This window comes from Castor canadensis, chromosome 12 (genome assembly GCF_047511655.1).
Source record: "Castor canadensis chromosome 12, mCasCan1.hap1v2, whole genome shotgun sequence".
NCBI classification, from domain to species: domain Eukaryota; kingdom Metazoa; phylum Chordata; class Mammalia; order Rodentia; family Castoridae; genus Castor; species Castor canadensis.
This window is the reverse complement of record NC_133397.1, coordinates 55,477,063-55,621,241: the sequence shown is the minus strand read 5'-3', so window position 1 is coordinate 55,621,241 and position 144,179 is coordinate 55,477,063. Positions and strand designations below refer to the sequence as shown.

The 144,179-nt window shown below is 38.0% G+C and overlaps 1 protein-coding gene, 1 non-coding gene and 1 pseudogene across 3 annotated transcripts; 1 reads left to right on the top strand and 2 right to left on the bottom strand.

Annotated features, from left to right (window-relative positions):
* Positions 1-47,968: 47,968 nt before the first annotated feature.
* LOC109685015 (small nuclear ribonucleoprotein G pseudogene) lies at positions 47,969-48,242 on the bottom strand (annotated as a pseudogene).
* Positions 48,243-65,987: 17,745 nt separating this feature from the next.
* On the bottom strand, positions 65,988-66,060 carry Trnap-agg (transfer RNA proline (anticodon AGG)). The gene has a single exon. It is a non-coding gene; the product is annotated as a tRNA-Pro (tRNA).
* A 12,406-nt stretch (positions 66,061-78,466) lies between these two features.
* Positions 78,467-142,055, top strand: Peli1 (pellino E3 ubiquitin protein ligase 1). 2 transcript variants are annotated; one of them, XM_020161707.2, is made up of 7 exons: positions 78,467-78,605; positions 126,157-126,297; positions 129,208-129,337; positions 133,419-133,520; positions 137,998-138,195; positions 138,304-138,492; positions 139,647-142,055. In XM_020161707.2, exons 2-7 carry the CDS (start codon positions 126,227-126,229, stop codon positions 140,211-140,213), a joined length of 1,257 nt encoding a protein of 418 aa, XP_020017296.1. In that variant the 5' UTR covers positions 78,467-78,605; positions 126,157-126,226; the 3' UTR covers positions 140,214-142,055. The 2 variants fall into 2 exon arrangements, with proteins under 2 accessions (XP_020017296.1, XP_073905952.1); XM_074049851.1 differs by lacking the exon at positions 78,467-78,605 and adding an exon at positions 102,067-107,470.
* Positions 142,056-144,179: the final 2,124 nt, after the last annotated feature.

The window sequence follows — 144,179 nt, the reverse complement described above, 5'->3', positions numbered from 1 at the left end:
CAGATTAACCATACACATTACTAGTTGGTTTTGGCTCTCTGGAGTTTCCATTAATGGAGAAATTTTCCAGCACAGATAGCCCGAAAGAGTAAATCACCTCAAATGCAGTTCATCAATTTATAATACCAGGTGGGCATCTGAGGAAAGGGATCACTGTCTTTTGCTGTTGCTGTTACTATAAAAAGAGTACACTTTCACAGGCTCCAATGGCTCACGCCTGTAATCCTAGCTACTTGGGAGGCTGAGATCGGGGAGGATCCTGTTTCGAAGTCAACCTCACAATAATTTGAGAGACACCCACCACCACCACCACCAATCTCCAAAATAACCAGGGCACCATGGGCTGGAGAAGTGTAGTTTGCAAGCGGGAGGCCCTGAGTTCAAACCCCAGTCCCACCCAAAATAAATAAATAAATAAGTTCACCTTCAAGTTCCCTTAGCAGAAATTGCCAGAAACTTTGTTGAGTCCATCTGTTCCATCATCCCCAGGCGCTGGGGGCTGACACCTGTAATCCTAGCTACTCAAGAGGCAGAGATCAAGAGGATCAGTCTGAAGCCAGCCCAGGCAAGTAGTTCTCGAGATCCTATCTTGAAAAAAAACTTCACAAAAAAGGGTTGGTGGAGTGGCTCAAGGTGTAGGCCCTGAGTTCAAGTCCCAGTACCTAGCGAGAGAGAGAGAGAGAGAGAGAGAGAGAGACTCTGCTTCTTATCTACAAACTGGAAATGTAAGAAATAACATTAAAGAGGAAATCAAAGAATGGCGGGGACACATAGTGTGAAAGCATTGAACAGCCCTCTCCCACCCACTTGCATCCCAAAGAACTGAACAAATACGCAGACATAAGGATAGAACCTCTGTGAGCAACCAATGAGGTCTTGTAGGAAACAGGGCAGGGATCAAAGGGCATAAACAAATGTCCCAATAAAGGTGCATTTTAGAAATTAAACAAACTTGCCAATCTCCAGCAGAGTTCTAGATTGGATAGTTAACAAGCAGTTAGCAAACACTTTAAAAATATGACCACTAGTAACCAGTAAGTGTTCATTAGGAACTGGTCAAGTGAACTTTATTACCTTTTTTTTTTTAATGAAATGTTGACTTCATCACAATTCAAAAAACAAAGAACACCTTGACAAAAGGACATCCCATCTCCCTTGTTCCACCTATTTTCTCCCTGCGATGAATTCAGTATTCAAAATCATCAAACTAAGCTTTTGGCAGCCAAAAGAGAATAGAGCAAGAAGGAACTGGGTATGATTCTTGGTTCTGAAACTCACTTAGCTGTGTGAGTACACTGATGCCTGTGAGTCTCAGTTTTTATAATTGCAGAATTGGAATAGAAGAATATCTACTTCATAGATATTAAAGAAAATACAAACAGACAATGTGGCATAGTACTCAAGAAAGACCAATCATTAATAGCATAACATTTAAAAGGTAAAAATTCACATATAAACTCAGTAAAAAGAAACTGAATTGAGTAGTTCAAATGAGATTTTTTTTTTAATTTATTGAAAGCTTAATGTGAAATAACTAAGTAACATGTTTCAGGTGCAAAGTGAAGTATGTACAAAGTCAAAAAAGAAAACATCAGATTGGATAGTTGACCAGATCTTATCTAAAATTCTCTGCCCCTTTTTGGATCATACAATTGAGAGGAAACAAGGAAAATTTATATAACACTGTAGTGGTGTAAGAATCAGAGACAACAATATTTAAGAAATAGTTGAAAGAAATTGCACTTTTTATTATATGTTATAGAATGGCTGTCTTCTGATGGTTGAAGAGTTACAATGTGGCATGTAGTGTAAACATGGTCTGCTCAGCTCCAAACAGTAGAATTAGGAGAAACTTGAGCAGGTGCTATGAGATCGATTTGGGGCTCAGCTTGTAGAAGAGGTGCTCAACAATGCAATGAGCATTCTGGAAAAATAGCAAGCTTATACTTACTCAAAGTAACCTTGCAGGGGGAAGATTCCAGCCATCTAAAATAGTGTAGAAGAGATCCTTGCACTGGAAAAGACTAGTCTTCGAATTAGCCATACATCATGTACACACCACCATCACCCCAGCCATAGCAGACGTGACTAATTAATGACAGCTCTCTTTCTTGCTGAGCTAACTGCAGCCTGGCAAGCTTTTTCAATGCAGTGCTTCAAGCCCTTACTACCAATTCACTGGTATTCACAGCTCATCCATCGCAGGTGGTCTCTTAGGATCTCTAAGGTCTTATAATTTAAAAACTGACCTCAATAGCACACAGTTAAGTGCAAAAACGTTTCCAGGTGTCTACATATGTGTGTTTGTTCATGTCTGTTTGTGTATCTTTGTAGGTACATATATGTGGGCCAATACATGGTCCTGCCCCAAAACAGTGATCACATGAAGGAAATAGTGCAATGGCCATAGTAGCTCTTAAATAGAGAATCCTAGCTGGGGAATGTTGATAGTCACCATTGTTCCTTTATGAATTCCCACTCATTTTACTTCTAAAATAATTCAACTTTTTTCTCACTCTATTCCAGCCTTTTTACAAGATGTGCGCATGGTGGTGCACATCTGTAATCCCAGTACTTGGGGAGGTTTAGGCAGGAGGACCATGAGTTTGAGGCCAGGCTGGGCTACCTAATGAGACCTGGTCTCAAAAACAATAAATAAACAAATAAATAAATTTCTAACTTACGATGTAAGTTTTGGGTAATTAGGACACATTAATATATAAAGAGAGAACACGTGATGAGTTAGGAGAAATAGAACCAGGATACTTATAAACACTCAAAAAAAAGGAGCAAAAGTGACTAAGGTGATGTCGGTCAGAGACTAGATTACAACATCCAAAGATATTAGCAAACTGGGCTGGAGGTGTGGCTCAGTGGGAAAGCACCTGTCTTGCAAGAACAAAGGCCTGAGTTCAAACTCCAGTACCTCCAAAAAAAAAAAAAAATACAGCGAAAGACATTAGCAAACTTAATATCCAAACTAACGGATAGGCAGCAGTAGCTCCTGGGTAGTAGTGTTATTCTAGAAGGAACAGTAGTTGAAGACAGGTGGTTTGGGGCTCATACTTAGCTCCCCAGCTAACGATGAAGGGAAACGAGTAACCTAATCTAATTCCCAAGGAGAGGGACAAACATGAAGACAACTCAGTGGGACAAGGACAGTCTTCAATAAGTACTGTTGAAGTTGAATATCAGTATGCAAAATAAAACGCCTCACTCCCTACTTCAATTCATATAAAACATTAACTCAAAATGAATCATAGACTTAAATATGAAACTTGAAACTATAAAACTTCTTGAAGTTTTCTTTCTTAAAAAAAAATTGAAATGTTTAAAGTTAAAAAGTGAGTCAGTGCAGAGAAAAAAATATAAAGGTAAGATTATGTATTGGTGGGATGTGGATAAGCAAAGATCATTAAGTTGGCACATTGCCCTTTGCCACACAATTCCAAGGATGAGAGAAGGTGTTATAGTCCCATACAGGCAGAATGTTGTTTGAAACAGAACTCTGGTCACAGGAGGAGCCCCCATGGTGTGGGCGTGGGAAACACGTGAGAAGACTGTGAGAGGATCTACCCTGTGCAACCCAGTGAATCCCCATATTCCCAGGACCTCATGCTTGGGATACAGGAACATGAATCCTAGTTGTCAGTAGCCAACACTTGTGCAGCTAACTTTCAGCAGACTGGCCTGGGCAGAGTGGGCTTTGCCATGCAGATCAGAGCCTGAAAAGCAAGATGTAGTCTCTGCCGCTGAGACTGCTGAGTAAGGGAGGAGGAAGGTGTGAGCTGGCCGTTGCATGTCTTCAATTCTTGAACATTAAGTTGTGACACCAGTTACAGTCATCAGATTGCCTAGGCTCAAATTCTAGCTCTGCCTCCAATCAGCTGTGTAAACTTGGCCTGGATTCTTAAGCTCTCTGAATCTTAGTTTTCTCTTCCGTTAAGATGAGAATGACCAAAAAAAGTGAAGTGTGCATTCAGCAAATAGTAAACACACAGTGAAGTAGAGTTACAGAGCATGGAGTGGCCTACCTAACATCTCAGAGCTAAATTAGAGACAGAGCTGTTTTTCAAAACTGAAGTGCTATCATTTTTCATTTCAGTTTCCTTTCCTCTCTTGATGGTTGGGTTCATTTTTCTGGTACCTCCTCTTATTATGCCAGGTTGACAACAACTTGCACCATATTTTACGCTATGATTTTCCGTGGCTTCTCTGTGACCTCACATTCTTTTAGCACTCCTACATTTGTAAAAACTGAACACCATCTGTCATTTGATCAGTGTACAATAGTCCCTCAAAAGCTGGGTAAATGCCTTTTCCATGAAGCATCCTTCCCTTTTAAGCATTATACGATGTCATAATTTAACTTTTAAGATTCACTCAGGATAGAGGAGATGATCAGACAAGTCCATACATAAACATTCTCCCTCTGGGTAGCTTGACTATATATCAAGATGTGCTCTTCTAGGGCTAACAACAAAGCACAAATCTTCTTGTACTCTTCCGTAGCCAGGCTTTTAAGAATCTTTCTCAAAAAGAAAATAGAAAGAGATGGTTTCTACATTATTCCTTCAAATAATAGGCTGAAGTTATTATTCCAAAAAGATCACCTAGTCACACAAGCTAACCTAGCTGCAAACCTACTTTGCCCTTCCTAAGTCTTTTCCCACAGTCTATAGGAGTATATATGGGAAAGTCATAAAATACAGCAGGTTTTACGAATAACAGCTCACCAGAAGGACAAGCTATTTGGAAATTAGGTCACATCTTAAGGCTTTCTGCCAGATTCATACACAGGAATAGTAACATCATTGCCAAAAGTATCTTTGAACACAAAGAACAATGACAGATAATGCTGTTCTGCTGGGAAATTGCTGGAATGGCTGGATTCCTTGTATGCAGGTCTCTTGGTGTAAAACTTTCCTGACAAAAATAAAAGAGGCTGAGAGAAATGCTTTCAATGTCTGCTTTTCCAAAATAGATTATTTCTATATTGGTTTTCTTATTATAATTAATATTTCCTGTGCCTGAAATATCTAGCGTGGAGTAGGGAATTAAAGGTTCAGAAGAGAGGAATGAACCATTTGTTTTCTTTCCCTTCCTCTGTTATCCCACGCCTGCGCTGCCTCACAGACACACATATGGAGAACAATCTCAGACTCTCCCTTTTGATTCTGTTCCTGAAGTATCATTCCCTTTGAAGCAGAATGCAATCTTACAGTTTAACTTTCAAAGTCCACTAGAGATAGAAGGAATGAGCAGACAGAGCCATACATCTGGTCAGGGCTTTGTGTCCTCAAGTGGCTTCTTCATGCTCATCTCACTGTTTTTGTCACACCACCTCAGAGAAGGATCTTACCAGGGAAAAGGATAAGTTTAATGTCCTGCACAGGTTAGCACCTGAGAGCCTGTTGAAAATATAGAAACTCAGGGCCCCAACTCAGAATCAGAATTTGCATCTTAGTGTGGTCTCCAGGAGAGTCCAGCAAACATCCAAGTTTGAAAAGCACTAGTTGAAGCCTGCTGGAAAGAATGATACTCCAAACACCACTGCCAGTTGTTCCCTGAAGATGTGCATTCTGAGAGTGTATTGCCAGTTGACCATGGCTTTCAGAAAGACAAGGAGTCCACCAGACTTCCAAAGCTTGCAAATTGACAGCAGAACTCAGCTTCTGCTTCAGGAAGGAAGGAACACAGCTTCTGCTTCAGGGCATAGAGGTGCGTGGTTGGCACAGGCAGGCAACAGAAATTTGCTTCTGTACATCTCAGCAAGACTTTGAAATGTCCCAAGGCCTGCTGTTATTTTTCATAAAAACTGTTGCCAAAGCATTTCAAAACTTGAAATTACAACTGATTGCCTAGTTGTCTTTTTAAAAGAATAACACTTCTTGGGGGGCACAAATTCCCATTCCAGAAGAAATCAATGGAAAATGTTAATCTGTCAGTGATAAATTATTGTAAGTATTGATTTCCATGGCTTTTAGGGCTCTTAGCAGCAGCAGGGGAAAGGCTAATCATTCTGGAATGTGTGTGCACTTAGAGCATAGCCCAAGGGAGCACAGAGCTTGCCCATTAGTCAAGAATATCTTATAAACGAATTATAGGCAAAAATTCCTTTAATGTGATAGAATCCTCCACTTCAACTCCTCTTTAGCATTTATAAGGCAGACAATACCAGGGATGGAACATTTAACAGCCATCTGCTCTGCATGCAGAATTGGACAGAATGATTCACACGCAGCATGCTACTTTAATCTTTCTTTTAAAACACTGCCAGCAGTATTGTTCGATGAAACCCTCTCTTTAGTGCAGATGCTAAAACACATGCCATGCCTTTATTCTACTGGTTACGGTCCTCAGAAGCAGTGTCCATTATGAAGCTATGTTTTAAGAGACTACATAATGTTTTAACAGACTGACACATGAAAAAGGCTGAAAGAGGATACTGGAAGCATTTGCAATATATATTCCTTGATTGAAAAATTCATTCATAGGGTTCCTACTGCCTCCACGCTTCTCTCACCCATGTCCATTGGTTAAAATCCCATTTATTCTTCATAGAGCTCCTCTGTGGAACCTTCTCAGAGCTCACTCTCTAGAGTTCTCTTTGCCTCTTCTGTGTGCTCATAGAAATTCATGTGGTCTTCTAGTTACACATAGAACTCGTTCTACCTTACAATATGGTGGCTTGATATGCTCTACCTCTGTTGCTACACTGCATGTTTCTTTTAATCCCTGTGGCTTTCCATCCAGCACAATGTTTGGCACATTGTATGCAGTCTATAAGTAGTTATTGATTTGAACAAATGAGGGTTTATAGAATTCTCATTATCCATTATCTCATATCCCAGTTCGACCAAAGAGCAACCAATATGGAAAAGCAAATATTAGGAGGAAAGTAGTGGCACTCCACTAAGGTTTTAATTCTCTTTGTCAACCAGCCAATCAATATGTGACTAGCACCTTTAGCATACTTGGAAAGAGGAAATTATAAAACAAGGAGGAAGTTACCATCAGGTTGCAAAGATGAAATACAGAGGACAAATAAAAGACAAAAATAGACAGCAGATAGGCTTCAAGCATCACTTTTTTCTATCTTATCTGTCTCTCTCCCCCTGACTTCCTGCTGTCTTCAGCTTCTTGGATGCTTTGCTGTGTCCTTGCATGTGCATCTAGTTTAGTTTTTAGTGCTTTATGCTCTAAGTCAGTTGGGAATTAAGTTTGAGTATAGGTCATGATTGGGGGTCACGGATATCTGTTTCTCAGGAATGACTGGAGGACCAGGCCTAAGTTCTTAGAGAAAGGAGCTGAAGGAGAATTTGGAAAAGACGTTTGGAAGAAAAGGAGCCCAGGATATCCCTGCATTTGGACTAGGAAAACAAAGCACAGCACATTCTCCCACTATGACAACTGGGTCATAGTGAAACGCGGATGGGAGGACTGCCCCTGTTTTGACATTTGTTCATTAGGGTTCATTCAGGTATCTTGTACTGTTCTAGGCCTGATAAGTAAAACATTGAAGAAAACAGACAAAGCTTCTGTCCTCGTGGAGCTTCCTGCTACTGTGTGGTGAGCACAGCCTGCAGCCAAGTGTTTAACTATAAGAAGGAGGAGGAGAAAGAAGGAGGCAATTGAGCTTCTGAAGGACGTGGGGTCTCAGTCTCTCTGGACCACCTTTCCCTCCTATCTTCCAGCTCTGTCTGTGCTCAGTGGGTTAAGTCAGCTTCTTCCTTTTTAGAGCAGGTCAGTTTGGAAAACAATACAAATTCTCCACTCAGTTCTGGAAACACTGGCTGCCGGTTAGGCTGCCTACTACAGAGACTTGTCCCTTCTTAAAATGTTTTCTAGAAGGTTTTGGAAACAATGTGAAAAGCTTTAAACTAGCATAATAAGCAGTATTGTTTTCTTCCACCATTCAATAAAACTTTTAAAAGTTAAAAAAAAAAAAAAAGTCCCAAACTCCTGGCATTGTTGAGGCTTGAAAGCGCAGCCCTGGACAGGAGAGAGCTAAAATGGAAAAGGAGTCCTTGTGCGAGTCCAGGGGGAAAGAGTCGGCCGGAGGCTGGAGATGCAGCTCAGAGACAGAGCTGCTTGCCTAGTATACACATAAGCATGAGGGGAAAAAAGAGAGAAAGAAAAAGAAAAAGAAAAGGCCTGACAGAAGATTTAGCCCCTACATATGTAAGTGGAGTAACGCCTGCAGAATCTCAGTTAATTCTCTCTTTGTACTCATGGACTGGTAACGTCTAAGCATATCTGACTTATTTTCTTCCTTATTAAGTTATGAACACATTGATGATGGAGACATTAATTTTACCAACAGTTGGGAGAGTGGCTGGTATAACTAGATGTCCAATAATTATGTGATAAAGGAAGGAAGGGGAAAGAAAAATACTCAATAATTGCAAATATTAAGATGAATCTGGGTTTTTTGACAAATGGCAGAAATTAATTCTGAGCCAAACCTGGTGACAACATGATATATCTCCATCAATATCAGATGTTAAAATAAAGTGAGGATATTGGAGGAATTCCAAAGATACTTTAAGAAATGGCAGGATTATTGGAATATAACTTCTGGTTGTGAGTGCATTTAACTAAACACATTGGATGACTGAGCTGTGGCATGTGTGCTAAAATCTTTCTGATAATGTTACAGTCACACCTCATGTGTCAAGTGCTGGATTGTGTGTTATTGATCATAAGGCCTACAGGAATTAAAAAAAAAAGAGCTCATTATGAGGGAATGTTTTCAACTATTCAGTTCTTAAAAGATCAGTATTACAACCCTGAAACCATTGACTTAAAGAAATAAGGAACCAAAAAGAAATGATATTTTAAAAACTGATCAGCATCTTACCCAAAAAAATTAATAAAATCATTAAAGGAGTGCCCCAAAATAAATCTGAAAAGAATGGTAAGGATGCTTTCATTTACAAATAAAAGAAATAAATTTGGCTAGTTGAAGTAACAAAGAGAAGTTGTTGAAGAGATAACAACTCACCCCCATATGGTTATCCTACATGTTTATGGTTGGTTGGGGTTTATGCTGTACCCCTTGTTAAATATCTTGTTAAAAGCTGTTATACTATCAGCTTTGGACACTGGAAGTCCTAAGAGACTCCAAGGGCAAGATGTAGCTACAGCCTTAAAACGGATGAGAATTTATGTACCATATATGGTAGTTTTGGCAACAAGTAACAGAACTGATTCAAACTGGCTTATAAAGGGTTGACAAATGACAGCCTGTAGATTGGCCACCTGTTTTACTCAAACACATCCACATGTTCATATATAACAGAAGAAGGAGTAATATCTCCCCAAAGCATGATATATAAGTTTTCAATCAAGTTGGGCCAATGGACCGATACATTTGCCATAGGATTCCCTGTGCATATTGACTTATTGTAATCTGTAACACTCTCCAGGGATGGATGGATCCAAAACACCAGCATTGAGAAATGGTGTGCAAGAGTTTCCAGATAACTGAATGGAAATGGGAAACCTAAGAATCTTTTCTCTTCTCCCGTCTCTAAATCTTTGCTTCTCTTTTTGACTCTGATTCAATGTTTTTTCTCATCACAACCTGGTTTCTTCCATTTCTCCCAACACACAGTAGAAAATACAGCTCAGATATTTACTCAGATATTTGAGCCTTCCAGTTCAAAGACACTGCTGTCTGCTTTTCACCATTTCATTTTCAAGCTCCTGGGGAAAGATTTTCATTGGTCCAGCTAGGGTCAGGATCATGTACTAGAGTTTGAAAATTCTCACTATAACCATATGAACAGTACTAGAGAGTAGATTAATTCTGAAAAAAGGGTGTTGAGCAGATAAGTGAACAGGTGTCTGCTACACAGTAGGTTTATTTCTTTGTGTCAGATTAAGTAGCTCAATATTTTCCATTACAAGTGATTGTGCACCTTAGGGTTACTCTTCATTTTAAGAAACACAGACAAAAAACAAGAGTCATGTAAACAAGATACTGTGTGTGTCTCTTTCTCTGTGACTGGGAATTGAACTCAGGGTCTTGCTCTTGCTAAGCAAGCACTCTACCACTTGAGCTATGCCTCAGTTCTTTGGCTTTTAGTTTGTTTTTCAGATAGGGTCTCACACTAAATTTGCTTGGCTGGCCTCAAACTGTGATCCTCTTACCTCTGCCTCCTTATAGGTATGAGCCACCATGCCCAGTCAAGATGGTGTGTCTTTCACATGAAGCTGTAAAGGTAACCAACTGTTATGGCATTTCTGACCTCATCTGAAGTGTTGCCTTTTTTTCATGGCCTAAACAGCACCAAGAGATTCTACAAGCATGTCCTCAATTGTAGACAGCAGATGGAGGAAGAAGTAAAGAAGGGACAACAGTTATATACCAAATGTCATTTAAGGAAAATCCTAGAAGTTGCCTTATTCAGGTTGAGCGCTCTAATCCAAAAATCCAAATTCTGAAATGCTCTAAAATGGGGAACTTTTGAACACTGACATGACACCACAAGCAGAAAATTCCACACCATGAAACTTTGTTTCATGTCAAAAATTATTAAAGATAACAATAATGAAATTACCTTCAGGCTGTGTGTATATGAAACATAAATGAGTTGTATTTTGACTTGGATCCTATTCCCAAAATATGGTATTATGTATTTGCAATTATTTTGTACACACACACACACACACACACAAACACACAAATACACACACAAATCTGAAATTCTAAACACTCCTGACTCTAAGCATGTTGGATAAGGTAAACTCAACTTGTAATTTGTCCTCTTAGTCTGTAGCAAGGGAAACTGGAAAATAGTCTCTTTTTTTCTGTTTCCTGGGTATCTACCTGCCAAAACTTAAAAAATCAGGGTTTTCTATTGTCATGGAAGAAGAGGGGAACATATATTAAGGGACCAATAGCAGCCTCTGTTTACCAGTCAATGTTTTTAAGTTACATAAGGCTAAAAATTTTTTTTCTTTTTTATTAGTTTACTTTCATTGACAAATAATAATTATACCTGTTTATAGGGTATCATGTGGTGTTTTGATCTATGTATGCATTGTAGAAAGATTCAATCAAGTTAATTAACTTAGAGTTTGGGTGTGGAATGCTGCTGTGTCATGAAGACATGATCCTCAATGTAGCTATGTTCAGAGGTGGGGCTTTCAGGAAGTGATGTCATTATAAGGGCTCTGACCTCATCAATGGATTTGTCCATCCATGGGTCCATAATGTGATGGGCTATTAGCAAGTGATGGAAACTTCAGGATGTGACCTTTTTGAAGGAAGTGGGTCCTTTGGGACATGCCTTTAGGGGACTGTATCTTGTCCTGGCACCTTCCTTTCTCTCTCTGCTTCCTGGCCACCATGAAGTGAGCTGTTTTTCTCCACCATGTGTTTCCTGCCTGCTGTTCTACCTCACTAGAGACCCAGAAACAGAGGACTAAAGTGACCATGATCTGAAACCATGAGCCAAAATGAACTTCCAGGGATCAGAAGCATGGCTCAAGTGGTAGCGCATTTGCCTCACAAGTATGAAGCCCTGAGTTCAAACCTCAGAGCTGCCAAAAAGAGGGTAAAATGAAAATAAATCTTTCCTTCTTAAAGTTGATTTTCTCAGGTATTTGATCACAATGATGAAAAGCTGACTTACCCATCACCTTACCAACTTAGGATTTTTTTTTTTGTGGTGAGGACCTTAAAAATCTATTAGCAATTTTGAAAAATATAATACAATTCATTGCATGATAGCCACAGTTAGGAGTTTCTTTTTAACTCAGAAAGAAAAAAGGAAACTAAAGGGCAGGTTAGTAAAATAACTCACATTTTATACTCCTGCAACTGAAATTTAAATATGTTAAAGTAATGGAAAAATGCACAAAACACAACTATTTAATCATGCTGTGTAGAGCCTTTGAATAAGGGCAATGTGTGTCTTAGTCTGATCTCCCAGACTGTGACAACAAGTTCATATTGTTTTAGACAAAATTTTGTATAAATTCTGTAGGTGTTATGCTATAAAAGGAGACAGATTAGCATTCCTTAAATTCAGACTCAGTCTTGGAAACATGAAATGCTGAGAAGCTATTATTTGAGCCCAGGAACCTTCTTCTTCTGACTAAGCTATCAAAATGGAAATGTCCAGAATGACCAGGTATATTTGCTCAACAAAAAAGTATCCCAGTGCTGCTTGCTGTAACGAGAGCTTGTAAAGGCTCTATGGAAGGCCTTTCAAATTATGACTGATGAGTCTACCCTTCTCATAGCACATTTCCTATGGAAAGAAGACTGGTGTAATCTTCATACTTCTAACATCCATCTTTAATGGTGACTGCCACAAGTCTGACTCAGTAAATTTAGATTTAGAAAAAAAAATATTAAGCTTGCATCTGTGAATGAATAAGAAGTAAAGAAGGGGGTTTTTGTTGTTGTTTTTTTTTTTTTAGTACTTGAAAAGTTCCAGCAAAACTAAGATTCCCTACTGACGGTGTGCCAGCAGTACAAGCCAACACCCTTCCTGAAGTCAGGGAGAAAAAGAGCAAGAACATCAAGTATTATTTGGAGACAAAAATAGAACATTATTCTGAGCAATAAAGTGTTATTCAAATTCTACCAAAGTATACCAATGCTGTAACATGGTGATTATTCTAAGAAAGGGTGTTTAATTTAGAAATTACCTAACCTTTTTGGTTTCTATTTTTGATAGCATTTGTAATCTAAATGAGCAACAAAACCTGTGTCTCTCAAGCTTTTACATCAAACTCCAAACCTGTTTGCAATTTTATTTAGGATCAGCATTCCATTTATTAGAGTTGAGTCTAAGTCTCAAATATTGAAGGCCATTCTAGGCTTAGGTAATCTGCAGAGAAAGAATGGAGAAGTAAAAGGAATTAGGGCTGTTGTTTTCAAGCAAGGCAGAGGAGTAACCATGTCACTCTTTGACTGTTCCCTTCCCTCCTCCTGCTTCCATCGGAGGTCAGGGCAGAAGAGGGAGTCATGGAATGATTCATGTTTGCTGAGTGTTGGGACTTTGGCCTCTCCTCATGAACCAACAAAATAATCAACCCAACATTGATTGTACTTAATTAAGCCTTAAATGCTCATACCTTTGGCAATAAGATTTCAAGTACCTGTCTGTACTGAGCTCTGTGTTAAACTATAGGTATACAAAGAAAGACCAGGAAGGGTCCTGATTCTCAAAGGATTTACCATTCAGTGACAATGGTATTACTTTCAATTATAGAAATAATTAGCATGTATATAGGAAATAATGTACAATGATCATACAATTAGATGGAATTATGGATAACTTTTTAAAAAATTCCCCAGACTTCCTGTAATGTTACCATATTTCTATAGTTATATTCCTCTGGGCTTTTTTTTTGGTTTGGTTTGGTTTTTGTTTGTTCTTTGTTTCTTGGTGGGATGGGGGTTTAAACGCAGGACTTCTTGCTTGCAAAGCAGGGGCTCTACCACTTGAGCCACACCTCCAGTCCATCTTGCTGTGGTTATTTTGGAGATAGGGGTCTCTTTCACTACTTTCCTGGGCTGGCCTCAAACTGCAATCCTCCCAATCTCAGCCTCCCAAGTAGCTGGGATTACAAGCATGTGTTTCTGTGCCCAGCTCCTCCAATGCTTAGAAATGTAACAGTAATTTAAAACCTTAGTGTTAAAAATTGAGTGAAAAGTTCTTATTTCTTTAAGGAGAGTTACTTTAAGTAATAGAGCCTTCATTATAAATAGCAAAGAGTTGTTTTGTAAAAACATAAGTCAATTATTTTAATAATACAGATCCTATCTCTCAAATGCATAGCACAATTATTACAGCAAATCCACTTAAGACCTCCTAGGAGGAGGGAAAAGGGCACTGGTGAGAATACTAGAGAATAAAATAGTTTATTCTATTTCAGGCCTTCCAATAAGGACAGTGAGATTAATGATCCTTTTTAGCCTCTGTACCAACCACGTTATCATTTATTATACACCCATGACATAGCAGTTAGGCTTACTAGAAAATATCCTTGAGCAGTCTCAGAAAACTTAAATCATCAGTACATGTAGTCTACCTCCTAACATGGAGAAAAATGCTTCTTGAAAAGTCTCAAAAACAGAAGTGTTATTATAAATGTGAACACCAACATTTGTCATCAGACCTGGACTGACAGTTGTCAATGGTTTTCCCACAAACCAACTTGCTGTCAGAATTCCAGTGTTTTCAGCTGAGAAAACCGGTCATGAATTTAAGGCCTCAGACAGTGCTATGAATACCATGAGCACTAGTTAAATTGTACTTATGAGTATTAATCATCACAGACGGTATAGAATGAATATTGAAGAGTTGTTTTGACCATAAAACTTGACCAAGTCTGTCCTTTAGATTAATACCTTTCTGATGCTTCCTGAGCAGAAACACCCAGGTAAGTTAAGTATTTAAAAGAAGGTTGCCAAAAGAGAAAGGTTGGAAAGAAGAGGTGCTTATCAAGTTCTTCAAAAGCAACTGATGAAGTGATAAACTGTTGTGGGTTCTTTTCATCTGGGAGTCATATGCTCATTTCTGTCATCCGGAAGTAAGAGATAAAATCCCTTTTAAAATTACCAAATCGACACAGACATGTCACCGATATGATTTTTTTTTCTTTTTGCAGTACTGGGAATTGAACTTAGAGCTTCATGTTTTCTAGGCAAGTGCTCTACCATTTGAGCTATGCCCCAGTCCAACAGAGATAAGAATTTTACAGACTTTTCTCATTTCTGTCATTGCTGTCTTTGAAGTTTTGAGCTTTCAGTCATTCAAATATACTTATTGATTTCCAGCTATGTGATAGACATTGATCTGGTGCTTAGAATATATCAGTGAACAAAACAAATATCTGTCCTTATGAAGTTACATTCTAGGTGGAAGACAGAAAATAAACCATACATGCCCAAAGTAAGTACTTTCAATAGGACATTAGACAGGATAAAATTATGGGAAAGGGAAATATTAGACCAGAGAGAGGCATCAGGCATACTGATGTTGCAGGAGTTTGCTAGCTGAGATGTGGGACTCTTGAGGCAATTAGCAGGAAGTAACCTTTTTTTGTGCCAGCACAGACCCAGCAGACTTGTGTCCAAAGGCCAAGCCCCAAGAACAAAGGGGTCTCACTTTATATACCCTTGCAAACAGGTTACTGAAGCAAAAAGCAAGTTCTAATCCATATATGGTTATATTTAATTTTATTTACCCTAGTGCTACGTGACTTCCCCTCCCTGGGGCTACGTGACCTTCCTCATGTTCAGATTTCTCAGGTTTTATCTCTCTGCTATGCCATCCCTACCTCCCCGCTACTTTCTCAGGACTCAGGCCTAGACTGTTTTCTTCTTATCCTCCTCCCTGCTACACTGAGTGTGAAGAAAAAAAGCAGAGGTCTCACTGAGAAGGTGAGAACTGAGTGAAGGAGAGAACCAACTGCTCTCCAAAGATAGGGGGACTTTCCAGACTGAGGGAATCAAACAATCTGGAGAGTTTGAGGAACAGAAAGGACACCACTCTGGCTGCAGTGGAACAAGTGAAGATGAGGTTAGCAAAGATGATGCCTAGGAAATGATGGACAGCAGGTCATCTGGATTGTGTAGACCTTTGTTTTTTTTTTTTTTTTTCATTTTTCTTTTATTATTCATATGTGCATACAAGGCTTGGTTCATTTCTCCCCCCTGCCCCCACCCCCTCCCTTACCACCCACTCCGCCCCCTCCCTCTCCCCCCACCCCCTCAATACCCAGCAGAAACTATTTTGCCCTTATCTCTAATTTTGTTGTAGAGAGAGTATAAGCAATAATAGGAAGGAACAAGGGGTTTTGCTGGTTGAGATAAGGATAGCTATACAGGGCATTGACTCACATTGATTTCCTGTGAGTGTGTGTTACCTTCTAGGTTAATTCTTTTTGATCTAACCTTTTCTCTAGTTCCTGGTCCCCTTTTCCTATTGGCCTCAGTTGCTTTAAGGTATCTGCTTTAGTTTCTCTGCGTTAAGGGCAACAAATGCTACCTAGTTTTTTAGGTGTCTTACCTATCCTCGCCCCTCCCTTGTGTGCTCTCACTTTTATCATGTGCTCATAGTCCAATCCCCTTGTTGTGTTTGCCCTTGATCTAATGTCCACATATGAGGGAGAACATACGATTTTTGGTATTTTGGGCCAGGCTAACCTTTGTGTAGACCTTTGTAAGGACTCATATTTACCTTGTGTGAAATGAGGCACCATTTTGAATTTTTGAGCAGAGGAAAGAGATGACTGACTTACATTTTAAACATCATGCCAACTGAAATGGTCAGGGTCAGAGCAGGGAGACTTGTTGGGAAGCCATTGTAATAATCCAAGATGACAGATGTGGAGGTGGTGGCAGGTAGCTGGATTTGGGTTGCATTGTGAAGGAATAGCCAACAAGATTTGAGTGTGAGAAAAAAGAAAAAAGAGACGGGAGTGAAGGAGGATGGGGGCAGTGTAGGCTGTGGGCAGAACAGGCTTCAAAAAGAAGAACCTGGAGTCCAGAGTTGAACTTAAGTTGGATACATCCAGAGGCATTGGGAAAGGTGCTCAGGAGAGAAGTCTGAGGTGGAGATAAGCATTTGGTACCTTCTACCTGATATTTAAGGCCATGCCTGGGTGAGAGCATCAAGACAGTAAGGAAGAGAAGAGGCCTAAAGACTGAGCCCTGCAACCCAACCCTTCATGATTGATGATAAAGTTGGAGAGAAGAGGAAGAAATACTCAGTGAAAAGGAGGAAGATGAAGAAATGGTGTTTCAGAAGCCAAGTGAAGAAGCTGTTTCAGAGGAAAGACGGTCATCAGTTGGATCAAATGCTGCTGACATACACCTAGGACGTGAAAACTGACCAATGGACCTGGAAAAATGTAGGTCTTCAATCAGTCTCGATAGAGCATTCATGGGAGGAACAGCTGTTTGGAGAAAAGTTAAGAGGTGATAAGAACAGAGAAATTAGAGGTAGTGAATGTAGACAATCCTTTAGAAAAATATTGATAAAAAATGATGCAAAAAATTGGAACCGTAGCTAGCCCCACTTTTCTTAAATGTTTTGTGTGTACGCTAATGTGAAAAATTAATAATTACCAAATAAGTGCCTTATTTTTTCATGCAGGCAAACATGTCTAATAAGTGTCTAGTAAATACTATGTAATTATTAGAAAATTAATTTGCTAAGGCTTTACTTAACAAACTGAATTCTTTTTCTGAACAAGGTAATTTCAGAGATTATAAAGTTATCCCCATTATGAAAGATCATTTATGCAAAACAGGCCTTCTCAAGTTGATAAATGTTTTGAGTTTCTCACTCTCAGCCTTCTCAAAATGCTGCCATTTATCTCAGGAGGAACACCACAGTGAGGCATAAGCCCTGTGCCTTTCACCCCTTACCCAGTACTATGAAGCTGATGCACCTGACACCTTGCTTCCAATAACACGGGGGTGGGGGGAGTAAGTCATATGTGGGCACTGGGCAGGGGCGGGGGGTGGAGAGGATAGAGAGAGAAGTAGTGTCCTCAACATCAGATCTAACTCCAGTGATTAAATTTGACTATAATTCTGTGGTACATGTACATTGGTTATTTCTTTTGGAGGGGACAGCAAACATTGTTTGGTATTTTGTTCTTTATCACATTCAGACAATGTCTAAGCCCTGCTATCTAAGCCACTGCTAATGTTTGAAACTCAGTTTTTTTAAAATCCAATTTAATTTAAATAGTTTTCAAAACATCCTCAAAAAGAGGAAATAGCAAGTATTGCATCCACACAGGTAAAAATCATTCCTAAGTGAAAGGAATATCACTTTTCACTGACATAGATCATTTCTCACCTAACTATGTAAGTAATTTCATCTTATAAGAATAAATATTGAGGCCAAGTACTGGTGGCTCATGCTTGTAATTCTAGCTACTCAGGAGGCAGAGATAAAGAGGATTGTGATTTGAGGCCAACCCAGGCAAAAAGCAAGTCCCTATCTCAAAAATACCCAACACCCAAAAAAGGACAGGTGGAGTGTCTCAGGTGGCAGAGTACCTGTTTAGCAAGTGTGAGGCCCTGAGTTCAAACCCCAGTACCATCAAAAAAAAAGAAAGAAAGAAATTTTGGAATCATATTTAATATACTAAAGAGAAGAATGCATTGCTAATGCATTTTTAAAACTCCTAACAACTACTAATTTTCAGAATTATAATTATCTATAAGATTAAAATACTGTGAGGAAAACTCATTGCCAAGCTAGTGACCATCTGGTCATGTTACAGTAGAATGATCAGGAGCACTAGCTCTGGGAACAGCAATGCCTGCAATGACCTAGGAAGTGGCAGTGAAGGGGTGGCCTCTTTCCTGGATCCATCTGGGCACTGGACAGGTAGGCGCAGAATGGAATTGTGTCTAGGAGGTACCAGCTCTCAGACAAGGGTCTGGAAAGGAGGATGCAGGCCCTCATGCTTCCATGCAGCACCAGCTACTACTATGGGGACAGCCAGGCCTCTGTGTAGCAGAAGAAGCAGGGCATGGAGGGCAACGTGTACAGGCCCTGGTGACACCCTAAAGCTCCAGGCCTTGGTGACCCTCAGTTGCAGCCATCCCAGTGAAACTGCAATCACCAAGCCAATCATTGGAGGGATATAGGGAAGAAAGGAAATAAGAATCCTTGCTCTTGGCTGCCAAGGACGGGAGCAGGTATCTATTTAAAGTAACGTGATGGTCTGCCTCTTAAGCAAAATTAAGGAATGAAAAAAATCAAGAATTACATCAAGTTCAAATAATAAATATGTTAACTTACTTCTGAACACTTGGGTCTGTTTCACATTTTAAGTCATAGAAATAGAATTGGAAGAAAGTTGTGATACACTTGGGTCAAGGGTAGCACTAGATTTCTCTATAGCCCAGATTTCAATGCCTGAGAGCTTGTTTCTGAGGTATGGATCTCTCTTGGCCTACCAAGCCAGAGCCTTCAGAGGGCTCTGTTTGGGATATACAGATAGCAGCAGGCCAGCAGCTTCACCTGATCTGCTGATGGTAGGGTGAAGTTTGAAGGGGTATAATTGTTTGTTACAAACCTCCCATATACCAGCAGTGCCACCACATATCAGGGAGTGCCACCTTACACCAATAATGCCAGCATATCATTGCCATGAAGAAACAGCCATGAGGTCATTTCTTATTTGAAGAGAACATAAGAATAAGAATTTGGGGATATGGTATTTTGTTTTGTTTTGGTTTTAATATTTTTTTTTGGTTTTAATATTCAAGAGCTTAAAATTAAGTTGTTGAACTGGAAGAGGATGGTTGGGATTAGAATTATGAGAGGCTGATGGATGTGCCAATCTTGTCATCAAGGCACAGCTGTGCTTTTCTTGGGGTTCTTCACATCACATCTTTCAGCATAGACTCCATGTGATGCAGGAGAGGCCAATGTCAGTAGAGCTGGGTATGGGAAGAAGATTCCCCTGCACTGCCTGACAGGATGGTTCCTGATTCCACCATCCCTGTTCATCTATAGGAGAATGGTGGGAAGGACAGTGACAGTCCACTCTTGAAAGCAAAGGGAATTCTGCTGATAACGGGTGCCCATCTGGGAGTAAACACTGCAGATGAACTCTTGACTGCTTGGTCAGGCAGAGTTGTAAAGTGTGGGATTCAGGAAGACCTGTCGTTTCCTCAAACAGATTGGGATGAAAGCCTGACCTTGGGACTGATTACTAGTCCCTTGAAGCTACAGAGCCTCACTGAGAAGATGCACTGGTAACAGTGAAGATAAGGAAGTCATATCCCCCTCAGCACAATGGAGGGGCAGCCCCCTTTACCAAACGCTGTGATGAATCAAGCCAGGGGCCTCTGGGCTGTGCCTTGTTTTTCCCCAGCACAGGCAGAGTGCTCTTCAGGCTCTTGTTCTGTCTGCCACCTGATCACTTGAAATGATACCATGCCCTGTGTCTCCTGCTTCAAGGCTGTGCAAAATCTTCCTGTGATTTCAAAATAAAGGTTTGGGGGAGTTGGGGTCTTGGGAGGGGGGCGTGGGTAGCTCTGTGGTAGAGTGTTTGCCTGGCATGTATGATGCCCTGAGTTCTACCTCTAGCATGGTGAAATAAAATAAATGGTTTACTCCCTGCCCCAAGTTCTCACCACTAGTAAAAACACGGCTAGGAATCAGACTGACCAATATTTGAATCCCGGCCCCTGGATTTAAGAACTAGGTGGCTTTGGGCCCATTCTTAACCCTCCAGGGCCTTGGTTTCCTCACTGGTAATGAAAGGGAGGGGAACATCATTTTGCCTAGCTTCATGAGTAAGGATCAAGTAAGTTAATGCATGTTTATCATTTGGCAACTAGTCAGCTCTCAGCAGTTGATAATTATAAGAGTCCACTGTGACATTCCTCGACAGTCCCTGGAGAGAAAGAACTGCAGCGAAGCACACAATGGGAAGGCCTCCATCCCCACCTGACCCCCACAGTAGCCACTGCAGCAACCTGCAACCTGTCCTCAGGAACTCCCAGCATGACTGCCTTGCTCCTAAGAGGCCTGCAGCACCTCACACACACTGATTACGTCCCTGGTGTAATCGAAAACACTTGCTGAACTTTGCAAAGGTCAACTGTGACCAATAATCTATCCCCTTGAGAACCTCTTACCACAAACACACACACACACACATACACACACACATCTGGTTGGTTTAGGGTTAATCAAAAGTCAAGGAGGTAGGTCAATTTTAGTACTTAATTTTCCCAGGATCTAAGCCTCCATAGCACAGAGCCAGAGAGATGCTGGGACCTGTCCCAGGGGAATAATTTCTAAGAACCTTGATAAAAATGAACAAAGCTAGGGTAGGAAGTAGCAAGGTAACAGCAGTGGTGAGATGGAAGAGTTCTCTGAAGAACTAATGAATTGTTTGAATGAAAAATGTTGTATGTATTTATTCTTAGCACCTCCCAGGTCAGCAGCAATTTCCAGGGGATGCAGTACAAGGGCATGGTAGGTGCACAGAGCTGAGCTAAGGACCCTCAGTACTGCTTCCAAAAATATTTTAATCTCTGGTTTTGGGGAGTTACTTCTTCTCAAGGTCCTTCCCACTATTTTGCTGATAATAGCACCTCAAAGATCCATGAAATAAATCTCAAATGTAATACAAATTTATAACTAAATAAATAAATTCTACCTTTTGGGATCCCACAGATTTGGAACCCTGCTTAATAGCAGCTTGGAACATTTGGCTGTTAGTTAACCTTCCAGAGCCTTGGTTTGCTCATCTGTTAGGTGATCTACTTCTCCATGCTTTACCAGAATCAAATGAGAAGTGTATACAAAGCCTCTGGCACCATTATCTACACAGAAAGCATGCAATCAATGTAAAAGGAGTAATGATTTTTTTAACAGCTTCTTTTAACACAGGAGTTTCTACCCATTCCAAATCAGGAAAGTTTAACAACACAATTCTTTATGTGTTTTGTATAATCCAAATGTTTAGTGTAATCAACCCAAACCTCTCAGCAAGATCTCTTTGCCTGATTTTCAAATTCACTATCACTGTAGCCAAGAGAAAAGGGCACTACTAAATTAAATATACCCTCCTTCCCTTTTCCTAAAGGCTGTTTGTCCCCTTCTCTTGGTAACTCTTCAGTTCCCAGAGAGCAAGGACTCCTGGGAAACAGGAAGTAGCAACATACCAGTGAGAAAATCCCCAGATGAAGATCAGCAATAAATCTCTCCAGGCAACAGTTTGGTCAAAATGGGGAAATTCCCCCACCAGCCCTCAAAAACAGTCCCTCAAGAAAGCTTCGAGAAGGTTAATTTGGGAAATCCCCTCCGAGGAGATGGAAAGCTGCTTCTACAGAGAAATCTGAATGAATAAGCCAGTTAATGGCTGCCTGGGGAGCACTTCACCTGAAGCCATACTCTTGCTTCTGCCTGCTTCTTTCCATCCCCATCTTCAGGGTTACTCAGAGGGGACCCAGTTGCCAGAGTCACTCTGCCCAGCCTGTCAACCCAGGGAATTAATATTTCATCTCCTGGCTTGTTGACCTGAGCTGCCACTAAGCCAGATTCACTTCCCCATAGGATCTCCTCTGACCCTCCACTCCCCACCCTATGGTAGAACAGCAAGCCACACTTGTGAGTTTCCCTCACAGTCGTGCTGTAGCAAGCCCGTCAGGTTTTACTGGGTTCTAATCTAAATGTGACCTTGAGGTCACATTTCTTAGCTGCTGCAGAGAGGAATCCTTCCCACAGGGAAGAAAAAAAATCATATAAATCTAGTCCTATGAAGGGCTCAGAATGGAACATCAGCTGGTGAGTTGAAGCAGACAGGGGGCATGAATACTGTTGGAGAGGGGTCGTGGCAGAACTGGCTCTCTGGATCCCTGGCCTGCAGGCGGTCACTGCTACAGCCAGTGCTCCGGGAATCATTTCCACTCCCACAGGACTCTTATGTGGTGTTTTGTTTTTGTCTTTTACATGTGACTTAAAATGACCATTCCAGGAAGATGACAAATAGGAGATTTTAGTATCAGAGAAAGAAAAATAGACTCCGTGACAGCTTAAATTTATTTTACTGTATGCTTACCGAATATAGTTACCAAATCTTGGAAAACAGGAACTTTTTAAAGGAGAAAGTGCTCTAGTTCTAAAATCCTTTAAGAAATTGTGCTGTACAAGAGTGTGTGACTATGATGTAGTCAGACCTACCATTGTATGATTTTCAACAACAGTTTACAGTTTCAAATATTTTTAGACTCCTAGAAAACACCCTGGCAAAAACCACTTTTCTGGTCTCTTCAAACAAACATGGTTCTTATTCACTTCCATTCCTGTGGTTTTGTTAAGCTTCTTTTTCCAAAAATTGCAAAGATTTTCAAGCACCTACTTTCCCTTATGCTTGGAAAAAGCCAGAAGACTCTTGCTTGGGTTTGCATGTTTCCTAGCATGCAATTAGAATAGTCCTTAAATTCATTTATATATATATATATATATATATATATATGAATAATAATTATGACACTTGCATTTAAACTACTGTCAAAGTCTCCTACTCCTGAATATTCTAGATGGTTTATCAATATTACCCTCAAAAGGTGCTATTTCCATTTCTCATCTGGGAACCCAAAAGACTTCCAATTCTCAATTCCTAACAAGACCAAGGAAAAGTTTTCATTTGTTCTCAGCGTACTGCAGTTATGAATGTGAACTCAAGTAAATGATGGTGCATATTAGCAAAATATAGCCTTTAATACAGGCACAGATGAAACGGATTCCAACATGGATCTGAAAGTAATAAATAAACTAACTTAAAAAGAAAAGAAAAGAAAGGAAAGCATGGAGCAACTTTGATAGAAGTAGGCTGCTTGCTTTTGCCCAGGAAAGTTTATAGTGTTTTAAACAGTTGTAAACATGTCAGTATACGTGGATACCGTTTCCATAGCAGCATAGCAACAGTTAGGAGTTTCTCCAAACATACCCAAAAGGAAACTAAAAATAGCTGTCTTCAATATCAAAATAAGTACATATACATATTCAGGCAAGAGTACACAAAATGATGTGTAATTAGAAGTACTGCAGACACCAACCTTTCACAAAAGCTTGTCACAGTTAGCTTGAAAAACAATGAGTACCTTTAGAAATAGGTAGAGACCAAGGAATCCAAAAAGGAAAGATGGAGGCCACCTTGAATTCTAAGATCAGAGGCTTTTGACATCAATGCCTTAAGCCATTGCTTTGGCTGCTATTGCCCCACTGACTGCTGTGTCGTATTTATCTTTTGGTCCTACCAAGGGGACAAGTGTGTGATATGTACTATGATCTCCACTTACTGCAGCATTCTCTCTTCTGAAATCTTCTAGCCCATCTTAGCCTCCTTATAGAGACTGACAGTAGTTGCATTTTTAAAAATAATACAAAAACAACTGACACCCTTTCCCAATGAACTTACTTAAACTGACACTGAGTGACAGAAATAGTGACTCCAAAATGAACACAGAATGTCAGCACATGTTTTTGGACCTTCACTGTTTGTACTTTTTATTTATATCCAAGAATTACAAGTATTTCAAAAACATCATCTACTGTAGATACCTCATATCATCCAGACTGAGACACTTTTGAGAGTGAAAGGGAGTGCTACTTATAATTATGTTGGGAAAATAAGTGTAAATCAAACTGGCCCAGGTAGGCCTGGAGAAATGGTCACACATTACATACAAGAGTGTACATGTCTTGAGGGCAAGGATGAGGGGTTTTTTTTGTATGTCTTTAGTATCTACTACAGTGCTTCACATCTGAAAAGAGCAATAAATGCTTGGTAAATGAACGGATTGTGTCATTGGATTGTATTTTTATAAAACTTTTGAAAGCGTTTTTACATGGAAACTAAGTTGACCATAGTGCTTTTTTATATTCACAGTCTACATATTAGGTTTAAATAAAACCTCACACAGCACTACAGGGTGAATCTTCCTTCTTCGTTGTCTAATCTCTGACCTAAAAGTAAAGAGAACACAAATGGATATATAAAATACATCTATGAATCGTGAAAAAGATAATTCTATCATCTGGGATGGTTTATGAAAACACTAAAGGTTAGGGTATGAGATCAGGTCAGAAGCAATTTCATAATATCTATGATGGTTATTATCCTGGTTTCATTTTTTCTTGTCAGGAATGCTGGCCCCTAGGGAGAAATGCAAGACAAGTATTGAATGAGGACACTCTTAACATGGAGGAATGCGATTTGTTTTCCATAATGTGGGGTTGAGAAGAGCCCTAGCTGTTGGTGAATTCCTAGGAACAAAGAACAAAGATAAGAGCATCTTTCTGCCTGGATCCGCCATTAGCAGGATCCAGGGAATGCCTTGTAGAAGTCATTTTCCCATATGGTAAACCTCCTGTTCTTAGTTTATAAACCAGCTTATAAACTGCATCAAAGGATTGCAGTGGGAAGTTACCATCGTGTTCAAGTGAAGCATTTATCAACCCTCCTATGAAAAATGGTATAAATCCCCATGTCCTTCCCCTCTCCCTCCCTCCCCATGGAGAAGCAGCAGAGTTTGGGAGGCTATGTTGCCTGACTTTATGATCTCAGACCCTGCAGTCATACTCTCTATTTGGGTTTGGAGCCAGATTATTCTATAGGGTGTTACCTAACATCTCTGGGCTCCAGATTCTTCATCTTTCAAAAAGGGAAAACAACAATTGTACCCCTTCTTAGGGTCGTTTGTGAGGGTTAAAAGATATTCATCTAAAATAACTAGAATTCTATATTTCTTTGGGCATTTGGCTAAAGTAGTGCTGGGACAGTTGTAATTAAAGGCAAAAATTATGCTTTCATGTTTCAAGCCCAAATCAACCCAAACATGAATCTTTAATGTCAGAAGGAACTGCCTAGGCCTTAGGCCATTTATGGACTAGATTGTACTCCCATCTCCCTCCCCAGAATTCAGCTATTTTTCTAATGCCAAAGGGACCTTGCATCATTGTTATTCATTAAATTCTCTCAAATGCAAGCCAGTTGGGCCACAGGTAGTAGCTACTCTATTTTAGGGAAAAGGGAAGGCCTAGTCTAAAAGAATGATATATCTTCTTTAATGTCTAATTAGGAGACTAGGAAAGTTCCAAAGAAGTGAATTTCTTTACAGAATTACAGAATTATCTCTATATTTAATGAATTTCTGGTGTCTAAGGGTGGGGGTGGGGAGATAGGTTCTTTATAAATATCAAATCATGTTGTTATCTACAGAGAGTGTGCCAGTTGGTTAAATACAGCCAAATTCTGTTCAGTTTGATAATTACTGAATTTGACATTCATAGAGGTTCTTTTTATAATTCTGGGAATAAGAAATCCACAAACTCATTAAATTATGAAGTATTTCAACCCTATTATCCTAATACAATTACCCCATGGACTGCATCACCTCAGGAAGTCTCTGAGGCAGCTTCTAATGTTTAGGTAGACTAAAAACAGGGATTTAATCCACATAAAAGTCTCTGCAGAGCTGGAGGCATGGCTCAGTGGTAGCATGCTTACCTAGCAAGCACAAGGCCTTGAGTTCAAACTCATACCACAAAAAAAAAAAAAGCCACTTCAGTGTGGTTTTACAAAATGATATTGCAGCCAGACGCCAGTGACTCACGCCCATAATCCAAGTACTCAGGAGGCAAAGATTAGGAGGTTGGAAGCCAGCCTAGGCTAATAGTTCTTGAGAATCTATCTCAAAAAAACCCACCACAAAAAAGGGTTGGTGGAGTGGCTCAAGCGGTAAGAGTGCCTGCCTAGTAAGTATGAGACCCAGAGTTCAAACCCTAGCACCATAAAAAAATGATATTGCACATCATTCTACCTGATCTAGAGTTGTGGTTGATGATTCTATGGAAGGATATTTTACTCATGCCCAACACAGAGTTTTCTGTTGAATAAATCTACCCTGGCATTCAAAGAGATAAAGGGCTAAGGAGAAACAACTCAAACTTGTTTAAGAACATTTGGGGACTAGGGCAAGAGACTTGACCACAACATCTATCTGTTTCTTTCAAGTAACAATTGCAATAATTTATCTATCAGTATTATAATTTATTTCTTGGCTACATCAAGGAAATGTAATTACTTCCCACAACACAAGAGTTACTAATATAACTAGATGCCGGAGGCTCACTCCTGTAATCCTAGCTACTAAGGAGGCAGAGATCAGGAGGATCAAGGTTTGAAGCCAGCCTGGGCAAATAGTTTGAGAGACTCTATCTCGAAAAAACCCATCACAAAAAAGGGCTGGTGGAGTGGCTCAAGATGTAGGCCCTGAGTTCAAACCCCAGTACCACAAAAAAAAAAAAAAGAAAAGAGTCACTAATAAAACTTCTATAATTCGATGCATTTAATAAGCAATAAAGGTCCAAATAGCAGCCAGATTTTCTTAGCACCCTGACTTCTTCAAACTCCTCTAAAGTTCCATGAGCTAACACATGGTACAAGAATGTGAACGGAAGTTCAATAGGTCTGAGACTTGGAAATAGAGCAGCAAGTCCTGTGGTAGCAAAGTGTTATCAGAGAACAAAAAATTTGTGTGCTCTCTAAATACCACCCTGCTGCCTATACAATAGAGGAATCTGGCAGATGCCTCCTTAACCTAATGATCCAACTTCACGTTGCTAACAGTGGACCAACTGACATTATTTGACTCCATCCCATGCCCATAGCAGACATCATTAATGGTTCCTATGAAGCCAAGGCCCCACTTCAGAGTCTTTCTCAAAACTGATGACATCATTCATCTTGGAGAGGAGTTTGAGAAGCTAAACATGGTGCTGAGCTATCCCACTTTGGCTTGCAAGTAATGGGCATGGCACCAAGCAGTGCCCACTTCTTCAGTAGGAGGGACCTCCTGGATTCTCCCAGATGGCTCTGAGGTCCTTGGTAGAGGAAAAATTGTAGTCCTGGGACCTTACAGATAGGACAATCAAGATGACTAATGAGAAAATAAACTCTCTGTATGTGTGTTGTGTGTATGTATGTGTGTGCATTTGTGCTTAGGTGTCACCTTGCTCACCTAACAAATTAGTTTCTTCTTGTTATTTCTGTGGCCCAGTTCTTCTTCCATTTCCTCCATACCACTTGTCCCAGCTCATAAGTATTTTATTAATTTGTCAGCATGTTGTCGTGATATTGTCGTAGGGTGTCATGGGATTGTCATGGGGTGTCATGGAGTGGTCATCCTTTCTTATCCCACTATCAGATCTGACAGAGTAGGAACTGTTCATGCCTCTGAATTCTCAACTTCCAATAGATTCTGCTACACAGGGTCACTCAGTGAATATTTATTGCATAAATGAACCAATAGATGAATGAGTAAATGAGATTTGCTTTTTTAAAATATTATTTGGAATTAAGTCTAGAGGGAAGAAAAACAAGAAATTGACCTTTTACATAGTACCTAAAAATTTTGGTAAAACCCTGAGTATTTAGTCCTAAGTGGTTTATACACCTTAACCTTTGTTCTGAAGGCAACTTTAAGATACAGCTCCACAATGCTTTGATCAATGGTGTTTTTGTTAGGATAAATATATATCTAGAAACATAATTCCTGGAAGTCTAATAGTAATTTGAATGTATAAGTTGTGTTTTGTGGGGGGAGAGGACTGGGATTTGAGCTCAGGACTTTGCACTTACAAAGCATGCACTCACATAGCAAGCACTCTACTGCTTGAGCCACACCCCCAGTCCATTTTTAATCTTGTTATTTTGGAAATAGAATCTCATGAACTATTTGCCCAGGCTGGCCTTGAACCATGATCCTCCCAATCTCATCCTCCCAAGTAGCTAGGATTATAGGCGTGAGCCACTGGCACCTAGCTAAGTTGTGTAATTTTTTTAAAGTCAGTTTTCTTCATTGCCTCAGAGTACTGCATACCTCAAATATCTCACATAGCACATGAATAGGAATGATCTCACTATAAGCCTCCTTTAGAAAACTGAACCCCACAAAGTGTTCTTTCAGTGCTGAGAGGGACCACAGCTGAATGGCATATCGGATGAACTCTTGCCACTATGGTTGTAACAATGTGCTTAGAAACAAGAGCGTCTCAACGAAAGAACAAAGATCAATATTTAGTTTCTTGTATCCCTACTGGGTATTTCATCATTTTTATGACCTCCTGTTCTGCCATTTCCCTTACCTCTAACTCCAGTTTGCTCTTCTAGGAAAATAGAAGGGAGGGGTCTAGGAGTAATAGCAATACAAATGCAAACCAATTACAACAAAACATAAAGTTTGAGTCACAATACTTATGCTTTGTTGACACCAAGATTTGGCAAGTTAAAAAAAAATAAACCTTTTGCTACTGTATTTTAAAACATTTTTAATGTGTTTTTTGTACTAACCATATGGACTTTACTCTTTATTAATTATCTGTTAGGTGAAAGGCAGCTAGTAAAAAATTGCCTAATTATCTTATCTGTTTTATTTACTGAAGTTGGTAATACTAAGCATTGCAGGAGCTGATTCTTGGCCTCCTTCATTGTGTATACTTTACATACAGTTGCCAAGCTTATGGCTCACTCCATATATCAACCTTCTAATCATCATACATTTCATTTAATTTCTCAATAAAACAAACATGAAATTAAGACTAATTTTGGAATAAGCTAAGCTTAAATTTCTCACCGAATATTTAGAGTTGGAGCTGATGGTGTAGTTCAGAAGTGTTGCTAGAAACCAGCCTAATAATACAGTGAAGACTTGAGTCAGGTCCTTGCCACACCCACCTTCCTTGTTTAGAAAACATCCATTAACATCACCAAGAGACTCCCAAGTGAAGTGAGTAAAGCAGTTCTCCCTTATCATAGAGGCATATGTTACGAGCCCTCTAATGGATGTCTAAAACTATAAACCCCATTCAGAAGTACCGTGATACCTCAAAAGTTGATGTGATTACTAACCAAGACAGCTAAGTGACTTACAAGAGGGTAGATTATATAGCATGGATGTACTGGACAATGGGATGATTCACATGCTAGGCGGGACAACACAGGATGCCTCAAGATTTAATCACAGCACTCAGAACAGCACACAATTTAAAACTTAGGATTAGTTCACAGCTAGAATTTTCCATTTAATATTTTCAGACCATGGTTGTTCATATGTAACTGAAACCTCAGAGAGCAAAATTGAGCAAGGACTGGTGGCTCACACCTCTAGTTCCAGCTACTTGGGAGGTAGAGATAGGGGGCCAGCTTGGGCAAAGTTAGCAAGGCTCTATCTCAAAAACGACAACAAAATGGGCCAGGTGCAGAGACTTAAGTCCATAGTCCCAGCTACTCAGGAGAGAGGAGCTAGAGGATTTCCATTCAAGGCCAGCCTGGGCAAAAAGTTAGCAAGAACCCCATCTCAACCAATAAGCCAGGCACAGTGGCATACACCTGAGGTCCCAGCTATGCAGAAGACTATAGGTAGGAGGACCGCACTCTCTACTTCTTAAAATTACCTTGTGGTATCTTGCTCACTGATCTATATTTTCCAGTTTGCCACACACTTAGTTCTCCCAGTTTCAGAGTGTGTTAGTTAGGGTAACAACTAACAATTGCTTTTTTAAATAACTATCAAAATGTCAAAGCCAGTTGTGTGGCTGTAATCTCAGCACTCTGGAGGCCAAGGTAGGAGGATCACAAGTTTGAGACCAGTGTGGACTACATAACCTGAAAAAAAAAAAAAAGTCAATGGTTTAACACACTGTGTTGGTCAGCCTTTGCTAGATTATTCTCCTATGATAAGCAATTGCATGTCAACAGTAAAGGTTTAGTTTTTGCTTGTGATATGTGTTGGCTAGAGGTCAGCTACCAAATGTCTTCTTTATCTGAGATCCAGGCTGATGCCCTGGGGCTGTAGAAGCAGTACACCTGAAACAAGAAAAAGAATAATAGCAGAGTCATGCAATAACTCTTGAAGTTTCTCAAGTATGTCTACACAACTTCTCACATTCCACTAGCCAAGCAGTCATATGCCAAATCCAGTATCAATGGACAGGAAGTATATTGTTCCTCCAGGGAAGTTCACAACAAAAGATCCCTGTAGCTATATAAGGAGCAGAGAGTTGAGATACAAGCTACCAAACAATAGAATTTTGTTCTCACTTACATGATAGTTCAATGTCAGTGTTTCTGGTTTATAAGCAACTTTTCTTCTTATGCTTATTCAAAGACCCAGGTATGGTTCTACCATCTGCATCCAGCCAGCAGAAGGGAAGAGATAATGAAGAAGCCCCACATACTTCTTAAAACTCTGGGCCTTGGGTTGGCAGAGTGGCTCAAGTGGTAGAGGGCCTGCCAAGCAAATGTGAGGCCCTAAGTTCAAACCCCAGTTCCACCACCAAAAAAAAAAAAAAAATTACCATCTTAAGATTCTCAACCTAGAAGGGACATGTGCCCCTTCTTACCACATTTTACTAATGACCACCAGGATGTGAGGAGTTGAGGAGGTTTGACATGCTGAAAACTGTAGTTTCTGCCTTGGATGCCACCTCTCTACTATGGAAAGAGACCTTTTTGGTGACCCATTAGTTGTATCTACCAAATGAAATCACTATCCTGGATGTGCTTAGGCTTTTTTTCTAGACCCACTTATCCTGAAATAGAATATCCAAAAAAAAAAAAAAAAAAAAATCAGGATGTTGGAACTTAAGGTGTTTTGTTATTTTTCCATGTGCTGTTTTGAACAAGGATCCTATAACTCAAGTAACAAGGCACTGGCTTCATAGAAAATTGCAGTCTATCATGCTCCAAAGACTGAGTATATAATTTTATTTTTTGGTAGTCCATAAGGAAAACATTAGTAATGATTTTCACAGGTTGTATATTCATTTTCCATTTTCAATTTGAGGTTACACAACCACTAACAGAGTTGTGTTTTTTTCCAAATCACTGAATTAGCACATACAACCCTTGAGTTACTTAACTACCCAAGTGAAAAGAACAATTGATCATCTAGAAGCACAGATTTGTGAGTAGGAAGAGGACCTTAATCAAAATTAGAGATGCAAATACACAAGCTAAGTTTGAAAATTGACCTCAGTGACCACAAATTGCTAGTTAAAAGTAGCTACTTCCACAATCAGTTGATAACCTCTTTATCCCAAATCTCCCAGCTAATCCAGCCCCACTCCCTCCACCACTCCCTCCACCCCCCACTCACTAGCAAGGGCTCTTCACTTCTGTCTTCTCTAAACATTCTGATGGTAGCTCAATGCACGGGACATCAACCAAGAGCCCATTTGCAGCCATAGCTCCCAGAAAACTCTTTTTACCTCTTTAGTAGCACAGCTACATTCTGTTTTAGTAGGTTGAATACTACTAAGGTTCGTTCCTTCTAAATTATAAACTTCTTGAAAGTAAGAGCCACATTGCATTTATCTATTTACCACATTTGTCTCACACATAGTCAATGCTTAACCTTCATTTCTTTAATTTTATTTCAATAAGATCATGTTACAGATGAATCTGGGCCCAGCTCTACAACTGAGGCCACATTCAGATAGTGTTTCCACAAAGAAAGCTTCAGGACACCCATGTTGCTTTGCTGGGTCAGGCACATCCAGGCTCCTCATTCTCTTCTTGAATACCCTCCATTTCTGTCTTTCTTTTCACCAAAGATGCTGATGTCAATCTTGCTTCTATTGCTTCATGTACTAGAAGAGGAACTCGAGAAGGAAAGGGAAACCTGGCCTACCCTCACCCTTAGCTTCCTTGTTTCCTTTCTTGGTTTCCATGTTGGTCATGTGGCAGCTATAGGGAGATGCTGTGGGGCTCCTAGAGATGCAAGGATGTTTTCCTAAGTGTCCAGGCCTCCTCACTGCTCTCTCCTACCCCTGAAAAGATGTCTCTTCAGGTGTTTACTCTGGGCAGGAGGATAAAGGCCTCAGTTTCTTCTTCTACTTTGGAGCCCAGTAAAGGAAATAATAGCCCCAAGTAAAGAAAGCTGTAATTTCTGAGGTCTAGTTGTGGTAAAGGGTTCTGTTGTTTGCCAAGGTGTTCTAATGGGCTTCTCACAGTAGGAGTCACATTCAGAAGTCAAAAAAGGTCATCTGGCTCCTTTCAGTGCTTTAGAAATATGGAGCCTAAACCCAGATGAATTTTTACCTCTCCACCGTGAGATTTGACACATCTCAGTGATACCTATGAAGAAAGTAGAATCCAACTTCTTTTCTACAAAGAAAGAAGAAAGAATCAAGGAAGTACACATCATGAGGGAAAGAACTATCTAAGCAGGAATCAGAGGAACTCACGTTCAAGCTCTGGCTCTTTTCTTTTATCTGGCTGATCCTGGACAAGCTAGGTCACCCCTCTGGATCTTACTCCTTAGTACATAATGAGAAGCCTCAATTAGGGTACTTCTAATTGTTACCAGTTTTTGCCCCCTAAACTGGGTCCTTTTGCCCTCTCAAAACTGTGACCGAGCTGGGCTTGATGGTACACATCCATAATCCCAGTGCTCTGGAAACAGAGGCAGGAAGATCAAGAGTTCCAGACCAGCCTAGGCTACATAGTGAGACCTGTCTCAGAAAGAGAGAGAGAAACTGAGAGAGAGAGAGAGAGAGAGAGAGAACATTGTAGAACCAACAAGACCAAACACCAATTGGTTAAGAATAAAATAAGTTGCAGATAAACTTGCAAATCAAATTCTCAACCCTTGGGGGTCAAGAGATTAAAGATATATAGTAAAAGAAAAGGGGGGTGGGGAAAGATAGGCTAAAAAGGGGAGAAATATTCATATCTTTTCTGGGAATTCAGATGACACTTCTTTTGCTTCTTTTATGTTTCTTTCCAGTCCTTGCCATGGCAATTGTCGGCTGTCATGACAGTAGAGGTGTGTCATTTAGCATGCAGATAGGATTATAATGAAATGCATGGTAGTCTGGTGGTCACCTTGGCAGCCATTTTAGACTCAACCCATTTCAGCAAGCCCACCTGAAGAGGGACTTCTGGCCTGCAGGCATCCTGTCCTCAAAGATAAACAAGATTAGGGCAAAGTAGAAATTCAGCTAAGTTACCTAGGCAGGACTCAGGGTAACATAATGTCTTTCCCAAGCCTGGAAGTAGGAATCACTAATATGGCAAATGACAATCATTCTTATGGAGCCACCATCTTTGAGCTGCCAGAGATGTGGTTTTCAACCTGAGGATCTGCCATCTGTCTTCTTGGGTCTTAGCTGCCAATCCATCACCTGGGCTAGATGTAAAATTTTATCCAGTGAAATAAGTGATATTTCTTCCATTTTCCATTTAGCAAAGGTATAAAAATACACATCCCATCCTAATGAAATAGTGTTCCACTTTTTAAAAATGTGACTAGTTGAACACTACTTTCCTAGTACCTCTACCTGCCATGGTCTCTTCAGGTGCTTACTCTGGGCAGGAGGATAAAGGCCTCAGTTTCTTCTTCTACTTCAGAGCTCAGTAAAGGAAATAATGGCCCCACATAGAGAAAGCTGTAATTTCTTTACTTGTGGTAGAGAGTTCTGTTGTTTGCCAAGATGTTCTAATAGGCTTCTCACAGTAGGAGTTAAAGCATTATCTGGTAATAGCAGAAAAGAACTAAAAGTGTTCTGCATAAAAAATGGAAAAGTCAGTCTCACTTATGAGCACAGGAATTTGGGCAGATATGTTGTATTTAGAAGAAAAAAGCTTTCTTGTCCTTAATATAGACTATTCAGTCTCTGAGAAATGTTGCTTGCTCTTTGGGCATGCTTGCACGGGTGTGTGTGGTGGGGTATGTGTTTATGTTGGGGGACAAGTGGGAGGTGAAGGAAAGATGTTCTCATATTCACCCACCCAAAGCCTGCAGGGACAACTAGGAACTTCTGCACAACTTATCATGGAAGAAGTCTTGGAAGGAACCTTTCTCAGAGGACTAGAGCTTGCTGCTGTCCTACTAAAGTCCCTTGATACCAATCTTGATTGGATAATTCAAATCTTGGGAAACACTGTCATGGTGTCATTAAACTCAGGTGAGACAAAATGAAGTGCCTAGTATTGATTTTAATAGAATTCCCCCCTTCAGCAGAGAGTTTCAACTCTGAGTCCAGTTGATAAAGAACTAAGAAAGAACAGAGTCAAAGATCTGCTAGGTGTCTTGTTCTCGTTCCTTCTCTATTCCAGACATCAGGGGAAAGAATGAGAAGGGGTTTTCCTAAAGAGAGGAGTGACAACCAGGAGAGGTGCTTGTAATCTTCCCCCCCCCACACACACACAAAAGAGTAGCAGAGAAAAGAAGTATATAATCAACTCAGAGAATGGGCCCCTCTCAGTGAGAACAGAGAAATCTTGGGAACACTAGAGTAAGGTTGGAATAGAAGGGTGCATATAGAGAGAACCATGAACCGTTTAAATTGTCTTCATGATTTTGCCTTGTGCTACTAGAAAATGTATTTTTCTGTGGGGGTGATATCAACCCTATAGGGACAGTAATTGGTTCTTTGTGGATGGAAAAAGTATTATAATGGTTTGCAAACCTCCGAAAGGCCACAGTAAATAAACAAAAACACTGTATATTTATGGCATTTAAATTTCCTAGGCAGGTCTGGGTATTGGGGTGGGGCATTATTATGGGGTAAAATGTCAAAAGAGAGCCAGGTTCCAGTGGCTCAAGCCTATAATCCTACCAACATGGGAGGCTGAGATCTGGAAGATCATGGTTCAAGGCCAGCTTCGGCAAATAGTTCATAAGGAACCCCCCCACCTCCAAAATAACCAGAGCAAAATGGACTGGAGGCATGGCTTAAGGCGTAAAGCACCTGCTTTGCCAGTATGAGCCCCTGAGTTCAAACCCCAGTCTCACCAAAAAAAAAAAAAGTCTAAAGCGTTGCATAGGGAAGGTGATGAAAATTTTTAAAAAAATAAAAAAGGGTTGAAGGACAATCACATTTAACTTCAGTTTCACATTATTTGCTTCTGTGTGTAATTCCCTTATTACCTCCATTCTTTCATTACAAACACACAAATTTTGCATTATAAGGGGTTTGGGGAAGTTAGGCCTTCACATTAACTCCTAGCTGCGACCACACAGAGAGCAGCAAGAGGCCTTCTCTAGGTGAAGAACAGCAATGACAAGGCAAGAGTCCCAGGCAGAGGAGCCACTTAGGGAAGCAGCTCAGAGACTGACAGGACAGCTCCCTTTGTGGATCTCAGCATCCACAGCAGCATCAACATCACCTTGGCACATGTTAGACAGGGGTTCTCAGGCCCCACTGCAGACCTGCTAAATCAGAAACTGTGCTGGTGGTGCCCAGCTGTCTGGTTTCTGATAGTCTATCAAGTTTGAGAGTCATTAGACAAAAGACAGGAGAGGGAATGGGGAGCCAATCTATAGGGAATAGAAAGAGGAGTTTCAGTAAATAAAAATTTTCTACTCTTGAGCCGGGTGCTGGTGGCTCACTCTTGTAATCCTAGCTATGCAGTAGGTAGAGATCAGGAGGATCGTGGTTTGAAGCCAGCTCTGGCAAATAGTTCACAAGACCCTGTCTCAAAAACACTTAACACAAAAAGGGCTGGTGTGGTGGCTCAAGGTGTAGACCCTGAGTTCAAACTCCAGTACTGCAAAAAGAAAAAAATTTCCACTCTCTTTTTAAATCATCTTTAAATTTTTTCTTTTAGATCTTAGTAATACGAACACTGCTCGTTTTCACCAGGAGGGAAAAGAATTCTGCAGTCAAATGTGCTAAGCATAAAGTAAAGGAAGCTTGCAATAAATTGGCTAATTAAGACCATGTCAGTAATAAGGCAGGCAAGTCAAAGCAATCAATCTCAGACTTGTCAAGGCTGGCTCTGCCATCTCCAGTGATCATAGACGCCAAACAATCAGCAATCATGTTATCTTGTGCCGTGTAGTCATGGTAGAAAAGCTCATACAGTATTTCTAAACAATACCTGAGGATTTTACTCAAGTTCAGGAAAACTAAGCTGCATATTCAAGATCCCACTATCGCTGAAGGGTAAGATCCAAACTCCAAGGTTCTGACTTTCAAATGATCAAGTTCAACTTTTTTTCAATTCTTTCCTTCCTTATGAATGATGGCATTTTGATTTAGAGCTTTACTTTTTTCTGCTTATAAAGAATTCACAATTATTTGTCCAGAAAACATGTCATCTTTTGAATAAAAAGAAAATTGAGGTTGGATGCAAACAATCTGGGCACAGCCCCCTTTGGTGTGCGTCTTCCTTAGGCCACTGCCAGGTGTGTGAACTTGACAGTCCATCAAGACCCAGGTTTCTTCTCAGAGCTGATTTGTCAGAGAAGTATCATCATAGGCTAATTACAGAAGAAACACTAAATGACAATAACTTTCCAGTAACTTTTTTTTTTTGGTTACTAGTCCCTCTCTTAAATTATACCACAAAATTAGACTCCAGTGAAAATACACCAAGTATTCTTGTCCTGACCAAACTGTAAGCAAGGCTCTAGAAAAACTCGTTTGCTGTGATTTATGTTCTGCATATGATAATTACACTTTCATGTATTCCTAGATAACTTCTAAAATGAGCTCGCATTAAGTGTTTTGACAATCCTGATAAGGAGGTAGCTAAGATTAATCTAGAAGGATGTTGAGTTCTTCTTACCTCTTGATTTTAATAATTAAATGTGTGTATATATTTTTTTAATATTATTGCCTTCCTTCTCTTACTGAGCCAGTTAACAAGTCATATTTACAATAACGTCCACTCTTTTTCTCAACAGCATGTGTCAGTCTTGATGACTTGTTGAGTTTCAGGTCTTATGAGTTCTTAACCATGTGGCTACTTGGAAGTTCACAGCATCTTGGTTTTTATTGGTCCTGGGGTTCAAACTCAGGGACTCACGCTTGCTAGGCAGTTGTTCTATCACTTTTTTGAGATAGGGTCTCCAGAACTATTTGCCCTGAGACTGCCTGATCTCTGCCTCCTGAGTAACTAGGATTTCAGGAGTGAGCCACCTGGCACCCAGCTCATAGCATCTTCCTGTTCTGGGGCTTTTATATCAAACCCTTTTGTGAATTTGTACAGAAACCTACTGTAAGCCAGCTTACTCTCCCAACCCCTGGATAGTGGCTGACTTGAGATTTAAAGATGAGGTGTTTCTGCAAAAGAAAGAACTGTCTTGAGCTATGGGCACTCTAGTCTTTTTTTATTATTACTTTTAAACCCAATGTTTTGTGAAGTTCTTTAATTGCATTTTTTTTTCTTGAGCAGGTGAGGATGTGAGACACTCAGTATTTTATATTATCAAGTGAGTACAGATGTAAGAAAAGTTGTGTTTAAATTTCTCTTTGTTACTTGTAATACTGAATTAGCCAAACAATTCACACTTAATAGCAGATACGAACCTTCCTAAGGACATTTCTGAAGGACTGTCAAGCTCTCCCCGCACAGGTGAAAATTTTATTCAGACTATGAAGTAATAACCCAGTAGAGCTTCTGTGCTCCAAAACAGTCCTTTTGGTACAAGCTGTAGCTAATCAAACCACATCGTGCATACACATCGTGCAGATAATAAGAGACCATGTTTATTGAGCACTTAATATTTGCCAGACGCAGATCTAAATATTCTACACGGATTCATTTGGACTTCATGACAACCTGAAGACACAGGTCATTAGCTTCATTTTACAAACAAGGAAAGCAAGGCCCGGAAAAGTTAATAATTTTGCCCAGGGTGACCCTGCAAGTGAGTGATCAGGCCAGTCTACCACAGCTCTAATGATCTTGGAAAGTTCTCTCCCTCCCTCACTCTTTTGTTCCACTGTGTCCCAATCTTCCTCCTTATGCATTTCACACTGTGGGGTCAGTTAGCTCCAGTTGCCTTCAAGTTCCTTTGTTTTCCTGAGCCCTGGGTAGCCACATCACCGCCTCTGACTGGAGTCACACAAAAAGCCTGAACATCTGACACTCATTGGTCATGCCTCCTCCCAATGGGGACTAATTTCACACTGTGCTTAGTGATGCATGCAAGAGCTTCATCTCCTGCTGCAGGCAGTAGCCCAAGGTATAAGTGTGCTCTCCATGTGAGGCTAACTTTGGGGAAACTGAGGCACTCTAACAGAGCAGAAGTGATTTAATTTTTCAGCTGTAACATTCACGATGAAACAAAGGATGAACATATTTGGGCTCCTGTTTCAACCTGATGGCTCAGCTATCACACTGTCCCTCTTCTGGGGATTTTTCTCTCCCAGAGGACCTCCACTCCACACCCAAGTCAAGCCAGGCTGGCAGAACACTGCCAGAATACCAAGCAATATTCCTGTTACAGGCAGGCGGCTACTGCTCTTTTCCTCTTTCTCCTTATCTGAGATGATCGCAAGTCCAGGTGCAGGGCACCTGACTCCCACGTCCAGCCTGAGGAACCTACATAATGTAATTATCATTAGCTTACAAGGTTTGCAGGATGAAAAAGAAAACAGCCTATCAGTGAATAGCAAATACACTGTCCTTCCTCCCAGCCCACCAAATATTTGTGTCAAGAGCAACTGGAGGCAGCAATTGTTCTATTCAACACTTGTCCATTCGAAACCATTCTAGGGTCTGCTTTATCAGTGCTGGAGTCCAAGTCCACAGAGGATTTTAGTATGCGACAATACCAGAGTAGGCCACATCCAACTCAGATAATGATAATTGAAGTTATTATCCAAAACTTATTTAAAAAATAGTTTATATAACATCCAGGAGTTTGGGAGCTTGTGTAGGGATGGATTTAAGTGTAAGAATAAGCTCAAAGCCAGGCTCCTGGGATGGCTGAACTGTAGCATAAATAATTTCCCCTCATTCCAAAGTCAGCATGGATTTATGGTGTCTGCCCCGAGCCTGCAGAGGTGAGCGCCACAAAGACTTCTGTCCTCATGAGACTTCATAATGTCTTAGTCTGGGAGATTCTTGAACACCAACTATTTACTTTCAGAAGATTCAGAGGGAATTATTTTAATTTAAGAAATACCCGTGACAGCTGGTTCGGGGGCAACTTTTCCAAACGTGCTGTAACAAAATTGGCAATGCTAGCTAAATCACACCCTGTTCTTCAGATACTGAACACAAATTTTCTTTACTACAGTCAATCTCTATCTGGAACACGGAAGCTTGTAGGAACTAGCAATGCCAGCCCAACCTTAAAGACAGCTTTCCAGGCTGGACTGCATTTTCTAGAAGAACAAATCTCAATATTTTATTCAAGGAGAACAGTAACAATTAACTTCAGTCATCAGCATGAATATTTTAGTGACAGTTTTCTTCTTTCTTTCCCTTCTTTTTTTTTTTTTAAGTGGGACTGAGGTTTCAACTCAAGGCTTCATACTTGTAAAGCAGGGGACTCTATCACGTAAGTCTTGCCTCCAATCCATTTTGGTTAGATTTGGAAATGGGGTCTCGTCACCTGTTTGCCTAGGGATGACCTCGAACTTTGATCCTCCAGATCTCAGCTTCCCAAGTAGGATTACAAGTGCGAGTCATCGGTGCCTGGCTTCTTTCTTTCTTTTTTGATGTTTTTCACATAAGGTCTTGCTATATAGTCCAGGCTGGCCTTAAACTCAAGATCCTCCTGCCTCAGCCTCCTGAGTAGCTGAAATGAAAGATCTGTCCTATCATGCTCATCCAAATAAAGATTTTTTCTTTTATATTCTATTTTAGTGGAAAATTTTTAATGGAAACTAGTGAGACAAATAGATTTAAGAAAAGACCAGAACTCCTAATAAGGAAGAGACAAAAAGAAAATACATACTCTCTTAGGGGTTCATTAGGTTATATTTGTAAGAATTAAGCATTAGACACTGTCTCAGATTATGAGTCATTTAACATATTGGGTATTTTATGCCCGATCCTTCACATGACTCAACAAATAACTGTTCCATGTTTATTATCTGCTAGGCACTGCCTTAAACACTTTACCAAAACTAACCTTTTCACTTCCAATCTTCCTCAGAAAAATTTCTAAGTTTTATACTTTTTCTTTCCTTCTTTCCTTCCTTTTTCCTTCCCCCTTCCTCTCTCCTTCCCTTTCTTCTCCCCTTCCTCCCTACCTCTTTCCCTCATTCTGTTCCCTCTTTCCCTCCCTCCTTCCCTCCTTTCCTTCCTTCCTTCTTTTTATTCTTACTCTTTTTTTTTAGATAAGGTCTGGCACAGGCTGACCTTAAACTCATGATCCTCCTTCCTTTCCCTCCTGAATGCTGGGATTACAGGCATGCACCATCATAATCAGCTTAAATTTTACGTATTTCTGATGCTGTTGTTTCTGCAGGTGCCTTATAGAAGTTGTATCTTCAGGAATATTTTCCTGCTATACACCTCTAATATTAGTGTCACAAAAATCTCTGTACATTCTGTATCCCTTGAATATGCTAACTTTCTATCAGATCACTATTCTTACGTGGTTTACAATAAAACTGAATATGGTCTTTGAATGTTCACCTTTCTGTTAGCTCTCCCAATTTGAAAAGCTCCTTGTTATTCATTCAGTTACATTATCCTCAGGTTCTGTTACATATGATTATGATAACAATAAGCAATTGAAAAAAAAGACATTTGCCTTATAGTTTTAAGGAAATTACTTTTCTATGCAAAGTTCTGCAGAAATTTTAATAAGGCTAGGCAGAGCAGTATTGACAAAGAATCCCTGGCTAGTCACAAAGTCCCAGGATGAAATCTTCATATCCCACCTCTACCTTTTGCTATCTTTGTGGTAGTAAGTAAATTACTTTATTTTATAGAACTCATCAGCAAAACAGAACTACAACATCATCCTCAAAGTTACAGTGAGGATTAAAGTAATACTTGTGCTGAAGTTTGAATATGGTTCGTCCCCACCAAAACTCACATTAAAGTTCAGTCCCCAGTGTGACAGTGTTGAGGGGTGGTGGGACTACAAGGTATTCAGGGTCACCAGAGAGCTGCTCTGTGAATGGATTAATGTTTTTCTCATGGAAATAGGATAGCTGCCTTGTGGGTTTGGACCCCTTTTCATCTCTTCCACACATGCCCACTTGCTTTGCTGCTTTTTCCCATTGTGTTAGGATGCAACATGAGGCCTTCACCAGAAGTCAAGCAGATGCCAGTACTGTGTGCTTGCACCTCCAGAACAAAAGCCAAAATAAACCTTTTTTCTTTATAAATTACCCAGTCAGGTATTCTGCTACAGCAACACAAAGCAGACTAATACAAATTGTGTCCTGTTTAATCCAGTTCCAGCATACAGTAAGCTCTTGATAAGTGGTTGCTAGTGTCACCATTACATAGGAAGGCCACCTATGTGACAGGCAGTGCTAGGAAATCTCACATATGCTGCATCATTTAATCCTTCACCATCAAGAGAAGCAAGGAAAAGTCCTTCTCATTTTTATACATTCGAAAAGAAAGGGACCAGCTGGGCATGGTGGTGCATGTCTATAATCCCAGCACTCAGGAAGTTGAAGTAGGAAGCCAGTTCCAGACCAGCCTAGGGTACACTGTGAGACCCTGTCTCAATAAAAAAAAAAGGGTCAGAGGAGCCAAGTAACTTGTTGCTCAGTGTCATACAAGCAAACAAGTGGCAGGGCAGGGCTTTGTAGCTGGGTCTATATAACTCTCGAGTTCATTTTTACATGGAGGTTGATATCTTCCAAATTTCTGTTGTTATTTCATGCAAAATGTACTGCTATTTTCAAATTTGTATTTTTTTAATACAAAGCTACATGAAACCACTTGTATCTTACATTATCATAAATAACAAATATATCTTCCATCTATCCCTTCCTTCATTCAATTCACGATAAGTATATTTTGCCTAAAGCTTTATTGGCATTTGGAAGAAACTCAAGGTCTGTACTTAAGACCTATGAACAGAAGCCAGATTTTAAAAATCACAGAATAAAGCGATACATGGAGCTAGGTGTGGTGGCATACCTATAACTCCAGCACTTGGGAGGCTGAGTCAGGAGGATTGCAATTTCAAGGCCAGCCTGGGCTACAATAATGAATTCTGGCTATATAGAGAGACTTTGTCTACAAAAGAAAAATGGGGGGAGGGGAGCATTTCTTTGATTCTCAGTACTGGATGTGATCTATCTTGATCTAAATTTGAATTTTGGTCATTATATGTACTATGTATATACTATGTTTATATATTCCTCTTTCATGCAACAAATATTTATTGAATTCTGGGTACATTAAACACAGATCCTCCCTTCAAGGAACTTAGGGTTTAATATGAACGAGAAAATGTATAAAAAGGCTAAGAAATGGTAGGTGGCAGAAGAAAAGTACAGAGTCCCCAGGACAGCACTCACTTTTCCTGGAGAGAGAAGGGTCAAAGAAGGCTTTGGGGAAAGTGGCCTCTTCTAAGAACTGCTCCATTCTGTGGCAAACTATTCATTAATTTGCTTTAAAATAATACAGAATGTTGGAGAGGATATAAACAATAGTTGACCATGAGTTTGATGGCAGAGAAACGGAGGGACAGAAGTACACAGAGCTCCGTGACACTAATGTGTCCACTTTAGGATATTTTTGGACTTTTGCACTATAAAAAGTTAAAATATTCTATGAAAACAATTTGCTGTAAATTACATATTAAAAAAACCTACAGAATGCATAATGTGATGTTTTGGGACTGGAGGACTCACCAGGCAGAGAGGCCATTACTGACCACCCATGAGCAAACTGAAGACTCCTCTCTGCCTCCCCCTCCACAGACATAATGCTATTCAATGAGTATTCTTTAATGGAAAACTGTAGGGTTGAAAAGGCAAACACAGGGTAATAAGGGCCCACAGATTCCTCTGGAAGCAAGACTGATTTCTAAGAAGAACTGAGCACAAATTCTGGTAAAACAAACAAAAAACAATCCATGTAGGTTTTACAGAAAATTGAACTCAGTACAATCAACAAAGTTCAGAGGCTTAGGGGCATCCTCAGACTTGAATGGTGGAACAGCATCTTGTCACTCCTATTCCTTATAAAGATCTTTCCTATAGGCCTAGGGAAGGACATCCTGTCAATATTTGTGGTGAGACAAAAGACTTCAATGCTGCATTGAACCAAAAGTTCTCAGTGGCTCTATATCACACACCCTCAACCAGAACATCCCCTAGGTGTGTCATGTAGTGATTTCTGCTAATTAAATGCAATGTAATTCTGATATAGATATGCATGTCTCTTAATTCAGATGCTCTCAGTATATCAAGAAAAGGGGAAAAGGGAGAGATTCGAACTCAGGTGCCTGGCAGCATTTAATAAAACTGAAGATTCATAAACTATTGAGCTGGTGGCTGTGCTACATACACTTTTTACCCTCTTTTGAAGATGAGAATGTGTATCTCTTAGAAATTCTGTCTGGGTGTTTTACTAGGCTCAGGATGTTTTGAGGAGTCAATGCCGTTCTGACTTCAAACCCAAATTAAAGTTACTGCAGGTAAAATTAGAGAGTGTCACATGCTACTTTAATTCTGTGCTCCTATACTTTAGTGGCTTCTCACCTGAGAGTGCATAATTATGTTCAAATTATCATATATCATTTCACAGTTAAATTTGATTATGACTTAGAACTTCCACGGAGATGACTGGGATTCTGCGTGCAAACTAGACTCTAATTCGTATTTATTATCCTTTTGGATAGTTTTGTTTTCTGAACCCTCAGACCCACTATTTCCCAGATAGCCATCCTATGGCATGGGGAAATATCTCAATGGAAGAGAATAGCGCTGTTTTATATGGCATTTTGCAAGAGACATAATTTGTCTATATTGGAAACCTAGCTAGTATTCAATAGGGATATAGTTTTCCAAGAACATCTCAAAATATTTCTGTAAGGAAATGTAATTCATCTGACCTCTGACCTCTTAATTACACCCAAGTGCATGTGTGTACATGCACATACATGCATGTGTGTTTATGCACATACATGCATGTGTGTTTTCTATACCTTATTTCAATGACACAGAAAGAAACTCTCTAGGGACTTCTGCCTTATACACCATGAGTCCAAACGACTTGGAAACTCCCTTGATATACTGTGATCAACTGTTCTATTTTTGGTTTTGACAGCTTTAATGCTTCTATGCCACCAGGCTCCTGATCTTCTTCTTCTTTCTAAAAAGGAACAGTGGTTTTTGTTTACATATGTAGTCAGCATGATAATTATCTAAATTAGTGTCTACCAACTCTGTTTGATCTCTATAGTGTCAACTGATAAAATCCATCCCTTTTATTGGGTCAAATGTCTTGCAGATCCAGGTCACAGGTCATTTCCTTGGGGGAAAAGCCTGCTTTTCTTCACAGAAATTAGCCACAGGGGCTAATCTCACAACCATTGATTCTCCTGTGATTGTTTCATTAGAGTCTATCCATTCCATGAGGCTAAATTAAAATTCCATGAAGGTAGGGGCTCCAGGCAGTGTTGTCCATCATTATATTCTCAGTGAATGGAACAAAGAGAAGCACTTAGTAAAGAAATAAGTATATGTATGTGCGTATATATATGCATGTGTGTGTGTGTGTGTGTGTGTGTGTGTGTATGAAGAAATGACTAAAATTCAAGAAATGTCTTAGGGCTGGTGAAGTGGCTCAAGTGGTAGAGTGCCTGCTTAGCAAGTGGGTTCAAGCGTCAGTACCACCACCAAAAAAAAAAATTAATTTCTTAGAGGCTTTATTAATAACACCCTAGAACTGCACTGCTCAATACAGTAGCCAATAGTCAACACAGCTAGTGGCTACCATACTCAGCATTGTCAATTAGAGTATTTTTACCATTGGAGGAAACTCTGTGGTGTAGCACATCTCAGGGAATACTGAAATTCTAGCCCAAGGAGAGTATGATTTTTCCAGGATCAATCAGACCATTACTATTACTGTCTTTGTTGATATTTAGTGACTTAAACCTTTTTCTATAAAACTATTCCCCACTTGATGGTTGAAGTTAATCTGAATATTTTACTTCCTTTTCTTCCAAAATGTACAACAAATAATTTGACAACCTTGATTTGTAGGGTCCAAGGGCCTACAGTTCTATATACTTTCCTTAGCACTCAAAACAATCCATAAGTGGGAAAAAGACATCTTTCTAAAAATGCATTTATTACATGCTAGGCTTCCATATTCTATGCTTTGAGTAAAAACGGGAAAAATATAATGAGCTCTAGAAGTCATCATTAGTATATGAGGAATTTGCGTTTGTATTATTTGTTTAAATGCATGACATATTGTGAAATTGTAATTATGCATGAAACTGGTATAGTCTTCCAAGTGAATAATATTCGATATGTTTGGCTAGAGCCTTTGATTTCAACAATTAATGTTTTTACTTTTTTTTTTTTCAGGCAGATTCTCACTATGTAGCCCAAACTGTCCTCAAATTTAATTCTCTTGCCTCAGCCTCTAGAGTGCTGAGATTACAGGTGTGTACCACCTTGCCTGGCATTTTTAAATCAAAGACTACAGCTACAGTTATCTTAGTTTACAAATGATAAACACACATAAATATATATAATTTTTTTTTGGTGGTACTGGGGTTTGAACTCAGAGCTTTGTACTTGCTAGCCAGACTCTCTACCACTTGAGCCATGCTTCTACTCCAAATATATTATTTTTTAGAGCAAAAATTAGAAAGTTTTCAGAGGTTAAATAAACAAAATTACAGCATTTATACTTAAATAAAAGTAGTAATTTGATCTAAGTACCAAAAGAGCAAAGACCGCCTTTGCTTATTTTTGCAGTGCTGGGGATCAAACCCAGGGCTCCTACACATCAGGCATGTGCTGTCTACTGAGCTACACCCCCAGCCCTAGCAAAAGCCTCCATAGTGATATGAGTGTTAGAAAGGGGATAAGAGAACAGTGAAGATGATACAAGGAATTGGGCAAAGGTGCAGATTCAGGTAAACAAACCAGAAATAGAGCACTCCAGGAGAATTTTGCAAATGCCAATACCTATCAGGCTCCTCTAAGACAGAGAGAGAAAGAGAGAGAGAGAGAGAAAGAGAAAGGTACTATGTCTCTTTTTAGCAAACCAGTCTATCATCCCATTTAATTCCATATTTCTATAGAAAAAGATTATATCCAGTAAACTATAGCTCCCTAACCCATTTTAACGCCTATGTCACAAATTTTTACCAATTTCTAACATAAAATACATAATATCTAGCTTATAAATAAATTATTTTACTTTGCTTTCCTGGTTTCAGTAAGCTAGTTGAAGCAATGAATCCTTTTTTTTTTTTTTTTTTTTGAGTCAAGCAAGGGCTTGCTATGCAATCCAGGCCGGCCTTGAACTCCCTATCATCCTGCCTCACCCTTGTGAGTGATAGGAGTGTAGGTGTGTATCACCATTCTGAGTTCTACCAGTACTATTTTTACAAGTAATATCCTCAGAAATGCAAAAAATGCTTGTAAGCATAACAAAACATTATCATTAACCATATTCTCGTACTGTCAAGTTTTATACCATATATGTTCCAGACTATAGAAAATCAAATTATTTCTCCAACAGCATACTTAAAAATCTCTACCTCTACAAGGTGAGAAGTACACAATTAAAACTTTAGAGGGTTTATAAAGGGGGTGGAGGTTTGGGTCAAGTAGTAGAGTGCTTGCCTAGCAAGCAGAAGATCCTGAGTTCAAACCCCAGTCAGATATCCTTTTTGCCTCAGGATTTTTCCCTTACAAAATGCATGCCACATTTGACAAAGATGAAATTATATAGGTTTCCCTACTTGGCTTTTGGAACACTTCAGGTAAACTTACAGGGTAAACCATAAAGAACTTGGAGGAATAAGCTGGAAGAACAGGGGCCAGATGAATAGAAATAGAACTGGAAAGTCCACGCCCCTGGTCTCTGTTGATTTCCATGAGGAAATCCAGGACCAGCCAACCCATTTGCAAAGTGTTGTCCTGGAGATGTTTGCTTTGCAGGAGTTGGCCGCTCACCTGCCTTCCAGGTTGAGACAGTGACAATGAATGAAGGAAGGCTGGGAGAGAGGTAATAAAGAAAGAGGAGAGAAACTGAAAAAGTCCCATCTGAAAACATTTCTATTCCTTTCAAAAGTGATGAAAAGACTGCACAGGCCCTTTGAGAACAATCTCGAGTTGAGAATATATATAGAGTTTATGCTTCAGGAGACTGCTTGAACTTAGGGCACTGGAAAGAAATTTATTGGTTAGAACAACTTGAGGAACTTTTTGTTCCAGTTAAAGTCACAAGGCCATGCTTTAAAAGCGGCTAAGAAGTACCTTTGGAGCATATTTTTCATGTTTTAGGTTGTAAAATTATTTCTAATTATGAGCTAATTTTAACTTTTCTTCAACATATCTTCATCTCAACTTTCTCTTAGCTCGATCAAGTCTACATTGTCTAACACTGCACCATATAAAGCTCTAGTATTACCCCAAACCACGGAGAACATTTATTTATTTTTGACTGTTACAAAAGTTTATTTAACAAAAAAGTTAAGATGAAAACGTACATGACCCAATTTTTACTTCATAGTAAAACAGGCCCTTTGGCGAGAGGACATGGATTTATCTGCTGAACTGTCATCATTTAAACTTGTTCCAAAGCCTCTAACATGATGATACTATTTCTTCGTATTGCCACCATTCCAATATTGTTCTGTTGCCCACTAGCTGCCATCTCCACACATTCATCTATCACAAGATTCATAAAGGGATCAAGTCCCCACAATATTCCTTGGACATGTCTGCCACCATTTAATTTCAATGACAACTTCTTGTTCATAATTTTTTTTTTAGCTCAGGAGGGTGTGCTTTACTCATGGTGTCTACTCAGCAGGCTCACTGATGCTTTGAAATGGGAGAACATTTGTAACTTGCCTGAATTTTGTGTCAAACAATAACAGCAAAGAAGGAGCTGCGAGACAGATCCTCTTAGCTTCAAAGTTCTATATTTTTTACTTTGGAACTAATAGGTATAGGCAAGGACTTTCTCAATGGAACCCCAGCAGCTCAGCAACTAAGAGATAGCATAGATAAATGGGACTTCATAAAACTAAAAAGCTTCTGCTCAACAAAAGAAATGGTCTCTAAACTGAAGAGACCACCCACAGAGTGGGAGAAAATATTTGTCAGCTACACATCAAAGGACTGATAACCAGAATATATAGGGAACTTAAAAAACTAAATTCTCCCAAAATTAATGAACCAATAAAGAAATGGGCAAGTGAACTAAACAGAACTTTCTCAAAAGAAGAAATTCAAATGGCAAAAAAAACACATGAAAAAATGCTCATCATCTCTAGCAATAAAAGAAATGCAAATTAAAACCACACTAAGATTCCACCTCACCCCTGTTAGAATAGCCATCACTAGCAACACCACCAACAACAGGTGTTGGTGAGGATTCGGGAGGAAAAAGGAACTCTCTTACACTGCTGGTGGGAATGTAAACTAGTACAACCACTCTGGAAAAAAATTTGGAGGCTACTTAAAAATCTAAACATAGATCTATCATATGATCCAGCAATACCACTCTTGGGGATATACCCAAAAGAATGTGACTCAGGTTATTCCAGAGGCACCTGCACACCCATATTTATTGCACCACTATTCATAATAGCCAAGTTATGGAAAGAGCCAAGATGCCTCACTACTGATGAATGGATTAAGAAAATGTGGTATTTATACACAATGGAATTTTATGCAGCCATGAGGAAGAATGAAGTGTTATCATTTGCAGGTAAATGGATGGAATTGGAGAACATCATTCTGAGTGAGGTTAGCTTGGCCCAAAAGACCAAAAATTGTATGTTCTCCCTCATATGTGGACATTAGATCAAGGGCAAACTTAGCAAGGGGATTGGACTTTGATCACATGATAAAGCGAGAGCACATAAGGGAGGTATGAGGATAGGTAAGACACCCAAAAAACTAGATAGCATTTGTTGCCCTCAACACAGAGAAACTAATGCAGATACTTTAAAGCAACAGAGGCCAATTGGAGAAGGGGACCAGGAACTAGAGAAAAGGTTAGAGCAAGAAGAATTAGCCTAGAAGGTAACACACATGCACAGGAAATTAATGTGAGTCAACTCCCTGTATGGCTATCCTTATCTCAACTAGCAAAAATCCTTGGTCCTTCCTATTATTGCTTATACTCTCTCTTCAACAAAATTAGACATAAAGGCAAAATAGTTTCTGGAGAGAAATTATTTTGGGGAGAGGGAGAGGGTGGGATGGTTAAGGGAGGGGGTGGGGGGAAGGAGGGAGAAATAACCCAAACGTTGTATGTACATATGAATTAAAAAAAATCTGTATTTCTGAGGATGATTCTTCTTTAGGTGGTAATCCCACTTTTAAAGGAAAGAGTATTGACAATGGTTAGGTTTATATTACTCTGGTGTAGACTAGTACTGTGTTTAAATCCTATGTGGTTTGGACAAGTAAATAATGTCTCTACTTCAGTGTGAACGTAGTTCATAAGTTGTTAAAAGCATCTCGTGCTGATGCATAAAAAGATAGAGTATATACCACTTAGAACAGAACAAATGACATCAAGTCTGTTACACTTTCCACAATCACATACTAATCATTCTGAACATTGGTGATATCACAGTAATGACACTGAGAAACTTAGTAATGGTACTTAAGGTAGAAGAGCATATATGGGAGGAAATGGATTGAAATGGAGAAATGATGACTGACATTTATTGGGAGCTTCTTATGTGTCAGACACTGTGGTAAGTGCTTTCTTTGCATGTATTAAATCTCATTTACTTTTTGCAACATCATTTATGAACTCCTACTAACTCCATTTTGAAAATGACTCATATGGTGGGTTTTACTCTGTCGACATAGTTGAACTAGACAAGTTTCTCAGAATCCTTACCTTTGTGTGAATCTGGATTTGGTTTGACCAAAAATAGAATCTGCATGAGACTGGGAAGGCAGAAGTAAACAGCAGTCATCACTCTGAAGAGCATCCTAGTTAGGTTCAGTAATGGGCAGGTAGCAGTGCCAGAGGGCCTAGCTGTCCACTCTCCTCCATTCAATATCCTACTATTTTGGTGGGACCTCTGACTCTACTGACCAAACGCAGTGTCGCCTTGATGTTGAACAAAACCTTCTGGGCAAAAACTCCACATAGGCTTTCCACCAGTTCCCTGTTTACAGTCCTATTTCACCAATTGGATATGCCTATCTTCTCAGACGGACGATGGGTGGTCCCTCTCATCTTCCAATGCCCCTTTCCGCCCTCTTCCGCCCTCTGTTTTCCCAGTCTCATGCAGTGGTATTTCTGTTTTCCCAATTGACGCTTCACTGATGGGGTGAGATTAAGTAGCTTACTCAAGGTCGCTCTGTTAATAAACAGGCAAGCCAAAATGGGAAGTCTTAATCTGTTTCCAGAGCCCATGCTCTTAATAACCATTATGCAGCGTTGCTTTGAGAGAGAGGAGGAGGAAGAAGGAGACAGGGAAGAAAGAGCTTAAGTTTGAAGATGATAAATAAAGGGGAAGGAAGCAGGAAACAAAAAAAGCAAGGAGGGAGCAGGGAATCACAAGGGAGCCATCAGCACTACATGATAAGCAACAGGAGAGAAGAAAAGTGAAGAGGAAGAGGAATCGAAGCTAACAATACTTCCTTTTTATCACAAAGGGGGAATTTTAAGCATGGTTAACATATGCCAGAGGACTGCAGAGTTCTTTTCAGAGCTCAGCCACTGAGAAGAAAATGCCTTTTCAGTTTTATTCTTCTGTTAGAAATTGAGTCAGAATTTTCATAAGGTGTGTTGGGTTGCTTTAAATAGAGGACCTGGTAATTTCTCTAATTCTTCTTTCTTTCTTTCTTTCTTTTTTTTTTTTTTGCCATTGTTAATCTGTTTTACAGCTGTGCTTAAATCAGTGATAAAATGCATGCAAAGCAGCAACCTTTACTATAGATTTTATCCACGTGTTGAGAAAGCAAACCTTTTTATGCAACAGAACAATGACTAATAATTTAATTACAGTTCATCATGTTCAACTAGGGTGATTATCAATTTAACTATGTGGTATTCAACATGAGGGATGTGGTGAATTTTGTACATAATTCCAAAATAGACATGTGAAATATCATTTTCCCATGTGACCACTTGGTTTACCCTGGATATTTACTATGTATAATATGGCTGCCTAGGAGACGTAGAAATTAAAAACAAGTTAAAAATCCTGTTGGGTTTTATTTTCTACTTTGAGGAAGCTAAGACTAAAAATATCCCACGTAGAGTACAGAACGTGCTCTTTAAATGTCCCAATGTGCATGGCGGCCAGAGGACATTATGTCTGACTTTCAGGACAAAGCATCTCACCCAGTGTCATCCCTCCTGGCTGTCTGTGCACTGCGTCTGACTTGCTTTCAATCATTGGTCAACACGCTTTTGGCAAGAGTATACTAGGAAAACAGGTTTTACAAGAAGTCACTGATAGAAGACGTGATCATCTTACCCCAAACCCTTCCCTCTCCTAAAGGCCCTGTCTCCTTGAAGCTCTGTAATGCGCCACTCCCTCATTAAGGTGTCAGGCTATAAAGGGATAAGGGGACACTGAACTTGCTTTTACAACTGGTTGCCCTCTTCCTGTGCCAAGATGGGACTGGCAAGAGCAGGCTTGACTCAATATTGAAATGCAGTTATTTTGAAAAGATACCTCTCTCTCAAGTCATTTCACTAGATTACAGTGAGTTTTGCCTCTCGAGAAGCTAATACAGGACCAGAATGGCGTCAGAGGGCAAAAATTGGATTTCCTATTATTATGAATGATAAATATAGTTATTAATTATATGATAATTGTCATTATATTTAATAAATAATTATTATTTATCATCACTGTGAATAAGAGGATGTAATGTTAATTCCCTCAGACATCTGACGCTAGGTTTGGAAAACCACCACAATGCCCAGTCCTTCAGCAACTGTCACCACTGAGCAGCACAAGGGGCCTTAACGTCCTCGGCCTTTGACTTACTATATCTCTTTGTACACGCCTTCTCACACTTCTTTTCCCTACCAGTTTTCACTCTTCCCAGCTACTAGCCTCCATGTTTATTTTCTTGTGTGTACCCTCGGGTATGACTTGGGCTACCACTTGCAGAGGGCATGGTCTTCTACCACCTAGCTCTGCTAGCACTAACCTTGACTCGTCACAGCTGAAAGTTAATCAGGACTGGTGAACACTGTTAGTATTCTTGTCTGCTATCTCAGGAAGAATGAAGGCTCCTCAGGTTCCAAACAAATTCTAAAACAACTAGGGCAAAGAGGAAACACACAGCCACTTGCTGCTTCTCTTGGACTGACTCCACACCATCAGCTGCCTGTGAAAGAGTATCCAGAGATGAGATTTACTGCACTTACCACTCAGAAAGTGCCCTTTGTTGGAACGAGCTTTCTCACCATGATTTCAGCCTTCTCATTACCAGCTGAGATCTTGCTTCATGTGAAAAGCTGGGTTTAAAGAGTGCATCTTTAAGACATGAAATAGCTTGACCAGACATCGTGGTGCATATCTGTAATCCCAGCTATGCAGGAAGCATAGGTAGAATAATCTAGGTCTGAGGTTGGCCTGGGACAAAGAAAAAGGAGACCCCATGTGAAAAATAAAGCAGAAAAGATGAGGGTGGGGTCATAGCTTAAGTGGTACAGCAATTGACTAAGAAGCAAGAGGCCCTGAGTTCAAACTCTAGTACCATCAGAAGAAGAGGAGACTGCTCATGGAAGACAGCCCCAGTGACAAGTGGATATCCTGCATACATTTTTCTCTGATCCACTGACATCTCCACTGAGCTCTCTCCTTTGTGTTCTTGTCAAGTACCCAACAGCTTTGGCCTTTACTTTGCCAACAATGTGATTCCTTCATTTGTCCTAGGATAGTCAAAAATTTAGATGTAAACAACTGAAATGGGCTGTTTCTCTTCAGCAGACTATGAATGTATTAGCAAACTAGTAGCAGCTTCTAGAATTGATGGGAAGTCCAAAGAACCAGGTTCAAGAAATAAACTAGAACCAAGAAATCAGAGCAGCCAAATACACAAGTCTGGTTAAGATATGCGGGCCGCTACCACTGACAATATCGTTCCTACCTCGCAAGGAATAAAAGTGACTCTGGGAACCCCATGGATACTGATGTCACTGAACACTGAATGCTGTTGCCACAGTAACTTCTATAAAAATGAATTCTTTCTTGGTCTTGCTTCTTCAGACCAGAATCCTTGGTGGTCTAGATATATGACATGCTCTCATTCCTAAGAATAGGGAAACTGAGTCACTGGTTTTGCACTTTAGTGGTAAGAAATAGGTCCTATATCAACCAATTAAGGTAGTTTCCTAAAACAAAAAGGGGTTCAGACATTGGCACTGAAGATGAAATTACTACGTGCTTATAATCAGACATGAAATCTACTTTGGCCCAGCATTTAATCCCAGAGACCTCTGACTTCACTTTCATATTATGAGCCAGGTCTTTGCTGTTCACACTCCATGCAGCTCTTGGTTTTCAGAGTTCACTCTGTTGTTAGGTAATTACAGCATGCAATGACTTTGTTCCAGTAGGTGACCCAAGTTAAGACAACTTTAATAACTATTTTCCTGCCTTATTTTCCAGGCTAAGTTCCACACCTAATATACACTTAAATTCTACTAAGGCTTTTGAACATTTTGTACAATTACCAAGGACTGAGAAAGAATCTTCCTGTGTGTTCCTGGGTCTGAATAATACTAACATGCTTATTAAAGGACTACTATGTGTAGGCATATATATTCATATCTATAATTCCATAAATATGATCACTCATTTACAAATGAGGAAACTGAAGCTCAATGTGGTTAAGAGATTTGCTTACAAAACTAGTAAAACCAAAATTTAAATTTATTCTGATTCCTCATTGCTCCCACTGTGCCATGTTACCTCACCAGGAAAACTGAGTGTTCTATAGATAAAGTATTCCATATGCAAAAGCACCATAAAATCAGGTAAAACTAAAATTATGCCTACTAATTTTGACTCAATGCTTGCTTATTGTTTCTCTCTTGATGACTTACTTTCTATACTTGCTTGACAGAGAAGGTAACAAATGCAGAGTGTGAGAGCAGAAGAAAAACAAAATGTGTCCTGTTGCCAAAGTCAAAATTAACACAACAAGAGGGAAAAGTTAAAAAAGGGAATTTTCTTTATGATAAAATTAATTTTAAATCACTCATACTTTCATGAAACTTTACAAATTATGAAAGATATTTGCAACTTACCTTTAAAAATTGTTTCTTTTTTTTTTTTTTGTGGCAGTACTTGGTTTTGAGCTCAGGGCCTTGTGCTTGCTAAGTAGGTACTCTACTGCTTGAGCCACACCTCTACCCCTAAGAATTGTGTCTTTAATGAAAAGTTTTGTAAATTTTTTAACAATACCTCAATGTTTCTCACTGATTTTCTTACATGCCCTTGACTGTGGTCTGTTGATACTACCATGTCTTATTTATCTTCTTATTCCTAATACCTGAAAAAACATAGGGACTGAAAATAGAATAATTTAGAGAAGGAATATCAAGTCAACAATAGTATAAACTGGGCATAAGGGTGCATGTCTATAATCCCAGCTACTTGGGAGGCAGAGGCAGGAGGATAACAAATTTGAGGCTAGCCCAGATAAAATTAGTGAGACCCTATCTCAAAACCAAAATTTAAAAAAAGGAGGGGTTGGGGTGTAGCTCAAGTTCAAGTGATAAAGCACTTGCCAAGAAGGTGGTGAGGGCATGGGTTCAGTCTCCAGAACTGCCAAAAAAAAAAAAGAAAAAAAGGTATAAATGAGGTTGGGAATACAAGGTTGAAGCCTTTTCTCTCCCAAGAGTTCTTTCTAGCCCTTGATCACCACCACCTCCCACCCCTACTCCATTTAATAGGAAAGAATCTCTTTCCTAAAACTACAGGGTACTTAAAAGAAAGTAGATTCAGATCCAGTTAATACCTACCAAGTACCCACAAGTGCTAGGAGCTTTCCTATGCAACATCTTAGGTAAAATACCTCACAACTCTGTGGCTATTATTTTCTTCACCTTGGGAACAAAGAGGTCAAATGCTTTGCCTAAGTCTACACAGCTAATAAGGGGAAGGACTGGACGTTGTATTAGTCTATCTTCTGTTGGTTATATAAAAATCTTGAGGCAAGTGTACAAAATGAAGAGGTTTATTTAGCTCATAGTTTTGGAGGCTGTAAGTTCAATACTAGGCGACTTCATCTGCTTACCTTATGGTGAGGACCCCTTTGGATGACACTTTGGCTCAAAGTCATTACATGGCAGAGAAGTGAGATGGTCAAGTGCCAAAGATGGCAAGCATGTGGGGTGGCTTCACTTTATAACAGCTTACTCCCCCAAGAACTACCTGGAGTCCTGAGATAACCACACAAATCCCTCTAAGGGTAGTGCTCTCAAAAACTAAATTTCTTCCCACTAAGCCCCACCTCTTAAAAGTTCCACCGCCTCCCAACACCATCAAGCTCCTACAGCAGAAATCAAACTTGGTCTCAATTAAAGCTCAATCTCCATTCTCCTCCTCCCTGTTCTCCACATCCATCTGCTGTATCTCAGTAGAATTTATGACACACTCCTTTCACCTTTTTAACATCCCGGAGATAGGGATGAGTTTTATAAATGAAAGCATCTTAAATTAAATGACTATACTAATAATTTCTCAAAAAATCTTAAATTCACCATCTCTATCCTATTTAATATCTCCTCTGGCCAGGAGCTAGTGTTAGAGACCTCCATTCTGTAGTGTCAAAAAAAAGTTAGAACACGTACCTGTGGTAATTTAAAGAATAGTAGGACATCTCTGTTTTTTAAGAAAGTCTGCATTGTTTATGTTAGATAAGTACTAATAATCTGTAGCATAGTTTATAGAATTTTGATGGCTTCTTTCTTCTTAACCTCAAACTGACATCACTTAGACACAATGGGCATTTTGAGAGCAATTAGGGATTTGAAACTATTTGAGAAGGCAGTGGGTATTTTGAAGAAGATAAAAAGATGCCTCAGAGGAAAGTAAAATAAGAAACAACTGTGTTATGGAGTGGAGTTTAAAATGGAAATAAGCATTTTAAGAGGAAGGTAAATAAATATATACCAAACATAGACTATTACCATTCATTAAAAAGATTATTGATAAGAGACTATGGCCTGTAGGGTGATAATATTAAAAGCAAAGGCAACTCTTATTTCACATTTATGAGTAAGTTAACCAAATGCCCAACATGAAGTGAAATAGTCTGTAATTTATATTTTAACATCAAAACAACTTTAAGATGCTGATTATTTCATTGCCCTAAAAATAATGATTGCTTTTTATGTGTATTATGATCCAAAAACATTATCAAAGTTGAGTATCTAGTTCACGATCAACAAATATCTAACAGATCAGAAATCTGTTTTTAATCTTGGGTCATTGGGTTCAGTTTTCCTGTCTCATCTAGGAAGATTTGTCAGCTCAACAAAAATTTTGTTCCAACTCAGAAGCCACTGGTTAATTTATAGGTCAAAACAAAGACTTTTGTGTAACCAGTTCTATGTTTGGTACGCACAGCAATGAAATAATAGCGTCTCTGTTACTGACCTGAAGAATCTTTATCTTAGTTCACTGAACAAGCCAATGTGGCATCTACCACATGAACAGTTCTTGTCTCTCTGAACTCTAACCCACAGCTCCTGACAAGACACAAAGGTCCAAGATTTTCCTTAAGCATAAGTGGCCATGTTTTGTATCTCATGACCCAGCCTCATGGTTGTTGCTGATGGGATTGGGGAGGAGGTACCCTTGATCCAAAGAAAGCCAATTTCAGGTTGGCTATAAAGTAGTCTGGCTCAAGAGCACTTTCCAATGGGTATCCAAAATGTACTTATTGGGTTTTATCTCTTTATAAAGAGATAGAAGTACAATGATGAAGCAGTACAGAGAAAGAGACTTGACAACTGGAAGTGGGAGCACAAGTAGACAGAGAGCAACAGATTCAGAGGGAAAATCTAAGTCACTTCAGCGATGGAGTAGTAGTGATGGGCACAAGGAATCCTGAATAACCCCCACTTCTATTTTCTCAGACAGCTGGCTATAATTCCTGCTTTTCCTAAGATGTCTTATTTATTCAGATTAACATGAGTTTTTCTGAGCCCCAATGCATTAGTCAGGAAAGGCTAAATTTTGCAGAAGTAATAATTAGCATGAATATTTCAGAGTGTAGCATAACAAAACAGCATTTCTATCTATCTATTATCTATCTATCTACTTATAGAATCTGCTTCAGGTCGGTCAGGGATATATCTAGGGCAAATGTCTTTCTTTCAATGTTTCAGACTGCTACTAGCTGAGAATCAATCACAGGCTCTTAAAAATACTTCTTTCTACTTGTGACATAATATTCTATCCCAGCCAATTGATCAGAGGTTACCACATGAGCCACTCAACTGTAAGGGAGCAGAGAAATGTGATTTTCCAAGAGCTGAGAAGGAGAAAACAGGAAGTATGGGTGAATCAGGTACTGAGTGTGGTACCTTGCTCCTATTAGTGTCTTATGTTAATCATTTTAGCCCCTCCCCTCCTTCACTGAAACCCATCAGGCAGTGTTATATTCATGTCACATACTCACCTTTGATTCACTCTGAGACACACCTAGCCACACCTTTTGCTACTGGCAAATGTGATGTCTTACAAATAAATAACAACTTATAGCGAGCAGGAACTTGCATGGTTGAGTAGCTGCTTTTAGTTGTCTTTTTCTTCCCTTCTAAAATAAGAATTGTAACAGAGAATGAGGGATGTTTGGCATGTCAGAAAAGAAAAGCTAAGGAGAGCTAATGAAATCACCTCAGTATGACTAAACTGCTATACTTTATTTCCTTGAAAGTTATCATAGAAGGCTGAATTCAATCTAAAAAGAAAAATAGAAGGGGAGGAGCTGAAGTCTACTGAGAATCCACTATGTGCTTTTACTTCCCACAAATATTACATCATATATTTACCACCGAGCAGCATCTGCAGGCTACTTAATGTTATTTTCCCATTGATTAAACAGAGACACGAAGAAGTTACATGATTTGCCCAAAGTCACACAACTAGTATATGGTGGGTGGGAATTCAGCACAGACTTCTAAATTCAAACCTCCAAATCCATGCTTCTCATAATTAAACAAAGCATGAAAAGCAGCAAACCTAAAATATGTTGTAGGAAAGATAATTCAGATTTTTTCTGGGGCTATTTCAAAAAGAAATAAGGTTCAGGAAGGACTGAAGTGATTTTAGGAAAGCCTCCTCCCCCCAACCCCAGGTATTTGATGGTGATCTTTGGCGTGCATTCATTTACACAATCATTTATTCAAGAAGATTTAATGATTAGGATAAAACAAATGAGGAGAAAATGACAAGATTGAAATCCCCTTTTCTCGAGTTGCTCAATATATTTAGGCATAGATCTGTCAGTAAACAGACAATTATGATATAGTGACATAAGAGCTACGATAGGAATATGCAAGTGGTGTTGAGAGCCCTAACCCAGTGTTTTCCTGGGAAACAGATTCCGATGGAAATTTGTGCGCATGAGGCTTGCTTTTGGGATCAGCACCTGCAGTGTGAAGTAAAAGAAGCTGACAGGGCAGAAGGAGAAGTTGGGTTGTGAGCAATTGCAGCAAAGGCCTTCGCCCTTCCATGGGCGATCTATACAGCAAGGATGGCCTGCAGAGTTGTCCCTGTAGGGGCAACAAGACCAGCCTTTTGTACTTCTGATGGTTGCATATAGGCTACTTCTAGGAAGGAAAACAAGACCTCAAGCAAGCATAACCATAAGGTCTCTTTAGCCAAGGACAATCTTCAGAATGAAATGTAGCTGAGATCTATCAGTTACCAACACTCTCAGCAGTTAGGGCCCTGTCTTGAGGAGATAGAGGAATTCAAGCATCATTCTACAGCATCCACTATACCCACCTTCAGGAAAGATTTCCTAGAGAGAATGGCACATACAGAAACATGGCGGGCCTGAGGAGAGGGCGCTAGGGGAGGTTACCATAACGGTAGGAATGAATCCTACATGAGTGAAAGAGGGGAGCAGAGACCAGATCTTGCTTGATCATGATGCAGATCATGGCCTTCTCCCTATGGCAAAGCGAAGACATTCTAAACTAGTCTTCAGAGAGTGACAATATTGTATTTTCTTTGTCAAAAGATCATTCTGACAACTGGTGGAGAAAATGTTAGATGAGGAGGAAACTGAATAAACAGAGCAGATTCATTAAGAAGCTGTGACAGTAATCCCCAAAAGAATAATATTTAAATTGATAAGTAGCAGTGAAAATGAAACAAGAGACTAGATTCCAGGGATATTAAGTTGATGAAACTGAGAAAACTTAAAAAATCAATTAAATGTTATAGGTAGGGAAACTTAAAGAGTCAAGAATGCCTGAAAAGATGGTTCCATCTATTTGTTGTTATAAATCTGGAGGCAAAGATGGTAAGTTTAGTTTTTTAACATATTGCCTGTGGAACATTCATGTGGAGATTGCCAGCTACATATATTGGCCTTTTGAGGGAGTTCAAGAGAGAACTCTGGTTGGAGATAAAGGCTCAGAGCTGACACAAAGGTGGAAGGTAGAAGCCATGGGAATAGATGAGGCTGTCTAAGGAATACTCATTCTGGGGTGTACAGAGAGACACAGAAGAAAAAAGTATTTAAGGTAAAGAGTTGCCCAAAAGGAGACTTAGAAATGTAGGAAGAAAGTCAGGAGAGAAAGATGTCTTGAAAATGAAAAGAGGTTCTGTTAAGGTCTACCAAATGCAGGCTTGGGGTGTAGTTCAGTGGTAAAGCATTTGCTTGTAAGCGTGAGGCCTGGGTTCCATCCCCTGTAACCCTTTCCTCTCCTCGAACCCCACAAAATAGTACCAAGTTCAGTGGACTGACACTGAAAGATAAAGAAAGACAATTTTCCCAATTATTGAGGAAGTAGGGGGGGCCATGGGTGACCTTGACAAGGAATGATGTACAAGACAACAGGGTCAGAATGAAGAGAATAAAGGAAACGGGTGAATTTGAAGACATTATGCTATGTGAAGTAAGCTAGTCACAAAAAGACGAACACTGTATGAGTTTACTTATATGAGGCACTTAGAGTTGTCAAACTCAGAGAGACAGAAAGTAAAATGGCAAATGCCAAGGCTTAGGAGAAGGCAGAATAGAGAGTTAAGAGTTTAATGGGCACAGTTTCCATCTGGGAAGATGAAAACATTCTGGAGATGAGTGGTAGTGAAGATTGCACAACAATAAATAGACTTTAGGCCACAGAACAGTGCACTTAAAAATGGCTCAAATGGCAAATTTAGTGTTATACATATTTTGCAATAATAAAAAAAGAGAACAAAGACATAACATAAAAGATAAGCAAATTGAAGGGCTGAATGTAACCCGCTCTCAAGAGGCTGGAATGGGAGGAGAGGAGAAATAAGATAACAGCCAAAGAAGGATGTAAAGTTGAGGAGGGGATTTGTTGGAGAACCAGTGGAAAGGGAGCTACCAATGGTATAGCAAAGAGAGACACGGTGCCCTTAGCTGAGCACCACAAAACAACAGTGAAATAGGGGCCCTGAGAGCTGCTTCTGAATCCCATCCTGGTGAACACCAAGTGAGTAGGATGATGACATAAAGGAGTATAAATTGTGATCATACAGATGGCAAGAGGTCTTCCTCTTAAATTGGAAAAATTTAGGAAACCACTAATGCTCTCTTTAAATTAAAAAACCAATGTCTAAGCCAGGCATGGTGATGCACATCTGTAATTCCAGTATATGGGGAGTTCAAGCTCAGCCTGGGATACACAGTGAGACCCTGTCTCAAAAAAAAAAAAACAGTGTAGTGGGCCACCCAAATCACAGATTAAAGTGATCGATCACAATACTAGTGTGATATATAAATTTTTATTTTACAATTATATGTTGAATAATGTCTTAATAAAAATGTTTGAGAATTTTGAAGAGATTACATTTCAAGAGAAGATCATTAACTTAAAGTCATATTCTTAGATATTTCTCTAATTAAATTTGAATTTACTATATGTTATTTTTATGATACATTATTTAAAATACCTCAAGAAAAATATATTCAGGTCATGCAATCCCTTGAGTTACAGAGAAAAATAGTTAAATAAAAGAGTAATTATTTTCTACAGAATGGAAGAAGCGGGGAGGATATTCTCTTTAGAAGGACAATGTCTAATTTACATATTTTAGATCTGTCTAAATGATCTCTGCAAATTAGCATCACACAAATCACAAGTAACGCTCAAACACTGCCCTATATTTTTTCTATCTAGGCATAAAAGTTTATGAACTACAAAGATGAGAATCCTTGACACATGTCTTCATTAGCATACACACACATTAATGCTCGAGGAAGCTTTGGCTATTGGCCATAATTTTGTGAATTTGCATCATTTCTTACTAAGATAAAGATACAAGAACAGGAACATAAATACAAACAAAAATGTTCTCCCATTTCCAGTGCCCTGACATGAATTGAGTTTGGAGCTTTCTATGACAACCTTTAGACCCAATCTATATAAAAATATAGATGGTCATAAGAGCTCTTTGGTTTGATACACATAAATGATCTCATCACTAAAAAAATACCTTCAGAGTTAGAGTACAAGTCAACAGTGGTGGCATTAATATACACATTTCTCTGTAACTATATGCATTAACCCAAGAGAACAGCAAATTTAAAATTTTGGTTTGATATGTAAGAAGTATATTACAACAAATGCATATGATATGAATATGATACAATAAGTAGCAAGTATGTCTTAGAAGTCACCTATTTTGTATCCAAAGCGTAAGCATTAGGATATTGAAGATATGCCCAATTAAAATTAAAGATGACATTGTTTTCTGAGGTCTAGAACACATGAACCCAATTAAAAGTTGTAAGAAGAAAAAGGAGAGGAAATGAAAAGATTAGTCTTTTCTGAGAACATGTCAAGCAAGTGAAGATGAAGTTCCCTTTCAACATTTTTGTTAATAAGCAAGAAGTAGGTATGTCCTGCCTTTATACTGTTACTGCTAAAATGCTTCCTTTCCTTTAAAGCAGAAGAAAACAGGACATGATGTTCTGTTAATGACTCTACTATCTGAGCTTCATCCAGGTGTGCAAAGTGCTATTCTAGGCCAATTATTCAATTGCTTTGACAAGGCCTGTCACACCAATTCAATATTTAAGGAATTCCTTAGAAAATATAATTATGGTAAATGTTTTTAAAAGAAGAAAAATATTCCCTCACGTTGAGGAAATGCTTACTCTTGGAATCGATGTTTTTCTAACTCACATATTAATCAGTGCATATGTACTATATGAAGACAAGCCGGAAAAATTTTCAGGCTATTTCTGGCATAATAAAGCTTCATAAATAGATCTCTCTAGGGTGCTATAAACCTAGACCATCTTTCCTAATATTTTGAAGCTAATTCAAAAATCAGTTACTCTATCAGTTAAATGCTCTGTGTTTTTGTTTTGTTTTTTCATGGCCCTAGGGTTTGAATTCAGGGCTTCACACTTGCAAAGCAAGTGCTCTACAGCTTGAGCCACACCTCTAGTCCACTTTGCTCTGGTTATTTTGGAGATGGGGTCTTGGGAACTATTTGCCTGGGCTGACCTTTAACTGTGATCTTCCCAATCTCAGCTTCCCAAGTATCTAAGATTACAGGTGTGAGCCACTGGCACCCAGCTAAATGGGCTGTTTTTAATGAGTAGGGAACTCACCTTTAGAAGCGCTCTGATAATACTAAAACCATTTAAAATCGAAGCAAAAATAAGGATGTCAGACTATTACTCTCTATGGTGTCCAAATATTTTAACACAAAAATCAAAACAATAGGTTTATGGTTTCAGGTGAAATATTAAAACCAGAACTATCCTGGATAATCTGGAAAAAGTCATTGTAGCTACACACCTTCATCCACCATATAAATGCGTAGGAAGAAAATTCCTTTTTCTCATACTTTAAACTATATGTGTTTCTTTGGCCTTTTGCTGTTGCTGTTTTGTTTTGTTTTTTGATACAGAGACTCACTATGTAGTCCAAACTGGCTTTGAGCCCACAAACTTCCTGTCTCAGCCTCCTGAGTATTGGGATTACAGGCACCAAACACCACATCCAGCTTTATTTTCCTTTTTTAATCCCATTATAATTAGCAAAAGGGCTTGGCCAAAATGAAGCCTCATGCCTAGTTATGCTTCTTTTCATTGGCGTAAAGACAACTTTTGAGTGCACATATCTATAGGCCTATTAAAATTAAGCAATTGTTTTCCTGGAATACAAGTGAAATATTAAAACTATTCAATAACAAATGCTAGCTTTTGTTTGTCTGAATGTTGCCTGTCTATAATCACTAACCACTGTAAAAGAACATGAAAGCCCATAAAAGTAATATACAATAGATGAAAACATGATCTTGTTATATATCTAGTAATATTTTCCAAAAGTTCCCATGAATAAAGAATAAAATGTTCTAATACAGCATTTGAGTTATCTGCAAGTTCCTAGACAAAAAAATAGGTGGCTAATTTTTAAAGACAGAAATCAAATGTCTCATTCCCGAGGTGCATTAGATGTAGTCTATCTTGTCTTTTTATAGCCCAGAAGTCAGTTTACAGATCATGATGATTCTTATTATAAGACCAATCATCAATACAGCACTGCAGAAGGAAAAAGTATAGGAAATAGAGTTGACCATGCCTTTAAGACATAACAAATTCATTTTTTTAAAAGTGTACCCTTTGGTTCCTTGGGCTAAATATCTGAATCTTATGTTCAAAGGCTTCTTAAAGAGTATCTCATAACCTTTCTTTGTCATAAGATTGTAGTATGAGGGGGATCTAATCTTTTTTCTCATAGTTTGAATTCCTGATACATTTTAATTTTTTTTTTTTTTGGTGGTACTGGAGTTTGAACTCAAGCCCTCATGCTTGTTAGGCAGGTGCTCTACCACTTGAACCACTTTGCTAGCCCAGAGCAATTTTTTAAAAACATTTTTGAAAATTCTGTATGACTCATACTAACACATAATCCAAGTTGGTATTAAAGTGTGAGGACTGTTTTCGTTGTGGCACAAAATGGGGTTGCCTTTGTTCTTTATGTCTACTTCTATTACTTCCCAGCGAAGAAAACTTTGTTTACCTGCCATTACGATAATGCTAAAACCATTTTTATTAGAAAGAAGATATTCTACACAGGAGAATTTTCTAGACACTTTAAGTTCATTTCTCTTAATCTACAAATTAGTTTTATTCTAATCATATCTTTTTGAGTTCTTAAAATATGCGACTTACTTTATTTATTCATTTATTTATTTATTTTGGCAGTACGGGAGTTTGAATTCAGGGTCTCATGCTAGCACTCTAACCACTTGAGTTACATCCCCAGACTTTTTTGCTTTTAGTTATTTTTTGGATAGGGTCTTGCATTTTTGCCTGGAGCTGGCCTCAGACCATGGTCCTCCTACCTATGCCTCCCGAGTAGCTAGAATTACAGGTGCATACCACCACATCCAGCTTGTTTTTGTTGACAGGGGATCTTACCAACTCCTTCCCTTTCCCCACCCCCAACCTTGAACTGTGATGTTTCCCAAGTAGCTGGGATTATAAATGTAATCCACCATGCCTTGCCTTATTCAAGTTTTTAAAACCTTAGTTTCTTCACCTGAAAAGTGACGATGCTGACTCGCAGAACAATTATAAAGAGTAAACTAAACAATCACTGTCAAGGGTTTCTCAGCCTCTAGTTTCCTTTTCTGGTTTCTCAGCCTCTAGTTTCCTTTTCTGGTTTCTCAGCCTCTAGTTTCCTTTTCTGTGGACTGCTGTTGGTATCAGTTCTTGCTCCTGCTAGCTCTTACTTCTCTTACTGTTCCCTTTTACTTCTAGACCATGAAAGCAGGAACCACTCCTGGCCTTCATCATTGTATCTACTGTCCCTAGGGTTTGCCACTGGATTTGGTAAAATACTTGTGCTCGAATCCCAACTCCATCACTTTCTACTGTGTGATCTTGGGCAAATTCTCAACCTCACTCCATCTCAGCTTTCTTACTTGGAAATGAGGGGAATCATAAAACCTACCTCAGAGGTTTAAGTCAGCGATTCATGTAATTATCCACTACTCACAGTTAACACTGTAGGATCATAGTTAATGGTAGGATCTATAAGTACTGGCAAAACATTTTTATTGCTTCTAGTCTTCTGTGGCCTGGGGAAGAAAATAATCAACTCAATTAAATGAGTTGAAAGTATGAGAAATTTTTCTATCAGTAAAGTTTGTAAGCTTTAGTGTATTACTTTTTAAACTTGTAATTACTTTCTTCTTCTTCTTTTCTTCTTCTTCTTCTTGTTTTTTAGAAGCTCAGAGGTTTTCTTTTTTACCTCTGGGTTGAGGAGTCCTTTTTGTTGAATAAACTGGCTTAAGATAATTAACATGTTTTATCGTATAGAGTGGTAAGATAACCTAGCTTTTCCTTTTCTTTTTTTGGTGGTAGTACTGGGGTTTGAACTCAGGGCCTCATGCTTCCTAGGCAAGTGCTCTACCACTTGAGCCACTCCACCAGCTCATCTTTTTTTTCTTATGTGATTTGACTCCATTTTCTTAGCTTCCTTTACAAAGATAGATTTAAGTTTTCTTCTAAGCCAACTAGTTTGCCTATGTTCTCATGTACAAATATTTGCCCTTTATTCATGTGTGTCCAATGATGTCAACAGTCAAGTCTACAATTCACCATGTTATCAATAAAAATTCAGAGTGGTTGTATTTATAAATCTTAGCACCCAACTCATTTCATACTTGAATAAAATTGTCAAATATTTGCATTAGGTATTTCATTTCTTTGTGTATTAAGTATCATTTATTTATCTTCAACTAGTAGCCTGGTCTTATCTTCCAGTTGAATAATCTGTTAGAATTTGAAAATGGAGAGTTAAGAAATGAGAGTAGATAAGTTATACTTGAGGAATGAGTAGAAACAAATTGTTTGGGCTAGTAAAATAATCTCATACATGGTATGTATTTATGGCTCTAGTTAAATTCAGAAACAGAATAAACAAAAGTTTTAACTCATGTTATGAAAGAGCTTAGTGTCTTATTTTGTACTATTTTATTTCTCTACACCTATGGAACAACGTTCTTACTGTGTTCCCTTTATGCTTATTTATCAAGACACACTACGACTACTGATTCTAACGTCAGTATGAATTCCAGTGGCAATTTCTCTTCCTTGTCAAGAGTCTCATATAAAGCTCCAAACAGACACAAGTACTACCTCTCTAATTCCCTTGTGTCCCTCGGGCATTTTTGGTTAGTCAAGCGATCTTAGGGATGACTTCAGCCACACACTTGTTAGAGTTAGATGGCCAGGGTGCAGGTATGGCATGTTAGAGACTGGAAATTCAAAAAGCTTTCCCACAGAGTAGATGAGAGCTTGGGGAAGGGGGTATTCTTGCAGGATCAGAACATCCCAGAAGGCATTTGGCATTTACTCTGTGATTGCAACATAGCAGACATTTTTCCAAGGGGAAGGTGAGAGGCATCAGTGATTTCCAGCTAAACACCATCCCCAAATTACTGATCTGATTCTAAATTTAACATTACACACAATCACTCCTCCAGCACTTTGTTATTTCTTGAAGCTTTACATGGGATCTGTCTTCAGAGTAATTTGACATGTTCTGATTTGATTTTTAAGCATTGTCTATTGACCTGTAACCCCTAGCCCTAGCCCATTCTAATCCTACAGTTGGATAATCCATTGGAATTTGGAACTGGAGACTAAAAGATGAGGGTAGACAGCTATGACTTAAGAGCAAATAGCAACAAATCACTTAGGATAGCAAAATAATCTCCAAGTTATATATGGTTTTATTTGAACAATGAAATTTAGAAACTGTATAATCAAAAGTTTGAGCTGAATCTGCAATTATGAAAGGGCTTATTTTCTTATTTTACATCAATCTTTCTATTTTATACAAAAAGAACAAGGTTTTTTTTTTTTAACTGAATTCCTTTTTATTCTTATCAATCAATAAAACTACTTCTGAGTGACAGGGCTTTCTTGGATTCTAGTTTTCTGAGAAATCAGAATTACTTCTTACAATTCTCATATCCAGAGAAAAACCAGTGAGTGCAAGGAAAATGTCCAATAAGAAAAATAGACCCAGGCTATGGGTTAGGGCATGCTGTTCTCAGAGTGATAGTGTCTTCAAGAGTTTTACAGGGATCTGGGTTGAGTCTTGGGGAGAGACTGGTCATTCCACATGGGGCTACATGTGTTGTCATTTAGGATCCCACGATAGTGCTAGGATTTCTCTGTGACTTCATTCTGAGAAGTATCTTAGAAGTTAGGTACCTGGGTTTGGGTTTATTTTCGTTGCTCTTTGTTTGTTCATTTGTTTAAAGATAGCATCTCACTATGTAGCCCAGTCTGGCCTCACACTTGCCATCCTCCTGCTTCAGCCTCTCAAGTGCCAGGATTAGATGTGTGTACCACCATATCTAGTTTAGGTTGGGTATCTAGCTAACTTAGAGGGAAGTATTAAGAGTGAGTGAGGCCAAAAGCCTAGTGATAAAAGTTTTGTTGTCATTGTCCAAAAGAATAGAAATAGGGCCCAATATATAGACATGATAATTGTTTGAGGAGATGGAAATGCTAATTGCTCTAATTTAATCAGTACACGTTGTATATATGTATCAAATTGTTGCAAAGTACCTGATAAATAGATATAAGTATTATGCTTCATTTAAAAAAAATTTAAAAGTAAGGGCAAATAAATTACAGTCTGTGAATCGAATCCAGCCAGATGTCTGTTTTTGTTAATAAAGTTTTGTACGAACACACACACAGAAGAAACTAGCAATAGTCACTAGCAGTGGGTATGGATAATTGTCTACAGATATTTGGAGAACATTGCCTTATTTATGCATCCCCTTAACTATCCTTAAAATTTTCCACAATGCAAAGGTTTCTTTCCTTTTTTTTTTTTTTTTTTTTAAAGAATAAAAGATATATATGGTACATGAACCAATGGCATATATTTCTACTCCTTATTTAGATTTCAATTAAAAAACTCTGTCTGGATATTTGAGGCTATTAAGAAAGTACTCATGATTTTTAATTTTAGGTATGATAGTGTATTGTGTTTATTCTTTCAAGAAAGTTATCTCCTTTTCAAGAGTCACATATGAAACTACAGAAGAAATTATATGGCACCTGGCGTTTGTGTTGAAATAAGCCAGTAGGTGTGGTATAGGTAGGGATAAAACAAGGTTGAACAGGCCAGGCCAATGGTGATTCTATCTACTTGGGAGGCTGAGATTGGGAGGATCAATCGAGGCTAGAGGGCAGCCTGGGCAAATAGTTCATGAGACCCCATCCCCAAAATAACCAGAACAAAATTAACTGGAGGTGTGGCTCAAGAAGTAGAGCATCTGCTTTGCAAGTACAGAGCCCTGAGTTCAAACCCCAGTCTCACAAAAAACAAACAAAAATTGGTCAAGAGTTGAAACTGTTGAAGCTGGAAGCTGGGTACATGAGGTCTATTAGACTATTCTCTGTCTTTGTGTATATGTTGAAATTTTCTACAATAAAAAGTTCTTACAATAATGCATTTTTAAAACTTGCATTTTTAAAAACAATGCAATCTCCTACTGATTGGTAAAGGCCAGGCTGGCTCAGTCTAGCAAATGGAACTGCCTCTATACTAGTCTGCGATACTGATTTTATCTGAACATAGAAAGGTGGGGGCAGGAGCCCAGGCTGGTAACACTGGAAGGGGGCGTGTGGTGACTCAGGTAGCACAGTGACACAGTAGGATGGAGCTGTGAAGCAACTGATCTCCCAAGAGGAGAGGTAACTGTGGAGGCAGGATGACTAAGGCAGGATGTGAAAAAGCAGCAGGAGCAGTGGGGGGATGCTGGTTCTGAGGATCCATCCCCAGAGAGGCAGAACTCAGACAAGAGTGTTCCAGTAGCCAAATGCAGGACTCTTGGACTCAGGTTTAGGAAGAGATTCCAAACAAGCTGTGGAGGTTAGGGAAAAATTTGCTGCTTTAATTACTTAAGTACAGAAAGCTAGGAGAAAGTAAGCAGGACGAGTTGGGGGTTTTGTGGGCACACACTTATCTGAAGGGATGAAACAAGAAAGGATTTTATATTTCTTAACTTACCAAATGTAAGTATGCTTGCCACCCTAAACCCTCTCTCAGACTGCCCCAGCTGCCCAGAATTCCCTAACAATGTGTGACTTTGCCATACCATCATTCCAGAGATGGCAGCACACACAAAAGTTATGTTTCCTTCCATGGTAATGAAGTAGCATTTTAGAAAGTCACATGTATTCTTAAAAGTATTGGTAGCATATTTTGGGAAAGGAAAAGTAATTGTATCAAAATGTCTGAAAGAGTTTTCAAAAATGAATGAAGAATAAGTTCCTACATGGGTTGGGGGAGTGTGGCTCAGTGGCGAAACACTTGCCTAGCCTAGCCTAGCATTCATGGCTTGATCCCTTGCATTACACACACACACACGCATGCACACACACACACACACACGCATGAACACACCCTCATACCCCTTGGCAGACTGAGCTAATTAATTGGAGCCAACTTTTGTGATAAAAGTACACAGAAATGTTGGGTAAAAATAACAAAAAATAACAATGAAATACATAATTTAAGTTAGGAGAAAGAGAAAAATGTCCTGTTGCCAGGGGAAAAAATTCAGGGGCAGGGGGCCAGGGTTCAATGTCCACATAAGGACAAGCGTGCCCTTGCCCCTGAAGTACAGGGGTCAGAACTGGGACATCTGCTAAAGCCTGAACTTTCAAATAGCTTCATACTCGGTGAAAAAGAGATAGAAAAGGTTAATCCATCAGACCAGATAAGTTGCAAACAATTTGCTGTCTCCTTGAGCTCCAAGTAAAGAAAATATTTTCCTGGGAGAAATCTAAACCCAAAGTTCCATAATTGTTGAGTGTAGGCTCTGAATTTACACTGCCATTATGATAACAGAATCTCAAGTTGGGAGTCCAGATAGAAGGAAATATTGTGTGCACTATGTGTGTGTATACATACATACATACATATATTGAGAGAGAGAAAGATTTAATAAAAAAAACTTCTAATAAAAGTATACAAAGAGCTCCTATAACTAAAGAAGAAAAGAGATAATAGAAAAATAGAGGGGCCATGTGTGGTGGTGCACATCTGAAATCCCAGGTACTTGGAAGGTAGAGATCAGGAGGATCACTGTTTGAGACCAGCCCAGGCAAAAAGTTAGGAGACCCTGATCTCAAACAACAAGCCCGACATGGTGGTTTGTGTCTATAATCCCAGCTATGCAGGAGACATGGGTAGAATTATGGTCTGAGGCCAACCCCAGGCAAAAACACAAGAGACTGCCTGAAAAATAACTAAAGCAAAAAAAGACCTGGGGTTTGGTTCAAGTGGTGAAGCATCTGTCTAGCAAGAACAAGGACCTGAGTTCAAACTCCAATACTACCAAAAAAAAAAAAGGGGGGCAAAATTTTAACTTAAGTCTCTTCAAAGAAAGGATTTCCAAATGGACAATATTCTTATTAAAGTTGCTTGATTTCTTTAATCATAAGAGAAATGTAAATAAAAACTACAGTATGATAGTGTATTATGTAGCTAAAATGAAAGCAACAGAAAATAATAAATGTTGGTGAGGAAATGGATGTGTAAAGGCTACTTAATTTTCCACTCTGTCACCTGTATCATTGCATATTCCCTAACTAGCCACTATACTCAAGCACAAATATTATTACATATTACACCTCTGCCAAAAAATCTTTCAACAGAAAATTTCCACCATCTCACCATCCAGAGTGCCCATGCCATGCCTCAGTGGGCCCAACTGTTTCACCCTGCCAAGCCTTTTCTGATTGCAGGCTATGCTGAAATATTCTATTCACCTGGTGAGCCCCTGCTCATCTATCAGGATTCAGCTCAATTGCCACCTCCTCTCTGAAATATTTGCTAACTACATTCTCATGTAAAATTGATTATTTCCTTCTTTACACTCCCAGTATTCTTTAATGAAATTTCTAGAAATGTGCCTATAAAACTTTATTGTACCTTATCTACACTTGATTATAGGATTTTTGAGTGTTGGGACCATGACTAAACTAATCTCTGTATACATAGTCTAGAGTGGTAGTATATGCTCAATAAGTATTTAATGAAAGAATGAAACTTGAGACGGAAAATTTTATGTAACTAATCTCTGAGCAAAAAAAATAAATTTTAGGAATGGAGACAATCCCTAATTCTCTTTATGGGTTTTCCAGTTCTTTCATTGCACAGTATTTGTGTGTGGGGGTGGGGGTAGGGGAGGGAATTGAACAGGAGTTTGAATTCAGGGCTTTATACTCGAAAAACAGGCCCTCTACCATTTGAGCCACACATCCAGTCCATTTTGCTCTGGTTATTTTGGAGATGGGATCTTGTGTATTATTTGCCCAGGCTGGCCTTGAACCACAGTCCTCCCTGATCTCAGATTCCAAGTAGCTAGGATTATAGATGTGAGCCACCAGCACCCAGTAACAATACTTTTTGATGTTCCAAAATAACTGCTTGTGTTCATGCTGTTTGCCCTAATACTGAGAATATATAGGCTGCATTCTTTCATGTTCAAGCATATTCCTTTAAAACATTAAAATCTTAACTAGCTTGTCTTTGACATTTTCCAAATATATCTAAAATGTCAGAGCCAGCATTTGGGGCCTACAAATCTTTTGAGTGAAAGCCCAGGCCTTCAAATTGTGTGCCATTCACAGGTTTAAAATAGGAACATGTTCCATGTTGACTATGAGCTATTTGGAGACTTTGAGGACATTAAAAGAGAATAATTTTATTTTGGGAAAGAATGTAGGAAGGTAGGAGTTCTGAGAGATTACCTACTTAGAATCTGAACATTAAAATGCACACACACACACACACACACACACACACACACACACCTTTATCACTCTCAAATCCAAGAATCTCAATGAGAGTCCAATATGTAATCTAGATCTAGAGTCTTCTTGGTCCCACAGGGAAGTCTGCCTGAAATTTTTAGTTAAAAAAAGGAAAAAAGAAACTTTTAGTAGACATGAACTAAGAGGATATAATCACTTGCTAGTATAAACTATGAACATTTTGGACTAAATCTAAAAAGATGTGTTCATTTGAAATAGAAAGGAGAAAAAGTAAGTAAGCTTGCAATAGTTTCTCCAAGTTATAATAAAAGATTAGTATGTCCAATTTTCTTTGCCTCATTTACCAACAAATTATATTTATTGCATGTTGTTTTGGAGAAAGGTACAGGAATTTTCTCCAAAGGTCCATGTGGCAAAGGCTTGCTTCCCAAGGTGGTACCATTGGGAGGTAGTATGACCTTTAAGAGGTGGAGCCTAGTGGGATCTTTGGTGATTGACGGGATGTCCTTGAAGGGGATAGTGGGACCTCAGTCCCTTCCTCTTGCTCTTTCTTTCACTTCCAGCCATGAAGTGAGTGGTTTTGCTCTGCCACATGCTCCGTATCATACCATGTACTACCTTTCCATAAGCCTGAAAGCAATACGGCCAGTTGATAATGGATTGGAACTTCCAAAACTATGGGCCAAAAAGCCCTTTTCTCTTTATGATTATCTCAGGTATTGTTGTAGTGATGGAAAACTCACTAACACAGGTTATCTATCTTGTGATTGTTCCTTCTGTTCATACCCTAAACACTGTTTTCACATTTGTTTGGGGAAGAGTAGAATCAGAGTTTTAGTTGATTTTGATGTAGTCAGATGGTGTAGGAAACTTGTTGAAATCTACAAAGCAACTTCCCAGATCAAAAACTTCTTGGAATTTAAGAAATCCAATAAACCTAGCTCAGGGTTGAGGGCATGGCTCAAGTGGTAGAAGACCTGTCTAGCAATGCATGAGGCTATGAGTTCAAATCCTAGTACCTCACACACACACACACACACACACACACACACACACACACAAAAACAACCTAGCTTAGTTTCCCAGGAATCACTTTCTTATTGAAATGAGTAGATTTCTGAGTATACCAAATTTCAAGTTACAGATAAGCAACAAAAGGATAGCTGCTTTGTCCAAAGAAGTGTAGGTATTAAATTAGATAGGTAGAGTGGGAGATATGCATGTATGAGTGGATGGTATTTTGGAAGTTCACTCATTTTCTGTGACTGAACTAGCCTGAATTCAAAGGATTGCAGGTTTTGAAGAACTATATAGGACTATATGGAGGAGATAAAGTCACAAATTTCAAAAAGGTTTTTCAGATTTTTGATATATAAATGAGCATCACCTGGATTTTTTGTGCCGGAATTTGAAGCACAAACTTCAGTGTATGTTGCTGATGTGGTGTAATACTTAATTATTGTGGCTCTGTTTCAACGTACTGTATATTGATGGATCATTTACTGTATGATAAGAACTATGCCAAGCATTTCTACATATTTTCTCCTTAAATTAAAACTGATTAAACCAATAGTAAAGCATGTTTGTGCAAAAGATAAACTTAGTGCCAAATATACAAGCCTCAGAATATTGTTGAAATTGCTGGCAAAATGTGGTCCAATCCTGGGCAATGTATGGGTCTACCCAATTCTGAGAAGTGTATTTCTTCTCTTTCATGAAACTACAATAGGCTTGTTTGCAGTCCATAATATAGACTATAAAATAGCAATACCTATAAACAAGACAGAAGCTTGTTTCTCTCTCAAATTTAAAAGAAGTCAGGAAGTAGAGTCCAGGACTGGTAAATCAGCTACATGGTCATTTGGAAAGGAAATTTCTTCTATATTTTTGTATCTGCATTCAAGATTTTATTTTATTTTTTACCATGGACTTATTAGCTACACTTTTTTTTGCCAGCTGTTCTAAGATTTAAAGTATGTATTTTTAACTTATCACAATTTACCTTCAAACAATAACACTTCATGTACATTGTAAGATCTTCCTATCCAATATACTTCCATTTTCTCTTTCCATCCTTTGAGTTATTTGTCAAACATTTTATTTCTATATGTTATGATTACATAATACAGTGTTGTTTTTGCTTTAAAGTAAATTATCTTTTTCAAAAACTTTTTAATGAGGGAGAAAAATCTTTTATATTTATTCATACATTTTCCACAATTTCTGGGACTCTTCATTCTTTGGTACAAATCCACATTTCCCTATGGTATTGTTTTTACTGTACTGAAGAAGTTGCTTTAACATTTATTGTATTGCAGTTCTGCTGGAGACATTGTTTCAGCTTTTGATTTCTTTAGCCTTCATTTTTGAAAAATATTTTCTTCAAATATAGGGTTCTCATGACAGGTTTTTAATTCTTCCAGCCCTTAAAAAATGAGCTTTTTTGTTGTATTCTTACTTGCAGAATTTCTGATTGGAAGTCTATGGATTTTTGTCTTTATTCTGCTATACATAATATATTTTACTATACATAATATGCCTGTTTTCCCCTGGCTGTTTTTAACATTTTCTTCTTTGTCTTTGATTTTCAACAGTTTGATGATGATGATGCCTTTGTGGTGGCTTTTATGAGTATGTGGATTTACCCTGCTTAGGGCTCATTGAGCCTCTCGAATCTGTGGGTTGATAATTTTCATCCAATATGAAAACATTTTAACTGTATTACTTCAAATAATTTTTGTGTCATTCCCTTTGGCCCTTCTTTCATCTAGAACTATAATTATACAAGTATTAAAATATGTGGGTCTAAAAAACTATAGTTGTTTTTTTCATGTGCTTTATTTTGGTTAGATTCTATTTTTTGTCTTCAAGTGCACTATTTTTTTCTTTTGAGTCTGAATTTGCTCAGTGTCCAACCTGCCTCTGAGTGTTAATCCTATCCAGTAAAATTTTTATTTCAGAAGTAGTAATTTTAATGTCTAAATTCTACTTTTATATTATTAATTTCTCTCTGTCAGTATGTGGAGCACATTTACCATAACCATTTTAAATGCTGTTGGCTGCTTGTTCTATCATGTCTGTCACTTGTGGCTTTATGTAGACTGATTTTACTCCTGATTATAGATTACATTTTCCTCTGTGTGTGTGTGTCCTATTTCTCTTGTCACTTCCCAAGCATTTTCATCATCTTCCTGTCTACTTCTTGAGTGCTAGTGTTCTCTAGGGTTCCAATACTGATTCCTTCTTTTCTGCTGTGCATACTATGCCAGGATGGTCTCATTCATTCCCATAATTCTCTCTTCTGCTACTCTGATCTCTCTCCAGAGCCCAAGAGTGATAAATGTAACTGTCCACTTCACTTCTTCATGAAGATGTCCCAAAGCCATCTCAAACTCAACATATCCAAAGAGAGCCAATCAAATTCCTGTTTAGCTTCAATATTCCCTAACTCAATGAATTGCATCACTAGATGGTAATGACATAAGCCAGAAATCTGGGAGTCATTCTTGGCTTCTTAATAGAAGATACTGTGATCCCCTTCACAGTCTCCTTATTCTGGGTAATTGCTCCAATTTTTATTGATATCCACATCTCTTTATTACAGTATTGGGAGAATCTGACCCCTTTTGCTCTAAGAGTCGGTATATGCCTTCATCTGAAGATAATTAGCCTCATACCACCTACTGGCCCCCACTTTTAGTTTATGGATGGACATTTCACTCAAATAGTGAAGCTTCTGGGAAAGGAGTTTTCTATTCTTTCTAAAAGTGACATCTTCTTGGATCAGATGTTGGATAGAGTTGTTAGCTACTGTCACTTGACCATAAAGCTCAGGAAGAAAAGCAATGAAAATGAGAAACATATTTGTAAGGACATCACTGAGTTGTTGAAGCAATCACCCCCACATAGACACCCTTTTTCCTGAACTTTCTAGCTAGATAGGTCAATAAATCTCCTTTCTTGGTTAAATCAGTTAGAGTTGGGTTTTCTGCTGCTTGCAAAGCAAAAGCATCACAATGCATAACTTTCTTTCACTCTTCATTCCTTAACACAGGATTTTGTCCTTAGACTCTATTAACTCTATTCTGTAAATAGGGGCTGATTACTCTCAGTTCAGTCCCCTGCTGCTAGTGACTTAGTTCAGTCTCTTATCTTCCTGACCCCCTATGATACCGTAACAATCTCCATACCTGCCAAACTCCACAGAGTGATCTTTTTAAATGCATACCTTATCAAAATTTCATCTGCTTACAATCCTGGTGTGGTTTTCCATTGCTTCCAGAAAACAAAACAGAAAAACCCATGTTCCTTAGCATATCGTTCAAGATTCTTCAACCTTTTCAGAGTATCCCCTCTTGCCACACCCCCAACTTCACAACTATTTTCTGAACCAACATGCTTTTAGGTCACCTGCTTCTATGTTTTTTCACTTTCTGTCCTCCCCAATCCTACCAACGTATCATCTCCCCCTTCCCTACTAAAATACACAAATATACCAATTCTAGTTATCCTCAAACTCTTGACCTTGCTGGAGTCTGGGGTAGTATGCATTTTCTCATTACAGAACTTGCCACGATGAGTCTATTTACCTCTCAGCCTTTTCAGAATAACCACTTTGAAAACAAGTTATGCTTCTTTTACATTTTTGTGTCTCTGTTTCCCAGGAAAGTGGCTGGCACGTAAGTGGTTTTTTTTGAACGAGCAAATTACATGATCTGCAGGCATCAGAAGTTCTGATCCTGAGACTCCTGAAAATCCTGACTTTCCTGCTCTAAATGTGTGTGATTCCTGACCATGAAACTTTTTCTTACAGAGTATGGGGTTCTAGGTAGCCTGAGCACTCTGGAGAGCCATCAATGTGTCCTGGCTTTCTCTGCCCTTCTTACCACCACCTATGCATACCTGGGTGCCTAGAATGGGTGTAGACTTAGCTGACCAGCCCAATAACGTACTTATCCCTTGGTTCAGGTTTTTCATTGCCAAATGAAAGGTGGCCAATGCGTGTACAAGGTGAACAATTTTAAACTTTGCACTTACCTTTTAAACTTTATGAAATTTGTATTTCTTAAAAACTATAGGCCTTAAACTAAACAAATCCTGATTATTTTACACTGATCAAATAAAATACACTGATATTAATACCAAACTTTACATTAGCCAGTACTAGAGTTCGGTGTGACTAATTGAACAAAGAAATTATGCGATTCTGTTAGTGATGATGTTCCTAACAGTTTTATAACATAATTGCTAAATTACCGGAAGCAACTAGATTTCATTGTCTTAGCCCAAGAAATTTGAATTTAAGAAAGGATTCACTTGAGCCCACAGAAAGGAGTATTTGTGTTTTAGGATTTGTGGAAAAAAACTAAGCAGTAGGAAAGACTGAAGTACAGGGAGGAAGTTCGATTTCACTAGGCACTGTGAGTGGCATGGCTATTTGTTGCGGGTGGAGCAAAGAAGAAAGGACTGGCCATGGGCCGAATCTCCAACAGCACCAGGATACAAGACCGGCCTTGTTTAGTCAACAGCAACCCTGCACACGCTAGCTTAGTGAGTCGGTGACCTAGGCAACGGTCGACCCGCCCGCAACATCCCTTCGAGCATGCGCAATGCAGAGCGAGTGCGGCCGGATCTTTCCCTTTTTTCCCCCCTCAGACGGAGAACTACAATTCCCAAGAGCTCTTTTGGCGTAGCGTCACCGCCTCCAACTGTGGTCCCACCCCGGTCCTGCCTTCAGGCCCCGCCCTCCGCCTAGTCTCCGCCCCTCCCCGCGAGTGTGTGTCAGTGACCCAGAGGCGGTGTGAGGCGGAGGGACCGTCGGGGGGCGCCGCCGCCTCCACCACCACCAGCAGCGGCAGTACAGCCTCAGCAGCAGCAGCAGCAGCAGCAGCAGCAGCAGGAGCAGCCGCAGCAGAGCAGCAGCGTTGCGGCGCGACCGGATCTGTCTCGAGCCTGCGGAGCGCACCACAAAGCGGGCCCCGCGCCTCTCGTTCGTCCGCGGCTCCTCGGCGCTCGGCTTGGCGGTCAACTTCGCGTCTTGGGGCTTGGGCGGCTGGCGGGGAAGGCGGCGGCAGCCTGGTCGCGCTGCCCGCGCACTGCCACTTCGCCCCCGCGCTCGGGTCTCGGGGCCGTGCTGGCATTCCGGCCGCCAGGAATTGTCGGGTGAGTGCGGCGGGAGGGGTCGCGGCGGCGCAGGGGAACCGCGCGGGACCGGCGGACGCACAACTTCCTCGGCGGCCGGCCGGCTGGGTCGGCTCGCCGGGCCGCGCCGCGCCGCGCCGGGAGGCGGCGGGGAGCGGAGTTTGCGGCGCCTGCATCCCGCGCCCTCGCAGGAGGAAGCGCCTTTGTCAGGAGCGGCCGGCGCCCTCCCCCACCGCCGCGGAGCCCGACTCCGACCCGCGCCCGTCCGCGGCGCGAGCGAGGGGAGCCCTGCCGGCCGCGGGGAGGCCGAGCGAGAGGGCTGAGAAACAAAGGGGGCGGTGGGCTTCCCTTTTGTTTTGCTTGTGTGATAACTTCTTTCTCCTGCCTTACATAACGCGGACTCCCAAGTTAGTCATTCTTTTTATTGTTGTGATAGTTGTCATCATCGCTGAGCGTCTCTCAGATTTCCTTTCATCTTGGGATCTCAGAGCATTTTAAAAACACTAATTAATTTCACCTCCGGGGCCCTTGCTGCCGAACGAGTTTAATACGCCCGCTTCCGTAAGTGGGTAAACTGAGGTTCGGAAAGCTCTCTTAATTGATGGATAACTCTTGATCTCCCGCGCCTGTTGTGTGAGGCTCCGAAAGCGTTGATGAGTAATAACTCGTTCTCCAATGCCCTGTGGAAAAGTTAAAGATGCTCATTTTGCTTACAGGTTAACTGAAGTCGGAAAGAAGTCTGGGTAATTGTTAGGTTGTTCAGACAATAGTTCTTTTTACATCGCGTCTGAATCTTAAAATCTCAAAGGACTTCCTGAAAAACGTTCCGAGTGGGGAAGAAACTGTAAATCATAAACTCACCATCTACTTTTTTACACGTGCAAATATCGTACGAGGCAAGAGAACATGGTGGGGGGGAGGGGATAGTTTTTTTTTTTTAAGTGCGTTTAACACATTTTAGTCATTAAACACGAAACGTGTTTTGGTTTGAGCACCAACAATCTTCCCATCATTTAGTCATCAAACAGTATATCAACAAATATTATTGAGCACATTCTCAAACTGCTGGTTGTACCAAGAACTGAAGCCTTTTAAGTGTATCAGAAGGTTACTTGTTTTTATTCAAAGGCTGTTTACTTTTTCTTACTCTGTAGAATGTTACTTTGTCTCATAGCAGGTGATCTTTTGTTTCAAATATGGCATTGTCTTTGACATTGACTATGTATTACTCTTACAACTGAGGAGAGATGAGTTTATTATTCAGTTTGCATAGTCAGTGAATTTAAGGTTTTGAACTGGGAGAAGGATCAGTTTCTGTAGTTCCATCGGAGTAATCAGATCTGTATCTCTCAAAACGTTGTCCTGATTGTAGTCTTTGTTTTTTAACCCATACTAACAACTTCTAGAGTAAAGTACTTAACTCCGAGGGCAATTTTATTTATTTTGGTAATTTTTATTCTGGGGTATCAAACGGAAAGGTACCAAAAATTTAAATCAAGCATTTCTACAAGTTCTTAGATGAGTAATGATCAGAGCTGTAGTAATAGTGAGTACTTTCACTCATCACGAAATTCCTTTGAATTTAATTTTGTATTGTACAGTTGCCCCCAGATTTTACATCCTCGTGGTTTCATCACAAAATGAAAGTGAGGCATTTGTTATTTTGTTATTGTTTTCCTCAAGCCTCTAACCAATGTCCTTTCTGTAGTTTTGTATCATGAGTTTAAAACACTTGGAAAATAGAACAGTTAAGTGTGCGAAAGGTTGTATTTTTGTGAAGTGGTTACAATGTCTCATCCAATAAATTTAAGACTTTTAAAGAGCAAAGTATCTCCTAGGTTTTTATTAGAGTGGTAGTATTTATTGACTTGAAAAAAGTAAGCTGCAAATCTACCTTAGTAGCAAATTTAAGGAGTTAAGTGCTCCTTAAAATTGGCATTTAAGTAATCTTACACTTGGGTTATGTTGAACTTTTTGTAAGTACTTACTAACCAGATTTACTAGGGTTATTTGCACTTCAAGGAAACTACTCACAGTGTCTTTGCTCAAACCCTGAAGTCAAAAGGCAGACGTTAGTGTTGACTGATGAAGTCTGGCTTTGCAGGTTTCTTAATTTGTTTGGAACTCCTTAAAACACATAACTGAAAAATATAGGGCAGAAAACTGAGGTGAGTGCCACTGAGGCAAGTTTCACAGGGAAGCCTAAGGATGTTTCCATTTGACTTTAGTTTCTTCAGCTTTTTTTCAGGTTGTCAAAATTTCAGTTGTATTTTCAGAGTTTTGTCATTTCAGAATATGCTGTGTTGTGGTTGTCCAGGAGCTCAGGTGATAAGGTCTGTAGTAGTTCTGCTTTGTGAACAACTCATGTTTTCAAATAGAAGCTTCTGTAGCTAATAAAAATTTTAAGCTAAAAGATTTAGAATTGAAAACTATCTTCCTAACATGCACATACATTTCACCACCAAAAATTAATATAGACCTATCCTATAGGCTTATAGAGACTACTATATAGCTATTAACAGTATATATTAAAATTTCATAATGACCAGTGTATGATGGTACTTGAAGTGTTTTTAGGAGTTTCCTTGGAAAAATTATATTCCAATTGTGTCTTTTAACTGAGGAAAATAAAGCAGATATTAGAGCCAATGGAAAGAACGAAAATCAACAGAGCAAAGGAAAACTGATGATAATTTTATAGCGTACAACATTAAAGATTCCTAGCAACATTAATAAATAAGGAACAAAATTTTAGTTGAAGTCTATAACAGCAAAATCTACTTTTAGCACCTTCTGTTTATAGAGTTTTAGCTGTCTTTCCCAGATTTCCTCTAAATATATTATGCATCAGAAATAAATAGAAGTTACTCTTTCAAGGGGTTTGGGTTGCTGGAGAGTTTTTTTTATATTTGTGGTGGTGGTGGTTTATTGTTTTTCTTTGTTAAGATTTGACATCTGCTAGAGAAAGATTTCCCCAGATTGATATGTAAGAACTTCAGAACAAGAAAAAAAAAAAATCTAGATATACATTAAGTTCTGCCACTAGTTTTTCTCATGTTATCATAAATAGTCCACTTCTTTATTTTTTCCTTCAAAGGTTGAGAATAATTGCCAAATATATTAGTAGATCCTGAATTTTGTTATTGCTGAAAAGTTTATAACAAGATTTCTTGATTGAATGTCAGGGAATTTCCGACTATTAGTTTTTGCTTTTTAAAGTTTTTTTTTTTAATTATTTTTTGAGGCATGGTTTTGCCATTCCTTGAACTGGAGATCCTCCTACTTCTACCTCCCTAGTGCTGGAATTACGGATGTGCACCTCCACTTCTAACAGACTGGAGCCTTTCAATTAGCATAGGTACTTTCAGAAATAAGCTTTGATTACTTATTTCTTTTAAAAAAGAAAAAAATCAGAATTTTTCTGACATTCACTCAAGAAATCTGTACTTTTTCTTTATTATAAATTCATTCAGCAGCAACAGAAATCCATCAGGTGATTTAAGAAAAACAAATTGCAAATGATTCTAAGAAGACCTTATTATTTCTTCGGAATGATATAAAGATGTTTTAGATTTTTTTTTTTTTTTTGTCACTGTAAACGCTATTTCAGAGAAATGGAGTTCTCCCTAGTACTTTTGTATCACCCTAGTACTTTTGTATCACCCTAGTACTTTTGTATCACACCTCAAAATGCCATTTACAGAAAAATAGAATGTGTTGCTGATGCCTATAAATGGGAAAATCCTGACATCTGTCATCATATTCCGGTTAATCTTGACCATTCATGTACTTAGAAAAAAATTAATTCAATACACATGTAATTTACTTCCTTTTCAAAGCATTTGTTGCTGATTTCTGTTTTATAATGAACCTCTTGGGATGTTGCTAATTCTAAAAATATGTAGTATCCCGTTTCCCACCATCTTCTGCAGTTTCTTATTCTATTCCTTTTTTGGCTGCAGTTTGCTTTTTCCCCTAAACTGTCTAAAATAAGCTAAGAAATGTTTAAACATGCTTAACAAGAAATCCACTCAGTCATTTATCCTGATAAATGTCAGCTAAATTTCACCATACAAGTGCATTCAACTCTGTTTTGGAGATAGTAGTACACTTTTGAAGAGGACTAAAGCAGGAATAGCATATTGGGTACCAAATCATATTACTTGGTGGTGACTGGATTCCTAGAACCAACTTAGCAGGAAAGAGTGATAGGATTACCAGTTTCTGCTGTTGGATTTTGAGCATGAATGCTAAATATGCATTTAGTAAGTATTTATTGGATGCTTTTTATGTGTCATTTAGGTGCTGACATCACACAGACTAAATTCTATGTCTTTTGTTGCTTACAGTCTAATCATAAGACCAGATGATAAAATAAATAAGCACTGGGGTTGTAGCTTAGTGGTAGAGCACTTGCCTAGCATGCTTGCCCTGGGTTTGATCTGAAGCACCACAAAAATACATACATACATACAAAATATATATATATCTATACTTCAAGAAAAAAATGGCCTGATTTCTTCAACAAATAGTGAGATATGAGAGGGAGAGGAACTATATGATTTAAAAGAGACTTAAGAGGAATATACACCAACCTAGATCTAAACCTTAGATCCTGCTTTGAACAGTTTAGCTGTTAAAAAAAAAAAAACTGAATAATTGGTGAAATTTGGGTACTGTATATTTAGTGAAAAGGAATTGTCATAATTTTAGGCATGGTAACGTATGTGTTTTTAAAGTCCTTACCTTGAAAAGAGATATGTATATAATAATGTATCTATGAATTAAAATGTGATGTCTGGGTTTTTTTTTTAATTTAAAATAATTTGGAAGGGAGAAAACATAGATGCAATGAGATTGGCTGTACACTGGAAATTGTTGAAGGTAGATGCCATACAGGTAGAGATTTCTGACATGACTTCTTGTGTATATTTGAAAGATGCAGTTTTAAAAGGAAGTCAGAAAAGACTTCATCGATAGGATAATACATATTTAAGACTTGAAGAAGATGAGAGAGCAAGCCTTGTAGAAATCTTGGGGCAACACAGCCTAGATAGAGGGAACAGCCAATGCATTGGCCCTGAGGAGCAAAGCATGCCTAGACTGCAAGGAACTACAGGAAAACTGTACTGCCTGCATCAGAGTGAGCAAGTAGCAGCAGATAAAGTTAGAATGGTAAAGGGAGGGTAGAGGATGGATTATGTTGGGCTAGGTAGCCATCCTTGTTTTAAAAGCAAAAATATTTATTTTAAACATTTGCCTAAAATAAGTCTTCTGCTTTAGATAATCACTGGAGAAACCATACACTTCTTCAACACTAAAATTACTCAGAATATTTTTAGAAGTTTAAAAAAAAATGCCTTCTAAGTTAAAAGAGCCACACATGAAAATAGCTTATTACTTTGTATTTGCTCCTGTCTTCTTGTTTTTAAGGAAAAAGGAGTTATTAACCACAGGCTACTTCATCTAAAATTTCAGATATGACTCAGAAGGAATTGACAAAAAGAAAATAACTAACCTGAAGTTATTTCTAAAAATCAGATCCACCCAAACATTAAAAAGGCGTTTTAACTAATGTTCTTGACAATTGTAACATCATTTGGAATAAGGATATAACCTTAGAGTGTAACTAATATGAAAGGCACTCATTTGGATATTTAAGTTTTGTGTAAACATTAAAACATACAAGATCATGTATATTTCTCAGTGCTTCAGTGATAGTCATTGCACATGAGTTTCATTTCTTTCATTTCATATTCAAGACTAAAGATTTTAAAATTAGTAAAATTGAGTAATTTTCTTGTTGCTATTGCATACAATTGGGGAACTGAAAGATTAACACGTTTAATATTAAAAGATGAACCTGACTTCCAAATCTTGTATTCATGATTAATTTCTCAGATCAGTAGTTTCAGATTTTAAATCTTTTATTATTAGAACTATAAAAAAAAAAACCCTGAATCTCAAATGTTTAAATGCCCAGAAACTCCTCAATAATGATATTTTAGAAAATCTGCTCATAGGACAAGTTACATGTAGATATTACTAGTTTGGAACAATTATGCTAGTTCATACTTCGTAGGATTAATATTACCAACCTGAGAAACTAAACTTATTTCTATGATTTTTCCTCTACTGGTAGTAATGCATGAAAGACAACTATTTTCTAGTTAATTATGTATAGTGTTTTTTTAGAATTTGATGGCATTTAGTAGAATTTGTGAACTTTTGCTGTATACAAAATTATGCAGTGACCATTAAGACTATAAATACATAACTATATAAGGAATACTTTAGCTTCTCACAAAATAGTAAACATTGCCAGGAATAATTCTATAACTTGGATCTACTTAAATGTCCATGATCTAATGAGCTAAGACTTGAATTTATAAATAAAGTAGAGAATGGAAATAAAAACAAGTTGCTTTGCAAAAGGGACATTTTACCATGTTGAGCTAAAAGTATGGCTATGGTAAAACTGGTACTTAATTTTGGAAATAATAATGGTTAACAATAATTAAGAATTGAAAATTCATTCTCTTAAGCCTTATAAATTTTGTTTGCAACAGATTCTAGGTTATTATTCCCAGCTCATGCATCGCAAGATACTCCTAATTCCATGTCATTGCCTTTCTCTCTTTCATCTCTTCATTACTCTGCCATGATCTCTCTTTATGATCCTTTGTCAGTTTTAGTCATGCCCATTGCTGTGCCATACATATTTATCTTTTTTTTTTTTTTTCTTTAACTTTCCTTGCCTTTTCTTTGGTGTATGTTCTGGAGGAGATGGCGTGTCCTATCAACTAGACACTAAAAAAGTAACTATTTGGCCTATAAGATACAGTATTTTTAGAGTTCAGTAATGGAGGAAACAGTAATAGGTGTACTGATTTGAAAGCTTCATAAATTAATCCTACATATGTCCAGAACCTATATACCTACACTAGTAAAGTTTGATAGCAGAATTAACCTACTGGAATTTCCAAAGCTATTTTCAGCTCTTTAGTGTTTGTTGTCTTTTCCAAAAATGTCAGACAATTGGGGACTTCATCAGCTCTGTAGTAACAGTTGATCATACATGACCTTAGGGGAAGACTGGATTTCTGCTGAGCTGCATTCTGACAGTGAAGTGGAAAAGATGAATCTGATCAGTAATCTGGTGAAGTTTATAACTTTTCCTTCCACAAGAATGAATTATGAAGTGATTCCCCCTGATTTTTTCCTAGTTGCTTATTGTAGTGCTCAACATATCAGTTTGCCAAATCTTTAGAAGCATAATTAAGTTCATTTTTATTTTTTAGCACTATGTGAAAGCTATTGGAGATGCTTTGTTGGTTCTTCAAAACCTGAGTGTTGTAATCCTAGTTCTTGGCAAGTAATATTCACAGAACTTCATGTTCTTCTGGTTTTATTCCTGACTTAACGAATTGCATGTACTGGAAGTATTAAAAACTGATTTTCTTTCATTTAAAGCTATAGTTAACATGATGAATTTTTTCATTGAATTGTTTCTTGCTGCCATGTTTAAATTTACCATGAAAGAACCAAAACACCCAAACTACAGATCTAGTTAAGTTTATCATTCATGAGGAAATGTGTGAAGATATATGTCTTTTGTAGGATAGTGGCTGCCTTGATTTATTAGAAACATTTTAAAATGTACTTATTGCTTTACTGTAATTTTCATTTAAGATGATTTCAATAGGATGATTTAGTCACTGAACTAGTCCTGTCAGTTCACCAAAGGAGCTGTGACAAATTTTGAGGTAGGCTCTTAAACTTTTTTTGTTGGTACTGGGATTTGAACGCAGTCTCATACCTGCTAGGCAGGCGCTCTATCACTTGAGCCACTCCATTAACCATTTTTTGTGTTGGGTATTTTTGAGATAGGGTCTCACAAACTGTTTGCCCAGCTGACTTCCAACTGTGATCCTCCTGACCTCTGTCTCCCACATAGCTAGGATTACAGGCATGAGCCATGGTGCCTGGCTATAGACTCTTACACTCTTAAACATAGAGCAGACCTGTGACTTCTATGACGTCAGCCATTTTTCTTTTAATTTATCACTGACACCTATTCAACAAAAAAATAACATTTTGCTAAGCTTCCTGTTGTATCTCTTTTACAAATAACATACTGATTTATTAGCATATAGTTCACCTCTTAAAGACCAGTCCCTTAAAGCTTTAGCCAGAATTTGCTTCCTAAAGCTATCTTTAAAATGACTTCCAAAAAGGATTTCCTAGGTTTTATAACTGAGTAGGCTGTTAATGATTCAGTAGGCCCCCTCATTTTCCTCCTACCCCTTAAATTGAAAGCTCCTTCATAACATCTAGGTGCCCTGAGTCATCATGGCTGAACTCTAAAGAAGAATTGTCATATGGAAAAATTCACCATGAAATAAAATTGTCAGGAAACAATCTGAGTCAGAAACCATTCATTGATCGCAGTGATAGAACCTAGAGGTCGTGGGCTTCTTTTAAAACTTTGAATGTACATACATGTATGCCTTTATTACAGGATTGCAAATCCTATAATAACCTAATAAAACTTTTTAAGGTGTTTATTCTCAGTTAAATTTTAATTGGCTTGACTTTTATTATCTGTTACATAAAAAGGACTTTTTAGTGAATGAATGTATTACAGAGGAGAGACCGTATATATAGGAATCACTACACCTGAAGTTAGAAGACCTAGAGTTCTAATTCACGTATTTACTATGTGACCTCAGATATTTCATTTAACCTCTCTGAGCCTTAGTTTCCTTATCTTTACATTCTGTACAGTTATGCCTTCTTTGGAACAATCCCTGGTAGATAGAGCTAATTGTTGATCTCAAGCCTTATGCTCCTTTTGGTTTTTTGAAACAAGGTCTTGCTCCTGAGCCTAGGATAGCCTCAAACTTGCAATCCTCTTACCTCAACATCCTGAGTGTCGGCATTATATAGGCATGCACCACCACAACCAACCAGACTCCTTTTTGATACATCACTGTCTAAAACTAGAATAGTTGGCATCTCAGCCATATGAAGTCTCTTACCACGCGTAGCCAGATTTCTTTCTGATGTAGCACTATCAGAAATTATATAGTTGGTATTCTAGATGAACTCTATTTGTTATCTCAACCATGAAAAAGTCTTATCCAGCTCCGAGATTCTGACTTTAAATTATTTGCCCATACAAAGGCTCTGTCTTCTGAGTCTATATGGTCTTTTTACATCAAGGATTCACTGTTGAAACTTAATGTATGAATTTAAGAATTTTTTGTGTTCAGAGATGGCATCTTTATGTTTCATATAGTGATGTTCAAAACAAAAGATTGAAGAAAGTTCACAGAAACGTTTAAAATTCCAAATGAGAAGGGAATAAATCAAAATGGTTAGTGATCATTTGATTTAAATTCATTTCAAGTTCTAAATGTTCTCTGGTACAAATATCAAGTTAGTGAAATTCAAAGTGTTGTGTTTATCTGGAAGGCACACCATGAAACAAAACAAATACTAGAACCAGCAATAAGAAGCCTAAGTTCTAGCTCTGCAATCTGATTTTTAACCTGGTTAGTGTCTTCATCTATTTAATGGTATCACACGAGTGCTTCTCAAACACTAATGTATTATGTAAGTTACCCGGGGTCATATTAAAATGCATTTTCTCATTCAGTAAGTCTGGGTGGGGCTTGAGGCTCTTCATTTCTATTTTATTTATTTATTTTTGGGATTTTTTTGCATCAAGACCTTCCTGTGTGGCCCAGGCTGGCCTGAACAGGCTGTTGTAGTCAGACTGGCCTCCAACTCATCATGATCCTCCTACCTCAGCCTCCTCAGTGCTGGGATTACAGGCATGCACCACCACATCCAGTAAGGGTTCTTCATTTTTACCCATTGTCTACCTATGCTACCACGCTTATAAAAGTAGTAGATAATTTACAAGGCTCCTTCCGGCTTAAAGGGTCCTTAGAGCCTCTAATCATACTCCACCTCTTTACTCCACTTTTTTGTCCCCAACTCTTAAACATCACTAAACTTGTTCTTTTTTGAAGCCTCTTATTCCTGGATTCATTCCCTGTTTTCTCAGCCTGATAGTTCCTTTAATTTTGATGTTTTTCCTTTTCTACGTAGTCATTAAAGTTAAAGATAATAGAAAGGGGCTTTGATTGGAAGAAAACTGGATTCACATCCCTCCCCCACTGATTAGCAGCTCTGTTGCCTGGTTTACTTTCCTCTCTCAAGGCTCTGAATACCTTCCTACTAATATTGAAAGGAATAAAGGTATTGTATTTAGCCTGCCCTGCAGTGGAAAGTAGGTACTCAAAAATTGGAAGCTCTTTTTATTATTCTTTTTGATATCCTGACTTTGGTAGAAAGAGAAAAAGGAGAGAGGAAGATCTGTTCCCAGCCCAGGATTTAAATTTTTACCTGCTTTCTAGGCATATTATCTTAAATACTTGAAACCTATCATGGTCAAAAAGACTTTTCTTTCCACATCTCTTCTACCTCTTTGAGTCCTATGGAGGTAAATGTTTCACTCTCTACATGCCCCTCAAGAACTTGTTATTTCTGCCTTGGTTTCTAAAGTACTGCTTTCCTTTTGTCTTCACTGCTACCTGCTCTAATTATCTGACTTGTGAGTTATTTTTATCAGATCTCCCTGGTTCTACTCTCTACATGCTTCTTATACATCCTCCATACTACTTTCAAAGTTATTTTCCTATAAATGTAGAAAGTGCTGTGCAGGCATTGGGTATATGATAAAAGAACAAAATGAAACATTTCCTTTTTAATGAAAATCAATAGTCTAGAGAGGGAGATAGAAATTAAAAGCAGGTAAATATACAAGTAAATACAGAACAAGATGGTATGAGAGAGACCTGTGTTGTATAGGTGGTCTGAGAAAGCTGTCTGAGGAATTAATAGTTGAGCTATCTCAGGAATGAGAATGAGCCAGCTAGGTAAAGATATAGTAATATTGTTCCAGGATTGGAGTGCAACATGAACAAAGACCTGGGGAGAGGTGCTGAATGTGTTTTAGAAGTCAAATCATGGGCATAGTGATGGGCAGGATGAGGGAGATGAAAGTATTGAGGACTTTCAACAATTGTTGGTGTGAACAACTAACTGCTGAATTAGTAGTGGTGCCAGTTACTGAAGCAGAAAGGATAGGGATAGGACATGTTGATGCAGGGAATGGAATCACTTTAGTTTGTCAAGTTGATAATTTGAAAAAGTGCAGTTATGTACTGGTTCCTCATTTCCTATAAAATCCCTAAATTCTGTTATGGCTATAGTTTATCCTAACCTGCTCTAGCTTCTTCCTCATCTTCCCTTCATTACTGTACTTAAGCCATAAAGAAGTTCTTACTCTCCTCAAAGTAGTTTTAGACTATTGTATAGGTTATTCCCTTTGCCTGAGTGCTTTTCATTATTCAAAGCCCTTCTGGAATATTGTATAGAATCATTTTAGGATTATACTGCCATTTGGTTAATGTCTGTTGATAGTATTTACTACATTTTACTAGAATTTCTTTTCTTTTTTTTTTGGTACTGGGGATTGAACCTAAGACCTTGCATACTAGATAAGAGCTCTACCAATGGAGCTATACTTCCAGCCTTTTTGTTTTTACTTTTTCAGCCTCAAAGTCATCTAACCTTACCCATTTTTTGTGCTCCTAAGGTCTAGGGAAAATCAGTGAGTGAATATTGGTCTTAGAAAACCAATCTAACGCTCTACCCTCTAAATTGGGATGAGTGTTTTTGCTTCCATGAGGTCCAAACACACTTTTAACTTATTATGCTGGCATTAAATTGTCTTACATAAATTTCTTAAGTGCAGGGACCAAGTCTTAGTTTTCTTGACTCTCTAGTGCATAATACAGTGCTGCTTTGTTTTGTTTTTGGTTTTTGTTTTCTTTTTTTGGCAGTACTATGGTATGAACTCAGGGCCTCATACTTGCTAAACAGGTGCTTTACCACTTGAGCCACTCTACCAACCCCTGTTTTGTTCTGGGCATTTTCAAGATAGTGTCTCAAGAACTATTTGCCTGGCCTAGCTTTGAACTGTGATCCTCCTGATTTCTGCCTCCTGAGTAGTGAGCCGCCAGCACCTGGCTCTTTGCTATTTTAATAGAGGGTCTCACTGTGTAACTCAGGGTGGCATCAAAGTGGAGATTCTCCTGCCTCAGCCTCCCCAGTGCTGGGACTTCAGTCATATTCCACCATGCCTGGCTAATATGGTGCTTAACTTGCAATTGGGAAGATTCCTACAGGTCACAGTTTCACTGTGAAATACCTCACAATATTTCTGTTCGTTGTTGATCAGTAGTGCAGGCTGGCAGTAAGAAGACTTGATATATTTATTAGCATGTCTCAAATGCTTTCGTGCTACCCTTGATGAAAAGATACAGAATGATACTAAATAAATAATAAGATACCAGTAATCTTTTGAAATAGCTATGAAGATCACTTATTATCTCATCTCCATGTTGCTAAATTTAGTGGCCTTTTTTTTTCATTTTTTCACTTTTCTCAGTAGCCTAAAAGTTGGGCTCTCTTCACTTACTCCATACTCTTTCCCTAGGTAAATTTCACCTGTATGTTGAAGATTTCTAGGTTTACATTCCAGCCCATATCTCTCCAAGCTCCAGACTCCTATATGTTTGTTTGAAAAATACTTCAAACTTTCACGGCCAGAAGCCTTAAGAGTACCAGACTACAAAAACTTTTGAAGTAATTTATTATTTTTAGTAAAAATTTATTTCTAGCATTGTCTCATCAAACAATTCTCCTCTGTAGGAAATAGTTTTCATACTATTTATTTCTAAATAATAATTTATTCAGGTAAGTAGAAACTGTCTGAAGAACCCTAACAATTGAGCTTTACTGAGTTCCTACTGTGTGTTAGACATTTGGTTAATGTTTCATAATAACCCTTTGAAGTTAAGTAATAATATGATGTAATGATTGCAAAATAATTAATGCCCAGAGAAGAGTTCTCAGGTTCCAATTGTAGATGGAACCTACCACTTATTATCTTTGTGATCTTGGGCAGTTTACTGAACTGATCTTGTCCTCTCTTTCAACTCAAAAAACAGAGATAATATTACTTGTCGCCTGTTGGAAATAAAGACCATCTGGTCCCGAAAACAGACACAGGAGAGACAGAAAATCTTGACAAGGCAGTTTCTTTTGATCAAAAGAGGGTGCAAGCATGTGCTCACTCCAGCTAAGCAAACACACAAGCACAAAATGGCCAACTGTGGTTCTTCCTTATATCGCTGATGCAGTTGTACTTGCCCCAACCCAGGATTTGTCCAGGTCAGAGGTTCACAATCTCCCTTGATTGGCTAAAAGGCTTGGGGGTTGAGTTAGGGTAATGGAGTCATACAGGAATCTGGAAGAAGAAGCAAGGAACCTTTAAACATGCAAGTCACCTAAGATGGCGACCTGAGGAATTTTTAAGTAATCTAAGAGGTAGCAAATACTTTGATAGGAAAGATCCTTTTTCTTACAATTTCCCCCCTCCTTTTAATTTAAATTATTTGCCTCAAACGCATTTAGGAGCCGTTGGCTCTCATGTTCTGCATTCCTAATAGAAACAAGTTATTTTGGTAGGGCAGGGGTGATTGTTTGGTGAGAGCTGTCTCAATTAACCACTGTATTAGTCCTCGGACACAAGGAATTATGCAGCATCCTGCTAAAATAAAAACTCCAGCCACTATGACCAAGTTGGTTAAGATTAAGGTCATCCAGCCCTTCCATCTTCTAAACCATTTTTCCATTAAGTCAGTGAAGGAACCATTTATACCTGAGTTTTCAGCTAGCTTGTTAGATAGGGTAGTTAATCCCTGTGGGGTCTTAGTAATAGTTCCATCAGGGGCTGTATTATTTAGTATATGCATGCAACACGAAACTCCAGTCATTACACAAACTCCTCCCTTTTTGGCCAACATCATGTCTAATGCTAGCCTGTTCTCCCAAGCCATCTGGCTGTTTGGTCCCAATTGCTCTGCTGTTCCTTTGATGGCATCCCTGGTATAGTTAACAAACCTTTATTGATTATAGTAAGTATAACTAATCCAATTGACATTTTTATTTATAGTGGACCACCAAAAGAGTACTGATTCAAACCCCACTGCAATTTGGTGCCTGGCTTTTAATTCATTTGGCACTTCCCTAGGAACCCCAATGGCATCAGTGTAAACATGGGGATCAAAGGAGTCTCTGTGGTTGGCTGCAGTGTCTGTGACTATGTCTCTCCTTTTTCTAGATGTCATGGCATGGGCTGGGGATCTAAATGCTAGGGTGAAAGGGATTGCCAACTGCACCAAAGCACAGGTGCCTGCACAGTTACCTGGGAGAGTCTCAACTAAAGGTCCCCCACAGTACCACCAGACAACGGCTCTGCCCACTGAGAGTGTGGACTGGTTTGTGAGGCTGTTGAAAGACCGGCTTTCACTGCATCCCATCAGGTTTCCCACATTTGTCAATCATTCCCTCTGTCTGGTGAGAAGGGAATATAATTGATGTCTAGGGCTGCTGGCCTAATAATCCTTGGGGGCTAACCCACAGGACCTTTGACCTCTGGGAAAGTAGTGATTGTGTCCAGCAGAATATTTTGCCCCAAGCCTTGGCATCCTGAAACAGAGCCAACATGCAATACATTCCATCTGGGTCTGAGGACTATCCTAATGAAAACGGACCACTTGAGACTCTGGTCTCCCAGTAGTTCAAACATAGTAATTGCTATATATTTCATGTGTGGAAAGAATATTTTATCCCTTCCATCCAAGCATTTGTATCCCTGTACCCAATTTCAGTAACCACAGTTTGTCTTAGGTCCTTGACTTCTATAGTTACCTGAGTTCAACTGTTGTACAAATGTGGAGGTAACATTGGAGGGGAGGTAGAATTGGTTGTCACCTGGGAGGGGTTGGGAGTTAGAGCTTAAAGGCACCTAACAGGTCTGTACCTGAGACATCTGTACAGATGGTTCTTGTGTCATACTCCAAGGGCCTTCTGTGACTGATCTAAGTGAGTTACATTGTTTATCTTACAAGTAGAAGAGGGATGTATCTGAAACAGCTGTAATTTTGAGTGTAGTCTGCTAAAAGACTGTCAATTGTTCTGAATGGTGGAAATTGGAGTCTTACCAGTATCTTGGGGTCTGGTCCAGCTCCTAGGATTGTCATAAAAGGGAGAAGTATACACTTTAAGAAGTAAACACTTTATACCCAGTGTTTTACCCTACATCTGTCTACTCTGGACAGATACCAGGCTTCCCTGTGGGTTCCAGGATTGGGGCTCATGTAAAAAGAATATCCTTGGAGCTGGGGTTGGGACATAAGGCCTCCACAAGGAAGGATCTGGCATGTATTGAATTCAACAGTTAAGGGAAAAGTACTCTGAGTTACATTAATAATAAACATACTGTTTCCCAGATGAAAGAGAAAGAATAATTTCACTATAGTCTTTTTAAGGTTACTCTGGTGTCTCCTGGATGTGAGAGCACGGTCCATTGTTCCTTCTGGTCAGGTGGGGGAGCCTTCTTTATCTGTGTGTGATGAGTCCACCCCCTCTCCATGGCCCAGAAGGCTGTTTCCGTGGTCAGCAAGACCAGGAACTGTCCTTGCTAAGCTGGCTCAAGCTTAATTTTCTTTCCAGGTGTTGATCAGCACATTATCACTAGGCTGATGTGGGTGAACAGGAAAGTCAAATGTAGGAGCCTGTGCTAACAATCCTTTTTTCCTAAGACAAAGCAAAGTAGAGGACAATCCAAGCATATAATTTTTGAGGAAATAGTCTTTGGTTTCAAAGGAAGGTACATCAGTAACAGAACTAAGGTAGTGAAACCCATAAAATATTTCATAAGGGAAGAGGCCAGTGTTCTTCTGAGGGACCGACCTTAACCTGAGTAGTGCTATGGGAAGGCATTTAATCCAAGGTAATCTGGTCTCTAATTTAGTGGGCTGATTTTTAAGAGTCTGACTTAGAGCAAAGAGTTCGCAGGTCTGTGCTAACCAATTTTTAGGGAGTCAGCCTGACTCTATCTATTATAGTCAAGGCCTCCCCATTATGTTTTTTTCCCTCAATTACCCAAGAGGATCACCCACAAAGAAACAGACCCAGTCTGGAAAGCAGTTTCCCAAGGTCTGGCCTTACTTTCATTTGTTATTCAATAATATCTAAACGTTTATATGTGGGGCTCCTCCTTCCTGCTTCCCCTTCCAAGAAAGTGGCTGGATTTAGAGCCTCATCAGTAAAGTCAGGTCATCCTTTTCTAGCAAGATAGCCTCATACTCTAGGATCCTGGAACCTGTCAGGCATCTATCCACCTTTTGGTTTAAGATCATCCTAACTTGATGGGGAGTGCTAATAATTAGACTTTCCCCAAAGGTGATTTTTCTACTTTCTTCAGTTAGAAGAGCTGTAGCCACTATTGCCTGAATGCAATCAGGCCCACCTCGGGTGACAGGATCTAGGAATTTAGATAAGAAGGCCATAGGTTGACATCGACCCCCATGTTTTTGAGTTAGCACCCAAAGGGCAACTCCCTTGTTTACATTTACAAAAGGCTGTTCAAGACAGGGCAAGGCTAGCATTGGGGCTGTGATGAGGACTGTGTTAGCTCATCTACTTGTTTTTATCTCCTTGGGGGTCCAAAGAAGGGGGTCTGGTCCCTCTTGGGTCAATTTGAGATAGAAAGATTTAGTTTTAAGGACATATGCATCTATTCACAACCAGCAGCATCCCACTAAGCCAAGGAACTTTCTTAATTTTTGTTTTGCTCCTGGGAGGGGGAGACCAGTGATTCCTTCTGTTCTTTCTGGACCAATCCTTCCTTGGTCCTTACTGGTCAAATGTCCCAGATATTTTACTTCAGTTTCAGCAGATTGTCACTTATTCTTTGAAATATGAAGTCCCTGGCTTCCCAGGAAATTTATAAAGCTAATGGTTGTGCTAGTCACCTCCCCCTAATTATCCCCTCATTAAATCTCTCAAGTCTCTTATATTTCCTCAGTGCCCTGGGGTGGTGTTATCCCATCAGGGATCTTGACTAGGAGACTTAACAGCAGCTGCCAGGACACTTTGTCCCAGGGGATGCTCGGCTCCCAGGTAGCCATTGCCACGCTGTGGATCATGGCTCTTTCCTCCCCTGAGAAGAGAATTCCCAAGGTAGACATTAACTCAGCCCAAGTATGTATCTGTGGTCCCAGAAATTAATCAACCTGTGCTGAGACCCCAAAGGGCTCTTCAAGAAGGGGTCACAAAACTCCTTTATAAATTTCGGACCTCAGAGCTGGTAAGAGGGGCATTTACAAACCCAATTTCACCTCCTCCAAGGGGAACCTCCTTAAGAGGAAAGAAGGAGTGGGGGTTTTCTTCTTCAGACTGAGGAAAAGGTGGATTCTCAATGTCTTGAGGACATTGTTCTAACTCCCCTTGAAGTTGTGGTAGGGAGGGGTTTCGGGAAGAGATGATAGAGGTGAAAGGGTTAGGAGCAGGAGGTGGAGAGGCAGAAGCCTGGGGTGTCAGTGTGGGTGCCAGCTCTGGTGCCTGAGCTGGAGGAACAGCAGGGTTATGGGGGCGGGGAAGGGAGAAGAGTAAATCTCAGTTAGAAGGAGTTTGGGTTTTTTTTTTTTTTTTTTTTTGTCTTTTTGTCTTTTTTCCTTTAAGTGGGAAGAGGACTACAGGACTCTGTCTCTAACAGAGGACATATTCCATCTCCTCTTGAGTGACTGGGCTCTTGTCGTTTACATGCTTGATTAATAGTTGAGAGACCTAGTCATTGTCAGACCCAAATTTTGGCCAGAAAAAACAAAGGCTTTAAGATCAGTTCTTGGGTCCAGGTAAAACAACAGTATTTAACCATTCTTTGTTTCTTTTTCCCTTTAGTTTGGGGACTGTCATCCCAATATTTTGACATCTTCCCTAGGGGGCTCTCAGAGGGTATTTTATCCTGGGCCTTTGTTTTCTGTCCCCCCTCTTTCCTGTCTTTATTTCCCATTTCTGCCTTCTGGTTGACTGTGCTGTCTATCAGGAGCTCAAACCCCCTCCCCACCCCCTTTGCCTTGGAGGTTTCTTGCACTCTGATTCTCTTTTTGCTTTGTCAGTCTCCAGCTGCATCCCTCGTGGGAACTTGAGGTACCTCTTTGTAGCTGGCAGGTCAGCATAAGCTGCTGACCTTGATTAGATTCAAGAATCTTATTCTGCCTCAAACAGTATGAGGTCACCTCAGAACCACGGATCAGGACTCCGCTTTCCCTTTGTGTCACCCAACATATCTCATTCACACAGCCCCCAGTATCCTGACCACCAAGACATTACTTGGTCACCCCTGTGACATTTCTTGTCTTGGTTTGTGCACAAAACATACATGGTTCCCACAGTCCATCTTCAGAGCTCTTTTACCTGCTATTGTGAAGAAATTCTGGAGTACAAGTTCATTTGCAGATCTGGAATGTTGTCACCATCAGCCAAACCTTGGGGCTGCTGGAACCAGGCAGCAGGAATCGTCACCCTGGGGAAGGGCTGGGGTCCCCTCTTCCCAGACAGAATATAAAATCTCAGACGAGCCTCCAAATTGTTGGAATTGAAGACCCTCCAGTGCCAAAAACTGACACACGAGAGGCAGAAAATCTTGACAAGGCAATTTCTTTTGATTAAAAGGGTGTGCATGCATGTGCTTATTCAAGTTAAGCAAACATGCAAGCACAAAATGACCTACCATGACTCCTCCTTATATCCCTGATGCAGCTGTACTTGTCCCAACCCAGTATTTGTCCAGGTCATAGATTCACAATCTCCCTCGATTGGCTAAAAGGCTTGGGGGTTGGGTTAGGGCAATGGAGTTGTACAAGAATCCAGAAGCAAGGACCCTTTTAAACATGCAAGTCACCTAAGATGGTGACCTGAGGAAATTTTAAGTAATCTAAGAGGTAACAAATACTTTGATAGAAAAGATCATTTTTCTTACATTGCCTAAGAACATTATCAGGAATTAAAGGATTAAAAAAAGCTCTGAAAAAATGCTTGGTCCTTTACCATAACGGCTACATATATGTTAGTTACTGTTATTTTTTTTATCTTACATCTACAGGTGAGGAAATTGAACCTCAGTGAAGTTGGTCCAAGTCTCATAGCTATTAAATGTTGATGCCAACAATCAGACAAATCTGACTTCAGAACTCCCTTGACCACTTTATTTTATTTCTTCTCAAGTAATAATTGATTTAATCTTCTTGTATACACAGTCTGTATTAATGATATCATTTTGATCAGAAGAATATTATAATTTATTGGAGCACTCATCTGATTTTAAGATCTAAAATGCATGTAAAACAGTCACTTCAGTATGATTTAAGAAGCAGAAGAATATACTTTTTTGTGTGTGGGTGGAACTGTGGTTTAAACTCAGGGCTTCAAAATTGCAAAGCAGGTGCTCTACCGCTTGAGCCATACCTCCAGTACAAGAATATATATAATTCCATTTTATTCCATGTCGATTTTTAAATTTTTCTCCCTTTCTTGTTAGCAGTTAAATCACCCAAATCCCTAGAAAGTGGAAGTACTAGTTTTTCATTATTGAGCAGTGGATTTAGTTTTTGTGATTTACTTTGCTAACCCTTTTGCTAAACATTTTCAGAATAACTTGGGGGGCTCAATAGCATGTCATAATCACATAGTGTGTTTAAAATCAAGAATTTTTATGAATATGATTAACTATTGCCTCTTGAAATTATGTAATGATTTGCCTGTTTTTGTAAGTCTTAGACATTTAATTTCTGGAGGAATTTTTCTGTGAATTTTAATTTTTATCAGCTGCTTTTTGAATAAGTTTGATTTTAGTATTGCTTTTGTATTAAAATCTGTATGTAATTAAATCTGTTTAATTTTATAAGCTTTAGTCTCTGGCACTCATTTAATGCCTTTAGTAAAAATAAAAAGCACATCTGGTTACTATATAAAACTTCTATAGATGATTTGCTCTCCCCCACCTTATCTTTCCATTGCTTGTTGTTTTCTTTTTTCCATTGTCAGTTTTTTATTCCTTTGTGACAAAAAAGTTCCTTTTTATTAAGACAATATGAAGTAGAAGATATAAAGTCTTGTAGTCTTTGAACTTAGGGCAGTGGGGCCTTGAGAGTAGGTGGACTTCAAAAAACCAGGATCATGTGAGGAACAGTGTTTTTAACCTTGTTTTTCCAACTGAATTCTGCGACCTATTATATTTACTCTTGAAGAAACAAACATGTTTGAAATAGTTTTTATATTAGTTAAGCCTATTGAAAAAGGAAAACTCAACTCTAAACAGATTAAGTGGGGAAAGGGAAATGTATTGGTTTGTGTAAATTGGTCCAGGATAGGTGTGGCTTCAATCAAGAACGTCTCCACCCAAAGCTCAAATAATGTTATCAAGACTCAGTTTCTGTACATTTCTTGGCACTGCTTCTTGAGTGTTGGCTTTATAATCTAGCCCTACATGGGTAAAAGTAGCTTCCATCCACTCAGCCCCCAAATAATAGTAGAGGGTAATAATCTTTTCCTAGAAGCTCCAGCAAAAGTCTCATTGCATCTCATTGGCTCTGACTGGCTCACTCCCCTGTGAGCAGGGGAATGTGAAACACTGATGTTTTGAAATCACCAAGTTTAAGGGTATAGTCAACTCTATCAGATAGACATAAAGTGAAAGTATAAGATGATTTTCCTCCAAAAAAAGAAATGAAGATACTACTCTATTAGAGGAGAGGTGAACTAGAAAGAGTTTTGGGTTTTTTGCTTATCTAGCATTTGGGGTTTGAATGAATTCACTTCCAAATTATTGTTTTAAAGCAGTGTAAAATGGGAGTTGCTAGGACACTAAGAGCCTTGAAAATGTGTTGAAATTTGGGGCTACTTTACAAACTATCACATTATTAATTTTCCTGTTAGCTGAAGTAATCAAATGCATTATAGCTAGTTCTTTAGTATCTTAAACAGACTGGGCTTTTGGACCAAGAAATTCATAAAGAACCATGAAAGCCAAGGTGCTCACCTAGGTTAGGGTCTTTAGGAGAGCTAGAGTAGGAATAAGGGGCTATGAAGGGCACTAGCAGGCTTTACATGCTGGGCTCTATAACTGATTTTAGTCTGAAAATGAAAACTTGGTTGTTATTGAAAAGGAAAGTAAGATACCTAGGTGTGGTTACTCTTTTTTAACACCAAAAAATAGGAAATGAAGTGGAAAATAATAACTATAATCTATAATACAATCACTTAGATAGCTCCTCTTATTTCTTATGTTGTCTTAATGTCTATATGAATGAGAGAACATCCATCCACCGAAGTTTTTAATATTCTACAATCTTTAGGAATTTTATTTTCTTTTAAGCATCTTGACACTATAGAAATGTTTATACTTTGTCCACAAATTAAAGATTCCAGCAACCCAGCCTGGTGGTACATTCCTATAATCCCAGCTACTCAGAAGCAAAAAAGTTATTATACCCCATCTCAACCAACAAGCCACATGTGATGGCATGCATGGTGGCACACTCCTGTGGTCCAGTTATTCTGGAGGCATAGGTATGAGGAGGGCTGGTGGAGTTGCTCAAGCAGTAGAGTGCCTGCTTAGCAAGTGTGAGGCCCTGAGTTCAAACCCCAGTACTGCCCCCCCCCACAAAAAAATCATAGGTATGAGGATTGCATGGTCCAAGGCTGACCCCAGGCAAAAACAGGAGACACTATCTAAAAAATCCCTAAAGCAAAAAAGAACTGAGGGGTTGGCTCAAGTAGTAGAGTACCTGCTTAGCAAGCATGAGGCCCTGAGTTTAAACCACCACTACCACCACCAAAAAAGAAAAAAAAAAATCTATACAATCGGAATTAGCAAACTCTTAAAATATCTTTTCATTTATTCTTATGTTCTTACAATTAAGTGCTGCAAAATGAACAGGATGATTTCTCCCTTGGAGGACTGTCCACATTTAATAAGCGATAGCACAAGGTCATATGTAGGTATAATGCAATACCAGATATAAGGTACATACATAAAAGACAGATAAACTGGGAACTCAAAAAAATCATACCCAGTTTAGAAGATAAGGAAAGACTTCCCGATTGGAGAGGGATTATCAAGTAGGTCTTGAAATACGTCAAAATTTTTCTATAAGTAGTGATAACATTAAAAACAATTGTTTGCTAAGCATTTATTATATACTTTGTTTCATTTTTATCAAAAACATCAATATGTGTGATACAGAGAGGGACAGCCATGTCATTTTATATTTGGAGGGAAAGTTGGGAAGAATCTGAATTTTGGAAGATCCAAAAGACACTTGGTTCAAAATTCATGGAGTTTATTGTAACTTATCAAATGAGGAACTTTCTACTTCACCTCTGCAGTAGTTCTTTTATTGTATAATAGAATTGAGAATCATTTCTAACAGAAATTACATTGTATCTCTCAGGAGGTAATCAGCTATTTGCCTGGAAACTTAGTACTTAACATTCCCATAGAAGGTAATAGTTTAATCTTCCATCATTTTAAGAAATTCCTGTGACTGTGGATCAGCAATACTAGCAACTGTGGTCTATATTCTACATCTTCTAGAATTGGCAGTGTATTTATTTGTTTGATGTTTATAAAATTCTGTGTGTTTTACAAATACAGGACAGTTCATTTCAAGAGGCTTGAGATAGAGTATGGCTTTACATGTGTAGTCTTGGAAAATTTATAAATGTTTACTGAACAATTTTATAATCACAAGAAAAGGAACAGTGTATTTCATGAGACATTAAGAATTTAAGTCTCCAAATAAAATCTTTTTTAGGAGTTACTAAGAAAAACAATTTGACAAAACCTATTTGAATATGGTTTTAATTGTACTTTATTGAGTTATATGGAAAAAGAGCCCCATTAGTTTAAACAAGTAAGAGCTCTAAATTTATGGCATTCTGAGCCTATTATGTTGTGGAACACCAGGAGTATATTAACATGCATCCATTTATGTTTCTCTACAAAAGATTATTCCGACTGTAAGTTTAAGTGAGTTTCACAGTTTATTGCTATCTAAAAATTTCCCTTGACTTCACATTTTGTTCCGAATGTCTTGGTTTCTTTCTTCCACCCACACAATGTGGAAAGCAAGGGAAGCAAGAGTTGCAAAGTAATATAGGGAATTTGAGAACCCTGGCTTTTTTCAAAACAAAATAACCTTTATTATAAGATTGCTTTTTATTGATACCAAAAAAGGAGAAGCTCTGGCAAGTGTTCAATAAATGTGTGAATAACCTAATTGATTTCACTGGAATGAATAGGAAGCTTTGCTATTTGTCCTTGTAGATACTTGGCTCAGAGACTCTAGTGAGGGTGATAGACCAAATACTTTGATAATAGGTTAAAAAAAATCTTACAGATCCAAATATCAGCCAGCTTTATATTCAGCATCTCTTTTCTTCAAAAAGGAGGGGCAGTATGTCAATTAGGATCTTGTTCCTATTTCTGTTATGAAAAATAATGTTAATATACATAAAACCTAATGGTTTGAGAAATGTTAATAGATGAAACTATTAGGAGATAACCTGAGAATTGTAAGCTGTATGAAATTCAGCTGTATGAAATTCAGAGATGTGTATAGAAATTTAAACAGACTATCATATACTCAATAGTAAAACTCCAGGAAAAGCAAGGAGGCATAATTTGGACCAACGATTAGATGACAATAGACACAAAAGAATTTTTAAAACTCACTATGGATGAAACATTAGTTCAATCCGGTCTTTAACTCTGGTTAGAAATGTGAATTTTTAGGAAATCTTTGAGATCTCATAAGGGAAAAATTTTTTCTATAGGGTTGGGGTGGGGGAGAAAGAAATGTTGATAGCAATTAAAATGTATATAGTATTTTTAGAAGTACATTTGCAAATTTGATCACTTAGTTTAAAAGCAGAAATATATATACATATGTCTGTGTGTGTGTGTGTGTGTATATATATTTTTTTTTTTTCAGCAGTGGGGTTTGAACTAAGGGTCTTGTACTTGCTAGGCCGTCACTCTGCATTTGATCCACACCCCAGCACTTTTTGCTTTACTTTTTAGGTAGGGTCTCCTGGAAGGCCTGGACCTCCATCCTCTTACCTGTGCCTCCTGCATAGCTAGGAGCACAGGTGGTGTACCACACTTAGCTGGCCACAAGCCATGATTCTCCTGAGTTCCTCTAGATCTTCCCCTCCCACATAGCTGGGATTACAGGCATGAATCATTGTTCTCGACCTTGACCAAATTATTTATCCTGATTTCCTCGTGTGCCATAGGACAGTTGTAAAGATTGGATTTAACATACATCTACTATATACATGTTTGTTCTGTTCTATTTTGTTTTGTTTGAGGAACTGGGTTTGAACTCAGGGCCTCACACTTGCTAGAAAGTTGCTCTACCACTTGAGCCACTACACCAGCTCTGTGTCCTAATTCTTAAGGTCCACTGTATCAGGCACTTACAAAACTTTCCAACTGAATCTCACTGGATTTTTAAAACATTTTTTCCATGCTTGCTGCTAACCTTACAAAGCTTACAAAGACATAGTCCTTGATTTCTATATACTTTGTCTTTGTTAGTCTAACTAAACTCATCGCTCCAGGTAATCTACTGATTTGCCCTTCCTTGAGCATACAAGGTAGATGTTTTTTCCCTTTCCTTTTCTTTTTTTAATCTGGAGGCAGTTGTTTCTGCCACCTGAAATGCTTTTCAACACTCATCAAAATTTAGTCTCCCAGTCCAATTCAAATACCTTTCTTTCTATGAAACTTTCCCTAGATCCTCTTTCACCTAAATTTTTCCTTGAAATCATGTAGTACTTACTGAAATCAAATCTTTTGCATTAGTTTGAATAGTTCTATAACTTCTTACTTTGTAGTGAATGCTCAGTAATATTTATTGGGTTAGTAATTGCATTATTTATTGATGAGTCTAGATGCACAAAATTAAGAGTAGGGAAAACACATCCCTGAATTTGGAAACTCCTCCAACACCTAATTTAAATGCTAAAGAGAAGCCCACATTTGTCAATAGAAATCATTAATGAGCATTAAATGTAAAGTACTAACTTGAAACATTAGAAAAAAAGGTAGCTGTTACATTCTAGTGGTGGAGGAATGTCATCTGGTAACCTAGAAGTAGTTTTTAGTGAATTTTGATTTTGCTGTTTAGCCAAATAGAACTATTTAGCTAGGTAAATTGGCAGGCTAGGTAACCAGTTAAGAGAGCAGGTGTTTATATTAAACACCAGCCTTTGGATTAAATATGAGATCTGTTAATATCTTTGTTGTCAAGTCAAATTACATTGGCCCTGGGTTTATACTGAGCAATTTATTTGAATATTTGACTTAATTTGATACTATTGCTATTAGTATAATACAAAAATCTGTTTAATGTTTATGCCATGCAGGTTCCTAACCTAGAGGTCCTAAAATCCTTGGAATCTCCTGAATGATAGGTGTGTCTTTTGTTATTCATAATATGAGACCCTTTCAGCTCATACTTGATTTTATGCTCTTGGGGTAACTTAGATGGGGACCCTTAGATAACCTCAGAAGGACTAAATGACTAGAAGGTTGTAACCTTCAGCTCTACCTTCTGATTCCCAGGAAAAGGGCAGGGGCTGGAATTTGAGCATTTGGATTGGTGAACATATTTAGGCCCTGGTAGGGTGGGTACACTTGGAGAGGGCATGAAATTTCTACCACATACCCCCACCCCCAAATACCTTGCTGTTTATATCTTTTCCATTTGACTGTTCCTGAGTTGTATTCTTTTGTTGTTGGCTGTTGTTTTTGAGACATGGTGTTGCTGTGGCTGGTCTCAAATTCCTGGGCCCAAGCTATCATCCCACCTCAGCCTACCAAGTAGCCATGGCACCTGACTCTTGAGTTGTATCCTTTGTAATAAACCAGGAAATTTAAATGCAGTTTTTTTCCATTTTGGTGGTACTAGGGTTTGAAGTCAGGTCTTATACCTGCTAGGCAGGCACTCTACCACTTAGGCCACGCCTCCAACCCTTCTTTAATTACGTTTCAGATAGGGTCTCACATTTTTGCCTGTGGCTGGCCTCAGACAGTGATCCTTACGCATAACTGTGACCATAACCAGGTACCACCATGTATATCTTGTTGGTTGAGATGGGATCTTGCTAACTTTTTGCCTGAATTGGCCTTGAACTGCAATCCTCCCAATGTTGGCTTTCCAAGTAGCTTTGATTACAGGCCTGCACCATCACTCCTGGCCCTTTTTTGGGTTTTTCTATAAGTTATATAGATAACCCAAGGAACTGTGGATCCCAAAGAAGGATCCTCCCAAAGAGGATTGTGGGAACCCCTCAATTTATAGCTGGAGGTCAGAAGTACAGGTAGTGTGGGACATTTGATTGGTGTCTGAATTGGAGACAGTTGAGAGTGTGAGCCCTTTAACTTGTGGGATCTGACGCTATGGGTATAATTAAACAATTTGTTAGATGGTCAGTTATTATCAGAGAGTTGGAGAATTGGTTGATGTCAGAGAAAACACTCTTTGGTTGCTTTCATTGAAACTGATATAAGATGTCAGCAAAAACATTAACAACAACAACAGCAAAAGCAAAGCAAAAGCCATACCTACAATGAAAGCTAGACTGAAACAGAATATGAGATAAAAAAAATTCCAAGCCTAATTGTGAATTTTGTGGTTTTTAAGGCAAAAAGAAGTTGGTTTAGAAAAGTCCAGCTCTGCAAAAATTTACCTTTCTTATAGAATGCTCATGTGATTAGAGTCAGTTTCTTTGACTCAAGAAGAAGTAGGAGTTAATAATACCTAGAATTTAGAAGAAATTATTTAAGTTCTAAAGTTGTATAAGATTAGTATTTGAATTCCAGATGTATGCCAGCATCCAGTGATCCTTGAGTTACTGTAGATTGTTGAATGTTCTAGTGCTTTATTTGTTTGCTTATTTAACAGCTTTATTGAGGTATAATTTATATATCATGAAGTTTATTCAAAGTGTTCATCTCATTGGCTTTAGTATAGCCACAGAATTGTTCAACCATCATCACAACCCATTTTAGAACTCTTCATCATCTAAAAAATAAACCCTATACTCTTTAGCCATCACCTCTCAACCAGTTTTCATACAGAGACAACCACTAGTCCACTTTCTGTTTCTGGATTTGCCTGTTCTGGATATTTCCTATAAATGAAATCATACAAAAAATATGTTGTTCTTTGTGACTGAACTTCTTTCACTTAGCAAAATGTTAACAAGGTTTGTCTGTGTTGTAGCATATATCATTAATGTATTCCTTTTTATTGCCAATTAATATTGCAATAACCACATTTTGTTTTATCCATTCATCAGTTGATGGACATTGGGGCTATTTCCTTAGTTTGGCTGTTATGAGTAATGCTGCTGTGAACATTGATGCAGTTTGTATCTTAGGTTTTCATTTTTCTTTGGGTTTATGCCTAGGAATTGAGTCATATGACAACTTTATGTTTAATCTTGAGGAACTGCCAGACTGTTTTCCAAGGTGACTGTACCATTTTACTTTTCTACTAGCAGTAATTAAAGATTCCAACTTTTCTATATCCTTGCCAGTATTGATCATACACACTGCTTTAGTATAGCTATCTTAGTGGAATGAAATGGCATCTTACTGTGGTTTTGATTTGTATTACCACAATGGCTAATGATATTGAATAACTTTTCATGTATTTTATTGACTATCTGTATGTTTTTTGGAGAAATAAATGTTTTGATCTTTACCAGTTGTTGTTTATACTGACAACTCCTGGTCAACCTTAGTGGGTTGCTTATATTTTTATTATTGAAACATAAAAGTTTGTTTATATAGTCCAGAATACAAGTCCTTCACCAGATATATGATTTGATGATACTTTGGCCCATTCTGTGGTTTAACTATGGCAGTACTTTTGATACCTATGCTTCTTTTGTTTAAGGAGAGCAGGTGAGCAGAGCCAACAAATGGGAGTGTAAACAGCCCAATTTAGGGAGGCATGCTCCATCTGGTGTGCAAAAAGAAACAAGTCTCCATGACCTACCTGTCATCAAACTTTCATTTGTCTAATTTTAAGTTTTCTCTTTATGATATAAAATTATTCCAACATATAACAAGCAATAGCATGAAAGATGAACATTTCACCACCCCATCTTATAATACCTCCACAGTGCAAGGGGTGAGTTACTTGTGTTCTTATGCTTGGGATGTCACCTCCAAAACTAATTAAACAAGCTCTAACATAGGAGTCAAAAGATGTGTTTACTAGCTTTACTACTTAGTTCCATGACCTTCATAAATTAACTTACCATCTCTGGATATAGATTTTTCTCATCTACAAAATAAAGAGAATTGAAAGGAAAATGAACAGATTAAGCAGTTTATTCTAGAAGGTTCTTTGAGCTTTAAAATATGATTATATGTACAGGAACACCAGTGATTTTTTTTTTCCTCTTGGCCTTAACTGGGAAAAAAATTGCGCCTTGACAAAGTATGTTTTCTGAAACAGATTGGAGTAAAATAGAGTTGACAAATAAGCTGGACACATGCAGATACTCATTAAAAAATGTACATTAGAAAAGCAAATGCTATCTAAGTGAATTCTGTTGTGGGTTAGAGGAACATGACATAAGCATCACCAGTAAGATGGGAATGAAGGAAGAAATAATTTACACACCTGCTGAGGGTGTGGCTAAAGGTAATGAGTCCTTGGTGCATCCTTGGAAGTATTCAGAGATCATTAGAGAAGAAGCAGCTCTTCAGAGGTCATTTGTGTCCAAAGGTGGTACCAAAGCCTAGCCTACAACAAATAAGAAAAATAGGATTATAAGAACAGAAATACCTGAAAGGGCTTAGAAATTGTGAGGTAAGTGTGCTTTGTTTTGGTTAATTTGGTGGTGGGGGGGGGTGATTTTTTTAAAGTTTTAGGGTACTGAAACTTTATCCTTGGTCCCTGAGCTCAACTGTAATAATTGCCACAGGTCCATCAAAGAGATAAAGAAGTTTAAGACACCAGTAAGCCAAGCCAATATGTAAGCATATGGCAAGGTCATTGAGACTCAGATCTGTTAACAGAGTTTGGTAACTGATTCCCACCAGCCAAGAAAGCTATTTAAAGTTTTTGTTTTATTTTATTTTTGTATTTGGCCTCCATGATCAAACGTTATTAATCAAGCATCATTGTAAATGAAAGCACATGTTAGAAGCAAAAAGAAAGTTTGTTTTCTAAGTAGTTAGAATTCAGACTGGGAAAGAAAGTGTAGAAATTTAGTTCTAACCTTTCTTTGCCTTTGTCCTATTATAAAAATATCTCATCATAATCACTTAGAATATATAGAGTTTTTGTCTTCTTAGAGCTTCTTTAATGTCCTCTTAGAATTCTTTAAGAAAAATGTATTTCCTGAGATTATTTAATATAAACAGAGCTTGAAATAGGGAACTTTTTTTAAATCTGCTTAATGCTCTATTTTTATTCATTAAGGTAAGAATGATAATCTATCACAGGCCCTAGGGTTCAGCAAGAAATATACTTCCAAAATTAAGAAAGTTTGGTATGTTGGTCCAAAAGAGTGGCAGGTCCTCATATTTTGTTATGGAATGAAGTTTAAGGGATAGACAGCCACAGCTACATTCTATTTGGTATGAGTATTGAACCTGTCATGTCCGGCTTCTTGAGGAATTTCATCAGCCCAGAATCACATGACAAGGCAGGGTCACCAGATAGCAAGATCATAGAATATACCCAAATCATCTTTGTAGGTAATTTTTTTCTGGACGTGTATCTTCGCTGGACACAGGATGCCTGAGTATATTTTTTTCACTATAACATCCAAGTGGGCCTGCTGCCAGCAGAAGGAACAGCAACAACAAAAAAAATGTTATACAGATTTAATGAAGAACAGCTTCAGGGCTTGTGACACAGTTTTGGAATGCAGGGAACAATAGAAGTAAACTTGCCAACTATAGGAAAGGGTGGTTCATTTTGTGCCAAGACATTATTAATGACAAGATACTATTATTATGATGTCCTTTTAAAAATGATAGCCCAGCTGAATCAGCTGTTGTCCTGTGGGCACATTGTGAGAAAGCTTTGCAGATAAACTTAGAGCTACCAAAAGTATTTTTTTTATTATTCTTTTTAAAAAGATACAGTGTATTTGTAGGTGGAACTTCAATTCTAATTAAGATCACCAAGGGCTTTACTGATTTTCCAGTCAGATATTATTAGCAATGGTATTATTCAGTATAGTGTAATTGAATTAAGTTTCAGATTATCTAGTCATTTACATAGGGGGCTGTGAATTGTGGGCATCAATATCAGTTTTAAGGCTCTGATAGAGCATTTATTATACTTTTTACTTAGTCTTTTTTTTTTATAATAGAGTTGAACACTTGGAGGCTACTAATGAACTTTTTTTTATGGTGCTGGAGTTTGAACTCAGGGCCTACACCTTGAGACAGTCCACAAGCCCTATTTTGTGATGGTTTTATTTTATTTTTTTTGAGAAGATAGGGTCTCGCAAATTATTTGCTCAGTTTGACTTCAGACCTCGATTCTGCCTCCTAAATAGCTAGGATTATAGGTGTGAACCACCCGTGCCCGACACTAATGAACTTTAATAAGAGAATATCAAGTACCTAGACTCAAACTGAATTTGAGTTTCACAGGTAGGTTATATAGAGAATTTGCATGTGGAGTCTATTGAATAAGTGTGAACCAGCATTTTGCTCTTATGACTTAATTTTAGCATTCTTAAAAAAACCCTTAAGTGTGGTGGTAGTGCACATACGTAATCCCTAGGCTGAGGCAGAAAGATAGGGGGAGCACAAGGCAAATCTAGGCTGTATAGTGATACCCTGGCACCCCCCCCCCAAAAAAAAACAAACACCTTAAATGTAGTTAAACACAGTGGGCTCTAGAGGAATGCAATAGTTCACTGCACAACCAGTTCCCATAAGAAAACATTTCTTGGCTGGCGGAGTGGCTCAAGTGGTAAGAGCGCCTGCCTAGCAAGCGTGAGGCCCTGAGTTCAAACTCCAATGTCACAAAAATTAAATTTTTTTCCTAAAAATTGTATGGGGAAATAACTTACAAGTGTGGTATTCTGAGAGCAGCAAACTCTAAAATCAGATGCCATTAGTCACTGTTTGATGAAATTTTTTCTAATCCCAATTTAGGTACTGCTGTAGTTTCTCCATGTTCATGAGCACCAAATGAATCTAATTTATTTTTTATTTTTGTTGTTATTGCTGTACAACTTGGCCATACACATACTAGGCAAGTGCTGCTGAACAACATCCCTAGCCCTAATTTATTTCAAAGTATGAAGATAGAAATAAGCATAATCAATTAAAAATGAGGTGAAATGTTCATCTATTATTATGCATGAAAATTACAGTATTTTATGACCAGACCCAAAAAATCAATTTCCTCAGTATTACTAGAAGGGTACTTACTCTTTCTTTACATATAAATTGTATTGATTTTGTTTTTACAGAGAGTATTATACTAAATCTGATAAAAATAGGCTTTCTTGTCATGAAAGGGTAGTTCACTATCTTAGTTACATTTCTGACATTTATATAGTTAATTCAGGCAGTCTTTTAAGAAACAGAATGCTCTTCCTTTGAAGTACTTTATTCCATAACTTGATATTAAGCCTGTGTTAAAAATTATACCATGTTTCATCTCCCTTCCGTTTTTCCCTTTTAGGCCACAGGCTTCCTTAGGGAGGAGGTAAGGGAGAAGTGAACTCTTATTTCAGCCAATAGAATCTAGAATTATGTAGTGTTTATCTATTTTGCGTAACACTGTCCCACCCACACTCATTATGAGGTGCTTAAGTGAAAGAACACTGAGCTGACAGCTAGCTTATTCAGTGTGTGATTCCAAGTGGAATTGGCAGATGCTAGTGGGATTTTATTCTCTGGTGAGAAGGTGATTTAGCTTGTGGTGATAGTGATGGAATAAAAAGGTAGGTGCTCTATTGAAGTGTCATGTTGATTCTTCAGGTTAAAGTGAGCTTACATAATCAGATTGTTTATTTTTAATTTTTTCATTGTTTTCATATTTTGCTTTAGAATTGTATTTGAATGAAATGTCCTTCCATCTTATGGAAGGGGTTGAATAAGTCTCAAACTCCAAGGCTTCTGTGTTCTTAGAGAAAATTTATATTTTTAATCTTATCTCCCATCAGTCATAAAGAAAAACTAAGAAGTATAACTGTTTATTGCCTATTGACTGTAGTCAACAGAAAATGGAAAGTGTTCATTTTTTAAATTCTTGCAATCCAAGATACAGTACCTAGTTTGTTGCGTGTTTTAGAACTTAATACTGCCTACTATTTTCAGTTGTCAAATTTGAGAATTATGTGTGCGCTGAAGAAAATTGTTTGGAGCCAGAATGGTAGTGCTATCTTTGTTTAGCTGTTGACAACTTATTCAGAATCTTAGTTTTTCAGTCATAAACTATCAAGAAAGAGATCTGAGCCTTTATAATAAGTACTATTTAGTATGTAAATATTAGAAGGTAGGGCAAAATTATTAAGAATTTAAAAATACTGATAGCCATACTTTATGGGGATTTTAAGTAATGCTTCCCGAATATTTTGTTTGTTCTGATACAGTCAGAAGAGATATTTAATAATAGTATGTCTGACTGATTAGGGGGACTCTTTCTGCTATTAAAAAAACAAAAAGTCTTAATTTCCCAGCAGTTTTCTTTTCTAAAGCATTTTGTTTTCACCAGAAGAAATATAATTGAAATGTTTTTCTTTCTATAGGAAATTTTTGATAAGTTTAATCTGATTTATAGAATATTGATATGTGTGGTCATGTTTAACTCAGTTTTCTAATCTATTTTTGGAAAAGAAATATTTAACTCTTTGAATATGTATAAGATGGGTAAGTCAGTGACAAGAGAAAGTTGCAAATTGGGAAATTGATTAAAATAACTTACCTAATTGGGGTTTTTATAATAATCAGAGTGAAGAAACAAGAAATTCATAGAAATACCCCAGTTGTATGTATTTGTCATTTTCCTAATAAAAAGGGTTAAATAGGAATACCATACTGAGTGATTTAAAATATTCACTCTGCTTAAAAAAAAAAAAAAGGATGTTCTTAGCCTCCTACACACAATGTTTCTAAATTACTGTTATAAAAATGAATAATGAATACATTATGATTTGGTCAAAGAAAGATCACCTACTACTTTTTGAGAACTTTTCATGAACCAAAAAAGACAAAACTATTTCTAATAAGATGAAACTTTTGGTCTTCCATGAGAGTAATAACAATTGTCACTTAAAAATTATTTATTTTGATAGCTGACTTTTCTGAAGAAACAATAGTACAGATTCATTTGTAATTTGAATTTTCAACTACTTTTTTTCTCTTCCTATTCTTTTTGAATGGAACTTAGGGAATTTTGAAGCAAAAAGACTTAAAGTTAACTAACATCAGAGCAGGAATCCATGTCCTCATTTGATTTAGATGTACTGTTTTCCTCTTCTTGAAAATCGAACATTTATATAGCCCTCACCTTGAAACTAAACTAACTTCAGTGATTTTGAGGTCTTAGATTATGTTTTAGGGTCTATCGTGTATTAAAAGTAGTGAAAACTGGAACTTCCCACGTGGTATCAAGGTTATCTACAAACATTTGTTTAGATGTTGAGAAAAAAAAAATCTCTGTGAAAATAATTAAACCTTAAGTGATGGGACAGCAATAGTATAATGCCTAATAAAATTTACCATAGGCATTTAACATATACTTTTTTAAAAATATTACATTATATTCTTGGAAATCACTATTTCAACACTCACAAATTATTTTATGATACCCTAAAGACTGTTTTTTAGTCCCTGGTAGTTTTGTTGAGATACAAGTTTGAGTCCTGTCTTCTGAGGTTGATTTATAAAAAAGCATATTTAGTGAGTGAACCAAGTATGTGAGCCAAAAGTCAAATCTCATTGCAGTTTAATTCTCATTCAGTCCTATAACAGTCCTATGAGGTGGGGCAAATATTGTCATCATTTGTGTGGTATGAAAATCATGTGTTACAGAACTGGTTTGTAAATTGGAGAAATCATCAGGGATCCTGGATATAACCCTCATTTATGACTGTCAAGGACCCACATTCTTCAAATTAACCCTAGAATACAGTCATGGCTTAGTCCTTTACAAGTATCTCTTTTAGTTTGAAGGAAACACCATGATAACAAAATAATTAGTGATAATAAACACCATAACTTTGTAAATTTGTAAGATTTCTATTGTAAAGCTTTTAAAATGAAATGTGTCAATTACACAGGGATGCAACTAATTCTTTATTCTTCTTGCTCTCAGTCACTGTTTCTGTTCTCTTTCCTAAACTCTTAAGAGTAGGATTCATATGGATAGATGGACAGAACAAAAATAAGTTCAAACATAATTAAAGATTTGGTGTGTAGTATTAATTCAAAGATTTTGATACAATTGTATGTATCAAGTTTTGTTTTGTTTTTTTTCTAGGACCACCTAGACCACTAACTGGTAAAATTACCCTTGTGTGTCATTTTTGTTTTGTTTTGTTTTTTAAAAAGAAAACAATTCTGATCAGCGTGTGAATGGATCACTTTGACTCACATATCACTCAGTTCAATGTGTGTTCACACTTGTGCAGTAGCAGTTTCCTTAACCAAAGGGGCTGTGAACAGGACAGTTTCTACTGAGAGAGAGGACAAGACCTAGCAGGCATTGTGACTTGGCAAAACCAGACAACATGGAACTCTCACACCTTTAAGTTGTGGGAAGGCTGAAATAAGGCAGACTGAATCTTGAATTAGTCTTATATTTTTTTTATTCATGTTTTTTATTGTTACTTGAAGTCTTACAGCACATAACATACAAATTATTATCCCCTCTTCTTTAATCTACCTAATGAGTTGGCATAAAGTACCACTACCAATCATACATACCATAATTCCAGTTTTTTGTGTTTCTTAACAGCTTTTTAAAGACTTCTGAATTATAACCTTATCTGACATAATGAATTCGAAAATAAAGTCTAACATGTTATTGTATCTATCATGCTTATTTTGAAAAGCATCTGAACTTATAGATCAACTATAAAATGTGAGAAATGTTAAATATGCTTTACTTGATATTATATATAAACCATACTTAAATACCTTTTAATAAGCAAAAGGCAGCATTTTAAATTCAGAAAGTTCTAATTAAATTGGCATAATCAAGACCAAAAATATAAAGTAGACATTGCTTCCTTATTTCCAATTATTGCCTTTAATGAGCACAAGTTGAAATACTGGTGAGTCTTGCTTGGATTTGAGAGAGTGAAGGGATTTTCCCAGTAGGTAACATATTCACATAACTAGTTATATAAATCTAAACACCAATCCTTACTAGGTTTTGACATGGTAGTCTTCATCTTTGTGAAAAGTTGAACATTACTTATTAAGTACAATCATTTTCTGTAGAAAGGGAAAACAATGGCAATATTTACTTAACTGAAATTACTGTTTTTAAAAGACTGTATTCTTTTTTCGTGTTTTTCTTTTATTTTATTGTTTTTACATTTACTTCATGTGTATACATTGTTTATACCACCTCCCCCTGCCCCCCCACCCATTTCTGTGCAGAACCTGTTCCACCCTCTTGTTCTCTGATTTGTTGACAAGAAACCATAGATAATAAGAAAAACATACTGCTTTTGCTAGTTTCGGATAAAGATAGCTATACAGAGAGATTCCTAGCATTGCTTCCATGCACATGTGTATTACAACCCACATTGGTTCATTTCTACCAGACTTCTTCACTACTTCCTAGTCCCCTTCCCATAGTGACCTCAGCCAGTTTAAGATTACTTTATTCGTTCCTCTAGAGTGAGCACATCAACCACATTCAAGTTTTAGGTTTCGTTTCCTTTCCCTATTTCTCCTGTGTGCGTTCTCCCCTTAGTGAATCTCCCCTTAGTGTGTGACCCCTTAGTGAATGCAATCATATTACTGCATTTGTTTGGAAGACCATATTCTTTAACTACAAGCCAATTTTATTTAAATCAAAATTGTACAACAAAAATAATCTGTCAACCATTCATTCATGTGTATACATTGTTTATACCACCTCCCCCTGGTATATTCATTCTGGCAGAATGAATACCAGTATTCATTCTGGTATTATGAAATCAATTAAATTATGGTACACATAAAAAAAATGAGCCATTTCTGTTTTATAATTTATAAGGCAGTGACTATTACTTGCTCATAGCTTTTTAAAGATAAGCTATCAAGTCTGCCCCCCCCACTTTATTGACTGTGCTGGGATTTGAACTCAGGGCTTCATATTTGTTGGGCATACTCTACTATTTGAGCCACACTTCCAGCTCTCTCCCTTCTTAATGCCAACAAAGATAATTTTTGTTCCAGGAATGTACTTTCTGGGATTCTCCAAATACTCTATCAGTGTATCCTCCCCACATGATGCTTTTGTCATTTTTGGCATCTGTGTAAGAAACTCCAGCAGCCTGACTTGTCTTCTGCCTAAACAGACCATGGAGATTTGGTCTAGTCTTCTGCTTGCCTCCCTTTCCCACAGTGTGGCACTGGGCACACTTCTGAACAAAAATCATCTTGCCTTTCTCAACATCAACGATTTTTTATTCACTCTGTGACCCCTAATGCAACGAAGAAATCTGCTCAGAAGCCGCTCTCTCGCCTTGTATTAAATTTAAAGGGCTTTTTTGTTTTTGCTTTACAAAAATTGGAAAATTAATGCAACAAGTTTATATATGCACTTTACTCAGCTTCCTCTAATGTTAACTTATGTAACCAGAGTACATTGACCAAAACCAGGATATTGACATTGGTACAATGATATTTACTCAACTGTAGACCATATTCAAATTTCAAGTTTTTCCACCAATGTCCTCTTTCTATTCCAGAATTCAGTTCCTGATCCCACATCACATGTGATGGTTGCATCTTCATAATCTCCTTCTGTGACAATTTCTCAGTCTTCTTATCTTTTGTGACTTTTAATATAGTATCCATAGTTATTTTGTAGATGATCTGTCAATTTGGGTTTGTCTGGTGTTTTCTTTTAAGTTTTTGACAATGTAATACCTCAGTGTATCATATCAGAGACAAATGATACCACAGTGTCTACAATAGGCAATGTTAAACTTGATCAGTTGGTTAACATACTGTCTGCCAGGTTTCCCACTGCGAACTTAAACTTTTTTCTATATAATTAGTAAATATGGTGGGACAGATCATTTGAAACTATTGCCTTTTTAAAAAAAAATGCGTGTAACTTAGTCATGTTAGAAATAAAGACTAGAGAAAATGCAGATATTCTGTTTTGGGAAGTAGTATAACTGCCTAAAATAATCATTAAACAATACTTTTTGTGCGAATTCTTTGACCTATATAAAATTCATATTGCTTACTCCTGGAAATAAAAATATGACTATCTCTTAATAGTTTTCTATTTTATAATTTCATAGGTTCAATTAGTTTAAAGGTGTTGGGGGAAAATGCATTTTATTCATTTTTTTCCCATAAAAATTTTATCCATGGAACACTTAAACTCAAATTTAAGCATTTGACATTACTAAAAAAATTAAAATGGTCATTGTCATAGGTGGCTAGTCTTAAAAATTTGTCCCTGTTAATACAATAGTATCAGCTGTACAAGCTCTCACTCTTAATACTTTATAGTAGAAAGGAATTGGGGGATTTTTTGTTTTATTTTTTAATTTAGTTTCCCAATGTAGTTTTGCCCCCACAATGTGCATTAAAGCTTGTTTCAACAATTCCAGAGTGTAAAGTTTGAGTTGTGACCTTAGTTTGCTTAAAAAGTGAGAGTTATAATAGCTCATAAGTCATAAGATTATTCCAAGTACTGTTTACAACAGTACTTGGCACATAAACAGAACACCATGTTAGCTGTTGTGAAAAGGGATTAATAGTGTTGGATGCTGACTTAAGAAAATGATAGAATTTCCCACGAACATACTTTTATCCTATGTTTTTGTTCCAAATTCGACCAAATTTGCTGCTTTCTGTAGAATTTTATTTATTACTTTACTGGTCAACAGAATTAATTTCCACTCTTGCTTTCTGAGAGGCATATTATCATTTTAGGAACTTTGGTAATCTAAAATTATTGAGTGCAGGCCAAGAATGGGCAGGGACATGTTTGAGGAAGTTGTGCTTTTTTTCTGGTTGTACTAGGGTTTGAACTCAGGACCCCACGCTTGCCTAGACAGACATTCTTAACACTTGAGTCACTCCACCAGCCCTGATTTTTGGGTTTTTGTGTGTATGTGTGATTTTCAAGATACGGCTTTGAGAACTATTTGCCCAGGCTGGCTTCAAACCACAATTCCTCTTTCTTCTGTCTCCCATATAACTAGGATTACAGACATGAGCCACCGGCACCTGGCTCCTAGTTGGACTTTTAAAATACATTTTTCAGGTGTGTGGAGAATGAAGTGTTTATTTGGGGGGGGGGGGTAGGGTAGTGAGGTTGATTAGGTAAACCCCTTTCCCCAGTCAGGAATGCAGCCCTGCAGTTTTTTCTTGGCTGTCACATTCAGGGAAAACATGAAGCTTTCCATCCCTAAACTATCTGGACTCACTTAATATATGGTTTTTTTTCCTGATGATGCCAGGATTTGCCTTAGTGCAATGCCCTGCTTTTCCCCTTGGGTTCCTTTCATCCCTCCCCATATTTTAAATAAGTATACAAAGTCCACTTCATTTACTGAACTTTTTATTGTTGATCACTACCAGGAAACAGGGTTGCTAAATACAATGAGCATTAAGGAAGTGACAAAGGTTCAGATAATCTCAAAAAGTACTGGTCACAGTTGCATAATTGTTACTAGTCTACATTGAAGTTTTACTTGTTTAGGGTTTGTTTTATACAGGTACAATTTCTAGTCTGTCTCCTGGATGATCCCACAGTAGGTCTCTTATTCTTATGTAAGAATTAGCCTGTTTAACCCTGTCTGGGTGCAAAATGGTGGTATCAGAAAACCTAGATTACTTTGTCTCTCAGAGCCTGTGTGTTTTTTGTTTGTTTGTTTTTTTGGTGGTACTGGAGTTTGAATTCAGGGCTTCACACTTGCTAGGGAGGCACTCTACTACTTGAGCCACTCTAACAGCCCTTTTTTTGTGTTGGGTATTTTTGCAATAGGGTCTTGAGAATTGTTTGCCTGGACTAGCTTAGACCTGTGATCCTCCTGCTCTCTGCCTCTGGAGTAGCTAGGATTATAGGCATGGGCCATCAGTGCCTGGCAGGGATAAATGATTGTTTTTCATATCATTGTGACAGAAATTAAATGGGTTATTGTATGTTGAGTTAACATGTATTTTATCCCTAGCTCTGCCAGAGCTATTTGTCATTGATCCAGTTACTTGACTTTTCCCTTGTCTGGAAAATGGAGTAAGATTTTCCTGCTCAATTCAGAGGCCTGTTATGAGGGTCAAATAAAATAATCTTGATGTGAAAACATTTTGCTAATTAATATTTTATGCAAGTGCAAGATAGATCTTAACCCAAAGTTGATGTAAATTGATGCCAATTTTGGCATAAAAAGATTTGTAAAGTGAAGCCCTGAGTTCAAACCTCAACCCTACCAAAAGAGAAAAATTGTAAATACATGTCTTCTAGGTATAGAAGATACTTCCTTATATGCCTCCAGCATATATCTGTTTCTATTTCTGTGGTCACCCAACATCGGTCCCTTTTCTTCTACTGTTTGAGACAGGTTATCATAATAAAATATTTTAAATGCAATCAAGGCAAGGTGATAATTCTCCTTATTACAACAAATTCTGTTATCCTCACTTCAAGATTAGAACAATGGCTTTCACTTTGTGGGGTTGAGAGGGATGATAAGATGTTTTTAATTGTCACAAATAGTGTATATCTGGACTCTAGGAGGTATAAAAGCCAGGAGTGCTCCTGAACCTCTACCAATCACAGGTCAGGCCCCTGTCAAAATGTCAGTGGTGCCAAGGCTGGAAAACTGAAGTTTAGCTAAACAAATATTATCCTTCAGAAATATGTTAACTGCTTTCCCATCAGGATGAAATAAGTTATCCCAGGAGGTGATAGACTCTGAGCATGTCATTTGACTACTCTGGAGAGGTAGAGGAGACTGGGAGATGGCACAGGTGGTATCTTGTATTTTGGGAAGTAGACCATGGTCTTAACTTCCTTCACTGCTAAAAGACAGAAAGTAGTAAGCTCCAACCTCTAACACCATTGTTTCTCCTTCTGTGTAAAAGTGCTTCTTATTAATCCTGCTGATTGTGAAAAAAGGAAGATCATTGAATTTTCACTCTGAACAAAAAAAAAAAACAAATTACATCCATTCAATCTTCAGCTAGATTGGCTTCAAAATGTGGCTCCACCACTGATACATCTAAACAGTTCTTTATGTTTGAGTCATCCTTTTTGAACTCAACCACAAGACTCTAATAATGTAAATCTGTTTCATCAGAGATAATATATCCAATCCACATATTTTTTTTCACCATAAAGAAGGATTATAACATTTTCATGTTTTAAAACATTTTTATTTTTTTCCTCAGCACCCCTTTAATGCCTACCCACTGGCTCATCAAAATAGAAGTGTTCAAAAGATTGTGTAACTATCTGCATAAGATTTGTTTTGTCCCTTGCTTAGTTTAATCTGGTTCTGTTTACTTCTTAGGGCAAGAGTTTGGTACTGGTGTTTAGTGAGTAGTAAGCAAAGGGCTGTGTGCAATGTAAATAATAAAAGAAATGTGTGACTTTGAGGGACAAACATTGATTTCCCAGTTTTCCTTTCTTTAGGTAAAGCTCAAAGTTTTTGTATTATAGAAGGTCATTCCTTTAGGAAGACTTGATATGGAAATAATTGTACTTCACTGTCCTTCACAGAGCTAATAATTAAACTGTTGGATCAGTCAAGTTAGTAAGATCATTTCTAAGAAACATATTTTCTAGCTAACCTTCATGTTCTCCCAAACCCAGACCATGCTTCTTTTTGTAGGTAAACTTATTTTTATTATAAATTTTTATTAGGATATATTCATTATACAGGGGGGGGGATTTGTAGTGATAATTCCAATTAGTCTTATATTGTACATCATTTACATTGCCCCCATTGTCTCTACCCCTCAATCCCCTCCCCACCTCACTTAAAGCAATTGCAAGAGGTTTCTTAGTTCTGTTTCATATAGGTATATGAAGTCCATCTACCATATACTATCACCTTAATCTCTTAACATCACCCTCCCTCCTCCCTCTAATTCCCTCCCCCCCACCCCACACACTGTGCCTATTGAGACACCCCTTTGAATGTCAACTTAAATATTAATAACAAAAATCAGGACTGAGAGGCAGAATGTTTCTTGAAAAAAAAAGGGTTTAAATTAGGAAGATTAGTTCTTGCCATCAAAAGCAACATGCTTAATAGGCAATACCAAGCAGAGCTTCAAAGTAATAAATATTATAGAAAACAATCTTACTGTCTTTATCTTAACATCTTTTCCAGTCTTCAGTAGAATAAATGGTGCTATTCCATGTTTTTAGTGCTAGATCACATTGGGATAGGGCTGTATACATAATTTGAAAACCAATAAGTGGGGTCAGTGGTTAAGGATATTCTTTATGTATATATCCCTTTTAAATTCTCAAGTACATAACTTTAGGAATTTATTTTGAAGAATTACATATCTTACTCAGGTTTTAAAATACATAGAGAGTACAAAAGAACTCTGTAGCTATTGGGCTATGTTAAAAATTCTGATCCATTATGTATCATGAATCTTTTATGTTAAGATTTCAGCAACTTCTTTTACAGCAGTCACCTATCAACATGAGTTAGAATTTAAATGAAAGAGAAATAGCTGTCATGGCTTATTTTATGTGTAGTTTTCTAATGTCAGTTATATATTGATTGTTTATTTGTTATGTTAAACTTATGAAAACTGTTTATCTTGGGTCATTTAAGTATATAAAAAACCAGTACTACTAACTTGTTTTATTTTAGGCTTTAAAAATTAGAGACAGAAATGGAAGCCAAGTTTGAGTTTGTTCCTGTGATTGAAATTTCAGTGCCACTGATGATTCTTAAGGTCAGGCCTTTTAAGAGGTCTGGGTAGGGTAAGCATATGTCTGATTGGGAATGTATTAGTTTTCTTAGTTAATTTGTTTAATGGCTCTAAAGAATATAGAACTGAGGATGTGTGCTAGTCATGCTCTTATACTTTAGTTCCTTTTCTAAGGTAAAAATTACTACTTTTGCCATAGAGACAATAGAACTAAGCCTATGTGATGTAGTGCTGTGCATGTTACTTATAAATTCTTGTTTCAGGACCAGATGGTCGCTTAGATTTTTTTCCACCTCCAAAATTCTCTTCACTCTACTTTATTCCTTTCATTTTTAGAGATGAGGAAACAGATTGCTTTGTTCAGAGAGCTAGAACTAGAACAAGGGTAATACTCATGTCAGTCACATACGAGCATTGACATAACACTGTCACATTTTACCATATCCATGTTACTAAAACTATTTAATACTATTTGCCTCAACTTAGTTTGAGCTTATTTTGTTGTTGTTGTTGTTGTTTTTTATTTTTTTCTCCTTTATAGTTTTTACATTTACTTACATATGTATACATTGTTTGTGCCACCCCCCATCCCCACCCCCCCCACCTCTGCCTCCAGGCAGAACTTATTCTGCCCTCTTCTCCAGTTTTGTTGAAGAGAAAAACATAAGAGATAATAAGAAAGACATATTGTTTTTGTTAGTTTGGGATAAAGATAGCTATACAGAGAGATTGCTAGCGTTGTTTCCATGCACTGTGTATTGCATCCCACATTTGGTTCATTTCTAGCAGACCTCTTCGCTACTTCCTGATCCTCTTCCCATAGTAGCCTCTGCCGATTTAAGATTACTTTATTTTGAGCTTATTTTTTAAGAAAATGTTTTGCAACTATCTATAGAAAACTATCACTTCTTTTAATAGGAAATAACTCTAAATAGGAATCTAAATACAAACAAAACAATGTTTTTAAATTTTAATTGAAAATTAGTTATTTAATAGTATTAAATTTTTAATTCTTGCTATTCTTGGTCAGAAATGTGCCAAAACAACGTTTTTTATGTTTGATGGCAGCACCCTAATTGTCTTTTTTTTCTTTTTTTAAAACGTGTAAACAAAGCCTCTAGTTAAGCTTCTAGATGTCCTTCTTAGGAGGAAATGGGAGTGTATGAAAATATGTTTATGGAACCAAGATTGTTTTTTGTTTTATTTGAGTTAATTTTTCTTAAAACTCCTAAATTTTGAAATTGGACTTCTTAGTTAGCATAACATCAATTTCTAAATAGGGAAATTGATTACTATACTTTTGGGGGGTTTTGATTGTTTGAGGATTTTTTGTTTTGTTTTGAGATAAGGTCTCACTATGTAGCCTCGACTGACCTCAAACTGATGATCCTTCTGCCTTATCCTCCTGAGTGCTAGGATTATAGGTACACCACCATGCCCAGATAATACAGTTTATTTTTACTTAACATAAAACAGCTTAATACAACCCTAATATCTGACAATATATAGGTAATATACCTATATATTGGTTTCTGTTACCTTGTAAATAATCTAATGAGTTAAAATCCCATCTGCAAAAGCAAATGGAAGAAGAGCGATCTTTTTAGTTTATTTTAATAAGGGAAATTTTTTCTTGAAGTAGTTCGAAGTATGTTTCATTTCTTTAAAATAAATCAGTATTTTTTAAATTTACTGACAATAAAGTTAGTGTGTTTGAATTTCTGGTCTGAATATATTATGTCACTTCCAAATGATTTAAAGAGGGCACAATGGCTCAGCTTTCCTTTTAACTTGGTCTTACTTTTCAGCTACAAATATCCTGTTGTCTTCTCTCCAAAATGCCACCATGTAGGCTGTATTTCACTATACTGTGGGAAAAGACAAGTAGATAGTTTTCATTCTTTGGGGATTTTGTTTCTCAGTGCTGGGGATCAAAGCCATTGGCCTTGTGTATGCTAGGTAAGCACTGTACCACTAAGCTACATCCCCAGCCCAACACTTCATTCATGAGATTCCTATGAAACCTATTGGTGGAGGTATAAAACCAAGAGACATTTATGGGCTCCATAGTAAGTGTTCTTATAAAATCTTTGTAACAGAGCCCATCAGAAAGACCAGAAGAGAACTAGATAGAGAAAATTCCTGATCCCATTAAACTGCTAGTGAAATAGACATGATAGCATTCTGGGGATCGTTTATTCTAGTGATTTTTCTGTCTTATCAGAAGTGTTAGTCTTTTATTTCATACTTGGGTCAAATATATATGTGTGTATTTTTAATTTATATATGTGTATATATTAATACATATATACACGTTTATATGCGTACACATGTATATATGTGTATATATATTAATAATTGTAGATTTACATGGAGTTTTAAGAAATAACAGATTCTGCATACCCTTTCTTCAACTCTCCCCAGTGATAACATTTTGCAAAACTACAGTAAAATTTCACGACCGAGATTTTTTTTTCTTAAGGGTTTCTTGGGCGGGGGATTGGTGAGAGTGCTGTAGATCAAACACAGGGCTTTGCACATATTAGGCTAGCGCTCTACTATTGAGATGCCCCTAGTCTACAATCAGGATACTACGGCCATACCACCCTGCATATGCCCAATCTTGTCTGACTTTGGAAGCTGTGCAAGGTCAGGCCTGGTTAGTACTTGGAAAAGTAACAACATTCCCATCACCACAGGAGCTCATCCTGCAGCATGTCACTTCCCTCCTCCTCATTCCAGGAATGTTATATGGGAGGCTGAGATCAGGAGGCTTGTGGTTCAAGGCCAATTCGGGCAAAATAGTTTGCAGAACTCACCCCCGCCCCCATCTTCAAAATAACCAGATTAGGGGAAAAAAAATGGACTGGAGGTATGGCTCAAGTGGTAGATTGCCTGCTTTGCAAGAGTGAAGCCATGAGTTCAAATCCCAGCCCCACCAAAAAAAGAAAAGAATGTATATAAATGGAATCATTCATGTAACCTTTGGAGTTAGCTTGTTTTTTACTCGGCATAATTCTTTTACGATAAATCCATGGAGCATTTATTTATCAATAGTTTGTTCCTTTTTATGACTGAGTAGTATTCTAGTATGATTATAGTAGTTTAATCATATACTTGGTAAGGACATCTGGGTTCCTTCCGTTTGGGGGCTGTCACACATAAAGCTGCTATAATCATTTGTGTTCCTGGTTTTTAATTGTCTGAACATAAGTCTTCACTTACCAGGGTACGTGCACAGGAGTACAATATTGCCTTTAGTCTTCAGAACTTGGCATGATTCTGTGTAGGGTTTGTGCAGTTTCTCTCATTTATAGTTTTATTTGTCTTTCCAAATTTTCAGTCATTTTTTCTTAGAGTATTATTTCAGTTGTTCCCTTTTTCTTCTTGAGGTCTCAGTGACACAACTGTTAGATTTTTTGCTGTAGTCCCATGGGTCCATGAGACTCTGTTGTCCCCACCACCAGCTATCTCCATTTTTGTCTGTTGTTCAGATTAGATAATTTCTACTATTCTATATTCTGGTTCACTGATTCTTTACTAGGTCCTTTCCGTTTTACTGTTGAGCCTATCTAGTAAGCTTTTTAATTTAATATATTTGAATATATTTTCTATTTCTAAAATTTCCCCTTGTATCTTGTTTCTTTGCTAAGACTATTATTTATTTATTAACTTATTTAGTAGTACTAGGGATTGAACTCTGGACCTTGTGGTTCTACCACTTGAGCTATGACCCCAGTCCTTTTGCTTTTAGTTTCCTTTTCAGATAGGATCTCAAAAACTGCCTGGGCTAGCCTGGAACTGATATCCTCCTACTTCCCTTCTGGAGTAGCTAGGATTACAAGCGTACACCACACTGATACTTTCTGTTTTTTCCCCATTGTCTCAAAGGTACTTTATAATTACTTCTCAAAGCATTTTTTCATGGCTGCATATTAACTTTCTGTAAAGTTATGCTTACTCCTCAGTCTTGGCATCTGTTGATTACCATTTGCATTGTTTTAAATCTTCCTAGTTCTTGATAAGTGACTTCTGCTGGTAGAGTGGCTCAAGTGGTAGGAGTGCCTGCCTTGCAAGCATAATGCCCTGAATTCAAACCTTAGTGCTGCCTAAAGAAAAGCAGCAGCTTGATAAGTGACTTCTGTACATTTTTCTTTTTTTGGCAGTACTGGAGTTTAAACTCAGGGCCTCCTGCTTGCTAGGTGGAGCCGTGCCACTTGAACCATTTCAACAGCTCCCCCCACCCCTTTTTTTTTTTTTAGGTACTGGGGTTTGAACTCAGGGTCTTACACTTGCTAGATACTTGCTATCACTTGAGCCACTCCATCAGCCCTAAAACCTGTACATTTTCAAACTATGTTCTGAGACTTCTGTTCCCACTGGCTTTTCCTGACATTGCTTTGGTAGGGTAATATAGGTTGTGTTCTCATTACTGCCAGGTAGAAGTCCAGGTTCCCTATTCAACCCCTACTGACACCTGATGGGGGAGAATCCTTGTTTCTGTTGAGTAGGGGTGGAAGTCCAAGTTCCCTCATGTGGTCTCCACTGACACCACTGGGTGTAGGTACAGAAGCATCCCTGTCCATCAGGGTGGAAGTCCTGGCTTCACATCCTCCCTATGGTTCACAAGGTAGAAGTTACTACTTCTCACTTAGATCTTGCTACTGCTGCTGCTGGTGGTGGTGGTGGGTGACACAGTGTTTTCTATAGTGTTTAGCTAGAGTAAAACAGTTTATTTTAGAAAAGTTGTGGCAGTACACATCTATAATCCCAGCAGTGGCATTGGGAAGTAGAGGCAGGGGATTGCAAGTTCTACCCAGCCTGGGCTTGTAGGGAGACCCTGTCTCAAAAAACAAACAAAAAAGGAGATTTTTCTGTCTTGCTAGGCTGACCTTTTTTGTTCCTTTATTTAGAGAGCAAGCTTTTTTGTGGTTTTTTTTTTTTTTTCCTTGCCTGTACCACTTGACATTTCTAGGTTGCTGGCTTCTTCAGCTCCAAGTCTGGGATGTATTAGTTAACTCAGTGGTAGAGCACTTGGCTGGCATGCATAAGGCCCTGAATCAATTCCTACTATTACAAGTAAACAAAAGGAAAACACAGAGAACTCACTATCAAACACTGTTCCCTGAGGTCCCTATTTGTACTGCTTCTCTTCACTTTTCACATTTTCTTATGTTGTTATGTCCAGGGTTTTTAGTTGTACTTTGTAGAAATAGTAGGGAAAAGTACATCTACTCCATTTCTATAAGTAGAAGGCCCCACATTTACATTTTGATTCACTCATGTCAAATATCTTAACTATTAATGGAGAAAATGTCACATACTTTATAGATCATGTGATAACGGGCATAATATTGTACTCAAGAGGACTGTTGGAAAATAGTATGTTTAAACTGAAATTCATTGTTCACATTATTAATGAAAACTCTTCCCCTCTAGGAAAGAATGCAAAAGGTGTCCCAAGGCCCCTGACCAGTGAGCAAAAGATTTGAGAAAGACAGCCAAGCTCATGTTTTCTCCTGATCAAGAAAATCATCCTTCCAAAGCACCAGTAAAATATGGTGAACTCATTGTCTTAGGGTAAGACTTCTATATCTGATGATACATAAAATTGAATAATATAAAGTTATCTTGGTCCCTAGGTTAAAACTACTTTTTTGTGGAATTTATATCTTACCTATCCAAAAAAGAATCTAAAGTTACAGGGTAATGTTACCAAATTAAGAAACTCTTGAATTCTCATATTTTTGCCATTCTTATAAGTGCTTAAATACCACATAAACTTTGGCCACACACTCACCCCATAAAGGGTAGAGTTTGCCTTCTCTATCCCATCTTTGCCAAGCGCCCCTTTCCCCTTCCACTTGAGGTCATTTCATGCAGATTACTACTTGTTGTTTTGCCCCTGTAAGGTAGTTGTTGGTTTGTCCTTAAGTTCCAACTGTGCTGTGTTTCTTGATGAAAGGAGTTGTGAGGCATATGGGAACAGTAGAATGACTCTGAAGCCCAGGACTTCACTATTTGTTTGCTTTAAAAGTAATCTCATTCATTTAACTCTCAGAAAAGCAATCTGCAGAGAGAAGAATAGACGGCTCCAGTTTTTCAATTTGTTTCATCTAAACCTGCCATACCTGTCAAAATGGTGGCACAATCTGTTAGCTAGCTATCCTAGAAACTAGAAATTGCAAAATATTCTTTCCACCTGTCCATTTCTCTACTTTTGCTAAAAGGAAGCACTAGGTAATGCAGTATATTTGAGAATCAGATCAAGTGAAAATGCATTAGCTGTTTCAGATGAGAGAGTAAGAGAAACTGGGGAGATAATGTGGAGTTACAAAAATTGACTAGGAGTTGGAAATCCTAGATTCCAGCGCTTACTCTCACACTGCCAGCTGTATGACCTTGGGCAAGTCAGCCATAGGGGCCTTAGTTCCTTCCTGTAAAATGACAACTAGACATGATCATCTGAGGCCCTTTGAAACTTAATATTTTTTTCTGTCAAAAACCAAATTTAAGAGATCATAAATTTAAGCCCAGTGTGGTGGCCCATGCTCATAATCCCACTACTCTGGAGGGAGAGATTGGGGTAGCAGTTCAAGGCTAGCCCCCACAAGAAGTCAGCAAACTCCTATCTCAGCAAATTAACTGGGCATGGTGGTTCATGCTTGTAATCCCAGCTATGCAAAAGGCATAGGTAGAAGAATTATAGTCCAAGGCCAGCCCTGAGCAAAGACTCAACATCCTGTCTGAAAAATAACAAGCAAAAAAGCTGTAGAAGTAGAGCACCTAACTAGCAGGCACCCCAGTGCCATCCAAAACACAGATCATACACTTTTACTTTTTAACTAGTTTTATAACTTCAGGTCACATAGACTTTAATTATATCAATGACAGTTTTTAACTACCAAAAATCTATTCTTAGTTAATTCTTTTAGCACAAAATTTGAGAGTTATTGAAGAATAGGGTTTAAAACTCAGTACATGGTTTTAAAGTGCCTCTCTTAGCCTAGAAGTTTCCCAGTTACTCATTAGCAGTAGTGATTTTCTCTGTATGGTGTTTAGTATCTTAAAATACAAATAAAACTCTAGAAATGAAACTGGACAAAGTTGTCTGTTTCTTGCTATTGCTACTTAGAAAAGAATGTTAAATTCAAGAATGCATCTTGGGAAATAGCATAAATCCAGAAGAGGAATGAGTCAAGGAACTTAAAAGGACAGTAGTGAGGGATGGTTAAGGAACCGACAGTGGGGCTGGTGGCCACACATAGCCTAGAGTAGTAAAATTATTATATTAGCTAAGGAGCTCTACTTTGCACTTGTTAAGGCTAGCAAAATTAGCAAGGGCTTTCTCTAGAGCAAAGTGTTTTTGTTTTGTTTTTTTACAAAAGGTCAATATAATTCCTATATATGGTAGCCATTGAGTAAACTCTTCTCAGCTTTAAGACATGGTTCTTTGTAAACCATCATTGCAGGCCATTTTACAAATCATTTTATCCTCCAACCTCAGATCCATCCCTGTTCTCTGATTCATTCCCTCCCAGATGGACCAGCTATATATGGGAGATGATTTTTCAGGATGGGGGACAGTGAAAAATGAAGACTATTATTAAATCACAGTTTATGCCTCAATGAAGATGTATAGAATAACAAAGTCACATAGCAGTCATACCTGAATTCATGTTCTGTCTTTGTCAGTGTCACCTGGGTGACATTCAGAAAATAATTCCTCTGAGCCTGTTTCCTAACCTGTAAAACCAGGGACAGTGATGCCAGTCTGGCAGTTTTTATGAAACTAGAAGTGAGGTGATATATGAGATAGAACTCAGCACTGCTTGGTATATAGTAATGCAGTAATTGTTTAGGGTTGTTTTTAACTTTTTCCCAATTGTTTCAATACTTACTTACATATTGCACCTTCAGGGCCTATATATGTTATCATGGAGAAATCAAAGATCTGATTACCAAAAACATTTTAACCACTAGTTAGGAGAGGGTCTGCTAACACATCAATGTATATGTATGTTCAGGTAGCTAGGACTTAACAAGTCTATTCCTTATTTCAAAAGCTATTTAAAGTGACTCACAATTAAAGGAGATTTTCCTTTAAACAATCACACACTACTTTTAAAGATTGTATTAGCACATGCAAAAACATTCACCCTAAAAAGAGAATGAGTCATAAGGAGTCAGATATGCCATTAACCAGCTCTTGATTATCTTCAATAAAAGAAAGAAGAAAATATATAGATAACTCAAAGCTATGTATAGTACGTCTCTGTGACTTGGAATGTGGCCAGAAAGAATCTCATTTTGTTTCACACCCAGCCAGCTGTTCTGGAGATCAGCAATAGAAAAGGAATTTGAGAAAATTACTAGGTACTAATAGATAATTGATTGGGAATTGATTCTATAAGGCAAAGTAAAGCATTTGTTTTATAATTGTGTGATTCTTATAAGAAATCATCTAAACTTTTTTTTTTCTCCCATCAGGTATAATGGGTCTCTCCCAAATGGTGATAGAGGAAGGAGGAAAAGTAGGTTTGCTTTGTTTAAAAGACCTAAGGCAAATGGGGTGAAGCCCAGCACTGTGCATATCGCATGTACTCCTCAGGCTGCAAAGGTAAAAAGATAAAAATTTAAAAACTAAATAAATTAACAGAGAAATTGAAAGACTTATGTGGTTATAGTCTGTAGCATTCCCCTCACATTTCTATTTGAGGAATTTCTGTTTATTTGGATTGGAGAAAAGATCTTGGAAACATGGTATTTGACCAGTTGCTCTTTGAGTGGGAATTGGACTTTTTAAAAATGACAACCAGGATCAGTGGGTAGAAATTGAAGGAAACATTCCCATTCCCTATTAAAAAAGATGGAAATGGGCCAGGGCTTTATTTAGAATTGGGCTACCATCCACCCTGAGAAGTAGGGAATTCTGTCTTTGTTACCACAAGGGCCCTGTCCCAGTCTGGGGGAGGAATGTGGTATATATTATGTATATTTAGGTATCAGAAGCAGTTTGGATAAGGTAGCTAATTAACCAAGAGTCCTTATCTAAAATTCTGTGGGTGCCCTTGTTTTTATTTAGTTTTGGTTTGTTTTATGACTTTCATAGTTTTACCTTAGTGCTCTATACAGAGTAGACCTCAGTAAGTATTAGATTGAATCAAAGCAATGGAAGCAAATACTCAGCTGTATCTACAGTATAACTTCTCTCTCTCTCTCTTTGACACACAAACACACACACACACACACACCTCTGCCTTATTAATGCTTCTTCAAGCTCCCTTTTCTTACCAGAATTTCCAGGCACTGGGCCACCATTTCAGGACAGTTGTCCTTTGTTTTGAGTACAGACAAGTAGAGGGGACTGCAGATATTTGCCTTTACTGTGACTCCCTCTAATTCCAGTTTTTTTATAACACTGAATTTGATATTGTGATGAGCAAATAAGAAAACTTCAGAATTCTTTGCCTTCTATAAGAACCTGGGTCTTTAGCTAAGTAGCCTGAGGATGGACATTAATATCATAGCATCTGAGGTATGTCTTTGAAAGTTAAATAACTTAGAGATGGTAAAATTGGCATGTGTTGCCCTGTTTTTAGGTCATAGTCCAGTCCACAAAGTTAGATTTTCATCCTTGTTTTATATACAGTTTCACATTCAAAACTGAGGCCTCAGGTCTTAACTAGACCTCATCTATTACTATTTGAGAGAAAAGGGGACAGTTTCTTTTTAAGGTGTTACTTTTTGCTCCTGTGCAGAGATGGGATGTGCTTAGCAGATGATAGAAGTGAATGACTTATTGGTCTCAATCTGAGGAGCCTCTTAGACATTTCCCCACAGGAGTGCTCTTGGTAGTTTGGGTGTACCAATTCTTCACTGTGCAGGACCATCCCACCTATCACAGGACATTTAATAATCTTTGTCTCTTACCTACTAAGTGCCATTTGAGCCCTCACAGCATTGTGAGAGCCAAAAAAATGCATTTACATATTTTCAGATGCCTCTTAGATAGCTAATACTACCTGTGGTTGAAAATCACTATCAGGGAAAATATTTATAATCCCTACTTCTACAACACCCTATTTGGTTCTTTTCTTCACATTTTTTATAATATCATGTCCCTCATGTTTTCATTGTTATCTCATGATAAAGGCCAGATAACCTGAATCTCAGGGATCCAAGATTGACTAATCAACCAATTTTTAAATTTTTGGATGAATATATTAGTGAAGTCATGAAGAAAATTTAACTTAGTCTAGTAGTCATCTGGAATGAGTGATTCAAACCCTGTCTTCCAGTCCAATGAGACTTAAACTTACTTAGCATAATTCTTATAGTCTTAGATTAACTTAATAGCTAAAATAAAAATACAGTCTCAAAGTCAACAAAAACCAGTATTTTAAAGTCTCTTTTGCCATTAAGAATCAATTTCCAAGCAGGCATTGGTGGCTCACACCTGTAATCTTAGCTACTTGGGAGGCTGAGAGGGAGAGGATTATGATTTGAGGCTAGCCCAGGCAAATAGTTCATGAGACCCCATCTCCAAAATAACCAAAACAATGTGGACTGGAGGTGTGGCTCGAGCCATAGAGCACCTGCTTTGCAAGTGTGAAAGCCCTGAATTCAAACCCCTGTCCCACAAAAAAAAAAAGAAAAAAGAATTTCCAGGACTGTAATCATAGCACTCAGGAGGCTGAGACAGAAGAATTAAAGAGTTGAGGCTAGCCTGGGCTACACAGTGAGAACCTATTCCAAAAGCCCCTCTCCATCCAAAAGAAGAAATCCAAAATAACAGTTATGTGAAAAATCATTTGCTTAATTTAAGTGTAGATTTTAAAACTTGCATAGCAATTATGTGATACTTATGAATATATAAATGTGTTAGAATGTTAATATGTATGTAAATGCTGTACACTACATTCTTTTTTCTCTTTTTTTTTTTTTTTTTTGTGGCACTAGCGTTTGAACTCAGGGCCTCACATTTATTTGTTAAGCAGGCACTCTACAACTTGAGTCACTCCACCAGCCGTTTCGTGTTGAGTATTTTTGAGATAAGGTCTCACAGAACTCTTTGCCCAAGACTGACTTCAACCTGTGATCCTCCTGATCTCTTCCTCCTGAGAAGCTAGGATTACAGGCATGAGTCACTGGCACTCAGCAACATGCATTCTTCAGATTGGATACCTCTGGAGAAAGGAGAATAGAGAGAGGTGTAGGCAGCCTCAATTCTATCTGTAGAGTTTAATTTCTCTTAAAAAAAAAAATAAGAAGCAAAAGTAGCATTGTTAAGCTTTGATAAAACCAGGTAGTTGGCCTGGCATCAATGGGTTAGGCCTGCAATCCTAGCTACTCAGGAGGCAGAGGTCAGGGGGATTGTGGTTCAAAGCCAGCCTGGTAAAATAGTTCACTAGACCCTATCTTGAAAAAAATCTTCACAGAAAAGGCTGGTGGAGTGTTTCAAGGTGTAGGCCCTGAGTTCAAACACCTATACCACAAAAAACGAAAAACACAATAAAAGGGGCTTTCAGAGTGGCTCAAGTGGTAAGAGTGCCTACCTATCAAGTGAGAGGCCCTGAGTTCAAACCCCAATGCCACCAAAAAAAACAAAACAAAACAGGTAGTTGGTACCCAGGTATCTAATTATCTTTGTATATTTAAAATTGATTAATTTTCTTAATCTTAGAGCTGGTGTTTTAAAGCTTTTATGTATTACAGGATAGCTAAAAATTAAAATCAGATAAAACCTTATCTGATAAATTAGAAGATAAAACTTCTAATTAAGAAATATTTTTTCCTTTAGCTTCTTTGCTGTGTATAATCACTCTGTCTTTGTTTTCCTTTTATACAACCTCTTTCCACTTCCTTTGTGCAATGAGTAGGTTTTTCCCCCTTCTGATATTATCTTCAACTCATTTACATAGACAAACGCCTGAAAACAAAACTGAAATGTTCTTTTTAGCAATGTTTTTAGTTTGGGATAAGTCAAAAGTACAATTTATAAGCATTAACTTTTCTTTTTATGATGTCTAATCACTCTTTGAATTTTTCTGTAACTACCCAAGCATATGACAAATATTTGTCATCTGTAGAGTCACAAAATAATTAGAAAACCAAATAACTCTGTATTGCTTATCTTTAAAGTTATAATGTAACTTTAAAAATAAGATTATTCTTTATTTTGCATGGTTTTGTATTTTTCTCAGATAATTCTCAGAGAAATACTCTGAGATAATACTCAGAGAGGTACTGAGTATTATTTTCAGTTTCTACATGGCATTTGGTTTTGTTCATTTTATAATTTAAAATATTTATAAGGAAAACACAGATTTTATGGTGTTTTAATTTTTAAAATTACGTGGGGTGAATTCAAGTATGATATATTTGATATATTGTAAGAACTTTTGTAAAAGCCACAATGTACCCCCACAACAATAAAAAATTCTTAGTTGAATATAAAAAAATATATATGTTCTTGTGTAACTGCCTCAAAGTATTCGGTATCCACTGAACCTGAAGATAATTCTGTCACAGCTGAAGGTTATACAAGAGTTAACTACCCTCTACTCTACATCTCGCAGTGGAAATACATAAGTGTATCATATATGACAAATATTTTAATTTTCTTTTAACAAAAAGATTTTCTAAAAAATAATGATTGACTAATTACTAATTTTTGCTGTTAACCTTTTCATTCACAGGCAATAAGTAACAAGGACCAGCATAGCATATCATACACTTTATCTCGGGCCCAGACAGTGGTGGTCGAATATACTCATGACAGTAACACGGATATGTTTCAGGTATTACATGAATTTTTTTCTTAAAAAATTAAAAATGTATTGTCATTGACTTTTGCTATGGTCTGTTATCTAAGGATTATCATATTTTAATAACGTATCTTGTTAAAATACATATTGATTTGTAAACCTTATGTATAAAAGTCATTGTGGCCTGGTTAAGAGATGGACTCTGGAATCAGAATTCGAGAGCTGTTTCATGCCTCAGCATCCTCCTCTGTAACAGTATAAGTGACCCAGGGTGTCTCATGACTGTCAGGAGGCTTAAGTGGGTTTGTGTATGTAAAGTGCTCAGAACTGTTGCCAGCTACTAGTAAACTCCTAGTAAATGTTAGCTCTTATTTTAAATAAGAAGTGCAGAAATACTCTGCATACGTTTTTGACTTTTATATTTTTGCCACTACCCTCCCACCTTCCTTTCTAGGTAATCTACAAAAACTGCAAGCAGTTTCTAAAAATTTGTTTGGTCGGTGCTACTGGCACAATAAAAGTTCTCTCTCTCGCTTTCTCTCTCTCATCACCTGTCTCTCAGTGTCTCATTCTTTGTACCACACAGTGGTGCTTATATTTTTTATAACAGGTTGTAGAATAGTTAAGCTCAAAGATGTAAACAAAATTTCTTAATAATAGGTTTTTTTTTTTTTTTGGCTATACTGGGATTTGAACACAGGGCTTCATGCTTGCTTGGTAGGCACTCTTACTGCTTGAGCCAATCCACCAACCTTTTGGTTTGCTTATTTATTTATTTTTTTAATTTTTTTTTAGGTTTTCTAAAGAAACTTAACTGGAACATAAACTGTCTGATAATGTTGCTTTTGTAATTATTGCCCCGATTAATTTTCTATTTTTCCTTATTTTATAAGATTAAATAAAAGTAAAAAGCCCCAGAGATGTATTTAATTTTAGTCAGTAGCAAAATATTTCTTTGGGGTTGCTCCCTCTCCCCATCCCTTTAAATGAGGTGTAAAACTTTTCTAGAACAGTGTCTCTATAATTAATATTATACTATGGATATTTGTTTGTGCTTTTGCCAAAACTAAATAAATATATACTTAATGAAGATGAAGGTTGAATCTCAACAACACCTAACTCAAAGCTTTGGGATGATTTCCCATATTTCATTTTACCAACAGCAATTAAAATAAGTATGTTTAGTTTTTTTTAAATCAATGTGCTACTAGACGTTTGAACTTCTAAACTGAACAAGACTACTTATTGCTGGTCCACCCAATATTTAAACTACAACTCAATTATATATGTAGATGCTACAGTAAGGGTGTAAATGTGAAGTACAGACTTCTGATTGGGAGGAAAGGTAAGGACAGGGTTTTACAGTAGTATCTTTTTCTGTCTGGACCCTCTTAATCAGGTTAAGTAGGATTTTTGCGGCAACCAGTACAAAGGCATTCTGGCAAAAGAAAATGACAGAAGTACTATTCAGTATGGTAGAAGATTGATGAATAAGCTACTTATGGCTAGCACACTATTTGTATGCAAAAATAGCAAGACATTGGGCTGGATTGACAAAAGGAAGCAAACCGTGAATTTATTTCTGTAAACTAAAAAGTTTGGATAGGCTGTTAAGGAACCATTTTGACAGGGTTGGAGGAGAGTGATTTGAAAAGTTCTGTATTTTTTAAGCCAGTAGTAGCAATTAGAGAAAGAATTACTGAAGTTTATCTTAACATAAAATATTTTGGTATTTGGTGACATTCATGTAGGTTTTTTTCTCTTTGTAGCCTTTTTTCCTTCTTACTTGTCATTGCCAGTATTGCTTTGATGTCTTCAGTCTTCTCTAAGGCCCAAATTATTATTTTTTTTTCATTTTTCTTTTATTATTCATATGTGCATACAAGGCTTGGTTCATTTCTCCCCCCTGCCCCCACCCCCTCCCTTACCACCCACTCCACCCCCTCCCGCTCCCCCCCCTCAATACCCAGCAGAAACTATTTTGCCCTTATCTCTAATTTTGTTGTAGAGAGAGTATAAGCAATAATAGGAAGGAACAAGGGGTTTTGCTGGTTGAGATAAGGATAGCTATACAGAGCATTGACTCACATTGATTTCCTGTGCATGGGTGTTACCTTCTAGGTTAATTCTTTTTGATCTAACCTTTTCTCTAGTACCTGTTCCCCTTTTCCTATTGGCCTCAGTTGCTTTAAGGTATCTGCTTTAGTTTCTCTGCATTAAGGGCAACAAATGCTAGCTAATTTTTTAGGTGTCTTACCTATCCTCACCCCTCCCTTGTGTGCTCTCGCTTTTATCATGTGCTCATAGTCCAATCCCCTTGTTGTGTTTGCCCTTGATCTAATGTCCACATATGAGGGAGAACATACGATTTTTGGTCTTTTGGGCCAGGCTAACCTCACTCAGAATGATGTTCTCCAGTTCCATCCATTTACCAGCGAATGATAACATTTCGTTCTTCTTCATGGCTGCATAGAATTCCATTGTGTATAGATACCACATTTTCTTAATCCATTCGTCTGTGCTGGGGCATCTTGGCTGTTTCCATAACTTGGCTATTGTGAATAGTGCCGCAATAAACATGGATGTGCAGGTGCCTCTAGAGTAACAGTCTTTTGGGTATATCCCCAAGAGTGGTATTGCTGGATCAAATGGTAGATCGATGTCCAGCTTTTTAAGTAGCCTCCAAATTTTTTTTTTTTTTCCAGAGTGGTTGTACTAGTCTACATTCCCACCAACAGTGTAAGAGGGTTCCTTTTTCCCCGCATCCTCGACTAAGGCCCAAATTAAATGTCACCTCTCTGAAACAATCACTCTTCCCAAAATAAGGGTTGTTTCCCCTTGATTCTGAGTATTAATCCTCAGCCCAGTCCTCGACCTGTATCTTTTATCTCTAAAAAAGTCTTATTTTTTGAGATATTTTTAGTTTCAAAGGTCTATGACCATTTTCTGTGGGTATCACTATTTTAAAAATGAAAGGGACATCCAATCTCATATTCGTTAACCAGCCAATTTCCCCTTAAAGACTATCCAAAATAAGAAAAAAGACTTTATACTGAGAGATAGAACAAAAATACTAAAGAGTTTGAGTTTTATTTGAAGGTGTACTGATACAAAGAACTATTCAGGTTCAACTATGCAACAATGACTTTTAAGAGTTACCATTGTCTTGGTCCAGCCTAATGGTTGCAGGTCCATTATCCCAGCACTTGGGAGAGGGTGAGGCAGGAGGATCATGAGTTTGAGGCCTGCCTGGGTTATATAACAAGACCCTGTCACACACACAAAAGAAGAAAAGTCATCTTTGTAGAGGGTCAGTATTTTTTCTCAGTATGCACATTCTTCAATTTTATGATACTACTTTATAACAAACTGGTAATTTCTAAATGTTTACTTTAAAACTGTGACACTTGTCACTTTTGTCTTCTATTCTACTGATTGCCTTTTTTTCTTATTTAATAGCTAGTGCTTCTGAAGATGTTTTTAATTTTCTGAAACCTCACTTCTTCAGAACTCTGACCTGGAAACCTTCTCTCTCTGAAATATAGGTTGGAACCAGAAAGAAAAAAACTTAAATATCTATAAAAAGAAGAAATTATACAAGTGACATCAGATGCCAAAATAGAATTTTATGTTACAATAAATACAATAATTCATTCTCTTAGTGCCACTGTTGGTTTTTAAAATACTGATCTTTTCATATCACTCTTCCCTCGACCCTGTGAAAAAATTATTCCTTCACAGTCTCTCCCCATTTTTTAGTTTATTTCTCATACTAGTTAGAAATCATGTCAGGAAGACATCTAGGCATATAAAATAAATGCCACAAAGTCCACTAAAATTCCTTCAAGAACATTTTAAAATACTGTTATTTGAACTTAGGTTATTTGATTTCTCAACCCATATCAGAATAAGAATAGGCAATTAGAGGAGAGGCTTACTGCTGGAAGCAAGCCTGATTAAAAGCAAGAAATGATAGCTGATAACCTGGCAAAAAAGAAATGAAGTCTGTGAAATGTAAGACCTCAAAGCAAAGCTATTCAACCCTTAACTAAGGATCATTGTTCACATGTACTTTTTATAGCAACTGAAGACATTGCATTCGAGCTTTATATAAATGTCATTCATAGTGTAATGTTCTAGAGCCCCACAAAAGATTTACTCGTGTGTTCAACATGTTCTGTTAAACAAGGTAAGGCAATACGTGGTAGATGTATGTACACCCACAAAGTTAAGGTCAGCAGTCATTTGGAAACCATAGCTATTCTGACCTCTTCACTTCCTGCAGGTTTCATAAATTCTGTTGTGAGTTCCCACTTAGTTCTGTGTTCTAAGTGATTACTACATCTGAGTCTGACAGCTTAGTTTTCAAGGATATAGATGCCACCAAAGTTAATATGATACGTTTGAACTTCTAAATTTCAGAAATATAGTGTTTTCACCTTAGACCTTTTTTGAATGGATTTTCCACTGTGTTTTTCAAATAGGGTTTGTTTTGTTTTTTTCCCTTTAGATTGGTCGGTCGACTGAAAGTCCTATTGATTTCGTAGTAACTGACACAGTTCCTGGAAGTCAAAGTAATTCTGATACACAGTCAGTACAAAGTACCATATCAAGATTTGCCTGTAGAATCATATGTGAGCGGAACCCCCCTTTTACAGCACGGATTTATGCTGCAGGATTTGATTCATCAAAAAATATCTTTCTTGGGGTAAAAAGCCTTTTTTTTTTAAACAATGCTTTCTTTTATAAAAAGCAAAATAATGCCAAATTATTTTTCAAATTATAAATAAATGAAAAGTCACCACTCTTTTTATAGGAGAAGGCTGCCAAATGGAAGACATCTGATGGACAGATGGATGGCTTGACCACTAATGGTGTACTTGTGATGCATCCACGCAATGGATTCACAGAAGACTCCAAGCCTGGAATTTGGAGAGAAATCTCAGTGTGTGGAAATGTATTCAGCCTGCGTGAAACCAGATCAGCTCAGCAGAGAGGAAAAATGGTAACTACTGAGTTGTAGCTTCTTATTTAACCAGGGTAAACACATGGAATGAGTTGTATTGAATACATTATATGTATTTAAATATATATATATATATATACACACACACACATTGGTGACACAAAGAACTGAATCTGACTATCAAATGCTGACTAACAAATACTGTACTAGAGGAAAATAGCTTTTTTTTGTTAATGGTGGTGTGGTGGTGGTTTTGGCCTCCAAGTCATGATCCTTCTCTTCTGTCTCAGCCTCCCAAGTGCTAGGATTATAGTCATGTATCACCACACCCAGCTTAGTGGATAATATCTAAAACTTTCATTTAGGAAATTCTAAACATTTATTCTTTTGATACATTATGTTAGTATATTTTAAAACCTAAGCTTTCCTAGGGTCAGGTGCGGTGGCTCAAACCTCTAATCCTAGATACTTGGGAAGTAGAGATTGGCAGGATCATAGCTGAAGGCCAACCCAGGCAAAAAATTCATGAGACCAATGACTAGGCATGGCAGTATGCACATGTCATCCCAAGTACAAATGGAAACACAAATAGGATTGCAGTCCAGGCTGGCCTGAGCATATAGGGAGACCTTATCTCAAAAATAACCAGTGCAAAAAGGACTGGCAGAGTGGCTCAAATGGTAGAGCACCTGCCTTGCAATTTTGAGGCTGAGTTCAACCACCGGTACCAGCACACACACACACAAAAAACAAACCAAAACAAAAAACCATATTTTCCTAGATTAAATAGAATTATTACCTTCTACTTCTAGGTATATTTACCAAATTTAAAATATTAGGCTTATATTGATTAGACACATGTTTAAAGTTTAAGTTGCCTTTAGGCTAAAAAGAGGTGATACTGTTCAATACTTTAATCTTTTGATTTTCAAGCTTTCTTTTTTTTTTTTTCTTCTTTTATTATTCATATGTGCATACAAGGCTTGGGTCATTTCTCCCCCCTGCCCCCACCCTCAAGCTTTCATTTCATGACTACTATTAGAGTTTCTTGAATGTGGAATGAATTCCAGGAAATCTCATTTCTTGAGTAAGGAGCTCTTAAAACCAAAACTCTTATGTAAAAGTCCAAAACATAAGTAATGAATATATGATTAGTTGGTTTATTTATTTATTTTGATTCTTGTCTCCTGTAGGTGGAACTTGAAACCAATCAGTTACAAGATGGCTCATTAATTGACCTCTGTGGTGCAACATTGCTGTGGCGTACTGCAGAAGGCCTTTCCCACACTCCTACTGTGAAGCATTTAGAAGCTTTAAGACAGGAAATCAATGCAGCACGACCTCAGTGCCCTGTAGGGTTCAACACACTAGCCTTTCCTAGTATGAAGAGGAAAGATGTTGTAGATGAAAAACAACCATGGGTGTATCTGAACTGCGGCCACGTACATGGCTATCATAACTGGGGGAACAAAGAAGAACGTGACGGAAAAGATCGTGAATGTCCTATGTGTAGGTCTGTTGGTCCCTATGTCCCTCTGTGGCTTGGATGTGAAGCTGGATTTTATGTGGACGCCGGCCCTCCAACCCATGCGTTTAGCCCCTGTGGGCATGTGTGTTCAGAAAAGACAACGGCCTATTGGTCCCAGATCCCGCTTCCTCATGGTACTCACACTTTTCATGCAGCCTGTCCCTTTTGTGCACATCAGTTGGCTGGGGAACAAGGCTACATCAGACTTATTTTCCAAGGACCTCTAGACTAACAGACAGTTGTCCTCCAGAACTACATCATAAATTTATAAGCTAAGCGAGTTGGGTTTTCCAACCTGTTGTACATGTGACAGTTTCTCTGCTCTGGTTATTTGCATTAATATGAAGAATTTTTTTAAACATTTATAATAAATAGTAGCAATTTCTGAGCAAAAATCGTGGGAAATTGAAGCAAAGGAATTTTTGAAAGTACCAGACTTCTGAATTCTGAGTTTTGAAAATATATTTTGAGGAGAAAAAGACATAGTCTAATTTGATGCCTTCATTTTAGTGTTTTTGAATCACTCATCCTCAGTGTTGAGAAATTGTTTTGTATAGCTGAGGGTACTGTTGGTTCAAACTATGTTAGTTTACAGTTTGTTGCAGACATTGTAAAATACAGCAACGTGTATATTAACTTTTTTCTATTTATCTTTATTATAGAAAATATCTTAGAATGTTCTTGATAGAGTAGTATGGTAATGATGGTATCACACCCTTGGTGTGAATGGTAGGTTAGTGAGCACATAGCTCAAGGATTTGCAGAGTTAAGGACAAGAGAGCCTCTCTCCCTATCCACATCTAAATATGGAATTTGGTAAATTATAATAATTTGTAAAAGCAGATTCATATTAATTACCATTGTCTAAGAGGTATTTGTTTTTAACCACACTGAAGTTAATCAGGAAGTTTTTTTCTTTAATGTTTCTCTCAAGTGTAGTACTATAACAAAAACTTAATGCTAAGAAACATTTTATATGCTCCTTTGAATATGCAATTTATTCTAGATTCTATTTTTCTCCCATGATAACTAATCTGTTTTTAGTATCAGCAACATTTGGCAAGTTTATTTTTTGGATATAAACTGTGGTTCATCTGTTCACTGTTTCTAGAAAAAAAATTCCTACGGGAAAAAAAAGCATAAATTAACAAGAAAAGATAGTGACTTTATTTGTTCTTAGAAAAAGAAATGCTTAGTTAATTCTATACTTGGCTTTACTGAGGCATTAGAAGAATCTAGAGATACAAAGGGTTGAATGATAACCGTGCCCCACCCCTTTAACCTAGAAGACCAGCCTTAACTGTGGGCTTGAATCGGGAGAAGAGTTGCCACAGTGTGACTCATGTAAATGTTTGATTGGCAGATGAACACCAGTGATGGCAGAGTGAAGGAACACTCTTGCCAAGGTCTGCTTATTCTCTGACTCCAGTATGTCCTTGGCTTTCAGAAGCAAAAAGTAGTTTCTTTCTCCCCCCAACCTTTTTTTTTTTTGAAAGTATAGACAGTTGCACTACATCAAACCCTTTTTAACACTTGTAGAAATAAGTCAATAGACTTTTAGATTAGACAGAATCATTTTTAGTCTTTTGATTTCCTTTCCTTTAGTTTGAAAAGTTGTGTTATACTTAATTGACTATAGCAAATTTTTGTATGTGGTAGCATAGTATAGCTTTAATTTACCCTATTATAGCACTGTTATAATTGTTTATTTTTGGTTTTAAAAAAACAAAACTTGTCGCTTAGAAGCCATGAACTATTATATTTTACTTCAGTTGTCAAAATTTCTTGTTTTTAAAAATGATCATTTGGGTTCACTCAGGAAATGCATGTCAGGAAATTTGTATTATAAGTTTACTAGTTGTGATGTATCAGTAACTGCTGTTACCCCTTTTTCAAAGAAATATAATTGATTTTTAAGTTTTCTAAATTGTCACATGCTTTGTGACTAATGCAAGGAAATCAAAGTCCTGTGTTGTGTTTGTTCTAGTCATTTCTATTCAGGCTATATATTGTAGCTTAATTTTTATTTGCAATTAATTTATTCAAACTAAGTAAATACTTTTCAAAATAGATATTTGAACTTGTCTCTGTGAGTTCCTTTTTGCATAACTGAGTATGGGAAACCAGAAGTGAAAACTGGACAAATCTACCCTGTACTTTAAAATATTAATTTGAAATACATGAGTTTGCATTTAATGTAACACTTTAATGTTTCTAGTTCTCTTTGGAAATCATCTCTTATTAATAAAGAAGCCTGTTAGTGGTTGAAAAATGAAGCCTTTCTAAGTCCTATTAGGGAGTTGGTTCTTTGCAAGTCGCATACTAGGCTATTTAAGTAGTGCCTCAGTGACTATAAAAGTTTCATGATCTTCCCAAAATGCTTGAATTTTCTCCTAGCAGCAGAGAAAAACCTCATTCATTTTCTGTCAAATTCAGTTTTTAAAACTCAGGCAATGTGAATCATTTACTTGGGTGTTTTCAAGCACTTTAAATATTAGTTCTGTCACTTTGCCTAATAGAACACTCTTACTTATTCAGTTGTATTAAAGAAGTGTCGGTGTTCTAACCAAAAAGGAGAAAGGGCTGTATGTAGGTCTCTGAAATGCTTAAATGCATTCTCAGGGCTGGGGATTTGGCTTAAGGGGTAGAGTAGCAAGTGCAAGGTCCTGAGCTCAAACCCCCAGTACTGGAGGGGAGAAAAAAAGAAAAAAGCACTCTAAAGAAAGATAATCCTTTGTTAGCTCTGTTTCTCTGTTTTATCAGAGTAATTTTCATACTTACAAGTTCCTTAATTTAACTTCCTTCTAAAACATTAGAGTGACAAAACACAACATGCAGGGCACACATTGAGCAGGTGTCTTTTTTTACTAGGTTATCTTCTCGAAGCTCTAATTGCTAACTTCACTCATAAAAACCCTCTGGTACATGTGAAGCAGGGTAGGATAAATAATAATAAAGCAGATGTATAATTGCCTCTAACACTTGATACTGCCACTCTACTTCTCCCTTGGGCTACCTCAAGAACCATGAGTGCCTGGCCTTCTGACACAGACAGAGGGCAGCAGTGAAAATCTGTCCATTTTTCCTTTCCATTTATAAGATAAACATCATTCTAACAATTTGGCCCTTCATCCCAATGCATTTTCTTGTGCTACCCACTGTGGTGGTACTAGGTCTGTGATACATTCCTTTCTCTATGCTTTAAGCATAGACCTGTAGCCAGTCATCAGCAGAGCTACATGACTAAATTATACCACCCTAGCTCACACCCCCACTTTCAGAAGTGCTATTATATAATTCACTTTAATGCTTGCCCTCAAATTTTCTACTGATTTTTAAAATAAGATACTTGAATTCCTGGTGTGTACCAATCCATGTTCTAAATATTAGGTGATATAGCAGGGGAAAAAGATCTCTGCCTTCATGGGATTTGTATTCTAATGGGGAACAAAGGAATGAGCAAGAGAAAGTACAAAATAGGGCATGAAAAGTGAACGGTGCTGGAGGCAAAGCAGAAAAGAGAGATAGAAAATGTCATGTGCCAGGGGCAGGTAATGGCACTATCAAATAGAAGGGCCCACTGGTATCTGAAACTGTCAAAGTTGTAAATATTTCCAAACATTTTTAAAATGAAAAGGCACTATGGTGGGCTCCTCATTCTGCTTTGCTGTTGATGTGACAAAGCATCTGAAGATGTTTCTGAAATTTTGTTTTCAATTTGTAAGGTGGTGGTAGCTATATGGTTATTGGCTAGAAATCCTGACTTAACTGTAGATTATCTGCAGTTTGTAAAAAGACAAAACAACCAATATAGACTCGATGCTCCTTGCTTAGCATTGAGGCTATGAGAAGCCATACCTCAGGGCATGCACTGTGAGGCTGGAAATACTGACACTGCATTTGGGCATTCATTTATCTTCAGGTTGTCTTGTTTTTGTGGAACATTTGCTGCCACTCTTAGCTGTGGAAAAGGAAGGAGACCATCATAAGAAGGGCTTGGCTTACTGGGAAGGTAGAATTTGAGTAAAGATTTGAAGGAGCTAAAGGGACTGCTACTTAGGAGAAGAGCATTTAGGCAGAAAGAAGTGCCAGGGCCCCAGAATGGAAGCTTGCCTGGAACGTTTCTATAATGGCAAAGAGGCTAGTGTGGCTAAGTTAGCATTAAAGGGAAGAGTCATAGGAAAGTCAAAAAAGTAAA

Coding starts and splice junctions, on each gene's coding strand:
- Peli1 (XM_020161707.2), top strand. CDS start 126,227: ATGTTTTCTCCTGATCAAGAAAATCATCCTTCCAAAGCACCAGTAAAA. Junction 138,196..138,303: donor CAAAAAATATCTTTCTTGGG/GTAAAAAGCCTT, acceptor CTCTTTTTATAG/GAGAAGGCTGCCAAATGGAA. Junction 138,493..139,646: donor CTCAGCAGAGAGGAAAAATG/GTAACTACTGAG, acceptor TGTCTCCTGTAG/GTGGAACTTGAAACCAATCA.